The sequence below is a fragment of the Maylandia zebra genome, linkage group LG12 (assembly GCF_041146795.1).
Source record: "Maylandia zebra isolate NMK-2024a linkage group LG12, Mzebra_GT3a, whole genome shotgun sequence".
NCBI lineage: Eukaryota > Metazoa > Chordata > Actinopteri > Cichliformes > Cichlidae > Maylandia > Maylandia zebra.
Window position 1 is genome coordinate 10045425 of NC_135178.1, and position 127442 is coordinate 10172866.

General features: G+C 40.3%; 1 protein-coding gene and 1 long non-coding RNA gene across 4 annotated transcripts in view; both read left to right on the forward strand.

Annotated features, from left to right (window-relative positions):
* The first annotated feature begins 29610 nt into the window (after nt 1–29610).
* On the forward strand, nt 29611–103224 carry nsmfb (NMDA receptor synaptonuclear signaling and neuronal migration factor b). Its single transcript, XM_004565818.3, has 16 exons — nt 29611–30054; nt 48527–48588; nt 54536–55300; nt 55463–55535; nt 56647–56652; nt 60139–60207; nt 64677–64729; nt 65955–66044; nt 66598–66725; nt 66821–66904; nt 72578–72611; nt 72907–72977; nt 73699–73778; nt 75393–75495; nt 92635–92710; nt 96844–103224. Exons 1-16 carry the CDS (start codon nt 29984–29986, stop codon nt 96939–96941), a joined length of 1863 nt encoding a protein of 620 aa, XP_004565875.1. The 5' UTR covers nt 29611–29983; the 3' UTR covers nt 96942–103224.
* A 23790-nt stretch (nt 103225–127014) lies between these two features.
* The window catches only part of LOC143421341 (uncharacterized), a 5418-nt gene continuing 4990 nt past the window's right edge, over nt 127015–127442 (forward strand). For all 3 annotated transcript variants that reach the window (XR_013100974.1, XR_013100976.1, XR_013100977.1), the window contains exon 1: nt 127015–127346. This is a non-coding gene — a long non-coding RNA (uncharacterized LOC143421341). The remainder of the gene's footprint in view (nt 127347–127442) is intronic.

The following is a 127442-nucleotide window of genomic DNA, read 5'->3' on the forward strand; positions in this document are numbered from 1 at the left end:
CACAGGAAGCTGAGATGTATGCAGTAAAGAGGCGTGTTCTCTGCTGCGGTCAACTGGGGAGCAGCCTCGGAGCTGGGGGAGCTGGGGGAAACCAACAGACTGACTACACTGATTAAGAAGGTTGGCTCTGTGACTGGCTGTAGACTCAACACTTTTAAAGCTGTGATGTGGAGGAGGTCACTGAGCAAACTGTTACCCTTCATGGATAATTGTGACTATCCTATGCTTCACTTACTTGATAGGCAGCAGAGCAGTTTATACGGACAGACAAAAAATCCTTTATACCTCTTGCTGTTCCCCTCTGGCATGTTCTCTGTATTTAAAATGTTCATTGCCATTAAAAGATATACCATATTTATCTATCATTCTATGAGACAGTGAGAGAGATGACACAGAGAGCAATGAGATTTAAAAAACAAAAAACTATATATATATATATATATATATATATATATATATATATATTAGGGGTGCAACGATATTCGTATCGATATTGAACCGTTCGATACAGTGCTTTCGGTTCGGTACGCATATGTGTCGAACAATACAACATTTGTAATTTATTTTATCAATTTTCCTTCTGACGATGCTGTCTGTGTTGAGCGCTCAGTGAATCTGTGTTCGACTACTCCGCCTAGGCTGCACTGTCGAGCGCAGATCCACTGAGCGCTCAACACAGACAGCATAGTCAGAGGGAAGAGCGCAGGGCAAGCTAGCGAGACAGAAGTTAAGCTCTCCTTGCAACAGGCAAATTGAACGTCATTCAGATCTGGCGTTTGGAATTATTTTGGTTTTCATGTGACGTATGACCCTGAAGGTAAGCGAGTCATGGACTAAAGTAAAACAGTATGTTGAATGTGCCATGCAATGCTCAATTACATTGGTGTGAACTAGTGTGTTAGCGCAGTTAGCTCGTTAACGTGTTGGCCGTCTAGCCCCATGCACGGAGTGATCGGCGGTAGCTCGTTAACGGAGATTTGCCGTGTTGTGGCGTTAAGGTAATTTCAACGAGATTAACCTGAAAGCACTAGCGGGAACATAACGAATATGACTGCACATTTACGCCGACATCATCGTAGTGCAAAGACAAGTGGAAGCAGACAAAAAAAAGCAAGCATGCTACTAACTTTAGCCGAGTCATTTAGACAGCTGTTAGCACATGATTCTCCTTATGCTGCAGAGAATATAGCCCAGAAGAAGCGGATAGTATAGCTTTTATTTTGGAAAGAGACATTTCTCTGTAATAAACTCTCTTTTCCAAAGATGAGTGATTCCTCAATCAGATACAGGGCTTGCAATATCGCTAGCCCGACGTCCCGGAGCTAGCGATTTTTTCAGTCGGGCTACCAAAATCTATCTCTTCCCTGCCCGTCGGGCTATTGTAGGAAAAATATATGTCAATGCTTTTGCATTCTTTCGGAAATGTAGCTGGGTAATTATGTCATTGGCATCGGTGAGCCACTGTCAATATGTGACATATTGAAGTCGCGTTTGAATTTGCGCTTGTTTTTTTGCTTTCACTTTGCAATCGTGCGAACTGTGTATAGAGAGCGACAGCACTGATCTGTGAGTGATGATAATTTGTGCACCAATTCCTCTGACATCGTCTTATTAATCGTTAGCTTACTATGCAAACATGACAAGTGAAATCTCCCGCAGCAAGCTTAAACATGTGAGAGGTTGATCGCGCAGAGAATCGCTGAGCTTATGTGAGTGCATGTGTAAAAGCATTTCAGTTCTGCTGAGCCAAATAAGACAGGTCAGGGTGAAGAAGTGACAGCCAAAGAAAAGCTTACCACAAAAGGGAGAAGTTATGACAAATCAGACTATGAGGCAAAAAGAAAGTGCAGCTTTATGGTTTCATGGACAAAAGAATTTCTGTGGCTGCAATATGATGAGCTAAATAACCAGGGCTGCACATAAGTGGTCCGCAGGTGCGCATTCGCTGTCAAAATAAAAAACACGCACAAGGGTTAGGGTTAAATTCAAAAACTGTACTTTTGAGTTAAAATATATATTTATAATTTTAATAAATGACAAATTAAAAATGCATGAACATTTTTTTGTATCGAAAAAATATCGAACCGTGACACCAAAGTATCGAACCGAACCGAACCGTGAATTTTGTGTATCGTTGCACCCCTAATATATATATATATATATATATATATATATATATATATATATATATATATATATATATATATATATATATTAAAAAATCCCTGAATATAGAATAATAATTATAGTAAATGAAATGGTGACTTGTTATGTCTACCCTTTAGGTAATTTGAGATAAGGTGTCTAAAATAGTATAGCCAGTAGGCTTAATTAAAGTTACAGTTAGAGCTTTGCATTCAGAAATAAACAGTTTAATCCAAAACCTGATAACATATAAACCCTTGGTCCTGAGATTTTAAAGTTTTGACATTATCTTTTTGTCTCTCAGCTTGTTGGTTGGAGCTAAGCTGCTAGGTTTTCTAAGCTGAATCTATAAACCATAGAGGTGCAGGGTAAAGCCAAAACTGACGCTCTAACTTCTTGAACAGTGTGTGGCCATATTATTTGTCAGATAATACCATAAAAAATGCTCTAACATGCACCAACAGCACAAATCCTGTCAAGCGGTCTAGCTCAGTGACTCTAATTAGTGAAGTAAAGCCAAGGAGACGACTACCAGCTATAGCTTTAATTGACAGGTGTGCTGACAAACCTGTTAATTAAAGCATCCACTACCCAAACTGCAAGGCTTACCACTATCAAAATAGAGGAAAAATATATAAAGAAAATTACCTGCACACAGTTGTTACTCTAGCCTCAGAGAGCAAAACAAGTTTTAGTAAAACAGCAATAAAGAGTGCAGTTTCAGTGCATGCACAGTCACATGCAGTTTCACACATAAACTGCAAGCAGCTATCCAGCACATTCAGTGTTAATAATAATAATAATAATAATAATAATGGATTGCATTTGTATAGCACTTTTCGGGACCCTCAAAGCGCTGTACAATTCCACTATTCATTCACTCTCACATTCACACACTGGTGGAGGCAGCTACAGTTTCAGCCACAGCTGCCCTGGGGCAGACTGACAGAAGCGAGGCTGCCATATCACTCCTTCGGCCCCTCTGGCCAACATCAGTAGGCGGTAGGTGAAGTATCTTGCCCAAGGACACAACAACGGAGACTGTCCGAGCCGGGGCTCGAACTGGCAACCTTCTGGTTACAAGACGAACTGCCAACTCTTTGAGCCTAACACCCTTTTAACTACAGGATGACACAAGAAAGCCAGATATGTAGCACTGCAGCTATCCACCCAACACACGCCACCTCCCCTTGGGAAATGAATGATATTCTATCTGGGCTAGTGGCCTGCATCATTCTGTTGGCAAATGGTGGTTTCACCTCTATCATCACACTCTTCTTCCTCCTCCAGGTTTCTCTGGGCTTCTGTGCCATCATATGTCATCTACAACGTAAAACAAAGCAGGTCACTCAGGTAAGTAGGTCATCGCACAGCTGAAGTTGCGAATCCCTCCGGCTTCAGCACATGGCTATGTACTGCGCATGTTGCTACTCTGCCAACTGCTCCCCAAAGACATCAGACATGTGGAGACAAGGCACGTTTCTCTGCTGGAGACTCAATGTGCCAAGTGACCTGCTCATTTTCCACCCGCGTCAGCTCCTGCCTTAATTGAATAAGAGGAATTCTATTTTTTCCTCTCTGTTTGTCTACTTTCTTTACAGCATAGTTTGTACTTGGTGGCAACAACAAACACATTCATTTTAGCTCTTTAGCTATGAACTGCAACCAGCGACATTAATCTTTCATGTATGGAGGAGTAGCTCTCGAGAAAGCTGCATTCTCCCTGTTCTGAACAGCCTGTTTTTAATGTTCAAAATCTGTTTGCTTGCTTTTTTTTCTGGTCTGGTGCACTGGTAAGGTGCACATTTACCAATTACCTGCATGTCAGTGTATTAGCAAATATCTGTAAACTGTAGTACTTACATAGCAGAGAAATATGGGCACAAGAATAGTTTTCACCACAAACAACTGCATCCCTATGGTTATGCCAGGTTGCCAACTCTTTTAATTATAATGCTTTTGGTGTCTGAAACATTTAGTCTCAGAGCCACAGCATCCATCCATTGAAGTAGAGGGAGCCTCAACCAGGCCTGTGGTTTGATTCCGAGCTCTTTGCACGTCGAAGATACTTGGCAAGATACTGACCCCCTGAGTTACCACAATGTGGACATCACTGTGTGTGTGCATGTGAATGCTTAATAAAAAGTGCTCAAGGTTTTGAATGTGCGTGTGAAAGAGATTTGAGTACTCAGTTACAGTAGAAAAGGACTGTTTAGGTCCTGGTCCATATTCTCACAGTGCTCAAGAAGTTCAAACAACTATTTTCAAAGAGATGAGTTTAGCATCAGCAGTAAGGCCCAGTATAAGGTGAGTAAGGATTATTTTGCACTGCTTTATGCAAAGCTAAGAATAAAGATATGAAGGTATGCAAATGTGCAGAATGGGTTACATTTTAAGAACAAGTCCCCCTTCCCTAAAGAAATATACTCATATGCTTTTGGAACCCGAATTTCCCAGAGGAACCCACCCGAGGGATTAATAAAGTTTTATCTTATCTTATCTTATCTCTTATCTTATCTTATATGGAGAGAGAGAGACAGACAATTTTTCCAACCTTTCCTTTTTGAGATTGCACACTAGTTGAGCCAGAATAATTATACACATGCACCTGCTGCAGGTCTTCTTTTCTCTATGGCCTGCAATTAAATCCTGCTGAACAAGATTAAACACTGTGGTGATGCCTCTATGGACTCACATGGTTCTTTTTCTTTATGGAGGTGTGTAGCCAGTGGTGAGAGTTAATAACATGGTCTTAACCACATGAACTAAATAAGGTTCCTGAGCACACACTTTGTTAACATATACACTGACCAGGACAGAGAAATAAAGTGCAATCCACTCAGTTTGACAGATTAAACTGATTAATAGACTAGTACTGACTTCAATTGACATAACACCTAAATGTTTACCTCTTCTATATCCCCTTTTGTAATAATATTAGCATGTTTGAGCACTAGCTCACAATACGAGTTGTATAGCATGGAATAGGCTAATATTTTTTTCAATATTTAAAACAAGATGTTCATAGAGCATTTTAAAAGCATTGTTTTTTCTAAAGAAATACACCAACTGTGTAGTAAGAGGTTGTTTCTTGTACTGGTTAAGAATGCACTAGCTTATTCTATATTTATCTATTTTAGGATGTTATTAATGCTGAATGATAAATTGAATTTTCATTGATTTTGTTTTTTTATGCTCAATGTAGACACTGCAGATGACTACCTAATGTTACCAGTAAAGAAAGACAGAAAAAAGAAAGAAACATTTACATGTTTTTGCATGACAATGCATTCAATCTCAGCATTTAACCATTTATCAAATTAGCCCTGGATTCATTAAATTAATTCCAATTTCATAACACATAATAACAATTTCTATAATTTTTGATACACCTAAAACTGATTGCTTGATTGAATTTGTTTACTTGATCATATTTTTGGTTTAAAGTTCAGATTTTTGATAGTATCATTAAAAATTTAAAACTTAACTAACAGGTTCAGTACTAACTTGTAATGATGTTGACCTTATTCACACACTAAGCTTTGCATGATATCATTCTAATGTTTACTAATAGTCATTAAACATGAAGTACAGCTAAAGCTGATGGGAATGACAATTTGTTCATTACAATAATGAACTGTGAAGAAACTGTGTGATAGCTTGGAAATTAAGGTATTACTGTCACTTATGAACCTACCATATTCCTCGATGCAAAGGTTATATATTTATGGTTATCTTGATTAATGCTTTGTTTACATGCTAAAGAGCTGCACGCTAATGGCCTAAATCTATTTAGCTGAGGCTATTAAAAATGTAGTTTATAAGGTTGTAACCAATTACTGTAAAGTGGCACTGCAATTAATTTGCAATTAATGATTGCAAAAGATTAGAAGTGAGAAAATGTTTATATGTTGATAATTTACTGCTAGATTTTGTTATGGAAATCCACTTAAAACCAGATCCAGTACTGTCAATTTCATAATTGTGATAGAGAATTGTTACCCTACATGAAGCTAAAACTCTAACAATGACCTAAAAAAAGCAAAGATAATATACTGCGAATCAGCAGTGGAATATTAAGTTCTGTTCTTTGTACAGGTTCCAGCTGGACAGTCCTGTTGGAAATGGATGGTAATTTGGCAGGATTTGCATAGTAATAGGGAACTCAATCTCTAGACCCAGGGACAGTTTAGCCAACTTATCACTTGACTGACAGCTGGAGGGAAAACAAGTAAATAGCACAAACTTTCCTTTGCTCAGTTTTGTGTCCCATGCTCTTGTGTGATGACTTTTGTTGTGTAGCTCAATCAGAGGAAATAATAAGGCTTTTTTAAAATCTGACAATATTTGGAACAGTGCTCATATTTCATATCCAGGGGAAATGATAAGAGAGATAAAGTTGTTTCCACATGAATAAGCCTTCGACTATGTATAATTAATGTGAACAGTAAGTAAGAATGGCTGGAAGATAGGCATTCTGTTTGAAGTTGACCCAAATGTTATCACTTAAACAATTTGGGATTGTATCCTCTGACAGCCAGAACTGAACTGGATTTATTATTTAAAAAACATTTTTTGAGTCAGCGTGTATTTTGGGGTTCACAAGAAACCCAAAACACATGAGTTTCATCAACCTTTGCTGATGAAAATATCATCAGCAAAGGTGAGAGACAGCATAAATTGGTTACTCTAAATTAGACAATAATTGCAGGCCAGGGATGAGCTGAAGTTTGCATGGGTAGGCAGGACTTTAACTAGTGTATGCTACGTACAAACTATTTCAAAAAATGTCTACAAGAAGGATCTTAACACTTTGGAGTCTAAGTCATAACCATGATGAACCTTAACCCTAACTCTACCCCCAGGTAATTGCAATTTGTCCTTTTATTCTAATATGTTTTGCCAATCAAGGAATAAAATAACAATCATTCTAACTGACACATGTTAAAAACAATTTACATTTTTTCCAAAAATCTGTTGAGTACATCACTGCTTTCTGTATGCTGCTGCTAAATGGCCATCCCCAAATATCTGCAGACTTTCCCATTGGTTGGTATTTATCTATAAATCTCTCCTTGGGCTGGTTCCCTCTTATCTGTGTGTTTATATGCATAAAAGCTACCACCAGTATAGCCTTCACTCTCATAATGTTGAATGATTTGTCCTGAAAACAGAATTGTCAAAAAATAAAATTATTTAATACTCTGCACCTGTTTCCTGGAATGGTCTACAGAAGGAAATGAAATTGTCTTCTTATAGTTCAATGGGATTTAGGTGTCGAGCCTCACAAGATGTCCCTATTGCCAATCTTGGCAGCCGGGGGTCAGTCCGCCAGGGCCTCCGCTCCTGGCCGCCACCCGGCACACAGGAGAAGGGAGCCAGAGATCGACAGACGGATTAGGGCTGCAGCTGCAGTAATGCAGATGCTGCACCGGTCCATCGTGGTGAAGAGGGAGCTGAGTGTAAAAGCGAAGCTCTCAATTTACCGGTCGATCTATGTCCCTACCCTCACCTATGGCCACGAGCTGTGGGTAGTGACCGAAAGAACGAGATCGCGGATACAAGCGGCAGAAATGAGCTTCCTCCGAAGGGTGGCTGGCCTCTCCCTTAGAGATAGGGTGAGAAGTTCGGCCATCCGGGAGGGGCTCAGAGTAGAGCCGCTGCTGCTCCACATCGAAAGGAGCCAGCTGAGGTGGTTCGGGCATCTGACAAGGATGCCCCCTGGGCGCCTCCTGGGTGAGGTGTTCCAGGCATGTCCCACCGGGAGGAGGCCCCGGGGCAGACCCAGGACACGCTGGAGAGATTATATCTCTCGGCTGGCCTGGGAACGTCTTGGTGTTCCCCCGGATAAGCTGGAGGAGGTGGCTGGGGAGAGAGAGGTCTGGGCCTCTTTGCTTAGGCTGCTGCCCCCGCGACCCGGCCTCGGATAAAGCGGATGAGGATAGACTGTTCATAGACTGTTCTTGAGCCAATCTGAAGGCAACATGATGTTTGCAGGTCTGTAGCGACTGACTGCAGACACTTGGCGACCACTGCACACATAGCCCCTCAGCACCTACTGACCCCTCTGTGTTATTTTACATCCCCTACCACTTCACGGCTGACTTGCCATCATCCCCAATCCCTTCCACTTTATTATTATACCACTAACAGATGCCCGTGGAACGCAATATACAAACAGAATAAACAAAAGACTTGGCTATATCTGCATTGTATTCATAACTAGCCTAGTGTACTCTACTGGACTCAAGTAAACAGATAAGGTGCTAAACACTTGCAGGTAAAACAATGAAGAAAGAAATACAGGCTCCACTGTCTTCTAAATCTCTATCCTAAGCCACAGATGACATCCTGTGTTTCAATGCCCAGCCTCACCTATTCCTGTGTCAGAGCTGACCTCCCCTGTTCTGGTGTCTAAGGTGGCTTCACCTGTGCCTGTCACTGTGTTGTTCTCCCCTTTTCCTGTTCCATTCACCTGCCTCCCTGTCACATTGCCAGCCTCACAGTTTCTGTCACAATGCTGGTCCTCTCGGCTCCTGTCAATCTGCCACTCCAAACAGTTGAAAATGTAGGCCAGTATACCAGTAACACCTGGGTTAACCAAAGAAATGTTTCTAGGACCAGAGGTTTTCTTTTGGAAATATGCCATCAATATGTTCGGCCTCTTTGGGTTCTCACAGACTAGTTCCAGTATGTTGTGTGACCCAAAAAACAAGTTAGTTTAAATTTTGTTTCCATGTACAAGTATACATCTGTATATGGTGCTTTTGTAAAATATAAAAAAAAAAACAATATGAAGATATGAGGCAGGCATAGTCTCCATTTGTATATGCTTGATCTGTCTTTTTTTTTTTATTTCATTCTGCAGTGTAGCTTGTTTCCTTTGATAGTCTGAATCATATTGCACAAATATTTTCATTGACTAAAAGAAGTGCAATATGGTAAATTACACCCCCACCCCCCCACCCCCATTTGCAAAAAAAAACAAAAAACAGTCTTTACATGCATAGGTAGACCACTTGTTGTTGTTTCTGGGTTTGCTAATGCTAATGCTGTGAAGAAGAAAAGAGTGAGAACATCTTTTTAAAATCACTGCTATAAATAGCAGCTGCAGAGAACTGTGTATGTCTATTTTGGTTCAGTGATGCTTGCATGCTTAGTTGAGACGTTTGGGGATGGGGGTGGTGGGCCCACTTGGTGTGAGTCATCGAGTCGTCAGACATCTAAAAAAAGCACACTGATCATAATCCTCATGACTGGCGTCACCAAAGAGACCCAGTTTTCACATCAGGTGTAGAAAGTTCTGAATTGTTACTGCAGCAACACCTCGACTCACAAGTTCAATACTATTGCTAAATTTTATAGAAAGGCCTCAGCGTGAAAGAGCTCGAGGCTGTGTGATTAATGACTGCAAACAGCTGTTTATTCATGTGTCTGTCATACACATACTCACTAAATCAGAACATAAAGATTTTAATGTATGCTGGTGTGCTCTGTTCTGTCCATCTATTGAACCATCAGTACAACTGTAGGGGTTTTACGCCTTGTGGTGACAGTTGTTGTGATTTGGTTCTATATAAATAAAAACTGAACCGAACTGAATTGAATTGAATTGAATCTCACTCTGGGCTTAATCCTTTGTCTCATTTATGTCACTTAGATTGATACACTAAATTAGCTCAAGAAGTAAAGTCCAAGGGGCAAACTCTGCAGCTGAAAACTTAAGCCAGAATTGCCAAAAACTGCAGTTCCTCAACAGGCTCTAAAACGCCAACTTTAAAACTATATTTACAGCCTGGTTCAACAAACAGGTTTGACTTCTACGGATAGTTTTGACCTTTATGACAATTCTGCATGTTTTCTATCATCCAGCTGAATTAGGGGTGTGTTCATATTGAGTGACAGGTGTCCCAACACAGAAAGCTAGAGCCTACTGGTGCCTGAGAAGCCTCATCCACTAATTTAGTCATTAAACTGGACATCTTCGCTGTGTGTGCTTTTGGTCCCAGGTCTATGCTCCAACTTGTCAGAGTTGTTTTGGTGGAAGAAGGGGGAGCTACACAATCTCAGGGGTGAGTGGTTGTTGCTGACTGTATTATCTGCTTCACCATCTGGTTGCTATAAACCTTCATGGACTTGCAGTCCAGCTGCTTTTAGGCAAAAAGCTTTTTACTTTCTGATCTTCTTGTGTACTTGAAAAGTGGTGGCAATAAATTGATCACAAAACTAGTTAGAAGTATGTGACTCTTCACAAAGACAGAGAGAGTGAGAAACTTTAACTACTGCCAAAAAAGAATATGTTCAATATGCCCAATGATCTTGAAAGAACAAGTTCTAATAATTGATTTAATATTATATAACACATTATCCGCAGGTGGGTGTTAAATATTAATCAGTTTATTAATCAGACTATTTAAATCACAGATAATAGACAGCTAAGGTGAATAACTGTATACAGGCTGGATCTGGAACTGAGAAAGATGGAGAATGTAGGTTCAAGGATATGCCATCCAAAGCATAAATTGCAACTCTTAACCTCTACGCCATTCTTGGCATGCTCTCAGCATCGCTAGACTAGTGATATATAAATGCATTAATACAGAACTTCCAAGGTTAGAATTTCCCTTTTAAATCAATGAAGGGCAAATAGATCTCTTGGCAAATAACATTACCGTAAGACTAAAGGCCGGTAATGATGCACTCCACACTGTATATAAATGCCACTTGTTTTGCACATATTCAACTCTGTATATTTTATATATTTTATTATTATTATTATTATTATTATTTTATTTTATTTTTTTACTATTTAATTTGTAAAAATGTGTATACACACACACACACACACACACACACGTAGGAAAATATTTAGTATACACATCCAGAAATGCATACACTATTATATATTGTACATATATTTATTAGTTTCAGGTTGGCCATTCTTGTATTTTGCTCGTTTGTGTTGTTGTGTTTGCACATCTCTGTTGCTTGTGGGGCTCGCACACAAGAATTTCACTCGCATGTGCTGTGCCAGTGTGCCTGCACATGTGATGTGACAATAAAAAGTGATTTGATTTGATTTGATTTGATTTGATTTGATAAGAAGCTGCTCTGCTAATTCGGTATCCAATATTGTCAGGTGCACTTTTTCAGCTGCATTTTAACACTGGTCAGCAATACCATTTATATTCATAACTCAGGTGTTTGGGAAGACTGTCCTTGAATATTAATTTGTAATTTAGCCACGTGTCACAAGAGTGTGTTCCTATACATATAACGTGGACTAATAACACCAAAAAAAGGTTTTCAGGAAAATTGCACAAATCTTTGAATTATTTTACCACCATACTGCAAAAGCCTGATTTAAAACAGCATTTCTTCCACAATGATATGTTGACCTGCATGTGACCTACTACACAAAACATTTGAAAATATGAAATGAGGTTAGAAAATACGACGTGGACACTGTGAACCTTTGCTGTTTCTTTGTCTGCAACCCTGTAATTTTACAAATCTGCTAAGTGCATTCCCTGCCTCATAAAACATTTATAAAGCAGATTTGTAATGCACTTTAATCTGGCATCAGTGTTTTACACCATGCAGTCTTCTTATTAGCTAACTTTGACATCAAATTTATGAATCTATGTTGGAATGTATTTATATCTTTATACCATGGTCTGTCTGTCTGTCTGTCTATCTATCTCAATTCATTATTGTCCCACAAGGGGAAATTAGTTTAGCAGCAGGATAAAAATAAACAGAACAATTCTATAAAATAATAATGACAATAATAGTGATAGAAAGTCCAAGGACAGTTCTTTGCCATTAAGGAGACAAGATGCAGTAGGGATAAAAGAGACCTGAAGTCTTTTAGTCTTCCTCACAGGTACTCTAAAACGGCGGCCTGAAGGCAACAACTCAAACTCACTGTGAAGTGGATGGTTCAAACAATTAATAATAGAACGAGCCTTTCTAAGCACATTTCTAATGTAGATGGCCAAAAGACCATCTTGCGAGCGCCCTGAAATTTTTTGCTAGCAGTTTTTACCAGAAGTCCCAACCAATTGTTATTCTTCACCGTCAGGTTACCAAACCAGGCAGCTATACAAAAAGACATCACAAATTCGATGAAACTTCTATAAAACAAAGACAACATCTCAGATGAGACATTAAAAGATCTAATTTTCCTTAAAAAGAACAGTCTTTGTTGAACTTTTTTAGTAGTGGCATCAGCATGAGATTCAAAACACAGTTTATGGTCAAGTACCACACCTAGATATGTATAACTCTGAACTATCCCAATATTGGCAGTTCTAATGATAGCAGGTGATGAGCTATAAGAGGACTTCCTAAAATCAATAATCATGTCTTTAGTTTTTGCTGGGGGATTCCCATGATGCATTGAGTATTTCCTTTTCAGTCACCTTTCTCACTCAACATGTGTTACAATAGACCTCTCTTCACTGAATCTTCCTTCTTATTACCTCTGTCACTCTTCCACAGCATGTCTTTATCCTGTCTTCCTTCTCTCACCCCAACTGTTCGCAGCAGATGGCCCCGCCCCTCCCTGAGCCTGGTTCTGCTGGAGGTTTCTTCCTGTTAAAAGCGAATTTTTCTTTCCCACTGTCACCAAAGTGCTTGCACATAGGGGGTCATATGACTGTTGGGTTTTTCTCTGTAAGTGTCATTGTAGGGTCGCCTTTACTATATAAAGTGTCTTAATGCTGTATGAATAAAATTGAACTGAACTGAATATAGACTGAGATGCTCATTACTGAATGGATTACATTTCATTACATTGGTTTAGTTGGACGTGCTTTTAGAATCTTTAGTACCAAAAACATTTTTGTTAAGGTCTAGGCGCAGATCGAGAGAAGTTTTCTTTGGGTGGCATGAGGATGGCATAGAAATTGGATACAGACATTCTGAAGGAATTGAGAAAAGATTATCTCATCCTTATCTCAAAAATTAATAACAATAACATTGATATGAATTTGTATTTTGAGTAACAAACAAACAAATTAACCCAATCACATAAGCTTGATGGTGGTAAAATTTTGGTTAAATCTATCTTTACGCAATCCTGGGTATCTTTTAGTCTGCAAATGTTCATGATTTGTTTGTATTATTATAAGATTAATGATTAAAACTATATGCACCCCATATAGTGTAAAAATATAGGTTTTTACTATAAAATTCTTCACAGTCCTAAATTCTGTGTAAGTACCAGTGACAGTATAAGGTCTTCACTCCCTCTGGTTAACATCCACATAAATGCAGTAATTCTGAGCGCTGAATTTAGATCTAGATTTTGTGCTCTTCACCCATCTTTTTCAATGCCTTGGCAGTTACATTGTAATAATGAGGTCAAAGTGATTGAGCATTGCCTGAGAACAGCAAGAGACTCAAAACTTTATAAAACAACAGTTAAAAGCTGACTGTTGCACAGCAAGAACTGGCTGTTGTATCCTTGCCTATAGGCAAACTACAGGTTCTGTACATACATTATGTGACTGCTGCACTCCTTCTCCAAGGAAGGACCAGTGCTGCTGAGCACTGATGGGACTTTTCCCACGGTCAACATTTTTCTTAAACATGTTGATGGGACTTTTTCTTCCTATCGGGTGTCTTATTCACGTAATCTGTGTCACTGAGTTGGCACTCATCTTATAAGGAACACTGGAGACTGGAAACAAACACAGGTAACAGAACTAGAACACGGTCTACTGGCTGAAAATGGCTACTAGCTCACAAGCAGTGTGCAACTTCTTCCTAAGGGAACTCACATAGCTTGTAATATGCTAAGTGTGGTCTGATCAGCAAGCCACTTCTCCTGCCACAACTACAGTGGTTTACATACAGTCAGCCTGAAAACCAGCTCAGCTGGACTAAAACCAAGTGAGTCCTATGTGGTTTCACGAATGGCAGACTACATCAATGACAGCCCACTCTTTGGATTCTACACAATATTTATGTAGCATGGATTTCGAAGCCTGGTAGAAACCTCCTAGCACCCCCTGACTCTCTCAGTGATCGGCACCATGTGCTTAATAGGAAGCTCTGATATGATGACATACCAGATATGTTCAATAGTGAAGACACAGGATGCATTACATGTTTATGTGCCCATGTGTGTGTATGTGTCTGAAGTAGGCAATGAAAATGTCATCAGAATGCTGAGCTGTTCTCTAGCTATAGCACAAACACAAATTATCACTTGGTATTGAAATAACACAAAATTACTTTTTATTTCTGTAGAACATTAGACCCGTTCAAGAATGTGTCTCGAAATGTCCACCAAATCACCAAGCTTATGAGCCTGGGCACACCTAACGATGCATGCCAGAAAAACTGAAGAAACATCAAGCGCAAGCTCAGCATGAACACTCACATCAGTGCTTCTGGAATGGTAAGAAACACTTTCCCTACAGCCAAATCATTACCAAGAATCAGGTCAACCTAGCAACAGGCAGCTGATCCCGCACTGTGCTAGAAAAAATTATAACTGTGTGAAGTGGCAAATGCAAGACACTCATTTTTATTCCCCACACCATCAAATATGAGCCACAGCATGACTGGCTAGAAAAAAAGCACTACATCATGTAGTTCCACATAATGTTTCACACCAGTATCTCTCAAAATAGTCATCGGAACATGAGTCCACCTCATTGTCAGATTGTGAAAAGAAACCCTGAAACACTTCATCTGTTTCTGCTTTATGTGACAGCAGAGTGACACTGAATTGGCCCTACATCAGGCAGACATGGGACAGAGGAAGACTGGTAAAAAAAAAAAAAGATATATTTCGAGGTTAGGTGATTCTTGATGAGCTTTCAAGTGTAGTAGAGAAATGTGATGCTTTGGGTGTATTGGTGTCTCCGGTTGTCTTTGCAGCTCATTGCAAAGATGAATGCAAATATGTGTTTGAATGAAGAAAATGTGATTACATTACTTATATACTTGTAAGTCTTGCCAGGGCAATGATGTGGACATTGTAAAACCTCTGCAGTTTACTTAAGGCATGAGAGGGGAGGGAGAGAGAAGAGCTGGTTTGGTGGCATGACAGTGGCATTACAGTGCCGGTAACAGACAAGGAATGACAACAGGAAAAAGGGGAAGAGACTTTTGACATTTATACCTCACTGACATTTGGGTCCACTACAGGGATATACAATTATCCAAACTACACTAAATATGATCAGAGCTCACTGGTTGAGTAGCATCATCCATCTCTGTTTCAGTCTGAGCATGTGCTGTGCTTTCACGTTCATGAATGGCTCCCCCACAATTGTTCTCATTCCTCCTGCCTATATTTCATCCTTTCCTCCAGTCCTATAGCTTACAGTGGCTGAGAAATGGCAGCAAACTATTGGAGAAGTGGGAGCATCGGGTAAGTCCACGTCTCCAGTCAATTACAGGATCTTGGTTTAATTGTTTAAAGAGATAGAGAAGTGAGAGGACGGGAAAAGAAGCAGTTGGAATATATTTAAATAGGTGCTCATAATCTTCACCAAGTAGTTGACTCATGGAGATTGAATTGACTGCATATCCTTGAGCATTTGTAAGCAGCTTGAATATAAAAGCATCTTTAATGTGCCCCACATTGCACTGGGAGAGATGCTCACAGATGGCCTCTATAAAGCTTTGGTAACCAAAAATACAGGAATTTAGATTCAAAAAGTAAGCAAGACTAGGAAGTCTATGACCATATTCATTCAAGAATAATTTGGAGTATAAAGTCCAAAATGGTTCCAGTGATAATAGGAGTGCCAACCCCCAGACTTGAAGAGTAGCTTCTAAAACATAATATTAAGGTTAGGGTAAGGTTGAGGTTATCACCGATAATAGCTTAAACTTCACACACACTTAAAAAGCACGCCACATCTGAGGGTTCTTCTGCTGTGTCAGGGCTTGCTGTATGCTCATTTAGTATGAATGACCACAGAGATAATATTACCAGGCCCAGGCTGACAGGGTGGTGACTGCAAAGCAGCAAACAGAGTAACATTGAGACAACAGTTACTCATTCTAACTTATTGTACAGGGTGGGCCATTTATATGGATACACCGTAATAACATGGGAATGGTTGGTGATATTAAAGTCCTGTTTGTGACACAGTAGTATATGTGAGGGGGCAAACTCCTCAAGATGGGTGGTGACCATGGTGGCCATTTAGAAGTCGGCCATCTTGGATACAACTTTTGTTTTTTCAATAGGAAGAGGGTCATGTGACACATCAAACTTATTGGTAATGTCACAAGAAAAACAATGGTGTGCTTGGTTTCAACGTAACTTTATTCTTTCATGAGTTATTTACAAGTTTCAGACCACTTATAAAATGTGCTCAATGTGCTGCCCATTGTGTTGGATTGTCAGTGCAACCCTCTTCTCCCACTCTTCATACACTGACAGCAACACCGCAGCAGAAATGCCAGCACAGGCATCCAGTATCCGTAGTTTCAGGTGCTGCACATCTCGTATCTTCACACCATAGACAATTGCCTTCAGATGACCCCAAAGATAAAAGTCTAATGGGGTCAGATCGGGAGACCTTGGGGGCCATTCAACTGGCCCACAACGATCAATCCACTTTCCAGGAAACTGTTCATCTAGGAATGCTCAGACCTGGCACCCATAATGTGGTGGTGCACCATCTTGCTGGAAAAACTCAGGGAACGTGCCAGCTTCAGTGCATAAAGAGGGAAACACATCATCATGTAGCAATTTCAAATATCCAGTGGCCTTGAGGTTTCCATTGATGAAGAATAGACACACTATCGTTGTACCCCATATACCACACCAAACCATGACTTTTGTTGTTCCAACAGTCTTGAAGGGATCCATCCAATGTGGGTTAGTGTGAGACCAATAGCGGTGGTTTTGTTTGTTAACTTCACCATTCACATAAAAGTTTGCCTCATCACTGAACAAAATCTTCTGCGTGAACTGAGGTTCCTGTTCCAATTTTTGTTTTGCCCATTCTGCAAATTCTGTGCGCCAATCTGCATCATCCTCGCTGAGATGCTGCAGTAGCTGGAGTTTGTAAGGGTGCCATTTGTGAGTAGCTAATATCCGCTGAAGGGATGTTCGACTAATGCCACTCTCCAGTGACATTTTGAGCCTCGTTAACAACCCGGCATTTCATCTCCGACAAAGTTATCCCAGAGAGAAGTAAAGCAAGTGTGTAAGTTCATCTCTGAATGTTTGTAAAGCATTCCAGCGTTAAGCTTAACAACCGATATATGGGGCGACTGCCTCTCTCTCTCTCCCTCTCCTGCTGCTACTTCAACCAGTCTGAGCGACCCAGGATCCCTGAGCAGTTATGGACTTGTTATTGTGATATGTATTTGTAAGTCTATGCTTCTGTTCCGGTTTTCCACTTGTTGTATGTGTAGGCGTGTGTAGGTATATGTGTATATATATGTGTGTGTGGATGCCAAGCACCTGCAGGCCTGATGGGCGTGGTCCTGCTAGAGGATTGGCCATGCCTGAAGCCCCACACAAACCTGCTGCTGATCAGGCTCGTCGGGGGAGCTATTTAGGAGACTGATGGAGCTCCCACCGACGCGGGATCATTGCATGAGACTTCACCTCAGTCTTAGCTCAGTTAAAGTCTGTGAGTGTATGCCTACTGGAATACAGTGGCACTGAGGTCTGAAAAAGAGGTCTGAAAAAGGAAAAAGCAGTCATTTATATTTGGTGGCACAGCTCTATTCTAAGACCTCCCTGATTTTCATATGTGACGCGAAGCACAAAGCAATGACAACAGATATGACACTAATTTAGTGAACGGGCACAACTTGAACTCAAAGTGTTTTAACACCATGTCTCAGTCACCCATTCACACACACACAAATATTGGGTGAATGTATTTCTAATAACTTAGGATTCAGTATGTGGCCCAAGGATACTTTGAAATGCAGACTGGAGCAGCCTTCCAATTAGCAGATTACCTGCTCTACCTCCTGAGCCACATCCACCCATGTGCCCGCTGCAAAGTGTTTGCAGATATGCAGCAAAAGTCGGTGGTTACAGCTGTTTTAATAGCATGCATTGCATGAAATAACCAACTGGATATGCAGAAGGGTCTGCCACTGGCTCATCCAATTTAATTGCTCTACAAGACTGTGCTATCAAATATTAGAATATATCCCCCTTAATCCTGTGAGATTGAAGTGAACACTGCTATGACCTTAACCCCTGTGCCATCACAATAGCCTGGTGATGCTATTGTTTAACATGGGCCTGATCATAAAACCTTACAGCCTAATATTTGCATTTCATCATGTCCCCTACTTTCTATGAATAATGTGCACTTTGTACCTATACTTAATCATTCATTTTTAATTCTTAAATGTTTCCTATACAGCTGTTTGTTGATATGAATTGGAAATCAAAAATAATTGCTTTCTAATTATTTCTAATTAGTAGATTGCCTGGAGTGGATAACTGATGCAGGACAAACAGTCTAATTGCTTTTAAATGAAGCAGCAGATCATAAGTAATTTCCACACAGACAATATTGAGCTAAAAGTATAGATCTATTAAACACGATGATTCATTTCTTATTCACTGCGGCACTGACTCTCTGAATTCTCTCGGTGGACTGAATTTGTTTTAGTGTGAAATTTTATGCAGATTTATCGCCCACATGTGGTACTCAGAGGTCATATGAAGACAGTGATCAAACCTGGCTTCAGGCTGTCGATTTCCCCATCAACTTAGGCTCCCAGGTAAGATTGCAGTGTTTAATGTCCCAAGACCTCCATAAAACTTCTCCCAGTCACTTGTAAAATTTCAGATGAGGATCTGCCAGCTGAAACTGAGCAGACCTTCAGTGAGGTTCACCCTCAGGTAACAGAATGCTTCTGGTTATGTGTTTTTTCCCCTCCCCTGTGCCTGTCAGTCTGCTGCCCTTCCCTTATTACTCGACTTGCACGTCGGTGATACAGAAAACATCAGTGCAGCTGATCAGACATGTCGTGCTGCTTTTCAACCTGGAAAGTGTACTCCACAGTTAATCATAATTGCCTCTCCTTATCATCACACCAGACAAAAAACAGTATCTACTTGTGTTAAAAGGTTTTAAACAACTGCAGGTTTCCTGCTAGCTTTGAGTGCATTGGTGGTTCCTAATGGTCTAAAGGTGTGCTTCATGCAGTGCAGCTTCTGCAAACTCTAGTATTTCAGATTCACAGACAGAAACCTCCAGTAACCTTGTGTGACTGTTGCCTCGGTTTTGTAGATGGGTGTGTGAGGCAAACATCAGCATAAAAATCAGTGGTTGATTAAAAATTCATACAGTCGATTTGTTAAAGCGCTCTGCTCACCACTGCCATATCAGCTTCACGTACTGCAGGAGGACATGAAAGTGAGAAAAGCAAAGAAGAGAGAGGAAGGCGGGATAACGAGGGACGAGAAAAGGGTGCAGTAAAGGATGAGGGGACCGAAGGTTCTGTTCCCTCACACGCACACATCCAAGGTGATATGACAGTGCTTTATGAAATTTGAGCTTGCTATTTCCTCTTTCTGATGCTCTCCATTGAGCTTATTAAGATGACAAAAAGCATGGATAATTCAGTGATGTATTTAGTCTTCAAGCCAAACCAAACAGCACTCCTAACACTGTGCATCCAGGCTACTTGAAGTCTGGTCACACTGCTCGTTTTGGATACTCATCAGTCAGTATTATCTGTCACTACACTTTGTAGGGCTGGGAGTTTGGGTGATCCGTCTGACAGATGACAGCACTTTACTCAAACAAATCATGCCATTTATATTCACAGCTGCTCTCAAGGTAATCCAAACCCTTGACTTGCAAACAAGACGTTTCCAGCACTGGACTACCTAAGTTTCCACTTTAAAACACTTTAAATTTGTAGAAATTTATAGATCGTGACTTTAGGCACCAAAGAAATAAGTGCTTGTTTGTGTGTGTGTGTGTGTGTGTGTGTGTGTGTGTGTGTGTGTGTGTGTGTGTGTGTGTGTGTGTGTGAGTAGAGAAATTTGTAGCAATCACACCAAGATACCACTGGATCTATGCATGTAAGCTTTGCTAACCAGTAAGTGTCAGGTTTTGTTGTGCTATTGTGTTATTTTGTTGTATTAGCGCATTAAGCATTTGTGCATATTTAACCCCTTAATAAAGGCCAAAAATTTGCAAAAGTTACTCATTTTTTAAAAAGATCCAAAAATAAAAGCCTGTGATTTTGGCAAACATTCTAAATAGCTGTTGTAACATTTCAGCTTGAGAAAAAGGTTCATTAAGCAAAAAAGCTGATACTGTTCATGTGGACGTAACGTGTTCAGTGGGAGAAATGTTTTGTCACTCATACAAGTGACTTCTTCAGTCTTAGCTGACTGCTAAGACTGACACAGTACATTTGCATAATAACTGAAACTAGCACCACTGACAATGAACTGATTCAGAGATGGTCTTTCCCTTTTCACATAAATGGCTTTCTTGACTCTCTGCTCAAACCAGCGTTCCACCCTGTCCAGGACGTCTACATCCTCATCATCAACAGAGTGTCCAGTGTAGGTGTAAAAAGACTGCTGGCCTGACAAGTTAGCTCTTCTGTGTTATGCCATCCATTTAACTAGATCAAGAAACTGACCTCACAGCCCATTATCTGTCAGTGCTGCTAGTTTCAGTAATTGTGCAAAGGTGCCATTGGGGAAACCTGCAGTCAGTCTGAAGAAGTCACTCGTATGAGTACTGAAAACGCTACATCCAGATGAACAGAATCAACTTTTTTGGGATTTCCTTACCTGGATGATATAGCATGCATCAAGACCTATTAAGCTACTATTAAGCTTAAATGTGCAAAGAAGATGAGACCACTTTGATGTCTGCAGCTCTCGACACTCAATGCATGCAATAACTCATGGAGCAATAAACACTCCTGTCAAGGCAAAAATATGTTTCACGGTTTGTCAGCAGTATGCACACTTAGCCCTGCAATATTAATTAGCCAACTGTTTTTTGTGTTTTTTACTTTCAGGTATTACATCAATTACATAGCACTATGTTGTCCTACACATCTGTCACATCAGCTTTTACACACAGATTACACTTTAATACAGAGGAATACTTTGTAGCAAAGCAAACTATTCTTTACATGAACCCTGATTCCAGCTGAGCTGTCCAGGTTACTCTCCCAAGACATTACATATGTTGCAGAACATATTGCTGTCCATTGTGTTGTCTCACACAGGTTGTGAGATTGTTGTTTTTGGAGCGAGGTGCATGTGGAATGTTTGCACTTGTCCTGTATTTTCAGATTGCACGTAACAAGCTGTGCCTGTTTTGCTAATAAATGACTTGCACCCTCATCACATCTGCTGTTTGTGACCCACTAATTTGTGCTGCTCCTGACTGAGTGTGTTGGCCATTATTGGTCATTATCTGCGTTCACAAATTAGGTCACTCAAAGCTTTCCCAACCCATCCACAATTGTGGCCTCACATTATTTGACCTGCCACTTAGTTTCAGAATTGTATTTTAATCTGGACAGGAAGAACCTGAGACAGTTGGAAACAACGATGCAGACTCACATTCACTTCCTGATTAAGTAGCAAGCGTATTGATTCTTTATAGCACTTTTCACTGACAGGAGTTAAAAGTGCCCTAAAGGAGGAAAAGAAATGAAGAAGACAGGAGATGCTCGTATACCTTAGATCACTTTATCCTTCTTGTGTGAGTAGGTTGCTTTATTTGCTTTGACCTGACTCACAAGTCTAGTTTTGTACTACTGCCAGAACTGCCTTATGCTCATGTGTAAGGGTCCCATTATAACCACCCTATAGGTGGCTTTGCACTTGACATCATCACACAGCCATATCTATCAATGCTCGCCATTGAGGCACCGGCTCCCACTGCAGTATTCCACTGAACGGTCGTCACACAGACAAAACCTCCACATCAGCGCAGGTATTGGAGGAGAAGAATTAAAACTAAAAGCAAAGAGGTTTTTAATTACACTTTGTTCAAGTCTGATGTATTCAAACTGTTGTAACATCTCCCCCTGTACAATCTTTGAATCTCTGAGCTTCTAGACTGATATATCATTATACTGATACATCATCTGGCTGTGGTGGCAGCAGCACAATGCACCAGGTTACAAAAATCAAAAGGTGCATGACCAGCAGACACAGCAGCTTGCGACAGCATGTATATTGTCAATTTGATGTCCATTTTGTTGTACGATGCAGTGGACACTGTATAACAGGGCCTTCATAGTTCTAGCTCATCATCCCTTCAAGACTTACTTTCTGCCACTCCTTCTGCTGCTGTATCGTCTGGTAACCCACCAAGTCTTTTTACAATTGTCAGTGTTGGCAGTGGCGTGCTATGATTTTAACAAAAAAGGCAAGCAGAGACAATAACAAATAAATGATCAGTCAATAATTTCAGTGGTAGGTTTATTTGAACAGTGAGAGACAGAACATTAACCAAAAAAATTCAGAAAAATGCATTTCAAAAAAGTTAAAATTCATTTCCACTTCATGAATGAAATAAATACTTGATACCTTTGCAAAACCTACTTGGTCTTGCACATGTAGTTGGCCACAAGTTTTGCACATATCTCAGGGGAGATTTTGTTCCATCTGTCTTTGCAGATCCTCTCCAATCCCTAATGTGTCATGGCTGATGTTCGAACCTTCAGCTCCCTCCACAGATTTTCTAAGGTCTGGAGACTGACTAGGCCACTCCAAGACCTTAACATGCTCCTTCTTGAGCCAATCATTTGTTGCCTTGGCCGTGTGTTTTGGATAATTGCTAGAGTGCACTATCTGAGGGAAGGAGGTTCTCACCCAAGATCTGACGGTACATGGCCCCATCCATCCTCTCTTTGATGCAGTGCAGTTGTCCTGTCCCCTTGGCAGAAAAACACCACCAAAGCATAATGTTTCCTTCCCCATGGTTGACGGTGGGAATGGTGTTCTTGGAGTTATAGGCAGCATCATTGAGATGTTCAGTGGCAAACTTCAAACAGGCCTGTGTATGCGCTTTCTTGAGGAGGGGACATCACAGGCAATGAAGGATTTCAGTCCTTCACGCCATAGTGTGTTACCAACTGTTTTCTTGGTAACTATGGTCCCAGCTGGTTTGAGGTCACTGACACGTTCCTCCCAAGTAGTTCTGGGCTGGTTCTACACCATTTTCGTTATGATTGAAACTCCACGAGGTGAGATCTTGGGTGGAGTTTGGCAGTTATTTTATGGTTTTTCCATTTGCGAATAATCGCACCTACTGTTGTCACCTTATCACCCAGCTGCTTGGTAATGGTCTTACAACCCATTCCAGCCTTGCCTAGGTCCACAATCTTGTCCCTGTCATCCTTGGAAAGCTCTTTAGTCATAGCTATAGTGCAGAGTTTGGAATCTGGAATGATGAATGATGGACAGCTTTTATACAGGTAACGAATTGAGAAGGCTCCCAATGTCAGCTTGACACCTGTATAAAATACACCTGGGAGCCAGAAGTCTTGCTGGGGATCAAATACTTATTTCATTCATGAAAATGCGAATTAATTTATAACTTTTTTGAAATGCATTTTTCTGTATTTTTTGGTTGTTGTTCTGTCTCTCACTGTTCGGATAAACCTACCACTAAAATTATAGACTGATCATTTCTTTGTTAGTGGGGGAACTTATAAAGTCAGCTTCAGTTCAAATCATTTTTTTCCCCTGACTGTATGTTTAAGGTTGAGCTCATTTACTTGAATATAAATTTACTTGAATATAAAGTATTTACTAAATTCATTATATGTCCTGTGAGGACAACATATCTATTAAAATTAATTGTGTGCAATCTGATAGTGTTGAGAGCCTGTACCTAGTCAACTTCCCTTTTTTTTAGGCCAGACATGGGTATAGCTGCTTTCCCCTCTCCATTAACATCAACATTTTCCTTGCTTATGTACTAAAGGAGTTTTTAACAACTTTTTCATCCATGTTTTCTGTATCACACATATTGGCCAAGGTGGTTAGCAAGAGGAAACTTATCTGTTACGATGCCTACGATGACTTCATTTAAATCAACTTCATTTAATCATGACTTCATGTTCATGACAGTGACTTTCATGAACATGAAAACATAGATTATTGTTTTCATCACTATTTTACAAACTTCTGCATAACCGAGGTGGTCCAAAAGACATTTTTCCAGAAGTCTTGTGTTGTGTTTAATGCAAGTTGTGCATATGATTAAAAAATTGACAATTTATGTTTGCATTTAATGTATGAAATATGATTCAATAAACATGTCTGTGGTTGTTACAAAAAAATATATAACTTTTTCTACTCTGACTTTATGTGTTTTGTCTGATTTTAGATCAATTGTGTTAATACAGTATGTCAAAATGAAAACATAACTGTAAATTCAGACACGTGAGGTTGTGCTAAAAAGAATGATACCAAACAAGGCACAGTAAATAGTTTTTAAAGGTGAAATGTAGAGGTCAAATCAAAAAGTAGGTAAAAATGGCCAATTATACCCTGGACTCCAGAGGGTTAAAAAATTTTTTAAAGTAACGCAATAGTTACTTTTCAACAACTGAGGGGAACAACTGAGATAATCCATCCACAATACAAGGTTAGTCATTAATATTCTGCTGCATGGGCTGGGCTGTAGTAATAGCATAAGGTTTTAAAAATCGAGCTTTAAAATGAATAGTGATAATAAAAACACAGAGAGGCCGACAGTGATCAGTAACTGTTTTCAGGAGCTTGTTCAGATGAAATAGAACAAGATACAAAACAATAAAACATGTTAAAAACACAACAGCTTTAATAAATAAATAGTAGTTTGGACCCGGAAGCAGGGTTCATACGTCACCGCTTAATGAATGGATTGTTTTATACAATAGTGGTTCCTATTAAACCAGAGGATTTGCCCCCTGTTGGCCATTGGAAAGAATATAGGTTCAACATACCCCAAGTGATGCAAAAGGAAGGGAACGCCCTGGACAAAGCACCACTGGGGAAACAAAGAAAATAATCATTCTAACTAAAACTACTTTTAACTCAAAAAAAAAAGAAGAAGTCATCATTAACAGTGACACAATAATCCTCAGTGAAAACCCATGCAGGTTTCATGCTTTAAGATAACACTCACTACTACCCCTCTAGGCCATTTAGCATAAAGATCATGTTGTGTTAATTTTTTGGATGCATCAAAAAATAATGTTGCCAGTGCTATATTGAAGTTCCAATTACCCAGCTCTGTGTGTTGAATTAAGAAATGTCCATGCAGGGAAAAAATAAAAACAAAACACTAGTCTGTTGTGCCCACACATTTCATTAGCAGTGACATTCTGATTTTTTTTCCTTATATTAGAATCAGGGGCTTACAAATCCCTGCCCAAGCACTCAGGGTGATAATCCCAAGTGTTAGCCTTGAGCCCCAGAGCATCCACACTCCAAGTGGACAGAAATCTGAAAGGTCATGAGCATTATGTTACATATCTTACATGCTTTCATAAACACAATAGGGAGATGAATTGGCTTCTTCCACAATGGTTGAATATTGACATTGTATTGATTTTGTTTTCCCGGTAAGCAAAACATATTCTGCAAGACTCCCAGGTCAATAGATACAATAGTGGTAGTGGAAATTGATTTTCTTCTGTTTTTCTGTTCTGCTGTTGTCTACTGTTAACCTAATCTAATCACCATCAGCAGCTTTTGATTATTTGCTTGGAGGTACCATCCAGTTGGTTAAATCTTCAGCTATTGCAATGTCCCAAAGTAGCTTAGCCATCATGTGAATGACAGGAAAGTAAAATTAGTTGAGTCATTTTATAATACAAAATGCCACAATAAAGCACTGTTGTGGATAGCCCTTATTACAGAGTGCAGATTTAACACAAACCATGTTAATTTAAAACATTCATATTTCTTAATTGCATGTAGACTGGCCTGTTCCTCAAAAGTAGGGCACTCAGTGCTGCCAGCAAAGGCCAGAGGAGATATATTGAGAGAACTTTCTATGTATTTTCGAGTCGCAGAGAAACCTAATTTCATATTGAATTTTATAGCAATGCACATTGCATTTTTGCTTCATGCTTTTGTGTATTTGCATATGTTCATTTACAAGGAACAAGCAAGAAAGCAGATAAAAAGAAAACAAGGGGCAAAAGGCAACTGTTTATCAGATTACAATAAATTCAAATTCAAATTCAAATTTTATTTGTCACGTACACAGTCATACACAGTACGATATGTAGTGAAATGCTTGGACAACTGCTCGTGACCTAAAGAAAACAAAAAAGGAAAAGGCTATGAATAAGATAGGAAATAAATATGAAAAATTAAAAAGGGTAAATTTAACTAAGAAGGAATAAAATATAAATTAAGGTTAAAAATGAAATAACTGTACAACACAAATTAGAATGAAGGGTAAATTTAACTGGGAAGAATAAGATAAAATATATAAATTAAAGTTGAAAATAAAATAACTGTACAACAAAATACACAATACACAATATAGAACTATATAAGAATGTATGAAGAAATCTAAATATAAATAAATATATACACAATAACAGCAGCTGTACAAGTATTAACTGGAAATGAAGAATATAGTGACCAGTGTTGTGCAAAAACAAAGTCCAGAAAGTCCAGTGTGTGTGTGTAAGAACCATATGTGTGGGTCAGTACTGTGTGGTGGTGTGATTGAGAGACCGTATCGCCTGCGGGAAGAAGCTCCTCCTCAGTCTCTCTGTGTTGGTCTTCAGGGAGCGGAATCGCTTTCCTGACCTCAGCAGAGAGAACAGTCTGTTGTTGGGATGGCTGAGGTCCTTCACGATCTTCCTGGCCTTGGTCCAGCACCGCCTGCTGTAGATTGAGTGCAGGTCAGGGAGCTCGGAGCGGATGGTGCGCTCAGCTGACCGCACAACCCTCTGTAGAGCTCGTCTGTCCTGCATGGTGCTGTTCCCGAACCAGGTTAAGATGTTTCCCGCCAGGATGCTCTCTATGGTGCACGAGTAAAAGTTCCTGAGCACCTTGGAGGGCAGTTGGAAGTCTCTCAAGCGTCTGAGGTGGTAGAGACGCTGTCGGGCCTTTTTCACCACGGTGTTGATGTGACAGGACCATGACAGGTCCTGCGTGATGTGAACTCCGAGGTATTTGAAGCTGTCCACTCTCTCCACTGGGCACTCGTTGATGACGGGGGTCTGGTAGTTCCTCTCCTGCTTAGTGCTGAAGTCCACTATCAGCTCCTTTGTCTTACTGACGTTTAGAAGGAGGTTGTTAATTGAACTGATACATTTGTGGCTCTAATGACTAATCACTCTGATCATCTCTATCTCTGATTAATTAGCAGGAAAGTTTCATCAACCATTATAATTTAAATTCCAATGACTTGGTGATCCCATAACCTTTTCTTCATTAGGCCTAAATTTCGGTTACTATGATTCTTTGTACTATTGATTTTTTTTTACACCAAAGATCAATTCAGATCAACAAACAGAAAAACAACAACAAAGAAACAAAAAACAGAATGATGGGAAGAGAAAAACATGCATCTGAAACAAACATGGTGGAGGTAATGTTATTGCATTGGTATGTCGAATGCGGTCACAAGTGTGTGACTGTTAATAGATATGTCAGGGTGAACTGAAGTGCACAGGGCTATACTCTGCTTAGATTCAGCCAAATGCTCCAAAACTATGTGGACAGAAATTCACAGTTAAAGAAATAATGAGCCAAAGTACACTACAAAAGCAACCAATGGGTTTGTGAAGGCAAAGAGATGGGATATCCTTCAATGGCCAATTCAGTCACATTATCTCCACCCAACAGATTGTGCTTTTCAATTTCTGCCTTCAGTTTTTCCTTCAGTAAGCACCACAAACAAGCAGCAAGTAACTGCTGCTGCAATAACGACCTAACAGATAATGCGAAAGTAAGAAATGTAGCACATGCTGATGTTACATGGGTTTGCAGCCACTGCCAGCAAACAATCTTCATCCAAGGATTAAAAACAATGCTTATGTTTTAAATTATGTTACTTTGTCCAATTCTTTTTGTACCTCTGAAATTGCAGGAAAATGGCTGTAAAGCCACTTTAATTAAAATTGAACATCTGCACTTAAATCATGGACTTAAAATAGTGCATGAAAGCTAAATTGCAAAAATTGTGTCATTGTCCAAATACATAAGGACCTAGATAACGGTACTATCCTTTCATCAGCTGGAACATTTTCTCAACTGCTATTCCAATTCAGGGTCACTGAGGAGCTGAAGTCTATCCCACCTGAAATTTGGGGTACATCCTGAACATGTCACAGGACTCAGAGCAAAATTAAACATTATTATTTGTGAGAAGAGTAACAGATTTGTGCCATCTTTATCTGCTGCAAGAGCATTCAAACCTGTGACAACAAGTACATTTTTTTTCCAACTGAACTAGCTGATAATTGAAGTGACTTGACTTAACCTCCTAGGACCTGGCAGCCACATATGTGGACATCACATTTTGGGTTATTTAGACCAAAATACTCAATTGTGCTCAACAGGGGTCTGATATCCACTTACAAGGACATTATACTGCTACTGTTCTATCAAAATTTCAAATGAATATCCTCATATGTGGCCCTCATTTTTCTTAGAAACAGAAATCAGGTAAAAAAAAAATCTGGTTATTCTTTGTTTTTACATTCACTGGGTCCCAATATGCCCAAATATCAAAGATAAATTTAAAATGCATGCCGTGGAAGAGTTCGGGTCTTAGGAGGTTAAAGGCTTTGCTAATGAAAAATAGGACATTACCATCCTTGCATTAGCAAAGTTTCTTGTACATTCTGTATGTTCTAGTTGAGTGACTCACACTCACTTGATGTTTGCAGACCTCTAAACAAACACCAAATAAAAGCAGAGTTTTGGGAGTGACAGATTGCTAACCCTCTTTTGAGGATCAGTACTAACAAGTGACCCACTAAACCACAGACACTTGGAACTGCTAGAGTTCAGACTGGGCCACATCCCACATTATGTACTAATGCAGTCTCCATTCTCAGATGCTTTTGCTTGTTAAGAGAACTATCAGAGTGAACAATAATTCCTAATAGCAGAAACGTGTATGGGAAATGGGATCAAAGTACAGCACACATATAAAACATTATAACTGCGCAGTATGCTGTCACACCAACCCAAATGTTACCAAATTTGAGTCGTTTTATGTAAAAGCTTTGCCACATCTCACTGATATGTCACCTCAGACAGAGAATTTTAAAAAGCCCCACTCACGATGTTGGAAACAAAGTAAAACACAAGAAGTATCTCAGCAGGTTTAAAATGTGATATTACTGTTTGCGCCCGTCTGTCCCCACAGTCTCTGAATGCCACACGCGTCGTTTGCAGATAATAAGCGGCGTGATTACTTGTGGGCTCGAGTGTCCACACCTCTTTTCATCTCACATACACCCGTGTAATGAAGCAGCGTGTTCTCCTCCTCTCGCTGCTGCCCACCCCGCACCTGTCCGCGCTGTGCGGCAGCCACGAGGGCTGCTCTTCCTTTTATGGTCTGGCTTCCTTTGTGGACACGTTAGTTGGATGAGGAGAGCAGAGCATAGCGCGGTGGTCCATATTCCCCGCATCTTCCAGTTGCGCTCCTGCGCTTTACGCAGAGTCCGCGGCTCCTCTGGAACACTCAGCTTTCTCTTTCTAAACACCGAGATGAACATGAGATGATTGAGCTCGTGGGCCGTGCGCACTGATGCTTCTCATTTTGCCGTTTCCTCGCGGTTTTTTCCTCTCCTGTCTGCATCCTTCGCCGACCAATCTGTGGAATGGTCTGCGTTTTCTCCCCTGGGTTGTTTCCACTTCAGCATGGGAACTGCGGTGTCCAAAAGGAAGAATCTGAGGAGTGATGCGATTTCTTCCGTGGCCGCAAAAGTTAGGTGAGTGCGCCCGGGGGAGCAGGGGATGTGAAGCGGAGGTCTGAGCGCTCTGAAGCCGACGGAGCACAGAGGAGAAGACTCTGGCAGCCGTAGAAGTGATAGTTTGCAGATGACTGCACATTTCCCTAAACTAGTTTAAAGGGATAACGTTCACATGAGAATAATTACTGTAATTTTATATATTTATAATATATTAATGGATACACATAAATTAGGATATATTTCATGGTGTAAAAACAGCTCCTCCACTCTCTCAGGGCTGTTTTAGAGCTTTTAATTTAGCTGCTTTAATTTTGCTTTTCTTCTTCTTCTTCTTCTTCTTCTTCTTCTTCTTCTTCTTATTATTATTATTATTATTATTATTATTATTGTTATTAATGATATATATATATATATATATATATATATATATATATATATATATATATATATATATATTTACTTTTTATGTCTCTTTTAAGTAAGTGTGACAGAATGAATCAATCTCTTCTTGTTTGTATTGGTTAGTGTACTTGTATTTCTACTGCCTTGCATAAGGTTCTTTGCTTTTTGATTCATGCGTGCAACCTTATGATTAGCAGAAGTAGTGAATCCAAAGAATCAAATCAGGGTTGTTGTTTTTTTCAGGGTTTTTTTTATCATTATTATTATATATGTTTATTTTTATGCTTTTACGTTTGCTGTCTGATGTAAGCCAAACTTTAATTTAAGGACATTTGTGTTATTTTAATTGTCCTGAAGCCCGTTGACAGATTGATGACCTGTCCAGGGTGTACTCTGATATATCCTCTAATTCTGACTCTAACACAGGTCATTAACACACTGGCATTATACGATACACACACACAGTATAGCTGTGACATGTGAAAAGCTTTATTTATCCCCTTAACATCTACTAGCTTACTGGGGACCTATTAATGGAGGTTTGGAAAGTGGAAATCTCTCTGTGACTCACCACATTTCAGTTCACCAACTTAAAATGGTTTAAGGGTCAACAGTTGCAGCAAGTTACTCAGGGGCCCCTAAACTGTGTGTTGCACACAAGAAAAAGCACAGAAATCAAACCCCAAATGGGTCTATTAAAAAATGCTGACCTCAGATCAAAGGTGGGTAGGCTTAGGTGCATATACCAAGCATTTGGGTTTAGATTGGCCAGGCCCTCTGAGATCTAAGTCATCGTCAGCAAAACTCCCTAACCATAACTGTAACCCTGTGATTGGAATATGTCATTTGTGGTTTTATTATATTATTTCAAAGTCTTGGCAAACAGATAACAAAAAAATAAAAATAAAATAAAATAATTATTATAATCAATACACATCAAAATCTACTCATTATATAGACTGTAGGGTTATTGGGAGGATTAGCACCTGTGACTTAGAGCACCATGTTAGAGTTACAGTTTGACCCTCTTTAGGGTGAAACAAATTCACCTTTTGTCATTTTTTCATGTATAATTTTTGTACAAATGAGAATACTATTGAAATGTACGTGTAAGTATTACTTCAGGATTTTGCTTATGTTGTGGTAGATGGAGTGAGCACTTTTTTTCTTAAGGACCCGCTTGGTTCATTTCACTCAGCTTGTGAGTAATTCTGATGACTTTTAGCTTTGAGTCATAACATTAAGGTCACGTCATGGGTGTCAGATCAGTGCGTTCTCAGTCCGAAGGACACAGGATGACCAGGCCTTATGGTAGGAGATTTTGTTGGTGTCACCCACTGATTAATTTCAGACACCACGGTCGAATCAAGCACTTCGTCTCTCAGTGACCTATGTGTGTATGTGCTTTTCTTCTTTAAGTGATCGCATGGTTGAACTGAAGCAAAGGCAAACTGTTTTCTTTCCATCCACTTCTAAAGTCACCTCCATGCTCACTTTTGCACACATTGTCCAATTCTGTTTGTCCTCGTCTTCCTTTTTTCTATTTGTATGTTTATCTCCTTCCTCCTTCCTTCCTTGCTGCCTCACTCACTTTTTCACACCTCACGCTTTAACTCTTCATAAATCATGCTGATCGCAGCCGGTAGCTCAAGACCGTGTATGCAGACCACAGCCAAGGCTTGAACAGTATACGATATACCTCCTCTCTGTCAGTGGTTGTGAGCAGCACTCCAGTTGATGGGGAGTTTAATGGCACTCTGAGAACAATAGCACTTCCCCCTGAATCCCAACTGAGCCGGATTAGTAATGTCTCCAGTCTGCCAGATGATCTGAGTTTATCTGTTGTGCAGTGAATGAGCAGGGCAAAGCCATTTCACCTTTTCTACTTCCTTATCTTTGTCTTTCTGTGACTGTGAATAGCAAAAGCAAGGGGATTGTTCTAGAAGAATGTCTAATAGGCCCCTCTTCTTCTCTCTGACCTTAAAACATCTGTCTCTGTGTAATGTCACTCTGTCTCCTATTTCACTGTTCTGAGTAATACAGGCAAGGTTGAGTAGGAACGCACTGATCGGACCCGGTAAGAATAAATTAATAGAACAGTTTTTAACTTTGTCATCTGAAACTGACATTCACATCGCCTGTTTTCACAGTGATTCTTATTAATCACCAAATGGAACTAGAATAGAGTGGATGGCTAAAAGCTTGGTGGTTTATGAGCTGCTTTTCATCCAATGAAGAGGGATGAAATCTAATTCTGAAATTAGGTAAACTGTGAACAAAGATCCATGATTCATGTTCAAAGTGTGGGGCCTTAAGGTTAAAAGAAAATCCACATCGACTAAATTAATCTCACTTGTTAATTGTTTTAAAGCATAAATTATACACTAACATTTTCAATCATTTACATTCATATACATTCATTCAGATCAAAGTGTGATGTCATTAACGTTGAATCACTTCAAAGAAGAAGATTCAACAGAAGTCAGCTGATCTGAAGTCAGCAAGCTCCCTGTCCTGAGAAATCTGGGCTTATCATTTTGTTTGTTTTCCTGTCCTGTCGTTTGCTCACTCTTGGTTGGAATGAATCAGAACCGCCAAACAGGTTGACGAGCGCATGTGTGCTGTTTACTGACAACACCTTGCCGGATTTTTGGGGATATTCCTGATGATATTCAGTTTGGAGGATCTCAGCGGGACGTTGTTTTATGGTTTATGAGGATCAGTCCTCCTGTTGTCAGTATTCATGACAGCACTGAATGTTGTCATTAACCAGAAATTAAACCATGGAACTAATTATTTCCAGTACATGCAGCCATGTTCCAGAATGCATCATACTTGTTTTGGCTGCATGTGTGGCCGCTTCCTGGCAGAACTGGGCTCATTAAGAAATAGGGAAGAAGAGTTTCCTTGCATAGAAATGCAGGAAAGAGAAAACAGACATGCATTTGAAAATTGGCTGATTCCGAGTGGACAGCCTCTTATGCATTTTAGTTATCTCTTGCATTGTAATGCTGGTGTCTCTGCACTGGCTCTTTTTTAATATGCTCAACAGATGTGCAGAAAAAGAAAGGTTAAAAAAGTCAATGAAAGTCTTCTAGGCTTTAGGCTTGCTGTCTTTTACTGTGCATTTAATTGTGTGTTTTAATGACCACTTTTTAAGCAAAGTTAGAGGAAAATTAGTTGTCCTTTATGCACCCTATGCCTGAAGCACTTTAGTAATAGGCCAAACTGTCTCCCTGCCCTGTTTATGACAAATCTTTGTGGAGGAGTACGCCAAAACCGACCCGTCTGCTTTGATCAGCCACTTGATAGGAAAGATTACAAGGGCTTTAAAGCTAATGTTGTCTTTAATATTTCAAGAATGTCTGAGTCACTACTGAAAGGAATTGCACAGCACAACACTTTTCAGGCCTTAATAGTTTCCACTTTGGTGAAAATGTGATTTCATGGGCTCTTTCCCACAAGACTCTGTGACCAGCAGCCACCCTGTACTTATTGCTGCACAAATTCGCTCTAGCCACGGTCCAGTGTGGACGTTAGCTATAAAACATCTGGGCACCTCTGTAAAGCATAAACCTGTCACTGGAGGAAAACTATATATGAAACTTCCAAGGTCAAATATAACAGAGTTTTTAAACCAACAGTGTTAATAGAGTCTGTTTAGAATACTTAATATTGGTGTGGTGTGTTTGGGTGTATTACACAGCTCATCTTTAGATTTGAAATCATATGCAGAGAGGTGAGTGTTTCAGGTTATAGTGGATGTGTAAATGTAGCAACACAGACTCACCTTTTCAGGAGAGTCCACATATTTTGAAAGCTGTTCACAGCTTTGGGAAGTCTTGTTTGAAAAGCTTCATTTGAAATTGTTCGTCATCATAACGCACACTAGGTCCCAGGCACCCTGTTTAGGATTAGTGTTACTCGTCTGGCTTGGGTAATGTTTTGTTACCTCCACCAACGAGGTTATTCTTTCTGTCTGTAAATATGATAGGTTTAAAAGCTTTAAATAAATCTTGATAAAATATTGTAGTGTGTGGAGGGGGGTTCATGTTAATAATCCATTCAAATTTGGCTTACACCCACCACAGTCTTAAACTGCAACTCGAAGATTTATTGGTCGAAAATTGACAAAAAGCCTATAACTATTCTTACGACTGTGGCGTGTATTGTCGACATAGGTATAAAGATTTTAAATATCATGTTAGGGCTGCTCTAATCACGATTACGATCTGGGCTTTCAACGATCATTAAAAATGACTGAGCCGATTATTAGCCCCTCCCTCATTTATCCGCGACACCTTAAAGGCCGGTCCGTGAAAATATTGTCGGGCATAAACCGGTCCGTGGCGCAAAAAAGGTTGGAGACCGCTGATTAAGAGGACCCGAGGGAAGCTCGGAAAGCTAAGCAGAAGTTATTTGGAGAGTGACTGCCGTTGGTTGAAAAGAGAGTTAAAAAAAAAAAACTTCAGTGGTGTTGCACACTATTTTATATTATTTTTTAAAAGTCATTGTTAACCCTTTAAAGCCGGTCAGAGCAGCACGCTCCGTTTTGCGTAACTATTGTTAAATCCCTGTAGAACCTGAACCGTGTAAGCTAGCGCAATAATTTGTTTTGCATATGAAACCGGAGGAGTTGTACTTACATCTGATGCCATCAGCTTGTCCTCGGTCACGGTTTCCTTCCACATATAGCTTTGCAAATATTGCATAAAAAGCGCTTGCAGGAACAAAAACATAATATTCCAGAAACACGCTTCGCCGTTCCTATCAGCTGGTCGTAACACTTCCCACAGTGAAATGATGCATATGCTGTTTTCTTTGCAAATTTGCATCATAGGATTGTTTTTTGTTTTTCCTGCAGTATATAAAAATTGCTGTATCTCCAAAATAAAACTATGAAGACACTCAAAATAAATTTCCTGTGGTGGGAAACTATTTTTTGCAACTTTATTGTATTTAAAGTTTTGAGGGATAAACCTCTTAAATTTCTCCAAGTAGAAATATATGTAAACAAAACAAACGCGATTTTCAATTTTTTTTGTAGTTTATTGCACTTTTTTGCAATTTATGTAATTACTATGCACTTAATGCATACATATTATTAAAATATGGGCTATAACAGTTGTATTGATGTATAGCAACTTGAAATGCTCCCACAAATGGCACTACAGCATGTAAAAAAATAATATAAGCTCTGGTGGACTTGGTTCTATAGTAGGTCTTAAAGGGTTAAATAAATATCGTCAAATAATCGTGATCTCAATTTCAGTGAAAATAATCGTGATTATCATTTTTGCCATAATCGAGCAGCCCTATATCATGTTACATTTGACCTCTCCTTCAAGGTCAATAGATTGATCTGAATGTCAAAGTGACAATAACGCTGCATAGAGCTATTTAAAACTCTGTTTCCTACTGCCATTGTTTGTATTGGCAACATATAGACACATAGGGAATCATATCTGGGTATTGTAAATATCACATTAATTTGGACTTCAGACCTCGTCTTCAATGTCAAATAAGGTCCAACTTTCATAAAATGCTAAATTTAAAATACATGGCTGAATATAAAGTTACATACAAAATTTCCAATGTTCACAAGTGCTCAAGGTGTTGCCCTCTGGACACACAGCCTACGTCTATACAGTGGTCAAGCTCATCCCATAATTTTGTGAGCATGCCTGGTGTTACTGCTGTTCTTATGTTACCTACGATCAACCTCGTGAAACTCACAAACCAGGTCGCTGTATCAGTATGTGTTTCATTCAATCCTGGTAAACTAAACACTGCTCAGACACACACAGATTACCTCTTGGTTCGAACATGTTATGATGCTATCGCACTGGGGTTTTTTCCAGTCTTATTTTTTTTAATGAAGAATTACCTGGTAATCTTCCTTTTGTCACCCTCTTTAAGCTTCGGTTTCAGTGGCAGCAAGCCTCAGAGCATGATACTTATTTAATGATTATTACTTTTTGATTTTATTGTGTCTTTCACAAGGAAATGACAGAAAATGTTGGTTGAAGAATGATAAAGAATGATACGCAGTAAAGTTGGATACAAAAAGGTTGAAGATTTAGGCCAACCAGGGACACCTTAACGTTATTGAAGGCCTTGTGGCCATGAATGTTATGCTCACTGAGTAAAGTTATGTGCATATTGAGTCACTTTCCTCTGGTTTAAGTGCAGTGGGCCTTTTTATTTTGAAGATGACAGAGCTGTCCCTGTCAGACAGTCACCTAACTAGGGGCTCATAAAACATAGAAATTAGAGCTCAAGTCTTACGAGACCCCCGGTTGGTCTCATAACAGTAAGCCTTTGCATTAAGGAAAGGCCAAGTTTGACCTAGTTTTCTGCTCTCAGTATAACCCAATTGAGCTTTTGTGGGAGATACATTCACCTTTGTCCTGTTTTTGCTCAGGTGAAGCCTGTCTGTCTTTTTCGGCGAAAGATTAACAAGTTAACATAGCTGGACTAGCCACCGGACATTTGCAGGATGGGCTGATGACTTTTTTTTTTTTTTTTTTTGTAACGGCATGAACAATGAGAGGTGGTGGATTGGCCAGATGCAGGTCGATGTGTAAAAATAACTCAGTTGTTTGGTGGTGGCTATGGCGGAGCTTCCACAGAGGCAACAGGTGGATGAGGGAAGGGGAGGCAGGAGGAGGAGAGACCCGAGGCAGCCGCCGGTCCGAGTATCAGGTGAACTGAACTTCAGGTAAGAAGTTATGACCTGCATTCTATCTGGGTCAGATATAAACCAAGTTTAGGTGGAGTTTATTTTCGTTGTGCTAGCGTGACAGAGTTTCTATACAGCTGTTCGGTTGCTATGATGTTACTGATAGTGAACTTTATATTATTCATAAGGTTAGTTAGTAGAGTTGCCAACGGCTCCTTAAAAAATGGAATGGTCCCTCATTCAGAGAAAATATTATGTGTTTTGTATTGAGCTGAGAAGAGACGCAGTTTGCTTTAGCTAGAATGGAAAAAGACACAAAGCTGGAGTTATTCTGTCTTTACGCTGCACAGCTGCCTCTTCTCTTATCCCCCCCCCCCCCCCCCCTCTCTCTCTCTTCTGTTTCTACTTCAATCATGAAACTGATCAATGATCAGCTGATCGGCTTTTCTCTCTTGTTTATTTATCGCCCACTTTCCGCCAGAAACAGGAAACCAGCGGATGTCGCGCTAAACGACAGTAGCACGTTTAAGCTTGATCAGCTGTTGTTAGAATTTATTTAATATTAATTTCTAGTATCAGCTGATGTTTGCTGGAGCCACAGCTGTAAACCTGCTGGTCATGATATCGGTTTGGATATGTGGTGAGAGGGAAACATGAGGATGAAACCAGGAGATGTCCTTACTGAATCATCAGAGCTGAACAGGTGATGGAGAAACAGGTCTACCTTTTAGGTGACATAAATGAGTTGAAGGGAAGTTATGAACTGTTTCTGAGAGACAAATAACACCAGGATCCTTTTCTAAGCAGCTGACAGCTGATAGCTGTGCAGGGGCGGATCTAGCAAAGTGTTGCCAGGGGGCCAGGTAGGGCATTAACAGGGAGAGGTGGGGCACAAAGAATTACTTTTCTTTCTTATTCTCATTTCAAATATTTAGCTTTTATTAAATAATTATCTGAATCTTGCGAACAAAGTTTTTATCTGACGTAAAATGTATAGAAATCATACATATACCATAAGACAGTGTACATCACTGTCACAACAGCATTTGTTTTCATTCAAAGACTTTATGGCTTTAATACCTGGTGGGCCGGTCTGTAGTGAAAATGCCCGATTTTCTGTCCCAGTCCAGCCCTGCAGGTTAATACTGGCAGTGTCACCATGCCAGCTGACTGTATTTCATCATCAGCCAGTGTTGTTCTTTTTACATCAATATTACCAAAGTTTACCATAAGGCAGCATATAAAGTATTTTCTTGCTTTCAGGTTTTAGTCAAATGTTAGTCTTTTCATTTGTTTCCCCACTTTTTTCCTGTTTCAAAATCAAACACCGGTTTGTGAGAAGATTATCTTCTTTTTTTAATAGGCATTGGTTTTGCATTGGCATTGGCTAATTTGCCAGTTGTATGTTAAAAATGTTCGTATTTTAATATTCAAAAATGTTTTTGCCCAAAACATATGTGCACTGCATGTCAGTAAAAATACTATGCAAATATTGATGTCCTTGACTGCTGAATAAACACTAACTGATTATATCTCTTGTACTTTATCAACGCAGTATCTAAAAACTTTGCACCGTAGTGGTTAAAATCTCATTCTAATAAGAGTTAAAAGCGCATTCAGTTATTAGGTTTATAGGGTTATTGAATTATGGTTAACGGTTGGTAGAATTGTTTTTAACATTATCTGCCAATTACATCTGCCACCCTTCTCCAAATCTGTGCCCCTACCTGGCCCCCCCAACAAAAATTTTCTAGACACGCCACTGGGTTCAGCTGTAACCAAATGTTAAGTGTTTGCGTTCCTTTATCACTCAGCAGTTGCCAAGACTAGATAGTGAATCCAAACTAGGAAATAATTAAAAACAGAGCAGTGAACATTAATAAAAAAAATGTTCTCATATTGAGATTAAATTTAGACAATTATAGCACATTAAAGTCAGGGATATTTAAATACTCTTTGTTTGGGGATGCTTAAGACTTGTATGTTTCATTCAAGTTTTTAAGACTGATAATTACAGTCCTGCCAGACTGTGTCATATATGTGGCAGAAAATAACATGCCTGTTTTCAAGGGGGAAAAAAACTCTGGGATAGGTCATGGATGATTGCTACTCACACTCTGTGTTGTAAATGGTCATTAAGTCTTCAGTAACCTTTGCTGACCTTCATCGGGTAGAAGGAATTGGAATATCAGTGAATCAGGGCCATACTCCACCCCACTCCACACTCTCCTGTTAATGGTTACTGAGCTATAATTGACCTTTAATTAAACAGAGCAGAGGTCAAACAGAAATGGATTATGAGCAGATGATGCAGGGTTCTTCAGTTTACTTCAGCACCAAGAATGTGAAACTATCCATAGTTTGTTTTAGAATGTTTGTGAATTGTGTTTGGGGGTTTTGGGAGCATCTTGAAAATCAAGTTGGTGACGAGGCTGGGGAGAATGGGATGGAAAGTGAGTTTTGAAAGCCACAAAACTCATAACCTGGCCAATCTCCAGAGAAATATATTATGGTCATTTAGTGCTTAAGGGCAATAAACCTCTTACCTGGTGCCCCTTTAATGAAAAACCAATAACTGCCCAGTAAGTCCTTGGAGCAACGGAAAAAAATTTCACCCCGTGTGAACCTGAGACTGCTCTGGTTAACCGTAGCATCCCGTCTTGTGTCTCTTTAGATTTTACACTTTACAATTTTTTTTTTTCATGCCCTATTGTAAATCTCCTGGGAGATAGGGTAATTGCCTGACTCCTGGCCTTTGGAGTGCAGCAGAGCAAATGTCTCCTAATGAAGTCATCTGCCATTACCAGCCAGCCTTCATAGTGTGTGCTTTGCACAGACATGAGGCAAACACGGACACAGAGAAGTAACAGTGAACACAGGTCAAATTGGCATTGTATAAATTTAGAGTAGTGCCCACACTCTGCACCACTACTTTGTTTTGTTCTTTTCTCTGCTATCAATTTGAATAATCATTTAATTCATTTCCGTAATAAATTCATAAATCAATTTTAATTATACAGTACCAAATCACAACAACAGTGCCTCAAGGTGCTTTATATTGTAAGGTAGACCCTACAATACATACAAACAAAAACTCAACAAACATATGACCCCTTATGAGCAAGAACTGCTGTTTAATAGAGGACAATATGGAATAAATAACAATAAAACTTAAAAAGATGAATTTCCTCACAAAAATAAAGTCAGTAAACTAAACTCCCATTCATACATGAAGAAATTCGCTCATTCATATTACTTTGTAGGTGATGTGAGGACATTCTAGGGCCTAGTTTCCTAGGCAACCCTTCAATCTATTTACCACCCTGTCATATGTCAATCAACTGTATCTTTTGTTCTTATTGGTAGGTATTTCAATTGACCACTTTGGGAAAACTACCCATTTCACACTGCAAGTGTTGCATAGTTCCTGAATGTCACTGACATTTTACAATGTTGCTGCTAATTGCTTCCTGTGTCAAAATTCTTACATCAAAACTGAACCAGTCTATTTTTTTTACCTACCCATCTCCAGTTAGAGCTATAGTAGGGTTTGCATGCATGTAAGATTCACTCCCATTTTATAGAGTATGTGCCATATGCCGTATATGTGACATTTTAGTTTACACTGTTATGTATGTATGATTTAATCTTTCCTTGTTTTCGGAGTTACCTCAGTGGCAGCTGTTCCCAGTCCCTTGGTTGATGAGGTAAGATGTAGAAAGGGGCGGAGCAAGCCTATATGGAGACCTGCAAAATGGGTCATACCGCAGGAATTCGTTATGGTAGTTTCAGTTAGGTGTTTGTGTGTTTTACCCCTTTTTGTGCTTTTGTGGGCTGATCAGCCACTATTTAAGTTTCCCGTTTGTCTCATTTAGGTAGTTCAGTTTGTTTGAGTTAGTAGTATTTTTTGTTGTCAGCTTGTGAGTAGAGTTCTGGTACTTCGACCTCTTTTATGGGCCCAAGATTTAGATTTTTCTTTATAATTTAACCAAGTTTTTTGGGGGGGTTAAATAAAAACCTTTTTTTGGACTTTAACTTGTGCCTGACTTTCCTTCACTGCTTGTTCCATCACACCATGGGAGTAGCATCCTTTCTAGAGTACATGCAATCCCTATATATTAGCTGAGAAATTGATATGTAGTAGTTCCAACTTTTCCCAAACAGTTGATTCAGTTCATCTGGATGCAACGTTTCCATTGGGAAAGTTTCTGACCATGATGCTTGAGCATGCATCAAGACATTTGCAACTTTTGTTTTCATCCATTTCAAGTACATCACTAAATGAACTGTAAATTTCCTAAGACATAATTATTTTTCACTTGTATTACAGCAGTGTACTATTGCTGTTCTGTTGTGATGAGATGCACTGAGGTAGAGTAACTGAATTATTACCTTTTCTGAACTAAAACTGTTAAAGAGGCCAAAGAAGAGTTTTGATCAGTGGGGCTGTGATAACCTTCTCATCTGCTGAACATGTTGGAGCACCATCAGGTAACCCAGTGAAGCCTCCTGCTGCCTAAAACAGCATCAGACACTCATTTAATCATTTTTACCTCTGTGAGGATGAAAACTTTGCTGTTGTGGAGTTAAGGCATTCTGCCAGAAATCTAATTCTTTTCCCTGTTACGACTTTTCAACAAGGTCCCAGCAGGACAGCAACGTGAAAACAAAGTGTGCCAACCATCATCATTTTTATTTATTTAATGGACCGCGTAGCTGAAGAATACGAAAGAGAAGAGGAGATGTAGGAAAAGCGATATAAAACTAAAAAAGGGCACAAAGAATAGAGCAGAAAAAAGGACAAGCAATGATAACAGTACTAAGAAGGCTGGGAGATATCTTTGCTTTATTCTATTATCTTGACTATTAATGGTCTTGTTTGTGAATTTCACCATCCTGCTATTTGATGTAAACACTTCCCCAGGCATCTGTAAGCTTTGCTTTTTTTCATATGCATAGTCCTCCAATTCCTTCACAAAGAAGGAGGCCTAGAATATGACCAAATTCTAATATCAACTCCTTTCCAGATCATCTGTCTCCCGGCTGTCCCCTACCCCCACTCCTTTTTTAATAGTCTTTCTTTACATATTATGCCTCTGTTCTTCATTACACTTCCCACCCTCATCCCAACTTTATATTTTGGTTTTATAAACACATTTACAGCTTGTTGGCTCTTTTCAAGCCACAGTGAGAGGATTAATACTATGATGTATAATTCACAAGCTAGAAATCTCTGACACATTATTATAACTGTTGTTTCAGAGACCTCTGGAGTTATAAAAAATATCTATTGCCAAGATAAAGCTTCTCTGGTAATCACTTTGGCCTGAGGGGTGTGTGCTAATGTAATACATTAGTGTGTTTCTTTGTCTGAATCTTCCTTATTAACACCCGACTACAGAAAGACAGATTCTAAAGATATGGCTTAAATTCAGCTAAAAACATTAATTTTGACACCAGTTAAACTCTCCATAAAAATGTTAATTAAAAGATTATTATAGTTTAATAATAAATGTGTAACTGTTAATATGGATATTAGCAGCCATAGTATAAGATATTGTCTGTAAACCACTAGTTTTCATTGTCCAGTGATGTTTCAAAAATCTTTTCATGTGTGTTGTAAGCCTTGAGTTGGTTAAAAAAAAAAAAAAGGAAAATCAAAAACTGGCAAACTTACAAATTTGTGTTCAGACTTCTATTTTTTAATGGTGAAGGAACAACTTATCCCAGAATGCATTGCAAATCCCAGACTTCACCACAAACTTGCATTCCCCAAGTCATCTGATGTTTGCGGGAATGTTTGCGTAAACCTTAACATGGTAGGAGTGACCAATCAAATCCCTCGCTGTTTCATTTGGTGCAGTAGTTCTTTTCAATGAGTAAAACCTTTTTTGTTGTTGTTGATACAGACACCTAAAGACTTGTGGTTTCTGCAAGAGTGCATGCCATTGTTTTTTTCAGTTTGGATAGTTCCAATATTATCGCTCATAGCAAAATCCATATAGCAAATATAAATGGGGTTTTTACTTCTTACTCCTGGAACCTCTATGGAGTCTACTTGCTGGTTTTTAGAGCCCCCGAGAGCAGCCAGTTGGCTTTTCTACCTTTAAAACCCGCCTTCCAGCCAAATGGCTTTTAGCTAGGCTTTAGCTTCAGCCAAGTGGAAGCTAAATTGGCTAGTCATTCATATGTAAATTAGGTTGTTACCTGAGAATTCTGGAGGGGAGTAGGGGTGTGTGAATGATTGCTAATTTCTAACTGCCAACTGCCTCTTTGTTTGTCGGAGGGGGGAGCTGCTAAAAGCTGTGAACTTCCTTTTGTGTTCGTCTTGATGCATTCTCAATCATCCAGGGAAATAAATCTCCAAAAGTCACCAACTTGGAGTGTTTCAGTTTGCCATCTTAGGGAGAAATCAACACACATGGGTGTATGTCCTTTGTTGCTGAGATTTATTGATAAAAACAGTACAAAAAACCAACCATTTGTACACATATTTACAAATAATAATAAAAAGTGAGTGAGTACATTTCAACATTTTCAGCAATCACTCACAATCCTGGCACTGCCATGGTATCTGTAGTCTGCATTTACCACATGTGTATCTGTAGCCAAACGGAAGAAGACCGTCTATATTCTTAGCAGCATGCACAGCGTGGTTCAGACTGATAACACTACCAAAAGGAAGCCAAACACTGTCACCCTTTACAACAAAACAAAGTGTGGCGTGGATGTGATGGACCAGATGGTTCGGGAGTACACTGTCCGCAGAGGAACACGGCGCTGGCCAGTTGCCGTGTTTTATAACATGATTGACATGGCAGCACTGAATGCACATGTGCTGTATCAAGCATGCACCGGGACGAAGGAAAGATGGGTGGACTTCCTGGTGGAGCTTGCAAGAGAGTTGGCTCACTCTCATGTAGCTGGGAAGAAAGCAAGAAAAGAACAGTTGCTTTGGACACAACCCTCCACACCTAGCCCTGGAAAAAAAGCCATGTGTCAGGTCAAACACAAATGCAAGAACAATCATGCCACTGTGTGATGTGTTCACTGCTAAAGATACACATGTGGTAAATGCAGACTACAGATACCATGGCAGTGCCAGGATTGTGAGTGATTGCTGAAAATGTTGAAATGTACTCACTCACTTTTTATTATTATTTGTAAATATGCTTGGTTTTTTGTACTGTTTTCATCAATAAATCTCAGCAACAAAGGAAATACACCCATGTGTGTTGATTTCTCCCTAAGATGGCAAACTGAAACACTCCAAGTTGGTGACTTTTGGAGATTTATTTCCCTGGATGATTGAGAATGCATCAAGACGAACACAAAAGGAAGTTCACAGCTTTTAGCAGCTCCCCCACCCCCTCATTCACACACCCCCACTCCCCTCCAGAATTCCCAGGTAACAACCTAATTTACATATGAATGACTAGCCAATTTAGCTTCCACTTGGCTGAAGCTAAAGCCTAGCTAAAAGCCTACCAGCCATTTGGCTAGAAGGCGGGTTTTTAAAGGTAGAAAGGTAGAAGCCTGGCCGGCGGGTGTTAACTTCTATATTATTCAGTTCAGATGAGTTCAGTTTTATTTATAGAGTGACAGATTTCAACAACAGTTGCCTCTATTTTACGAGAACGTAAAATAATATAGAGAAAACCCCAACAATCATATGACCCCTTATGGCAGTCCATTATTATCATTTTAAATTATATTTAAATTTGCTAAATAGCTAACATAGTTAGCTAACAAAATTTCTCACCTAACTATGTGTCAGTGATTCACAACTTTTTGGTGAAGTGGTTTATATTCCAACATAGGCCATTAAAAGTAAAAGTTATTTATATTCTATGACTGTAAATGATATTTCATGATATTTCCAGACTTCAACAAACTGTTCCTTCTCTCTTTGACCTTTGACCTTGACTTTGTAATACGTGAATGTGCTTGTGATTCCTGTGGGAAACACTGCAGTACAATTTTCATGATCAGTATAATCATGACAGTGAATTCTAATAGTTTATACCAATCTCAGCTTGAATGAACTTCTGTGCACTGCTGACAGAAAGTGCTGCTGTGTTTTCACATCCTCCTTCTCTCAGCACAGCATATGGCATTTTTATTGGGGGGAGTTCACACAGTCAAGCAGATAGATCACAGATGATTGCATTTTCTTCCTCGTGCCGTCCTTTGCCTTCTCCTCCTTCTCTATATCAGCCAGGGTAGGAGGGGGTTTTCACGAGGAGCACTGCACGTGCTGCCTCATATTTAATTACTTAGGCATGTAGGCTAAAGCAACACAACAATTCCATTTCACTGCAGCCCCCTGAGATTTTATCCCTGTGTACAAAGCATGTTGCATGTGTGTGTGTGTTGCGTACCCTATTTATTTCTCTGCCTGCTGTTCCTGTTCCACATGGAGACTCTGAGCATGGGAGACCTGGTGTGTGTATCTGTGTTTGCAGATGGCAGGAATGCCAGGTCGGAGTGAGTGGGAGGAGAGTGATTATAGGCTGTGTTGCTTCTTTATAGGTGTGTTTGAGGGTAGCCTATATCTTTTATAAGATTGTTATCATATTGTATTTGTATGTGGGTGTTTTACATTATAGAACAACTGCTGATCTTACTGTGTATGCACCAACTAAGAGTCTCACTTGCTTGCAGGATATTATGATTGAAACATATAGCTGAAGTGAAGACTTTTTCTTCTTCTTCTTTTTAAATTGACCATAGCAATAGCTCAGGTAGGCCATTAAATCTAGCTCAGTTCCAATACTGGCAGATCAAGCCATCTTCGTTCAAGCATGCATCACCTGATGCCTCAGTTGATTGTCTTCTATCCAGCTGGCAAATCTCTAATGTGTAATCACACATTACAGAGCATCTGCAAACCACTCTGCAACCCACCTCTACCCCAATGCTTCCTCCCTGTATCTGACATAATCAGTGTAGGATTTGTTGTTGTGGATGTTTTATTGTGGAAAGATACAGACCTCTCCCTGACTCTTTCCTTTTTCTTTTTTTTCCCGTCTTCTAAAGATATAAAATGTCAATACAAAAATATAACATTATAATCTGTAATTTCACAGTCCACACAAATTTTTGGTATCATTTAAGTAGTTATATGTCTAAAAAGACAAATGATGTTGCTTTACATTTGTAAAGCACAAATAGTGAAAAAATATGCAAAGCTGAAAATAAAGGTGCTGTATTCTTTTTAAAAAATATATTATATCACATAAAATACTTTGATGAACCCACTCCTTCCTGCTGTGTTAGACTAAATCAGTCCTTTGGGTTGTCTTCGTTGCCTGCTCTGTTCTGTGATGGGTTTTGCTCTTCATGCCTTTTACGTTCCATTATTGCACACTGAAGGGTGGGAAAGTCTCAGTAAAGAGTTATACCACCGTATATAAATTACTGCAGGTGGAACTAGCAATCTTCTCTTGGCAATAGAGTTGTTAACGCTAGTGTATTTTCAGTTTAAACTATGAATAATTGTGTGACTTATCCTCAAACAAAGGAATTTCAAGCCAAACAGGTTAATACATACCATATAGTGAACCATTGTGCTGGTGTACTGTGGAGACGTTTTTTGGCTGTGGGAACTGGAACTGAATGCAAGCAATGTACGGAGACATCCTTGATGATAATCTGCTTCAGAGCACCAAAAGGACGACGACCCTAAACACACAGCCAAGATAACAAAGTAGTGGTTTCGGGAAAACTCTGTCAATGTCCTTGAGTCGCTTCAGCCAGACCCAAAGTGGAAGCCAACTGAACATCTATGGAGAAATCTGAAAATGGCTGTGCACTGACCCTCCCCATCCAAGTTGATGAAGCTTGAGAGGTTCTGCAAAGAAGAATGGGAAAAACTGCCTGAAAATGGATGTGCCTAGTTTGTAGCATACAGAAAGGCTTGAGGCTGTAATTGCTGTCAAAGTACTTCGATAAAGTACTGAGCAACGACTGAATGCTTCTATGCATTAGCATTCATATTACACATTTCAGCCCACTTTTTTATCGTCATTATGGGGTTTTGTGTGTAGATTTTAAAATGAAAAATGAATGTAACTGTTTTTGAATAAGGCTGTAAGCATGGCAAAATGTGTGACATGATGCACTGCATATCCTTGTGTACAATATACCCTACATACAGAAAGTATGCTGACAAGATGGTGGCTCAGTGGTTTGCACAGCAAAAGACACCTGAGGTTAAACACTGGCCAAGACCCTTTCAATGTGAAGTTTACATGTTGTCCCTATGCTTGCACAGATTTCCTTGAGGATTTGTGATCTCTCCCATCATTAAAAAAAACATGCCGTATAAAGGTGTCCTTGACCGTAGAGGTGGCATTGGTCCCTGGGTCCTGCATGTTTCCCACAGCTAATTCTGAGGATGTGTTAAATACAGAGAGTGAATTTCCCTGTGGGGATTAATAAAGGATAAGTTAATTTATACAGTACAAAGGTTGACTGACCCCATTATTTGCTAGAATAAGAGTTTCTTTTCTTTTCTTTTTTAATTAGCAAGGCATGAAGGCCTTTTGAATCATAGATATGGTTAGTGAGCTAATTGCACTCAATCAAGACTGTTCCTCATTTCAGAGGTAGTAGATTGAACTGCTGTGACTTTTTCTCTTCTGCAGACCCACCCACACTCAGCTATATATGTATTGTATACCGTGCCAGTTCCTCAATGTTCCTGCCATATGGATGTTTTATGCCATACACATGATTGAATTTATTTCCTGTTTTTCTGGATGGCAAAAGCAACGACACCGTCCTCTGTGTAGGGCAGGGGAGATGGATAAGCTTTGTCATGAAAGAAAACTAGAGCAAATTTATGAATTTGTTTGTCTTTAAATCTTTATATATTTCACTTATTTTCATGTAACATAATTATAATAAAATAGAAAGTGAACGTAATGTGTGAGAAAAATACTAAAGTAGTTACTTACATGAATCAATCATATTGATATATAAGACATATTGAGCCACTGACCACCGAAAGGATATGAAAGCAATTAAAATGGTTATTAAAATTGGAAAATCTTCATATAAATGTCAGTTCATTTCCATTTCAATATTTTAGTAAGCTATAAAAATATGTAATAGAAAGCTTTCATTCTTTTTCCCTTCCCGACTTTAGCCAAGATCAGCCTGTAACTGTGTTGAGTGATGGCAGATAGCGAGTATGGATTCAGGACATTAACAGCTCCTCTCACAGAGTGCTGTGGTGATGTAACCTACTTGCAGTGAAGAGGGCCTTAGAGAGAAAAAGCTCAGACAGCCTGTTTAGGTGGAGAGAATCCTGTGAAATGTTTGTGAGTCACTTTGCTATGTTTGACAGCAACAGTTGTGCAAAATAGCTCAGAGTGAAGTCTTGCACTTGTGTCTCTACAGAGCAGCCAGAGCATTTGGAGAATACCTGTCCAATACCAATCCAGAGAACCGCAACGGAGCAGGTAGGTGGCACACTTAGTAGTCCTACAACAATACTATATCAGTATTAGAGCAATATAGTATTTAGTCGGAAATATCAGTTTCTCCGGCTTCACACGTATTTCCTACTCCCAAAAATACCTTAAAATATTTCTGTGTGAAATATTGGCCTGTGACATGTCGGATAATCAGTTATTAAAATATTTTAAAAATGCTGATGTTTATGTAATAAACGCTCAGCTTCAGGGTGCAGTCACACCACAACAGCAATGTTTCACAGGTTATCCCCAAAACCATAAGTATTTGATCACCCTAAAATCAGCTGCAGCGAACTATACTGTCACCTGGTAAGTGCTGAAAAATTGGAATTGGAAATTGGGCAAGTGTAAGGCTCTGAACAATTTTGACAGGGGCCAACCTGTGAGAGCAGGGTGACTGGTTCAGAAAATCAGCACGTATTGTGGGTGGTTCCCAGAATGCAGTGGTTAAAGCTTACCAGAAGTGGCTGCAGACCATGTGGACAAGTTCAAGGCATCAGTGTTCCTTGATGGCAGTGGCTTCTTGAAGGACATGTATGGTATGGCATAAGGAACTTGACAGAGAACTGACTCCAGATTGCTCTATCCTGCTGCTCGATTCCGTTGTGAATCCTGATACTACAGGACACCATCCAAGGTCTTCTAAAGTCCATACCTCAACAATTCTAAGCAGGATATCTTAATGTTGCAGATTACTGATATATCTGCAAGTTCTTCCCCCCTGCTGTTGGCAAGTGCTGTTCATAGAGGATTATCATATTGTAGGGTTTTTACTTTAACATGTAAAGCACTGTAAGATGACTATTTTTGTAAACTGATTATGAAAAAACAAAACTGAATTGGTAATGTAATTGAGGATTTATATTTTCAGTAGTAATTTATATTTGTTAGCATGCTCTTTTTAGTGCAAATATGTGGAATACATAAAGTAGCAGAAAACATGACAATTGAGATGGGGCTGAAGTTAGGTGCAAAGTGGCCTGCAGATACGCAGCATCTGTGGGCAGGCTAAAACAGGATTGTGTGCTTGCCAATTGGGAAGGGTCTGGAAGGGTATCAAGCGAGCTATCAGATGCACTGAGACCAGCTTACCTACTGGGATTGTGGTTGAGCCTAACTTAGTAACCTACTCAGTCTAATACTATGCTCAGTTTAATTATATCCTGGAAAAGCTGTTGTGACTAACTAGCACTTCCCTTTCCCCTACCTTTGCAATATCGCTTTTCTGTGTATGATTTCAACTTTATAAAAGGGAATCTTACAAATCTGTTTGCTTTCCACTCAGTTTTTCTTCAGTATAACTTAGTAAGTAAAGTACAGTAAAATTTTATTTATAAAGCACCTTTCAAGATAAAAATCAAAAAGTGCTTCACAGAAGCTAAAACCTAAAAATAAAAATCAACCAAAAGCAAGTTTAAAAAGATGAGTCTTTAGCTGTTTTTTAAAAGCGACCACGGAGTCCACAGATCTCAGGCTCAAAGGGAGAGAGTTCCACAATCTGGGGGCCACAGTTACAAAAGCTTTGTTGCCTTTTGTTTTCAGCCTCATGTGTAGGATAACCAGCAAGCCCTAGTCACATTACCTCAGGGACCTGCTGGTAATGTATGGATGTAAAAGTTCACTTATACAGGGAGTGCAGAATTATTAGGCAAGTTGTATTTTTGAGGAATAATTTTATTATTGAACAACAACCATGTTCTCAATGAACCCAAAAAACACATTAATATCAAAGCTGAATGTTTTTGGAAGTAGTTTTTAGTTTGTTTTTAGTTTTAGCTATTTTAGGGGGATATCTGTGTGTGCAGGTGACTATTACTGTGCATAATTATTAGGCAACTTAACAAAAAACAAATATATACCCATTTCAATTATTTATTTTTACCAGTGAAACCAATATAACATCTCCACATTCACAAATATACATTTCTGACATTCAAAAACAAAACAAAAACAAATCAGCGACCAATATAGCCACCTTTCTTTGCAAGGACACTCAAAAGCCTGCCATCCATGGATTCTGTCAGTGTTTTGATCTGTTCACCATCAACATTGCGTGCAGCAGCAACCACAGCCTCCCAGACACTGTTCAGAGAGGTGTACTGTTTTCCCTCCTTGTAAATCTCACATTTGATGATGGACCACAGGTTCTCAATGGGGTTCCGATCAGGTGAACAAGGTGGCCATGTCATTAGTTTTTCTTCTTTTATACCCTTTCTTGCCAGCCATGCTGTGGAGTACTTGGACGCGTGTGATGGAGCATTGTCCTGCATGAAAATCATGTTTTTCTTGAAGGATGCAGACTTCTTCCTGTACCAGTGCTTGAAGAAGGTGTCTTCCAGAAACTGGCAGTAGGACTGGGAGTTGAGCTTGACTTCATCCTCAACCCGAAAAGGCCCCACAAGCTCATCTTTGATGATACCAGCCCAAACCAGTACTCCACCTCCACCTTGCTGGCGTCTGAGTCAGACTGGAGCTCTCTGCCCTTTACCAATCCAGCCACGGGCCCATCCATCTGGCCCATGAAGACTCACTCTCATTTCATCAGTCCATAAAACCTTAGAAAAATCAGTCTTGAGATATTTCTTGGCCCAGTCTTGACGTTTCAGCTTGTGTGTCTTGTTCAGTGGTGGTCGTCTTTCAGCCTTTCTTACCTTGGCCATGTCTCTGAGTATTGCACACCTTGTGCTTTTGGGCACTCCAGTGATGTTGCAGCTCTGAAATATGGCCAAACTGGTGGCAAGTGGCATCTTGGCAGCTGCACGCTTGACTTTTCTCAGTTCATGGGCAGTTATTTTGCGCCTTGGTTTTTCCACACGCTTCTTGCGACCCTGTTGACTATTTTGAATGAAACGCTTGATTGTTCGATGATCACGCTTCAGAAGCTTTGCAATTTTGAGACTGCTGCATCCCTCTGCAAGATATCTCACTATTTTTGACTTTTCTGAGCCTGTCAAGTCCTTCTTTTGACCCATTTTGCCAAAGGGAAGGACGTTGCCTAATAATTATGCACACCTGATATAGGGTGTTGATGTCATTAGACCACACCCCTTCTCATTACAGCGATGCACATCACCTAATATGCTTAATTGGTAGTAGGCTTTCGAGCCTATACAGCTTGGAGTAAGACAACATGCATGGAGAGGATGATGTGGACAAAATACTCATTTGCCTAATAATTCTGCACTATATATGTTGGCGTTTGTCTATGCAGAGCCCTGAAAGTCAAGGTCAAAACCTTAAAGTGGATTCTGAATTTATCGGGGAGCCAGTGCAGCTGAATCAGCAGGGGTGTGACATGGGAGTACTTGGAGGACTTGGTCAGAAGCTTTGCAGCAGCGTTCTGAACAACTTGCAGATGCTCCAAAGAGGCTTTACATAAACAACTAAGCAAAAAATTACAATAATCCAGACGAGATGAAACAAATGCATGAATGACAATTTCTAATTTGGAGCGCGATACAATGGGACTCAGCTTAGCAGTGTTTCTCAAGTGATAAAAACAGGAGCGAACCAGAGATTTTACATGGGCATCCAAAGTCAGACCTGAGTCAATAGTAACACCAAGGTTCCTGATAGACGGTTTGGCAAATGTAGCAAGTGGACCCAAGTTTTCCATAACACTAGGTACAAAATGTTTAGGAGCACAAACAAGGACTTCAGTCTTCTCCTCATTTAGTTGAAGAAAGTTTACAGCCATCCAACCTCTAATGTAGTCTATGCACTTATGCAAAATCTGTAGCTTGGAAACATCATGGGGCTTAAAGGAGATATATAACTGAATATCATCTGCATAGCAGTGATACGAAATGTCCTTAAAAGTGCTCAATAAGTGTTGAAGAGGAAGTAAATACAGCAAGAACAATAAAGGCCCCAAAACTGAACCTTGTGGCACACCATAGGCAAGAAAAGTAGAAGAGGAACTGTACTTAAAGGTAGCCGCAGAAAAGGATCGTTCATGCAAATAGGATTCAAACCAGGCCAAAGCAGCCCCTGATATACCCGCCCAGTGTCTCAGCCTATCTAGCAGAATATGATGGTCCACAGTATCAAAGGTGGAGGTCAGGTCCAACATCAACAGAACGGAGCATTCTCCTGCATCACATCTCATCAAAATGTCGTTGGAGACTCTAAGAAGTGTAGTTTCAGTAGAGTGAGCTCTACGAAAGCCAGATTGGAATTTATCCAGAATGCTGTATTCTAGAACAGCTATAAGCTTTTCTAAAATCTTAGCAATGAACGGTAATTTTGAAATCGGTCTGTAGCTACTAAGAAGAGAAGCATCAAGCTTAGGTTTTTTTAACAGTGGGTGAATGACAGCATCCATCCATCCATCCATCTTCATCCGCTTATCCGAGGTCGGGTCGCGGGGGTAGCAGCCTAAGCAAAGAGGTCCAGACCTCCCTCTCCCCAGCCACCTCCTCCAGCTTGTCCGGGGGAATACCAAGGCGTTCCCAGGCCAGCCGAGAGATATAATCTCTCCAGCGTGTCCTGGGTCTGCCCCGGGGCCTCCTCCCGGTGGGACATGCCTGGAACACCTCGCCCAGGAGGCGCCCAGGGGGCATCCTTGCCAGATGCCCGAACCACCTCAGCTGGCTCCTTTCGATGTGGAGCAGCAGCTGCTCTACTCTAAGCCCCTCCCGGATGGCCGAACTTCTCACCCTATCTCTAAGGGAGAGGCCAACCACCCTTCGGAGGAAGCTCATTTCCGCCGCTTGTATCCGCGATCTCGTTCTTTCAATACCAATGACAGCATTCTTACAATAAACAGGGACCTGACCAGAAACCAGTGAGGTATTGATAATTGTGAGCACACAGGGACCAATAGACCAAAAAGACATTTTTAAATAAAAATCCAGGTAAAATATCCAGAGAGCAGGAGGACGCTTTCATCGAATTAACTAACTTGAACAGCTCTGGTAAGGACACAGGTAAAAATCTTCCTAAAATTACAGGCCTAGCTTGAGTTGGAGCAGATAAGAGAGACACAGAAGGAGAGATATTGTTCCTCACGTTACTGACATTTTCAACGAAGAAAGAAAGAAATTTTTCACAATCTTCATTTGATGAATTTGGGACAGCAGGTGGAGCAGGAGTAACAATATCACTAATGGTGTTGAATAGTACCATAGATAGAAGGTTACCTCTGCTCTTAGACACTAAGTCTGAGAAATACGCAGCCCTCGCATCTCGAAGTGAAGTGTTAAAAGGGACTAAAAGGTCCTTTAAATGAAGGAGATGGACATGTTTTCCTCCATAAACGCTCAACCTTACAGCGGCAACGCTTTGAGAGGCGAATGGTGTCATTTATCCAGGGAGACGACTTTGAAACCGGAGCTAGTCTTGTTTAGACAGGACAAACATTGTCTAAAATAGAAAGACAATGATTATTAAAAATATTTGTTAAAAAAATGAACATCGTTATAAGGAGATAAAACTAAATTAAAGGCATCGGAAAATTATCACTATACCCATACTTATTTATCCACAGGACACACAAAATGAAAAACTAGCAAGTCCCATCAGATTACACTTGCTTTCAAGCCTGCAGCATTGCAACCATTTATACAGTGAGAAGAACTATTCATCCTTCATGATCCTACAGGACAACTGGGCTTCTTGGACTGTACCGGCTCATCCATTTCTGAATCTTTCATCTTTCCGCTATTTGTTTTTTTTCCATCACTATGCCACCTCTCTATTTTCCTCATGTGCTCACAAAAGCTTTGCAGCTAGTAAATGTTTACCACTCTGCTGCCAGAGCTACAAATCCCAAAGAGACACAAGCAAGCTCCCTGTTAACTCTATTTACATAGAAAGCATTTATCTGATGTCCGTTTATGAAAGCTATATAGAAAACAGACAGCATGATTTATCTCTCACTTGCTATGTTTTCTTGTTAATTTTGCTTCATCCCCTTTCTCTTTATCCCCAGATCATCTACTGTCTGAAACTTTCTCTGGCCAGGACTCTCCAGACGTCAGTCACTTGCATAACAACAATCTGCCACCACAGAGCCGTTGTTTATCCATAGCTAAACCCGCCCAGTCCAGCCAGTCTAATCCCAGCACTAACCCACAGTCTCAATCTCAAGTCAACACTCTCCAGGCTCAAGCATCACTTGGCCCCTCCAAACGGCGACTCTCTGCCGAACGCAGTCTTTCCATAGAGGACCCACCTGCTGCCAGGGGTTCACAGGGGCCTGTTGCTGTGAAGCCAGCCAGGGTGTACACAATCACCAGGGAAGGCGGGATGACCCTCGGGGGCCGTGGCAGTGAGGAGAGCCTGGAGTTGGAGGTGCTGAAGGGCTCCCGGGAGCAGCCTCTCTCACAGAGCACTTCTGCTGCCAGTCATGGCCTATCCTGCACCAGCCAACCAACCGCCTCAGCTGCCCGTGGCAGCCATCACCGTAGCAGCCATCACCGCAGTAACCAACATCATGCCCAGCAGCATCACGGAGGCCCAACGTCATCATCGCAGCCGCTGCAGAGCTCAGGTAGCGCTGGCAACATTCGTGATTGGGGAATGAGGAGAGGTGGGTCGCGGGATGACTACACCCCAGACTGCGTTGCCTGCATTCGGGCTCCATGCCAAAGTCAGCGCTCCCTGGACCTAGATACCTCACCCCGAGATGGAGGGAAGCAACGCAAAAAACTGGAGAGAATGTACAGCGAGGACAGAGCATCTACAGATGACAGGGGTATAAAACTAAATGTGAAGGTTTAAACGAATAAACAAACTGAGCCTAAATTTAAACACGTTCTCACCATGTTTTTATTCACCTCCACTGCTATTTGTAAGGCCTGTGTTTGAATGTAATGCTCACTGACACACACCTTCCTTTTCTTATTTGTGTTTGCAGAGGACAATCCTAACAGCTGGTTCCCCAAAGAGAATATGTTCAGCTTTCAGACAGCCACCACCACCATGCAGGCGTGAGTATGGCATGGAAATCCACCTTCACTCCCACTCTGTGCATCACAGCATCTCGCTGCCATGTTGGCAGGATACGGCCCCAGTCTTTTCCTTCCAAGAGACAAATGTAACATTCTAATACAAAGTCTTAATGAGCTTTCACACCTTTATGCTCGTTGGTTTTATTAATATAGGAAGCCACTTTGACATTTTTTTTAGAAATAAGCAGTTGCCCATAGAAAAACTGGATGTTTTAGATCTGTACTGGTAGAAGCACAGTTTAGTAATTTTAACAACATGGTCCAACAAGTGTCCCAGTAAACAATGATACCAGCTGAATGGAACGCACCTGTTTCCAGTGTTGTGCATAGTACTTGTTCCTCTAAATTGAGCAGCCAAGAGTCTTTGAAATCAACACATTTAGAAAGCTGGAAATGTGTTGGTCTAGATCGTGTACGTGCCTTAACCAAGACACACATACACGCAGACACACAACTCCGTTCCAGTCTTGCTGACAGGTTAATTATCACCTATCACCCTGACCTTATAATTATGACTCTCAAACAGACAAAGCGCACCCACCATGATCTTTTTTTCCCTTCTTCTCTCCCACACTCCCTCTTTACTATCCATATGTCTCACCTTCCTTTCCCCATCTGTTTCCGACTGCCTGTGTCCGTATTAGAGTCAAACTGATATATGGGTCTGACTCTCGCTTTTGATTTAAATGGCAGGCTGAATGATGGATATATCACAGTTTAACTGACTACACATTATTGACTACACATTAAACTAAGTGTTTGGTTATAGCCAGTCCTTGAGAACCAACTGGTGAGATATTTTGGTACACTTTAGATGTACATACATGTACATATTTCATCAGTCATCATCTCCTCTTCCTCACTTCTTTCAATGTGCATGTCATATTTGAATCCCAGTCCCTGCTCACTTATTTATAGGTAGGATTCTTCCATTTTGTCTCTCCTGAAAATGAGAACTGGAACATAAATCTCACTCCAAAATTTGGGTATGTGGAGTATTTGGCTGGCCCTATTGCTAACTTCTCTTTCATTTTTGTCTCCTCTTCTTCCTCTCCACACTGTGTGGCGGCCTTCCAAACCACGACTGTAGAATATCGTGAGTAAATCTTTCAAACGCCCCCACTGTTCTTCCTTGTTGCTTTTTCTTTTTTTCTTGCTATGCCAGTTAGGTAACTCGCATTGAACTCTGTTCCTCATGTGGCTTTGTGCTAGTCAGTCTACTGTGTCCTTATTCCCCCAACCTCGATGTCTGCTGGATGGGATGTCAATATGTGGATGTAAGATTAAAGGCAAGGAAGGTTTGGTAGGAATGAAAAGTAGGTCATGCCAAGCATTATTTAAATAGCAACAATTCTTTGTTGAAATGAACTCCTTTGATATATTTCTGATAAAGACAGTGTAGCAGTGGTGACTTGACTACCAAAGTTACGTCTGAAAACTAAAACCATGAACTCAAAGCTGTTTTCTTGTGCATAAGTCTATAGATAAATCTTAGTAATGCTGTTTAACCCTCTGAGGTCTGAGTCGTACAGCAACCCTAAAAGGTCAAATGCATAGCAACTTAAGAAAACAATGGCAAATAGAAAAAAGCTGAATAAAACACATAAGAAAAAGGAAAAACACAACATAAGCTCACAAAAAAATAGCTCACAAAACACAGCGGAGGCTTTTTTGGGGAGACAATACTATAGAAAACTTGCAGAGATAAGTTAGCTATAGCTAACTAGCTATAAGCAGTGAACAGCTAATAGCAGACGTGTTTTTACAGTGTTTTATAAATCATGTGATTAAATCACACGTCACCTGCCTCTTTTGTCCCTCACAACACCAATGAAACCTTTGTTTCATTCTTGTAATGTCTCAGTGCAGTCCTTTGCACATTTTGCTTCCTGTCCCTTCCATAGCTATACTGTCACATTCATATCTCCACGAAAACACTTTGGTTGTTTTATAAGATTTTATTTTTTTTTACTCTATGAAACTACACCTGCCTCCTGCTAAAAGATAGTGTAAACTGTATTTTAGCAGGCTGTCAGCTTTTAAATATTGTGATGATGGTTTCAGAGTAAGAACCAGATTATAATGTGTGGTTTCAAAGAGGTTAAGGTGAGAACAGTTCGGTGACCCAGCTTGAGGCTTCAAAAATGGGAATTCAAAAACAAGAAGGGTTGGTGGCAACATCCAGCTAGTCTAAGAGTGGGCATTTGATTTTCCCAAGGGGTCACAATTAGGATCTACTTGTAACATCTACTATTACCATTAGTGGTTTATAAAGGGATAACATTTCCAATAAAATTACTATTGAGCATAATTGGACTGAATATATCCGTAGCAGTCCCAGTTTCTCATTTCTCTTTGGGAAAATTATTTTCCTGGCCCCGGCAATCTATGGTCACATCACTATGTTCTGCAAAAACAGTTGTCTAGTCAGTATCTAACACCATTACTTACATACAGGGGATGTGACTGTGAATCACTTATCTTTAAAGGAATTTAAAGGAATTTAATAAAGGGACATGAGCGTTTTCATACATTATGTGTTTGAACAAGCAGTAATCTAAACTGCAATGTGACCAATCAACGACCAGGTGATAATTTTAGTCTTTTTTTTTAATAAGGTTGATCACACATGTGATATCCGTTCTTGCTGGTGTCAAAAGTAGACTGTATGGCTTTACTGTAAAGAAAGATAAACAAGAGTCTCTAAGGCTTTTTGGTTGCTAATGATTCCATCTATTAAGGTAAACTGGGAACTCCTATTAAACTTAGATTACTGGACTTGGTTGATCAAATTCTGGAAACAACATTTTTCCCAAGTTTCTTGGTAAACTTTTAAGGTGACCATGCATCATGTGAGACATGATGAAATTCTAGATCATACACTTTTTCAAATGTTTGCTAACTCTCATTTGCAACTACCAATCTAGCTGTCAGCAGACATAAAGCCGCCCCCAGTACTGCTTAAGTTTCAATACTTTAATATCTTCAGATCTTTAGTATTATAACTTATCTTCTCATATTTAACTCTCTAAGGTCTAAGTCACCATCATCAGCAAATAACCCAAACCTTAACTCAGAATATGTAGGTCACTTTTGCTTTTAGTGTTTTCACCTTTGATGGCTTAGACTTCACAGGCTTAAGCTTATGTAAACCACTGTTTGAAACTATAAAACCGCATGTGCCTACTGCCAAAGACAGTGAAAAATCTGTTTTTCTTCTTCTCTCTCTGCTGGCTGCTTGATAAATTTGGCAGAAAATTTAAAGGATTGCTTTATCGCACAATAGAGGAAGTAGGCTGTCAGCTTTTAAATATACTTGTGATAGCAGATGGTGGAAGGAGGGACAGGCTGAAGGAAACATCTCTTCCAACCTGTTTGTTTTTGCAGTGAGAAGGAACAAAACGTGAGTGAATTCACGAGGGGAAAAAATTCTGCAATAGCAATGCAGAGAGCTTTTGGATAATAATCAGACTCCAGTGAATTCAGCCTCATGTTTTGTCATCCCAGGGCTCATCAGCTGCCTGCCTGTCTGTCTGTCCGTTGGTGAAAACCAGACCGTAGGACCGGACTTTGTTTTTGACATACGCTGTCACAGATGATTCTCATTATGTCTGACGCCCTGTCAGAACCATTACTGTCCCTACTGGGAAAGGCACCTCGGTGTAGGCATACTGTTACACACTTGGCAGAATGGTTAATAATGTGTTGCAAAAATTGTGGTGCAGAAATATTTCTCAGTACATCAAAATGTGAAACAGAGGATGTCACATCTCAGCACTGGTCTGATAATCCATTTCTGAAGTTTAACTGGGTTCTCTTTCAACCTCCTACAAGTAAGGGAACACAATGAGTTTCTGTGCTATCAGGAAATAGCTAGTCTTTCCTAGAGGCTTTTCATAAAGATGAGATAAATTGGTCAGAAGACAGCCAGGGCAACAAGTTCTAAAAGTCTTGACCTTTTGAGACCTACACAAAATAATACGACCCCACCAACCAAGAAAAAAACCAATACATCCCATAATGGCTGTTGAAGCTGCACAAAAAAGAATTTAACATTCATATTTAAATGAATATAAAGTCGTCTTTTGTTCCCTCAGTGTCTTTTCCTACATTGTGGTTGTAGTTTGTGAGTGTGTGTGCGTGAGTGTACATGCAATTATCCTCAATGTCCTCTGCCTTTGGTGGATTAGATGTCCCTGTGCTGCTAACTTTAACTACTCACCAAAGCTAACTAAACTCTCACTAACCCTACTGGACTTCAAACCTCTCACCTTTGACACCTTTAGTGTCTTCCCATACCACCCTAACTAAACTTTATGCCCGAACCCAACTAGACCCTATGGGCTTTTTAGTTTCCTTTTGTTACTGTGTGGCATTTTAGTTAGTTTTGTTTATAACAAACATCAACTTAAAAGCTGCATTAATTTCTAAGCTCACCAGATATAGCAAGTAATAGTAGAGCTTTTTAGCCCTTGGGTCAGATTGGGTTCAGACAAAAAAATCCTTGGTTGCTGTCAGGCGAAGCTAAAACGAAAACCTATATTTCCAAACAAAACAACTTAATGCTTTGACGTCCCGGCAGGGCTTTCCGAGGCATTGCTGAGAGAAAGAGACGGAAAAGAGAGCAGGAGGCAGCCACCATGATGGAGAGGTACCGTGCCCTGTCCTGTCCTGTGTGGTGCTGTTATAGTTACCCTATTACCCAACAAAGAAAACAACTTCTTGAACAGAAATGCCTTTTATCCGATTTTAAAATAATTTTTTTCGTAGTCTTTTCAACCTCGTTTCTATTTATATTTCAAGTGTTGTAGACCAGGGGCCGGCAACCCTGGGCACTCATGCTGGCACGCGAAGGGTTAACTGATGGCACATCTTAGCTAACAACCCCACCCACCGAGTTCAACTTGTAATTGGCTAAAAATCACTTAGCCTACCGGCGAGAGGGATGTTGCTAACTAATCAGTCCTGTGAAATATGGCCTTGAAGCAAGCGAAAAAAAGATAATTTTATGATCTTGTATTCGCCAAATCGTCTTTTAAGACGGGGGTTTTGTTCAACAGAAAGATAGTGCTGTATGTGCTCTTTTCCTTGAGAGTGTTATTTGCCAAGTATGATCTCCAGATAAGAGAACTGGTAAAATACAAAGCAGGGGGGGATCACATTAACATGTATATCCCTGTAATAACAAGCATGTCTTATTGGCCCAGTTTATTTTTTCTTATCATTGTTATGAGGAGAGCATAAATAGCATTTGCATTTTCTGTTGTATAGTTTCTTTGCTGTTCTTGTTATGGATAAAAAGTGTTTTTTGAGTAACTGTTGCTATGCAGAGTTATTAAATTTATCGTTAATACAATGGTTATTATGGCACATTGACTTCACTGGACATGACCTGAACTATGGTGCATGCATTCTGTGATAGCAGAACTTCATTGAGAAGTTTTTGGTATGACCACACAATTTTCATTTACCAGCTGTCCTAATTGCACAACTTGTAAGTCCATTCACTTCCTCACGATGAAATGAACATTTTTCTTTTGTTTTTCAACAAACTGGAGGACAACTACTCTCTATTGCACAGTCACATTTACCAAGGAACATGATCAGACTTCTATGGCGTGACCTAAAAAAACTCTGAAAAAAGTTCAGAGTTGCAAGAGAAGATGACCTTGATGTGAGGTCAGCCACGTAAAAAGAAAATTAAAATATCTCCTAGTAATGATGAACATCTAATCATGCTTTCTGTATTAATGTTCCTGTTACTCTAATCTAGACCATCTGAATCTTGATAGGGTGATGTTTCACCATAGACTATGTCTAACCAGCGCACAGTAAACCCAGCACTCAAGTGTTTTTCCTGTTACCATATTCTGCTCTGACTGTTTGCTGGTGAACATTCACTTTGTGTATTTTGACTCTCTGCATGAGGAACTCACCGTGCCTTCCAATCCCTACCTACGGGGCAATCACATGGCTCGTAAAAGCATTCTCCGGCGCACATGTTTCTGTGTGTGTGTGTGTGTGTGTGTGTGTGTGTGTGTGTGTGTGTGTGTGTGTGTGTGTGTGTGTGTGTGTGTGTGTGTGTGTGTCGTGAATCGTGGAGGCTGTGGGTGGCAGGTTTAATAAATGTTCCTCACTGAACACTGAAGTGTAAAAACGGGTCTGTCAATATACTGCTGCAGCTCTGCACTCTGTGGCTGGCAGTCAAAGCCAATGAATTGATCAATATTTGGCAACGGGCCTCACATCCACCAAGGCTGAGACATTCCATATGCTGTATGAGCTTGTGTGTGTGTGTGTGTGTGTGTGTGTGTGTGCGCGTGCGTGCGTGCGTGTGTGCGTGCGTGCATACCGAGCTGTGTCACATAGAGTGCAATGCTTTTAATAGAAAGGTACATCTCAGTTAGTTTCAAAAATTAAATTATTCATGGTTTAATGAGGATAATTTTGCAAAGTGTTTTGTAAGGTCACAGAAGGAAAGCGAAGGTTAGGGGCGATTTATTTGCAGAAATATGAATTCACACATACATATACTGGCAGGAATTTGACTTTATTATCTTGGTGTGAAGGTGGTAGATTTAAAAAGCTAGTTGTCACACAGTATGAAAATACAACTCTGACTGACGGATGGGTCCCCCTCTCCTCTGAGTCATCTCTCTATTTTAGGCGCTGCCTTCACCATTCCTGCAATCAACACTGACATGTCAGGGGTGTTTTTGGATTGCCTCCAACTGTGCTCTGGATTCAAATATCTTTAAATGGTGCATGTAGGGATGTGAGCTTTGCATTTTGCTTTTGCACGTTTCTTTTTGCTATTTAGCCATGATGAAACTAGAAAATTGTGTTGGTAGTTTTTTGCTATGTTACCCCTGCATCAGATTGATGACCTGTCCGGGGTGCACCCAGTGTTGTGCAGTGCCACCAAAAACAGATACTATATGGGGCAGACAACCTTTAATAGAGGTGGGGCTTATTATAAATAATTAGCTATAGGGTTGCGACCCATTCTCATCAGTTTCCGTGAACCTTATCACAGTACCATGTGCCTCAACTACATAGAGCAGAAGAGTCCACACACTGATTTACCCGTTCATCCTATTTTTGATGTGATTTTTTCAGAAAGCTAGATAGGCAACCTTAGCTACCCAACAGCGAGGAAGACAAAATAGACACACAAAACAAAATATAATCTATGGCTTAACCTCTAGGAAGTAGAAGCAAACCAATGCCACAAACAAAACCACAAAGTTATCCTTTGAGAATATGGTTAAGTTTAGGCTGTTGCCTAAACTTAACCATATTCTCAAAAGATAACTTTGTGGTTTTGTAAGCATAAAGGCCTTTAAACACTGAGCACATTGCAGAAAATTAAAAAGATTCACAATAATTAAGACATGATTGAAAAATTTATTCTCACAAAATGCACTACAAAAAATAAAATAAAATAAATAAATAAATAAATAAATAAATATATATATATATATATATATATATATATATATATATATATATATATATATATATATATATATATATATATATATATACACACACACACAAATACTGGTGGCCACCAATGCTCACCCTCAACCTGGTATAAATATGAAAATCCTAAGTGACTTCCTTCTTGAGTTATGCCATTCATAAGATTTTCACAAAACTTGACCTCTAAGCTTGATCTTGAGGTGGAGGTGACTGTGATTTGAACTCCTCCAAGATTTTTAGTAGATGCACTTATGGTGTCAGTTTGAACCCTTTATGTCACATTGTTGGAGTCAAAAATGGAGTCAACATCAAGTGATTATGAGAATGTTGTAATGTTTCTAAACAAGTGAAGGAAGAAACAGAGATTCTGGGTTCATTCAGTTCTCACGAGAACAAAGCAGCAGGGAGAATTTCATGGAATCTGGAAAACTTTTGTACATATTTCAGGATGTCAGTGGGACAGTTTGATCCCATCTGATTTTCATTGAATTTATCTCAATTTTTTATTTATTTTCATAAAAAAGACTTTTATATACCTTTATACTATACTTAGCATGCATGTGTTAGGACTATAGGAGGAAGTCAGAGTAACCAGAGGGAATCCACATAAGCACGAAGAAGAATAGACATGAGTCTAAGCCCCAAGAAGCTCAGCTGCATATCTGCAGTGGATAAGACGTGCAAAAACAATACAATCTATATTGTACTAAAATGAAGCAGACTTGCAAAAGTCTGCTTCATTTTAATAAAATAACTTTTCTTTACCATTTTATCATGTATCCAAAGAAAACTGTGATGATTTTTCTAAACTGTGAAAAATAAACAACAAACTGCAGACTTTGTTTACTGTTTTGAGCTTTTGAGTTCGGACATCTGCCATGAACTGGAATGGTTCACCTCAAACACCAGCTCACTGTCAGTGAAGTATGTAGTACACAAAGGTAATTGTGATTATTAACCATGGTGAACTGATGAAGCTTTTGGACATTTGTAATTTTCAATGGTAGCTTGAAAGTTGGGGAGTGGCTGTAGCTCAGAGGGTAGAGCAGGTCTCTACTAATTGGAAGGTTGGTGGTTTGATCCCTGGATGCAAGATACTGAACCCCAAGTAGATCTCTGATGCATCCATTGGAGTGTGAATGTTGGATAGAAAACACTGAAATAAGGGGAAAAGTGCTTGTGTGAACGAGACATGTTGTATAAAGCACTTTGGCTGCTCGGGTAGAGTAGAAAGGCCCTATATAAAGAGCCAATCCTTTTACGTTATAAAATATACTGTTAAAACCCTGGTCCTCTATTCCCGATTAACATCCACTTTTTTGTTGTTGGGGATTTTTTTAAAATGATTTTCTATTTGAGTGGCTAAAACAGGTGACAATTCTATGAAATGTTTTGATGTTAAGCACCCCACTTCCTAACCCTAGATGAATTTCAGTCCATATGCACAAAACACCCACTGGATATTTAGATGTGATCACTGGTAATTTATCAGTAGCCTGACCCTAATCAAGATGCCCCATCATCTTCTGCTCTGCTCTTCTCTATGTATGTTTTTAAGTTTGAAGCATTTTCTCTCTTATTTTTTTTATATTCTTAATATGCTTCGTCTTCTTCTTTTTTTCTCTAAATTGATAGAAATTTTCGCAAGCACCTTCGGATGGTGGGCAGTCGCAGGATGAAGGCCCAGAGTGAGTCTTTGCATTTGTTTCTGTTGGCATGTGTGTGCATTGTCAAAACACTACCATGCATTCATGCTCTCGAGTGTGTACCATGACATCACAGTGGATGTTCATTTGATGTTTTTCATGCTTTATGCACGTAGCATCAGTAGTGTGGACGTGTGTATATATTTTGTTAGAGTATACTAAACATTATTCCTTAAACTGCTAGTTGATGGTAATTTTATCGCTATGCGGTGTTTAGACGGTCTTTGTATTTGTTCATTGTTGTGAGACTTGTACCATTTGTATGATATTGATTGTGCACTATATTGAACTGAAAGGCAATTTCTGTTTAACAAGACAGAATCCCAGCTAGTTTACGTGTGGTGTTTGTTTAGCTGTGCAGTTCTGAGTATGTGCTATTTTTGAAATATCTGATATGTTTTTTTTTCTTTTTTAATGTGTAAAGTATTTCCTCTGAATATATTCACATTGTTATTTGACATTAAGGGAAAAAAGCGTCCTTGGTTTGAACTCCCACCAGGCTAATCTCAAGACTCTGATGATGAGATTTTATACATTTTTATTACAAATGGTTTAAATATTTACAAAATACAAACATAAAGCAAAACAAAACAAAATACAGCTGTAATGCTTTAATAATTTAAAGATACTTGTGTTTTGGGTATGTTCATAGAAAATCTGTGAAATAAATGCTAAAAAACAGTTAATAATCATTTTGTATCTGATGAAGGTCAGTTGCACTGAAACAGCACGATTCAGTGAAATGGTGTTAAGTAAGAAAGTGTGTGGTGGAGGTTATATTTCTTTTTAACCCTTTTCTACCTTCTACACACCTATCAGGTGTGCAGAGAGTCTGAACTACTTAAAAATACTGATAAAAGAAATCAATATGTATTAAATTGTATATAATGATATCTATAAATTAAAAGTGCATTACTGCAATTTCGTTTAAACAACTTTTTTAATTTTAATGACTTTTTTATCTTGGAATCATTAAGACAACAGAAAAACTGAAAAATGATCAACCATTTGCTAATACAATGTAAACTCTTACTGTTCTGTTAATATGAAGCAACATGACCTGATATCCAACCGGGACAATGGAATTGACTGATTCACAAGCTAGGTCAATAAGACAGAGCTCTTGATTACTGGGTTTGATTATCCTTTGGAGACTGTATATATGTGTGCGTGTGAGTCATTCTCTGCCTCCCCCCAACTTCATCAGCCTTCGTCGATCGTCGAGCCAAGAGCTTCAGCCGCTCGTGGAGTGACCCCACCCCCGTCAAGCCTGAGTCACTGCATGAATCCAGAGACAGTGAGTCCATGCTCTCTTAGTTATTCACAAGCAAACACACGGTATACAATATATACCTTAGGCCTTTCTTAAACTTGGCTTCTTACACATGTATGTATAAACACCTACAGGTAAGCACACAGACAACTGCACTCAAGCATAATAAGGCTGCACACACATTAAAACAAGAACAAACACTGATTGACAGGTGCCCTGTCACGCAAACATGCTGTCTCTTTTTATTTTATATTGCCATTTTTAAAGTATGCTTTATTCTGCGTACCACTACTCAACTGTTACCATCCATCCGCACAGCTCTACTCATCCTGCGGCCTGTCGTCCATCTGCCTGTTGTTTTGTGTTGTATCTGTCTGTATCTGGCTGGGCAGATAAGGAGCCTGTTATTGTGTCCTTTTGTGTCGTGTGCCGTTTGTTTTTAACTCCTCCATTTCTCCCCTCTGTGCTGGGAAAAGAAAATAACAGGTGCAGCGTTTTCAAATGGAGCACCCCGCTCTACTAATCTTGTTTGTGTATTATCCTTTCATCTCGCCCTTTGTTCCCATGTGTGAACCAGGTGGCGAGCTTCAGACCTCCTCAGGGACGCTGGATGAAGGGCTGGACGAGGATGCCGACTGGGAGGAGGAGAGGGAAATGGAAAGAGTGGCCTGCGACGGAGAAGACTTTATCCCTCCCAAAATCATGGTGAAGTTCCTGGCAATTAAATTAACATATAGATTAATGAAGTTTGAATATATGTGCAATCAAAGTCTATCTGCATGCTTTTCTTCTCTCCATAGCTGATATCTTCCAAGGTCCCAAAGGCTGAATATGTTCCCAACATAATTCGTAGGGACGACCCCTCCATCATCCCCATCCTTTATGTGAGTATCTGCTAGTGAGTTTCCACTACATATAGATTTTGATTGACTGGTAGATTTTTTATTTGGTGTTGTTTCTTGATGAGATGCCACAGGAGCTGATGGATAAGTGTTAAGATTGACTTTTTTTTAATCTTGTCCCTGGCAGGTTGTTGGGTTTTTAAAGCAAGCCAGCCAACATAAATTTGGCTGAAATACAAATGGTTGGAGCCTTTAAATAAGTGTTTTAACTTCTCTGTGCAATCTGTGCTGAGAGTGGTCTGTTTAGTAAAACCATCTCATCTTTTTCGAATACGCTGCATGCAACAGTGACATCTGTTAGTACCATTAGATGAAGTCAGGTGACAACATTACTAGAATTCTGTGGGTACCTTGAAAATCTGTATTAAATTTCATACAAATCCATTTGTGGATAAAACTGACATTTTAGTCAATTTAGAAACTTTAATGACTTTTTTAAAACTTCCAGTAGCTTCTAGTTTGAAAGTTAAAAGCAAAGATCAAATGGAAGCTCAGTAAATGATTCGTTCAGTCAAGTGCTCAGAGTTCATTTTTGTTCGAGTGTAGAAAAGCACCGTCAATCATCCACTTGAAGTGACATGTCTCCTCAGCAAAATACAGACTCATCACAGCCTGGCTTTGAGGTTCTGCTAAGTGGCACCATGTTGTTTGTCTGCTCAGATGAAAATATAAAGGCACTCCTTTGCTGTGTACCAGCTGGCATTTTCCAGTAAAGAGAATTATACGACGGAAAGTGCAGCGTTCTTTCAAGTACTGCCAAAATACAAATGTCTTCTTTTTTTTGGTTCTAAATGACAGTTCATTATAGAACCATGGTTTCCCGACCTTTCTAGCAACACTAAAGAGTCCATTTGGTTTTCTGTTTTCTGCTGAAACATCTCGGTGACTGCTGGTCAGGTTGCTGTGGAATTTTCCATGAAAATTTATGTTCCTATCTCGGTAAATTTCAATATGTTGGCTTTTCCTTTTTTAGCAGTATCAAGTCATTTTATTTTGTCCACTGTTCTGGTTTATTAACTTATTTATTACGTTATCCATATGCCCCAAACAACTAGAGCTAATTAGCAAATATTCATATGCTACCACACTAAAATAAGACCATGAATTCTCCTGACTAAACCATTAGATTTATTTCATTTGTTTGTTTGTTAAATTCTATTAGAGAGAGATTAGTTGAGTTTTAATTTTAAGATAGGTACTGTGTTAAATATTGATATGAGTTAGCATTTAGCCTATCCTCAAACTACATGACAGTTAACTAAAAGAAATCAAGTAAGACAGTGAGACATGCATTGCTCTTGTAGTGCAGTGTCAACCTTACAAAAATATTTCCAGTTGTATCAAAATCTTTAGGAAATTGGCTCCTCAGCTGCCTTACTCTTTGACTTCAGGAAACCCTTTTCTGATGAGTTCATGGCAGAGGTGTGGACTCGAGTCACATGACTTGGACTCGAGTCAGACTCGAGTCATTAATTTTATGACTTTAGACTTGACTTGAAAAAATGTTCTAAGACTTGTGACTTGACTTGGACTTTTACACCAATGACCTGGGACTTGAATTGGACTTGAACCGGTTTACTTGAAAAGACTTGATATTTTACCCCAAATATAAAATTTAACATGCATATTATATAGAGATTGAAAATGTGACGTCATTCACGGGTAGAACCGCAAAGGATTCTGGGAACTCGTGGCAAGAGGTACTAGCACACGCAGGCTTTCAATTGAAATCAGTTATACAGCGATAAAAAGAAACACAAAAATGGCAAGAAGCTGTTGTATTATTAACTGCAATAGCCGGTCGCATGACAGCCACGGGAAGCCGACGGGTAAAGAGATCGGTTGTTATCGGATTACGTCGTTGAAGAGAAATTGTTCGAGCCATGTTTCCGAAGTAACAAAGATGCGACTGGATTGCAGCCATTCAAAGATCAAAAATAACGTCCCAGAACCCTCCAGCTCACAGGTTAGTCTGCTCCAAGCATTTACACGAAGGTCAGTCTGCTGTTGTAGTTAATACGTCATTTTCATAACATAATTGGTGATATAGGTTACAAGCAAGTCTGGCGCTGAACAGAAATTGTCACGCTATGCTCCTTTGTTTATTGTGCATAAATAGTGAATTGTCCTGACATAATATTGCGTTTCGCTTCTGTTATTACCATGGTACATTGACAAAAACATACTTTTATTCACAGGGTAAAACAGTTGTTTTGTATCACTAATTGCCCAGTACGATTACAGCATACAATATTATTGTCACTGCTACATTTCTGTGATGCTACCAGAAATTATTTCCACTGCTAATTAATTACCATTGAGCTCAAAGGTCCTATTAATAAACGGTTAACGAATGTGTATTTATGAAGACGATTTGTGAGACTGGTAAACTTATGATATGTACGATGGTCTTTCGTTCTACACGGTGCATTTCAAGGTCCTGTACCCATCCGTCGGTAAACTGTACCTGGGCTTGTTGCAGTGACCGGAAGTTACTAAACTTCATGAGTGTATGCACTCACTCCAAGAACCGTATAATTATAAATATGCATATAAATATGCTAGGATGAGATAGCTGACTTCATCTAACTAGCAAATGTTTTCCAGGCTACGTTGGTGATGCAGTTTTTTTTTAATGTGTATGATATTTTTGTCATGCGATTTTAAAGCCGGTCCTACAAGCGCATCCAAGAATAACATGCAGCTTATCTCAGAACTGTCGGTGAAAATTATTCTTGGAGCTAGGTTTAATTGAGCTGCATTTTAAAGAGGTGCAATTTCACAATTTGTGTATATTTTCTACGTTCACTATTATGTCATGTGTTGAGAAAAACACAGATTTAAAAATTACATGGTCTAATATTTACATTTAGCATATAACTGCAACCAGGCCCGGCCCTAACCAATCTGGCGCCCTAGGCAAGATTTTAGGTGGTGCCCCCCTACATCGGCAGTGTAGTGTATGTACTCACAAGAAACCGAATAGCTTTGTCTTTGACCTTTTTTTTTTTACTTAAAGAAAGCAAATTCACAATCAGAATAATTAACAAGATAAAAAAATATATATGAATAAATAAATGAATACAAAAAATAAAAAATGAATATATGAAATACAATAAATTTCATTTCATTTATTTATTTTTTTCACACTTGGTACAACAGATCAAACAAACCAACCACACTTTCTATCAATAAAGCACTACAACCATGTGTGAAAAGGAGCAGGAAGAAGAAAATATTCTTATTAAACCCCGCCCCCTTATCTACATTCCAACTTATATTACAAGTGGGCACCAAAAATCAGGGAACAAACTAATATTAACATTTCTCTCCGGTCCTAACCCAAACCAAACAACAAATATACCACTCCACATAGTAACAAGGAGAAAAATAAAATTAAATAAATAAAACAAAAAATTATAATGGATCCATTTTCAATGAACTCCAATTTCATTCGCATTCTTCATATTGAGTTATCGTTTTAAGCATGTAACACTTTTTAAAACAATGTAAACTTATACAATTCTTTAAATTATAATGAAGAGAGTTCCACAGTCGTATACCCCTAACCGTTGTACTCATTAATCTTTGTGTAGTCCTAGCTAACTGATGCTTAAAATAAAATTTCCTTCTGCTATCTTCTCCCCCTGAACACATTAAAAATACTCTTTGTAACTTAAAGGGCAAAATATTATTTTTAGCCTTAAACATAATTAATAGTGTCCGTAATTTCACTAAATCTCCTAATTTTAATCATTTTGATTTTATAAATAATTTATTTGTATGTTCTCTATATTTAATGTTATGAATCATTCGTATCACTTTCTTCTGTAATAAGTTTAGAGGTTTTATAGTATTCTCATATGTATTCCCCCAAACTTCAACACAGTAACTAAAATATGAGAAAAACAATGAAAAATATAAAATGCGCATTGTTTTATGATCTAATAAATCTCTTAAATTTCCCAAAATATAAATGCTTTTGACCATCTTCTTTCTAATATACTCAATATGAGATTTCCATGTCAAATTTTCATCTACTATTACACCCAAAAAACGAAATTTCTCCTCCTCTTCTTTTCTCTTTTTTCTTCCCTGGGCACCTGACAGTTTTGGCCGTTTTGACACCTTGTGTTGATTTTTTGACGTGGTGACGTCCAAAAGGAACCATGATACGGGAAGGGAGGGGGCGCACCGTGCGGGGAGGGGGGGGCGTAATGTTGTAACAAATAATATTTCTATTAAATAAGCTTTACTTTGCATTTTAATTAACGTGGGATTATTTTTTGTATTTAGAAATAATAGTACCAGCTTTTTTTTTTTTTTTCAATGATGGACGGCGCCCTTAGCATTTGCCTATACGGCCTATGCCACGGGCCGGCCCTGACTGCAACATTCTTTTTTTTCGTTTTTTTTTTTTTAAAGACTCGAAAGGACTTGAAATTCAAAATTTCAGACTTGTGACTTTACTCGGACTTTTACACCAGTGACTTGAGACTCGACTCTGACTTGCCTGACATTGCAGGTGAAGGGAGCATGCATGTGCATGTGACAAATAAAGAACCTTGAACCTTGAAGCCTTCATTCTGAAGAAGGAGTCCCTTGGAAGGTGGTCTCAAAATGTCAACGCTGCTCTTTAAAGATGATGAGGTTTGGTTGGCTTCATCAGGTGGTGGCCTCCAGCTCAGACTGGAGAATCTTGAATGTAAAGCGACAAGAATGAGAATTCTGAGGCCATGGCCATTAGCCGGAAAAGGGTGAGAGTCCACTCTGGGTCAGGTACGAGTTACTGTCCCAAGTGGATGAGTTTAAGTATCTTGTGCCGGTCCATTGTAATGAAGAGAGAGCAAGGATAAAAGTGAAGCTCTTGGTTTACTAGTCGATCTACGTCCTTACCCTCATCTATGGTCACAACATTTGGGTGGTGACCGAAAGAATGAGATCACGGATACAAGTGATGGAAATGCGCTTTCTCCGAAGGGTGGCTAGCCTCTCCCTTAGATATAGGGTGAGGGGTTTGGCCAACCAGTAGGGGCTCAGAGTAGAGCCGTTACTCCTCCTCATCAAAAGGAGCCAGTTGAGATGGTTCGGGGATCTTGGGTGGGTGCCTCTTGGGTGAGGTGTTCTGGGCATGTCCCACCAGGAGGAGGCCCCGGGGCAGACCCAGGACACACTGGAGAGATTATATCTCTCAGCTGGCCTGGGAACGCCTTGGTGTTCCCTCGGACAAGCTGAAGGAAGTGGCCAGGGAGAGGAAGGCCTGGTCTTCTCATCTTGGGCTCTTGCCCCTGTGACCCGGGTGGATAGATATTAGCAAAGATACAGCAACAGCTAACTAATCAGAAACAAATCTCACTCAGTGGTTTGAAAAGATAGAAGAAGTTAGCCTAAAATATCATCATTAACTTATATTATTGTGTACTGTAAATTTGATTGGTATTTTTATCATTAACAACTTATTATTCTCCAGGTTTACTGTTTGGTGGGGTCCTTACCTGAGGAACTTTTGCGCTGCTGTACAGAATAGAGACTCTATTAGGTGTTAAAGTGTATCATGTTGTAATCTGTTAGAGTCAGCACTCAGAAAAAAGCTTGTTGTCCTTTTAGATTCAGTTTTTGAATGAATAATTTTGTTTTTCTCCATTTTATTTAAAGGACCATGAACATGCCACATTTGATGACATTCTGGGTGAGTGCAATACTTGTTTTCTTTTTTAATTTTAGACCTCAAGTGAAAATTACTCTGCGTAAATGTGGACAGGATGAGGGTGGAATAAGTTTCATCTTGCTGGAGTGCACAGATGACTCATTGTTTTTCTACTCCCCTGTGTGTGTGTGTGTGTGTGTGTGTGTGTGTGTGTGTGTGTGTGTGTGTGTGTGTGTGTGTGTGTGTGTGTGTGTGTGTCTCAAGGGACAGCCAATTTGTGTGTGTCACCATTATGGCTGAGTGGGAAAAGTGACACCTCTCTTTCTCTCTCACCCAGAGGAGATCGAGAAGAAGCTGACTGCCTACAGGAAAGGCTGTAAAATCTGGAACATGCTCATTTTCTGCCAGGTGAGTGAAAACGAAGACAGAGTATGAAAATATTTTGACATCATTGTGTCACATGTCCCTTTAAAATAGCATTCTATTAAGTCACAATAGTCCTCTAACCACTAATTACAAACTGACTGATAAGTGATATCCCTGAATGAAATTATTAGTGTGTGTATTCTCTTCATCACATCAATTAATAGTGGTTATATAGTACTGTCCAGACAGGATTTTAATGCACATAATTTAGCCTTTTCAGATTTTTTTTTGGGATCAGAATTCCAACAAAATTTTCAAATACAGGTAATACTCGGAAGCTGAGGGATAGCACCACAGTCTGCCACTTGTCAATTTTTTTCTTTGTTTTTTTTAAGGACATTGAACACTATGGTGAGATATTCAATGTTTTTATGTCTTTGTATTGTTGTTGCAACAGTACTATTTTATGTCAGTTGACCTGTGGTATCTTTGACATTTTTCAAAGATTTATCTAAAAAAAAAAAAAAAAGATTTGTTTTTGCAAAAAGGCTGCTAACTTTGAATAATCTTCAGAAAACCTGGAGAGCCTGTCTTCTAGAACAATTTAAAAAGCCTGTTTGCTTTGAAGATAAGTATGAAGAAATGAGGAGCTGCTCAAGACATTTTCACAGTTTTGTGTATGCGATGGAATAACCCCATCAGTTTTCAAGTCTACAGCGTACGGTACAACGTTGTCTATCATAACACAGACACCTTTCTGCAGGGAGGTCCGGGACATTTATACCTGCTGAAGAATAAAGTGGCAACCTTTGCCAAGGTGGAGAAAGAAGAAGATATGATCCAGTAAGTCTCGCCTGAGGGAAGGATATATGTTTTTTTGTAAAGTATGGGTGAAGAAACAAACAGTGAGTTTATGAAAAGAAATGGAAAAAAGAGACAGAATTCACTCCAGTGCATTAATATTAATTTTACATTCGTAGCAAAAGAGTAAAGTTATAGGTTATAACTTATAGGTCATAAGTCAAGCGTTTATTGTTCATCATAACATAACATAAAGAATTTTTTTTACATTTTGTACATGGTTTAATTTAAATGGGTTCTGCTCCTCTCATTGTGAATATAATTAATACAGCTGTGGAAATGTCCACAGCAAAACCAAGAGGAAAATTCTTCAAAGGATAATGTGGTTAAATTCGCAACTGCCAAATTCAAATGAACACAAAACAACAGAAGATCTGTGTCAGCTCAGATGAGTACAGTCTGATTCGCAAAGAGGGATGCTCATAGTCAAGACTGCGGTCCTTGCTGTGGTCTGAAAATATTCATTTCAAATGGCATTTGAAATTTGAACTTGAAAGAAAATACTCTGATTTGCATCTGCTGTTACAAACTTAATCATTACTTGGAGTATTGAACCATCAAGAGGCCTGGGACCAGAAAATATTGGAACAGACATCAATAAAAATAAAATATATAAAGTGCATTAGAGTTATTCCAGGCCACATGCAGTTTGCATTAATAGTGGTTTAATGAAACAAATTAACTTTTCATTCCCACTTTTCTTTTTAATTTGCTCACACACACACCAGTATATTTTCATGTGTGAGCTGAGATTCTGCTCCTGATCTCTATTGGACTTTGAAGGGTTTTTTTGTTTTGTTTTGTTTTTTTTGCAGTTACAAGATAACACGGCAGGCAAATACGACTGAAACAGGAACAAACGTTTTGTCCTTAGATTGAGTATTTTAGCTATCTGTTATCTAACTTTTAAATATTTAAGACTGTTATTTAAATATATGATGACTGTTTTTCATGTAAACCCACTTTGAAAACCTTAACCATAGGCAGACACCTCAACTTCTTGCTTCTTCGTTTTAGCAGGGTCCTTCAGCTTTGCAGTAATCTGTTTTAGATAGTATTATGCAAAAGAAAGTTTAAGTAGTCTTAATGTGCACCACGGTTGACTACTGTGGAGGTGACTGTCTTTAAAGGTATGGGGTCTGATAGGGTGTAATACATGCATTCTTGAGTGCACTTGTAGTTTTAAGCTTTTAGCTTAACCTTAAAACCACCCAAGTGGGTGGAATCCCAATTTGGTGACATTGTCATTAACATTGTACTACCAAAATACGGTACCTAAAGCACCATAATATTTGGTCTTTATAAGGGAAGTCTAGTTTGAGTCTGTGTTATGCTGAGAGCTGGTCAGCTTACTGATTACAGGTTTTTATTTGTAACACAGGTCTAGTCAGTGTTGCTCACTATTGACAGACCATAAGCATCAAATCTGCATTATAATAGAAAAAAATCACACAGGCTATTGAAAGCAAAAAAAAGAGTTACTTCTTAGTCTGCAAGCTAATCTGTTTAAACACTGGCAATAAATAGTATTTTATCGTAACCTTAGCCCTTACTTATGCTGATTGTCGTCACCTCTCACCTCTCCTGTGTGACCAGGTTCTGGCGGCGACTCAGCAGGCTGATGAGCAAGCTGAACCCAGAGCCCAACCTCATCCACATTATGGGCTGCTATGTGCTGGGAAGTGCTAATGGAGAAAAGGTAGCTGTCTTTGCTTGTATCCTCGAGAACAAGTAAGAGCCCCATAGTCCGCTACTCAGTGCAAAAGTGGACCAAAACTGTCTGCATGCATATGCAGCATGCTTAGTTGATACCACAGATATGCACGCACACGCACTCCCAGCCAGATACTGTCTATAGGCACATGCAGAGAAATTATTTTTTTTGTTTTCTTACTTCTTGATTTCACAGCTTCTCACAATGTCTAATGAGGTCACTGCAGGAAAGTTTTTGCACATGAACAGCAAATAGGAATTTTAGATGCAAAGGAATAAATTCCAACTTTACCATCACCCCCCAGCTTGCTCATCCAGATCTCATTCTACAACACAGCCTAAATGTGTGTGTGTGTGTGTGTGTGTGTGTGTGTGTGTGTGTGTGTGTGTGTGTGTGTGTGTGTGTGTGTGTGAGAGAGAGAGAGAGAGTGCGTGCTTGGTGGGGTAAAGAAAGCATACACAGCACTTTGGAATGACAGGAAAATAAAATCTTTTGACACTTACTTAATTACACTGCACGCACTACACTGATACACTTTTTTACATCAGTACCTAAACATTGACCTGCCCCAACCCTCCTATCCCCCACAGAGACAGGCATACACTTACCATATGCAGATACAATCGCATGGAGCATATGCACATGAAACGTGCTCACACACTAAAATATTCAGCAAACCCATCTCCACATGCCGATTACTGTGGCATTTGCTTACTGCAGTATTCTTTTGCCCCATGGTAGTAAAAACTCTTAAAGGCAATTGTTTCCTCACTGCACAAATATGAGCTGAAATGAGCACTTACCTTAAATGATCTTAAATCTAGTGTTCAAAAACTGTGTGAAACTGTGAAGGGAGTGGAACCAAGTAACTGCAGAAATTATAAAACTTATTATGGTGGCATATTATGGTGAAATTTATAAATAATTTCAAGTGCATTAAGACAATACACATATTGATGAATGATGATATTTTGTACATATTGCAAAAACAAAATGGACTTTTTACTTTTTACTTAAGCTTAATCATAACTTAATTAAAAACTAAATGGCAGCTTTATAGCAGTGACTCTGTGACACTGATGTTATTGCATATGACATTTGAAGGAGGTTACAGCTTCTCTATCTCTCCCCTGAGATATTTTGTATAGCATGCAGCTATTTTTCAACTCTTCAGTAAAATCATGAGTGACAAATGAGCCACTTGATTATGGTACTTCAACATTTCTTTTGTAAATCTGTTTCCATTTAACTGTGTCACACAGCCAAGAAGTTGAAAACCATACAGCTTTTTAAAATTTAAATTCCTACTTGTATTATTCTTGTATTATTCTCTAACAATGAGAAACAACACCGAGAAGTATCTTTGTGCAAGGTGGATAATGTTGAGCACTGCAAGAGCTACAAAGTGACCTCCAGCATGCCACTGGTGTGAATGCCTCTGACACTTCATGAGGGTGGTCTAAGGATCCAACATCCTTTAGTGAGTCCTGTGCTCACTGCCTGGCACCTTGGAGCCCGTGTGAAAGTGAGGAGGAGCCGGGAAAACGTTATGCCAGTAATGACATCATTCAGCATGACCAATATGGTAGTGGGTCAGTGACGGCCTGTAGAGGCATATCCACAGAGGGATGCACAGATCTCTGCAGGCAACAGCACCAACTGCTATTAGGTATCGGATCATACCTAATGGCAGGTAGGACCCATTGTCAGACCCTGCTGTAGTACAGTGGGTCCTGGGTTCCTCCTGGTACGTGACTGCCCAGCCTCATGTGGCAATAGTATGCAAGCAATTTCTGGAGGATTTTTGGGGCGTCTTTGAGTTCAGCTCTCTGTAGGTTGACCATTTTATTTTCTATCGAGCGATGTGGCATCCTTTCAACCCATTTAACACATTTCCCAGTCCATATCGGTGTTTCTATCCAGCATGATGTTTTCCCCTTTGAGATCTGATGTGTTTTCTAAGTTTCAACAGTGTCGACATTTTGAGCCTCAGAGTCTTGAAGCATAAAGTGAAACCATCCTGAGTGGAGTTCTGTGAGCCTGCGAGCCATTAATCTCCATCCACTCTTGATTTATTTTATGGAAATCACAACAACATGTTAGCGCTAATTGGAAAGTAATGCATAATGCTTCAAAATGCAGCTTCTGACATATTTATTGGAATCATTGTTTAATTGTGTGTTGGATGTGTACCTTCTAGAACATCCAGCAGCGTACTATAACACTCCCTCTGACATTTGGCTTCTCATTCACGGTGATTCAGTTCAAAGACAAAGAGGGTGGGCTTGGCGTGCGGTGGCAAGGAAGGGCTTATTCGCTGCATTTAACAATTTTCCCCCTGCTGCTGCCTGTGTGTGCTCCTACAGGCTCAGCTGGAGAGCCACTATTAATAGACTGACTGACGGAGCTGAGCTGAGAAGATGCTCCACCCCACTCATCAGTCCTTATAGCTCTACTATTCTGTTATCAGCCATCTTATTTAAGGGTTTCCAAAGCCAATCCGTAGAGATCGTATTAATTCTCCTCCTTTAGGAAGATTTTAAAGAGTTAGATTTTACCTGAAATTCTGTTTTCATGTTACTTAACAGCTTACAAACCATACACAATGTCAGACAAATTATGTCATCACTTTACAACACCATACTTTAACTTAGAATTATAGAAAGAAAGCCAATCAGCTATGGCGAGTACATACATTGCAAGTGATAGGACAGCAAACAATAGTGTGCTAAAGAAGACATTATTTTTACTAATGGGCGATCACAGTATGGATCGATCTGCATGTTTGACAGAGTTTGGCCTCCATGACACAATTATCCCATTAATCCAGGCCTGGGAGTAGTACTAAGTATATAGGATAGGTTTGTGTCTCCTCCCAGTCTCACATTGGGGATTTGAGACTGGGAAATGAGTTAACCACTAAACCAGGGTGCCACTACATAAGCAATAGTACATGAAATTGCTTTTTTTTCACAACATAAGCCTGACCCACATAGTATTAAAGGGATTTTTTTTTTCAGTTCAAACTGACCTTACCAAGCATCAATATGAAATGGGTTTATGGTGATGACTGGTTGCCAAAACAAGCCTGACCCAGTGAGGTATAGACTCAACTGAAACACAACAAACATTAGCTACATTTAAAAAAAAATAAAAAAAGAAGTCTGTTTTATATGTTTTCCAAAATAGGGTTAGAGTTAGGATTAATCCAAATTTTTATCGAACCTCTAGCAGCAGCATTTAGACAGGCTACAACAATTAAGGGCATAAAATGTAAGAACATAGAACATAAAATCAGTCTCTATGCGGATGATGTGTTGCTTTTTCTGCAAAACACACAAAACAACCTCTCTGAGGTAATTACTCTAATAAACTGGTTTTCAAGAGTTTCAGATTATTCAATTAACTGGCCAAAATCTACAGTTCTCCCCATTAACTGCTCCTTCCATAATTCTTCCTCTGCCCCACTGCAATCCGGAAATATTAAATATTTAGGTATTAATGTTTCTCCTAAGCTTTCAGACTTAACTAAATTAAATCACATCCCACTTCTAAAGAAAGTAGAAGGCGATCTGACTAGATGGAAATCTTTACCCATATCACTCATGGGAAGGGTCGCCACTATAAAAATGATGATCTTGCCAAAAATAAATTACTTATTTTTGATGATCCCTAACAAACCATCACAAGATTGGTTCAGATCTCTGGATTCATATATTTCCAAATTCCTTTGGAAAGATAAACCCCCGCGCATCAGCTTAAAAACGCTACAAAGAACCAAGGATAGAGGAGGATTAGATCTGCCTAATTTTCACCAATACTTCTTAGCCAACAGGCTTCAGTTCATCTCAGAATGGTCAAAACATACCTTCCTAGATGAACCTTGGCTAGATGTTGAACAGGCACTATGCAAGGATCTAGAGATTTCAGACCTACCATTTATTAGCTCAAACATCAAAAAACATGAATGCTTTAAAAGTATCAACATCAGCTTCTCTCTGACAGCATGGTGGGAGTATCTAAAAATAACGGCGTCTTCACTAATCCCATGCAAACGTACTCCTATCTGGAATAACCCTGACATATTACAAAACAATAATATGATTAACTTCCCAGAATGGAGTTGTAAAGGAATTAAATACTTAGAACATATATTGGAGGGAACAGAATTGATCCCATTCGACAGACTAGTTGCACAATATGGGATCAACAAGAAAAATTTTTTAGAATATCAACAAATTAAATCCATAATAAAAAAGAAATTTAACCTCAGTCAAGTTGAATTACAAATACCACCAAGTGCGGCACATTTCCTTACTCTTAAATCCCCCAAATTATTATCTAAAATATATAGAACATTCTCTAAATTAGATGAATCAATATCCCTTCCTATTGCAAAGTGGGAAGCAGATTTATCAGTCAGTTTAGACCAAAACTTCTGGTCTCAGGTATGCTTAAAAACTTTTAAATTGATTAAAAATCCCAGTCTGCAATTAATACAATACAAAATACTACATAGAGTGCACTATACAGGTCATCGGATGTTCAAGATGGGCTTTACATCTTCCAACAACTGCTCACACTGTCAAAATAATACACCAGACAATTACATCCACGCTCTTTGGTTCTGTCCACCAGTGCAGAAGTTTTGGCACGAGATATGTGAAGACTTATCAAAGTGTCTGAAATGTAACATTATAGTTTGGTCCCGCCTTCAATGTTGTGATTGGTGTGGGGGCAGGGACAGGCTTAGGGCGTCGGGGGGTTCCCCGGAGGCATCTTCCTTGGGGGGCTCAACCCGGGGTAGCGGTCATGTCCGGTTGGGGGCCTTTTTCTGACCATTTCCTCGTGGCTGCGTGCAGCGGGGCTAGGGGAGGGTCTGTGGTGATGGACGTGGGTTACTGACCTGGTAGCCTGTCTGCCCCTGGGTGGGTCCGGGATGGGCGTGAGGGTCTGGGGGCGCTCCATCTCTGGGCCGGGGCCCTGGCTGGGCCTCGGGGCCTTGGGTCCTGGTTTGTGTGTTGCCGGGGTTGTGGGCGGGTGGGTGCATGGGAGCCCATCCCTGGCGCAGGGTGCCGCCGGCGTGTCGAGTCGCCTGTGGGGCTCTTCAACCGGTGGGGGAGATTGTTACACCTTGCAGGAGCTTTCTTCCCCTCAGGAACTCTCTGCAGGAGGGGGAGATACAGGAGAGGTGGAGGAAGATCTCAGCCTGGGCGTCTATTGTCTCATGTAGTCTGGAAGACGAGTGGATGGTGGGGTGGGTGCAGTTTTCTCTGTGGTGGGGTTGGGTGGACTGTCCCGGGCTCTGTGGGGCCGGGGGGCGCTGCTGCGCTGGGCCCCGGTCTGGATGGGCCTGGGCCCCCCTTTCCCTGGCGGGTCACGGAGTGTGGGAGTGCCTACTGGGGTCAGCGGGGGAGCTGGCCCCAGGGAGGGGTCACCTGCCCCTCCCTTCCTTCCCTCCCCATCTCCAGCTGCCTCCCTCCTCCTGCTCCACCACAACCACCCACACATGCAGGGCCTTGGAGTAGGGGTATGTCACCAGGATGCAGAGGAGGCTACCCCCCCCCCCCCCCCCCCCCCCCCCTCTGTCCCCTTCTGGCTGCCTCTGCCTCAATTTTATCCCACAACTTAGACATTCACATTACTCACACCCTCATTACACATACATATAGGATCTTGGGGGTGGGCACGATACACGGAGTCCAAGTTACCATCAGGGTGTACGCCTCACCCCTGGCGTCGTTGCCCACCTCTCAATTTTAAATACATGTAGACATTGAGGGCTAGCAGGAGGGACTATGCGCTTACCTGCTGCTCTCTGGCAGGTAGCTCTATGCCCTCCTGGGTTTTAATTGCACCTTAGAACACACATGCATCAACACTACAATGAGCGGGTGGAGGGAGGTTTGGAGTCTTCTCTCACCCCCATTCTCTGCGGCCTACTGGAGCGGGGGGGCTAGGAGGAGTGGGCCGTCCGACTGCGGTCTGGGGCCTCCCTGCTGCTGCGGAGTCGGGGCGGTCTGCCTCTCCCCACTGCAGGGAAAAGGGTAACACCACCTGGGTCTGGGTGCAGTTCCCCCCTCCAGGGGCAAGGGTACCTAGACCCGGTTAGTAGAGTACGCTTGGGGAGTGTGATTGTGTGTACAGCGTCTCTTTATGTCTGTCTCCACGTCGGTTGAGTGTGAAGTACATATGAGAGCATGAGGGTGGGAATGGATGTTTGTGTCTGTGTGTGCCTGTATGTCTGTGTCTATATGTCAGGTTGGGTATCAGACGCCACCTCTCTGGGGACATCTCGGGCCCTCCAAGGTTTGGAGGCCTATCTCCACCCACCACCACTTCCCCTGCCGGTGGCGGACTCCCTCAGGTATCGGTGCGTTGGTGGTTCTTTGTATCTGGGGGTGGGCGTCCGGGTACACACCGGCTCACTCCTTGGCGGCCGCTTATTGGGGCTCGCTCGGGCCACTTTGGAGGTGGGGTGCCCCCGGCCTCTCGGCCTGGGCCTCGGTCACTCAGGCACAGCTGGCTGCCGGCGGAGCTCACGGGCGCGTCACTGCAACTCCCCCTGGCTTCTGCTCCGCGGCTGCTGAATGAGCTCTCATCTGGGACTCTCCTTAGCTCTTACTGGGACAGTGGCGCGGCTGCCCCTCTGTGGGTCTTCCTTGGTCTCTTGTGTTCTGGGGGCCTCTGGATGTCTGGAGTTTTGATCTCCTCCATACCTGCTTGATACCATAGAGGACAGGGCTGTGGCTCCCCACACTCTCTAGCAGATCATTACATGGAGAAACCTTTGGAATGCAAGCATGCTGATCCACACAGGTATGCACACAGGTGTACACATGGGTATTCACAGATGCGGACTACAGCTTTCTTGGTTGCTGCCTCAAAGCACACTGTGCGCTGTCTATCTTGCGTGCTGCACAATATCGTTTATTATTTAGTAACTATTGATATCTATGACTAGCTAGTTTATTGTGATGGTGCTTTTTTTTTTTTTATTATTATGTTGCTCTTTGTTGTTTGCTGTCTCCCCTGTTTTTTTTGTTTTTCTTTCTCTCCATACAGGTGACCCAGGAGTTTTTTTTGTTTTGTTTTTTTTCTCTCTTCCCCCCCTTCTCACCGTCTCTTCTCCCCTTTGGTTTTCTTTCTTCCTCTCCCCCTCTTTCTTTCATTCTTTCCCCCTGTCCTATTAAAAAAAAAAAAAAAAAAAGGATGACAAAGGATGAACTGAAGCTCCGCCATCACGTGATGTCACATGCTGCTGTTTCTGATGTCACTTCCTAAAAAAAAAAAAAAAAAAAAAGGATTAATCCAACTCAATAAAAACAGGAGTTTTAGAACCATGAAATACTACGTAACTGCTGTTTTGTCACAAACCGTATGTTTTTAAAATTTTTAATTTGTTCAACTATGTTGGTCCGTGAGTCCTTTGGTACCGGACCGCGAAAGTTGAGGCTCAGGTGTGAAATGTATGGTTTTCAGGGTTTTTATCGGTTTTCAGCGTTATTTTGTCATCGTTTTTATCGTTAACTCAGTTTTCCTGGGTCTTTTCATGTGTGTTATGAATAAATCTTCTTTTTTCCGGTACCGGTACTAGTTTTATTTTGTTGTATTTATCCGCGACACCTTAAAGGCCGGTCCGTGAAAATATTGTCGGGCATAAACCGGTCTGTGGCGCAAAAAAGGTTGGAGTAAGGTATGGAAGAGAAGAGGGGGTCTGGCTGTGTTTTAATTGATCGATGGTGTAATTCTGGGTGCTTAACTGTAAAAGGGAAGCAGGTAGGAAGTAAGTCCTCTGAAGTAAGGACAATGAGCTTCTAGCTGTTAGCATGAGGGCATATTATCTACCGTGGGAGTTTACACATGTTACCGTTATAACGGTGTGTGTCCTCTCCTGTTATCCAAACTGTTACCAGCGGATTTCAAACACAGTATCTTCAGGCCCTTTTTCTGATCTCTGGGGATTTTAATCATCTCTCCCTGTCCTCCACTCTGCCCACCTTCACCCAATATGTAACCTGCCAAACCAGAGACAATAAAACACTAGACTTATTGTATGCCAACATCAGCTCATCACCTCTCCCTCCTCTGGGGCAATCACAACCTGATTCATCTCCAGCCTGTGTATAAACGCCTTGTACACAGAGAATCAGCTGTGTTGCGCACAGTGAAGAGTCTGAGGAGACTGAAGCTCTGAGGTACTGCTTCAGTTCTACTGTGTGGGAAGAGCTCTGTGCTCATCACAGAGAGGATATTGACAGCATAACAGACTAAATCACACAGGGGCATAACACTGTGCCCCTCTTGAAGTTACAGTGTTTTTCCGATAACAAGCCCTGAATTAACCCTGAAATCAACGCTTTCCTTAAGCAGAAGAAGAGAGACTTTAGGTCAGGAAATAAGGAGGAGCTGGGACTTGTGCTGAAGGAGCTGAGAAGGTGGACAACCAACTGCAGTAGAGCAACATCAGTGTAGTTTGGAAGAGGCTGAAAACAATTTCAAATCACAAACCAAACTCCCAGGCTCTAGGAGATTTAGGGTGGGTGAATGATCTGAAGAACTGGTTCAGCTCATTCACCCACCCACAGACACTTACCCCTCAGACCCAATCATCTCTGCTGCAAACCTCCCATCTTCAACGAGTGCCTGCTTTTCTTCCCATGACTATACACCTCTTAGCCATCACCCAGCCCCTCTGCTTCAGAATACTCCATCCCATAGCCCACCTCCCCCACCACCATCCTATCCCTTTCAACACAGGTGGGGAACGAGCAGCAAAATATCAGGGTGCTGTGCAGACCAACTGTATGGTACATGTTCAACATGAGCCTGAATCTGGGTAAAGTACCACAGCTGTGGACAACCTTCTGTGTGGTACCAGTGATGAGGACCACACAGCCAAAGGACCTCAGCAGCTATAGGCCGGTAGCACTCAGCTCGCATCTGATGAAGACCCTCGAGAGGCTGGTCCTCAAACATCTTAGTCCCCTGGTGAGGTCCATTGTAGTTCGCCTACCAGCCTACCATTGGAGTGGATGATGCCATATCATCTACCTCCTGCACCAAGGTCTGACCCACCTGGAGACGCGTGGAAGCACTGTGAAGATAATGTTCTTTAATTTCTCCAGTGCTTTTAACATCATTCAGCCTGGACATCTGAGGGACAAGCTAGAGCTGTCAGGAGTGGACCTCCATCTGTCACAGTGGATGCTGGACTACCTCACTGGCTGACCACAGTATATGAGGTCAAAGGGCTGGCCCTGCAGGGAACTGTGCTGGCATTGTTACTGTTCACCCTCTGCACTGCAGACTTCTCCATCAACTATCCAGGCTGCCATCTACACTACAAAAGTCCTCTGATAGTTCTGCCATAGTTGGCCTCATTACAGGTGAGGATGACTCAGAGTGCAGACAGTGGATTCAGGACTTTGTGGACTGGTGCCAGCGGAACCATTTCCTAATCAATGCCGGGAAAACCAAGGAGCTGGCAATGGATTTACGCAGGTGCAGAGCCACCACACCAACACCAGTGAACAGTGCCGTTTCGTACTGTACAGCCTCTTATTTCTTTTGTATGAATCTGTCACTTCGCTGCTGCAACATTTGAATTTACCAAAATGAGGGATGATAAAGGATATTTCTATTAAATTTTTTATTCTATTCTTTCTACTTGCACAAAGTATGTGATTCAACCAGTATGTGGGCTACTTGTGCTTGTGCTTGTGCTGTTGTTGGTTCTTCAGCCTTGCTGGGGAAAAGAGCAAAGGTTTTTGCTCCTGCTGGCTGATGGCTCCACCATCAGCCAGCAGGCCACAGCCAGGCTCCTCCATCAGCCAGCAGGCCACAGCCAGGCTCCACCATCAGCCAGCAGGCCACAGCCAGGATCCACCATCAGCCAGCAGGCCACAGCCAGGATCCACCATCAGCCAGCAGGCCCAGCCAGGCTCCACTATCAGCCAGCAGGCCACAGCCAGGATCCACCATCAGCCAGCAGGCCACAGCCAGGCTCCACCATCAGCCAGCAGGCCACAGCCAGGCTCCACCATCAGCCAGCAGGCCACAGCCAGGATCCACCATCAGCCAGCAGGCCACAGCCAGGCTCCACCATCAGCCAGCAGGCCTAGCCAGGCGCCATCATCAGAAATTCCGCTTCCGGGTCCCTCGTGGTGGCCGCCTCGTGCTCTCGCTTCAGTATGCCACCCAAGAAAGGCCCAACACCAGAGGAGGTTGAGGACATTAAAACCTCCCTCGGAGCGCTGTGCGGAGACGTGGCCGCAGTCAGGGCGCAGCAGGAGCTGCTTCTGGGGCTTCTGGAGGAGGTAAAACAGCTACGCCTCCAAAATGCCGAGAAGGACAGACGGATCATGGATCTCGAGCGGCGGGTGGATGAGCTGGAGCAGTACACCCGTACGAACGACGTGGTCATCAGCGGTATTAAAATCAAGCCGCGCTCATACGCGCGCGCGGTGGCCGGGAACGTCGGGGAGCCCAGCGACGAGGAGACCCGCTCAGTGGAGCAACAGGTGGCGTCCTTCCTCCAAAGCAAGGGGATAGAGATGGACCTGGAGCACATAGAAGCATGTCACTCACTGCCCAGGAGGAGTGACAGACCGCCGGCCGTCATTATGAGATTTGTCAATCGGAAGAACAAGGTCGCACTGCTGAAACAAGGACGCAAACTGAAAGGCACGGACGTTTTCATTAATGAGCATCTGACACGAAAAAACGCAGATATCGCGAGGAAGGCAAGGCAACTGAAGAAGAACGGTAAAATACAACATACATGGGTAACAAACTGTAAGATTTTCATTAAGCTAAACGGGACACCAGAAGAGGCAAAAGTACTGATAGTGAGGAACATGGAGGATCTGGACAAGTATAACTGACACCAATGTATCAATTACACCAGGAAATGACATGGACACGTTGAAATCAATTCTTCAACAGAAAGTAATTGATCTAGATTGTGAATATAAGGAGCATAATATAATAGATCCAGAAATAGATTCTGAAAGTAACTTTCTCTCTACTTTTGTTAAAAATTGTAATTATTTCACTCAGGAACAATATGAAAAAGAAATTAACCTAGACGGGAAGCTCTCATTAATTCACTTTAACAGCAGAAGTATGTACTCTAATTTTGATTTCATTAAGGACTATTTACAACAATTTTCTCGCCCCTTTAGTGTTATAGCCATCACTGAAACTTGGTTCAATGTCGATAAAGGAATAGATTTTTGTTTGAATGGATATGATTTAAAATACATGAATAGATTAAATAAGGCGGGCGGCGGGGTTGCTATATATGTTCATAACTCTATAAACTATAATGTTGTAACAACTATGTCTATGGCTATTGATGGAATTTTGGAATGTTTGACTATTGAGATTATGAATGACAAAAAGAGAAATGTTATAATAAGTTGCATATATCGGACACCCAGTTCAAGTATTGACACTTTTAATGAATGGATAGAAAAAACGTTTGCTTCGGTGAACCAAAAATTACTATTTATCTGTGGTGATTTTAATATTGATTTGCTAAATCCAACAAGGTTAAAAGCCATTGATGACTTTACTGACACGATGTACAGCTTATCACTATATCCAACAATAACAAAGCCAAGCAGAATAACTTCACATAGCGCCACTATTATTGACAACATTTTTACTAATGTCATGGATTTCCAAATTAATAGTGGCCTGCTTGTCTGTGATATAACTGACCACTTACCAGTTTTTACTTTGTGTGACTGTGATTTAAAAAAAGTAGATACCAAGATCATGATAGCAAAGCGAACAATAAATGAAGAAGCAATTCATGCCTTCAATTTCGATTTAGCACAACAAGATTGGAATTCGGTGTATGAAGAGTCAGATGTGGACAAGGCTTATGATAATTTCCTAGATATTTTTACTATGTGGTACAATAAACATTGTCCTGTAAACGAACACATGACAAAGAAAAAAAAGATAAAAAGTCCTTGGCTCACAAAAGGAATTATTAATGCTTGCAAAAAGAAAAACAATCTGTATAAACAGTTCATCAAAGTAAAAACAAAAGAAGTGGAACAAAGATATAAAGCATATAGAAATAAATTGACTGATATTATAAGAACGAGCAAACAACTTTATTATAGAAGAAGATTATATGAAAATAAAAACAATCTAAAAGGAACTTGGGATGTGTTAAACAACTTAATTAAACAAGGATCTTCTGGAACATCATATCCTGAATATTTTACTGATGCAAATGGTGAAAATCACAACATGAGTAATATTGTCGATGGGTTCAATAAATTCTTCATAAATGTTGGCCCTGAACTAGCAGCAGACATCCCGTGTCATAAAAATGAAAATATCAGTGATATAAAATCAAATCCCTTTTCACTGTTCCTCTCAGCTACAAATGAGCAAGAAGTAATAAATATCACATTAAAATGTAAAAGTAAGTCTTCAATGGATTATCATGACATAAATATGTCTGTAGTTAAACAGGTTATTCTGAATATTGCTAGTCCCTTAACATATATCTGTAATTTATCATTTCAGTCTGGTTGTTTTCCAAAAAAAATGAAAATTGCGAAAGTAATACCACTATATAAAAGTAATGACAAACACAGTTTTACCAATTATAGGCCTATTTCTCTACTGCCTCAATTCTCAAAAATTCTAGAAAAACTTTTTAATTCAAGATTAGAAAAATTCCCTGAAAAACATCAAATAATAAATGTTGGTCAGTATGGTTTCAGAACGCAAAGAACCACTTCAATGGCGATAATTGAGGCAGTAGAAGAAATTACTGATACACTGGATAAAAATAAATATGCAGTTGGTATTTTTGTTGATCTCAAAAAGGCCTTCGACACAATCAATCACTCAATATTATTGGATAAATTGGAAAGATATGGTATTCGAGGGAAAGCTGGTAACTGGTTAAAAAGTTACCTAACGGGTCGGGAACAATATGTTAGCATAGGGCATTACCATTCAGAGAAACTTGGTATTACATGTGGTGTTCCCCAAGGGTCAGTGTTGGGACCAAAACTTTTCAATGTATACATAAATGATATTTTTGATGTTTCTCAAGTACTTAAACTCATACTGTTCGCAGATGACACCAACATATTTTTCAGTAGCGATGATTATACTGATCTTGTAATGACCGTAAACAGGGAGCTAAAATTAATAAAAAAATGGATGGACATAAATAAATTATCATTAAATATAAATAAAACTAAAGCAAAGTTTTTTGGTAATTTAAAATATAATGTAGAATTACCAATTATCATTGAAGGTGTACCAATTGATAATGTGAGTGAAAACAAATTTTTGGGAGTCGTAATTGATAATAAAATTTCATGGAAACCCCACGTCAGACACATAAAAACCAAAATTTCCAGAAGCCTCGCAGTTTTGAACAAAGTGAAACAATTCCTTGATAAAGATGCACTTTGTACTCTGTACTGTACCCTGGTTCTTCCATAGCTTACATATTGTGTGGAAGTGTGGGGAAACACATATAAAAATACAACTAATCCATTAGTCACAGTACAGAAACGAGCACTGCGTATTATTCACAAGGCTGGTTATCTAGATCATACTCACAAATTCTTTCTTCAGGCAAAGTTACTTAAATTCCAGGATCTGGTTAATTACAATACATCCATAATTTTGTATAAAGCTTTTACTAAACTTTTACCGGCAAATTTACAAACTAGATTTGAAATTCGAGAAAAGGTTTATAATGTGAGAGGCTTTGGAGAATTCAAATTACCCAGAACTCGAACAACCCGTAAAGGTTTTTGTGTGTCTGTATGTGGTGTGAAAATCTGGAACAGTCTGAGTTTACAATTGAAACAATGCAAAAATATTCATAGATTTAAATTTCTCTACAAACAGTTGGTCTGGTCACAGTATACTCAATGATGCTTTTAGTGTGCTCTGTAATGTCTGTTCTCTTACCATTGCTGGTATGGATTCCAAAAAAAAAAAAAAAAAAAAAAGTGTGCGTATGTATGTACATATATGTACATGTGTGTGTAGATATATATGTATGTATATGTATGTGTGTTTGTTACTTGTAGTTATTACTGCCTGTTACCTGTGGTAATGCAATTTATAATTTATATATTCTGTATTCAGTTATGAAGGCTCTAATTGTTGTTTGCGAGCTGCCGTTTAGATGCTTGTATGTGCCCGGGGCTGTTGATGGGTCTGTATGCAATGATGGGCGTAGCTGCGGGAAGTTTGTTTTTTTTGTTGATGAGTGAGTATAGGGGTGGGATTTAATAAGTTTTCTTCGTCCCACTCCTTTTTCAGGCAATTTTTGTTTTTTGTTTTGTGCATTTTATGTTCAATATAGGTATTTGTTGTGCCTGAAAATGAACAAATAAATGAAATGAAATGAAATGAATGAAAAAAATAACAAAGAGCTGAAGTGAAACAAAGTGGTAAAAAACAATGAAAAGTGTTCACTGCAACTTCTGGCTGTATGTTTCATGCTTTGTTTTTGAAGGTTTTCTCACGTTCTCTGTGAACTCTGCTGTTCACCAGGAGCGGGATACCTTCCTTCCCAATTTGACAGACACATAGGTCCTCTACTGCTAATGTGTATGCAGACAGACACATTTGCTGAACCATAAATTACGATTCAGTCTGCACCATTTCTCAGATCTGCTCCTTTGGCCTGAAGCCCACCTAATTTGGCTGCTCTGCTCTGGGTTTCACTCCTTTATTTGTTTGCATTAGTACTCCACACTCTTGGCTCTCAGACTTTCAGAATTTCTGTACATCTACAACATCATCATTGGTCTCTAATCAGTATACTGTGTTGCATTATTACCAGACAGACCTATCACTGTTCTTGAGTTTTTCATCACAAACGTTTAACACAACTTCATCTCAGCTTGGATAGTAGTTTGTAACTGGTCTGTCAAATAGAGTCGTATTTTGATAACAGTTTTATAGACTTATTGATCTTATAGCAATTGAGACTATAAGCAAGATTTAACAGCGTCGTACAAGCAAATTATTTAGTCATGGACTGTTTAGCATTTCCTGTTTACCAAACATGCATGTCTCTGGACTGTGGAAAGAAGCAACAATACTTGGATTAAAACCAAAGAGACTTTGGTCTTTAGATTCCTTGTCTTTTTTATAGTACTTAGAATAGAATAGAATAGAATAGAATAGAATAGAATAGAATAGAATAATCCTTTAATTGTCCCACAAGGGGAAATTTGGTTGTAACAGCAGCCAAAAAGACACATATACAAACAAACAGTACACAGGACACGGAACAATTTCTCTTACATATTTACATTAAGGACAGTGGTTACTATATACAGAGAGTACTGTACAGTTATTAAATTAAATAAAAATAACTACAGATAAGAGGCAAAGCAGGTTGTAGTGCGAATCGGTTAATTAACTTATTGCAGTTACAGCGCAGATGTAAACATCTATGTTTGTTGGGAGCAGTTCTGATTGTACAGTCTGACAGCTGCAGGGAGGAAGGACCTGCGGAAACACTCCTTCATGCATCTAGGATGCAGCAGTCTGTCACTGAAGGAGCTCTGCAGTTCAGCAACATTTACATGCATGGTTAGTATCTTTGATTGTATTCATAGTAGGCACAGGTTATTCCCACTCCAGTAAGGAGAGATCATTTATAATCTAGCGCATAGGTGACAAACTCTGGCCCGCGGGCCAAATTTGGCCCGCAGCCTACTTACATTTGGCCCGCGAAGCCATACCAAATTACTATCAGAGCTGGCCTACTGGTATTATACAGCTAATATATATATTGTTTAGTATTAAGCTTTGCTTGTTCCATATTCAGTTTTTCAGCAAAACGTGTTTGAGTCCATAAGAAAAGATTCATTCTTATATCTGGAGAAATAAAAATATTTAAATAAATAGTAACGTTAGCCCGTGGCTTTGTTCCAGTTTTGAATTTTGGCCCACTGTGTATTTGAGTTTGACACCCCTGATCTAGCTGCTCATCAGACTACAATGAAACTACACAGAAGAGCTGAGTCCAATAATAGTAAGAAGTAGGGCATGACCCACTGATGTTGACTTGGATAAGAATCTCTGTCTGGTTAGAATGATGTTGAGATTGACACGAGGTGGGTCACATAAATGAGAGTCTGGAAGGTAGGATGACACAAGTACTGAGATGTAAAGCAAGTGGAATAGAGACTAACTCGAGAAAATGACTGGGCCTAAGTAATGACGACTGTATTGAGTTTGACATTGTGGGAAAGCAGGAGTGTTGTGAAGAACAGAATGGAAGAATTAGTGATTACAGATCTTTCCTATTAACCTTACACATGAGCTTTTTTCTATCACACACATCATGGTGATGCATTAAAAACTGAAAACAAGCACATTATACTTGAGTAGTGCTTATTTAAGCTGCACAGTACTTCAGTTAATTGACTCAAAAGGAAGAAAATGGCAACTAATAAAAAAAATTCAAAATACATAATTTCATTAAAAAATATATAAACAAATTAATTTGATAACTGTCTGTGTAGGTTCTCAGTCATTCAGGTCACGGTGATCTTAGGAGCTTGGAAAGAAAAATCATCTGGACGTTTCACCTCTCATCCAAGAAGCTTCTATAGTTTTAAAACCAATTGATGGCGAGTCCCAGGTATTTAAGTCCTACTGGGAGTTTTCCCTTATCAGGCTTGTTGACCCACTATTGATCATGTACCACATCACATGAGCCAAGGTATATGAAAAAGTGTGTGGGTCACTATCAGCAGAGGTTTGGGGTGAAACCATTGTGAGACCTTGCCCCACCCTATCATGTGACTTAGTTAAGTCACATGATAGGCTTGTACCAAAAGGTCTGGCTCAGCATTCAAAAGCAGCTACAGTGAGTTTAAGTGGGTTTGTCTTCACTACAGCTACTGTGCTGCAAGTGGCACATTGACCTTTTTTGCATACACCCGGCTGAACAGAAGTGCTGCAGGGTCTGCTCCAGCTCTCTGCACACAGTGCTATCTACCGCATTACCACTGCTTTGTTTGTTTTCATCTCACAATGCTGGTGGCATTTGGAACAGAGCGTTCTCTCTGTCTCTAACTCTTTCTCCTTTCTTCCCTGCAGCTTATTCAGACTCTGAAGAGGTTGATGAGACCCACCTCCGTTGAATTTAAGTCTCCACTAGAGCTGTCAGCACAGGGTGAGAGTAAAACATGCTCATCTGTAAACGGTTTCATTTAAGCTCTGGTAATAACTTTTTGCTGCAGATAACCCACTGATTCGACCTGTGATGCAGAACCACAACGTGCACACACACTAAAAAAACACATGTACAGTGTTTGTATTGATTTAATGCTACCATCCTCAGTGGTACTCTTTCTGAATGTTAATAGTGGGTATTAGTCAATGCCAGGAAGCTGCTTAGCTATAAAGAAAGCTTGTTAGGGAATATGAGCAAACACAGACTTGCAAACTCTTCTGAGCTTTTAACAGATACCTCATCAATCATTTCCCTGACATCTATGGATGCCACGCTAATTATTTTCCTATTAAAACATAATTATCCCAGCTGTGCTTTTTCCCATCCTCCGCTGACCCACCACACTCTGCTCCATCACCACTTTTGTCTCTTTTTCTCCACATACATAGAAAATGCAGCAGTGTGATAAAGCATGAAGCACTTGCTGTCGAAAGAAAAAAATTGACAAGATAATCCAGCAAGCCAAAGATCATCTCTGGAACCTGATGACAGCCAGAAGATGAAACTTGGCATCCACGTTGGAGTTTATTATACACATTTTAAGGTCAACGTATGCAGTGTAGATTGCATTCTGCATATTGAATAGTTGGCTAAGTGCACATATATTGCCTTGAGCACAGTGAAGCACTCATGCTTTCTAGGTCATTGATGAAAAAATATGAATTCCATAAATGGTAAATGGCCTGTATTTGCATAGCACTTTACTTAGTCCCTATGGACCCCAAAGCACTTTACACTACATTCAGTCATCCAACCATTCACACACTGGTGATGGCAAGCTACTTTGTAGCCACAGCTGCCCTGGGGCACACTGACAGAGGCGAGGCTGCCGGACACTGGCGCCACCGGGCCCTCTAACCACCACCAGTAGGCAACAGGTGAAGTGTCTTGCCCAGGACACAACAACCGAGACTGTGAGAGCCAGGGCGCAAACCGGCAACCTTCCGATTTCAAGACGAACTGCCATGTCTTGAACCACGATCGCCCCGTAAAATAAAAACATGAATATAAAATCCCTGTATATGAGGGGAGCGATTTTATCCTCTGAGAAAAGAACGTCTTATCCATTTTACTTTCAAGAGGTCAACAGCAACTAGAGGCAACTGGTGACTCAAAAAATGGAAGAGAGGAAGAAAACCAACCTGCGGCACCATGTTCCTTACAATAGCTGCTTAAGCTTTACTTTTTGTGACTAGTAGACAGTATATAGTCAGCTTTGGTCCTTGTTATGCCGTTTATTTGTTTATTCCAACCAGTCATTTTATGTAATATATTGATCTCCCACTGTTTCTCATAAAAAACCTCATTGCACTCAGCTTTCACTTTCTATGAGCCATCAAATGTTGGGGGTAGAGTTTGGGTTAAGTTCGTGTCCAACCCTTTTATATAATTTTCACCTATTTGGATTACCCATATAATAAGGTTTATGACAAATAGACTGTAATGTAAAAGCAATGTATCGATCTTTCACTGAAAGGTAACGTCTAGTTTCTGAAAAACTGCCTTTTAGCATGTGATTAAATAAAAACCCAACCCTAAAGCTACTCCTAACCTTAGACTGTTTGCTAGTGACCTGGTGGATGTTAAAAGGCTGAAATATGAATGCATTCCCTTTAACTTCAAAGCACTGTTCAACTGAAAGAAAAATCAAAGTATTTAACCACATAGTCAGACCTGCAAGCAGCCAATCCAGTTCTGTGACTTATCTCCAAGTGCAGATAAGAGAATTCAACATGCTGAGTGCACTATCGACATATCAAAGGCTCATTAAAATTTTTGATTTTGCACCATGTAAAAAATGCCTCCTCCTCATCAATGCTTCATCTTTCTAACAATAACAGCAGCAACAGCAGTGAGAGTCACGACATCAGCCTGAGCTGCTGTTGTTAGCTTTGCCAGTCAAACACACATACACACTCCCAACAGCTGCTGAGAACCACGAAGCAGGACCAAAAAAGCATGTTTCTTCAGTGATGTGGAAACTCTTCAGTTTTACAAAGTCTGACATCAAACACCAACTTATCCTGTGTAAAGTTGTTAAACCTCAGTTTGAACTAACAGTAGCAGCACAACACATCTGTTCCAACATCTAAGACTACAGTACCAGTGAAATGACAGTAACGTGTTTCGTACCTTTTCATTTCCCCTCTGGTCTGATTTTTTTTTTTTTTTTTTTTTACATTTTCTAAATAATAATTAATATTTTTTCTAGTTGGACTTGAAACTGATATTTCCGTAAGCGTTAAAATAGTCCTTCAACTCCATTTGGTTGTAATATTACTGGAACAGTGACAGATTATACCACCACACACAGCCAATGGCCCCAACTCTGACCCATATTTTGCTTCTTCCATAATCACAGTGATTTCAGCTAATTACATGGCGTGTCCGTTGTTCATACTTTCACATTCATTAGGCATGTTTTCATCTACCTTTATGTGCACAACACTGTGTGGATAATCTGAGCGTAAGATAAATCACCTTTTTGAACAAATTTTGGGAAAAAACATTCATCCTATTATGAAAGTTTACCTCAGATTCCATATATGTTAAACTGGCGGTGGCACTCCGTTGCAAAGTGAGTTGAAGATCCAATGCAGCCATGTGCAGGTTAATCTCAACAAGAAATTTAGACTGGGATTGGATTCTGACTGGATGAGCCATCAGCTGATGTGTGCTTATGTTGAGAGTTGCCTGAATTGCTACTAAATATCTAGACCTACAAAAACTAACATCCAAATTCAGTCATCATAAATTTCACTAATTTCATGTAGGTCTTTCTCTGACCTGTCAAAGCATGGATACAGGACTTCTGTAGGGGTTCTGTGGTATCTGGCACTGGGACTTTGGTAGCAGATGCTCTGCATCCTGGGGGTTGCATGTTGACGCTTGTTGTGGCACATTCTATAGATGCCTGATTGGTTTGGGATGTGGGGAGTTTGCCATGCTCCCTGAACCTTTGAAAAAAGTTCTAAATAGTTTTTCATCAACTCTCTGGGTGAAGAGGGGAAGTTAGCTACTGCTAGGGTGTGTCTGATATGCCCGTTGGTGGTGTTTCTGCATCATCATAATAATGTTGGTCCAGGATCAACATTGCAATTGATCAGTCATTTGTTTGCAATATGGGGAAAAAAAACCCACATGCCCTGTTTATATAAAACTTTCTTCTGGAACACATTTCAGGTGTTTTCTTCATTCATTTATACAGTATAGTAAATATTTAGATTTAGATTGCTCATGATGTTTGCTAGTGACAGTTTTTAATAGGATTAGCTAATTTCATTCCTAATGCTTCCTAATTGCTCAGGCCACGTGAGTGGTCAGTTGCATTGTTGATCCTGGACCAAAGATATTATGATGACGGGGACATTAGATTGTGCGCTGCCCCTCAAGCCTTTGTTGGCATTCAAAAGGTGGAGGGTGGGGGTGGTGACTCAGTCTGCAGTAGTGTTTAGGTGGGTGGTATGCTTCAAAGAAACATGGTTTCAGTCACACCAATAAAGATGAGACTGAGCCAAATATTGAAAGCTGAAAGCACGCAACCCATATATTTTCTACATATACAAACACAATGTAACTCATCTTCAGTTATATGGTATGGAATTACTGTCACACAAGCCTAAAGATTGCCTTATATTCAGGCCAGTATGGCCAAGATAAATGTGAGTCAGGTAAAACCACCCAGCAAATGATGCCTCCAAAACATTTTTAAGAGTTAAGAGTAATTTGCTATTTACACACTCTGCATTTTCTAAGCATGCTTAATCTCTCTTTGGATGGATGCCAACAGCTGCACAGGTCAGGCCAGATAAACTGAAACACCTGAACACAAATGCACTCTTCGTGATGTACTCATTATTTGAGGTGAATGACCTGCAGTGTGCACAAAAACACTTATGTGGTCCCCAGAGTAACAAATAATGTAGCAGGCAAAGGATGATGTAACATACCTGAATTGTAGGGGTGATGCTGGATGAGTTCGGGTGATTTTGCCAGTATAGTGTGTGTGTGTGTGTGTGTGTGTGTGTGTGTGTTTCTAACCAAGGCTTCTTTTTGTTTTCCTCTGGCTGCAGGCAAAGAGATGATCGAAATGTATTTTGACTTCCGCTTGTTTCGCCTGTGGAAAAGCCGCCAGCACTCCAAGCTACTGGACTACGACGACCTCTTGTGACACCACCCAATGTTCTGTTGGCTTGTCGGCCAGTTATTGCGAATCTGAGCCTACCTTTGTATGGCGTCAAGGCATTTGGTTGAAGTGGGGGGGCTCCTCTCCTCTCCAGAGAGGTTCCTAGACCGGCTCTGTGTGCTCAGCTAGAAGCTGGAGCAGCAGTGGAGGCAGCAGCAGTTGGGTCTGTTTTTGTAAGCCCTTCTGAAGCGACGGGGTGTGGCCCTGTAGATTCAGCCGGCGGTGTGCTTTCTCACCTGCACCTATTTTCACTTTCTGCCTCTGCCTAACCCTAGAAAAGAGAAAGAAGGGGGACAAGAGTGAGTTGGAGAAGCAAGTGACTCATCATCCTAGCCTAAATGTGTCAGAAACGCCAACTACACTTAGATTTCTGAGTTCAGAGAGACTATTAGATACAAGAGTGACAGTGGAGAATCTCTGTCTGAGATTTGAGGATGTTTTTTTCTTGTCCCACCTTTAGCCAACCTATCTACTCTTGTTAGGAGGCTTATAAGTATGGATTTATAAGTTATTTACAAAGGAATTAGAGCTTATATGTAAATAAACAAGTGCTTGCTAGAGCATTAGAGAATACATTTTCAGCATCTCTCGCCATGCTGTCATGTGATAATCTGGACATGTGATTAGTCTTATTAAGAATTAGAGTTGTCTATTTACTGCAGTCTTTTTTTAAACCTTCATATAAATGTAATAGTGTTTCTTACAGACTGTTGTAATAACTCAGGTCAAATTCTTTTGTTTTCTACTAAGAATTGTACTCACCTGTACAACATACTGTAGATCAGAATCAAAGGCCTTCATACTCCACACAGAGTCATCTTCAGTGGAACATCAGGGATGAGCGGAGCTTTTCTCCATTTTCATCTCGCCTTTTGAGTCAGCTGTAGCCAAACAGACAGATGCATCCATGCATATTTTTCATAACATTACAGCATTGTGTTTTAGCCCACTGAGCCACTGCTAGCTGATTTTTCTTGAGCTATTGGTTCGTGGGCTCAAAGCCTTTTGCAGTGTTTGTATTGCACATGTGCATTCAAACCCTTCTTGCATAGCTAGCCTCTAAAGAGGTTTCAGTTGGAGGCTGACATCAGACTCTTTACAGTGAGTGTAATATAGTGCATATTTAGTTCATTCCAACGGTTTTTCACATTTTTGGAGAACTTTCATTCTTTATTTAGCTTGGACATCCAGTGGAGTGGTAGGGGCGATGCGATCCTTTGACTTATTTTTGTTTCCCCTCACCACCAGCTTGTTGTTTCCATCTCAACATACTCTTAATCTTAATCATATAACAGCAACAATGTGTCCCAAACGCTGTCTTTGCCATGCTTATTTCCAGCATTACAGTCCACTGTAAAATGTTTTGCTGTAGCAAGATTTTAAAGATGCACAGGTGTGATTTTGTGTTTTGCAGTTGGGGCGTTTCAGTCAGACTGACAAATGGTTCAAGCTGAGGCAGCAGAGGCTGAGATAGCTTCATCTTCATTCTTCTTGTTCCATTCGCAAGATCCTACATTTCCCACAATGCAACATGGCTGCTTTTTTTCTTGAGCTCCTCTTGGAATGACAAATGTCTGAATTCTAAATTTTAACTTTGTGTGACACAAAGTTTTGCGGTACTGTTTTTCCTTTTCTTTCTTTCAAAAAAATGTGTCATCCAAGCTAAATGACATCATCTGTAGGAATATTAAGCTCCACTCAGGGGCTTAGTGTTGTGTAGATCAACAAATACAATAATGCCATATAGCTGATCATTGCACACTTAGTTTACAATAATAATAAAAGTTTTGGGGGACTGTGCTGTTTAGAAATACATGTACTGGTATTGAATATGAGTATTGAATATGAGTAAAAATGGACAGGATGAGTGATATTTACATTGTCTCATCTCAAACTTGTGCTGATGTGGTCGTGTCCTCTGTTATATAATAACTTTTTCCTCCCTTCTGCACCCTCAGACCAAAGCACTCTTTCTTATCTGCAGCGCAAGCTGAGAAAAAGCGCTTTGTTTCTTGTTTCTTCTGTGCAGTTTGCTCGCAGAATGAAAATTAGTGTTTGGATTTGGGATGAGTTGTGATATTTTTAAAGTAACACAAGGTGTGTTGTTCATGATATGTTTACTAGTCTCTTATACTGTGTCCTGTCTGCATTGTAAACATAGTTCACTGCTTATTTTTCCACAAATTCCAAGCTTTGTTGCAGCTTCTTGGGCCATCCACGTCAGCTGACCTGGAATTAGTTTTCATGAAGCAGTCTTGATAGGTAGAAATTACAAAAGACCTCTGAAATCTATTTTATGTACTACATTTAACTACCAAACAGCTTAAAATATGTCCCTCTTGTTTAACTGTTATTGCGAGAGTTTTTGTGTTCATGGGACCGAAATCTCAAATTTAGAATAGTGGGTCATAATTATGAGTGGTATTGTATAAGCTGCAGAGATAAGGTCTCTTACATGTTTGATTGAATGCAATCTTCTTCCACATATACCTGTTACCATGACATTTGCTATGTTTGCTGTGTCTTAAATCACATACTTCTATATTTAAACTCATTAATTTGAGTTCGACATTGTGTTCAATATCAAGTACTGCTCCACAAAGTGCTGCTTGAGTACCTAGAAATGTGGAACATTTCTCAAGCTCAAGGGTCACTGTTAGCTAGCAGATAGACTGCTAGCTAACTGGTAGTCCTTCCATAAGAGATTTTTATTTATTTATTTTTTGTTAAGGGTAGATTTTTTTTTTCTTCAGGCACTGAAACTAGCTTTGTTAAATTGTTTTGCATATTGCAAATGCCATTAATGGTGAGTGCATGACTGGTCAGCTCTGATTTGAAACAAGCCTATCTGGTAAATCCATTTACTAAACAAGTAGCTATATAGTGTACATAAAGCACTAAATGAAAAAGTATTTGAATTGAGACACACTGTACTTAAACAGGCAGGGATACAATGCTGCTACATACTATTTTATTCCACGAAGCATGTATCACCCAATCTCTGTCACAAGCATTGTGATAATTTGGTGTAATCAAAGGAAAAACGAAGACCTTTCTAGTTCCATGGCTGCTCCTGGTTTGCACCATTAAGTCACGCAGCATACTGTCTCACATGGCATCTGGGTCTTCGAATTACCTCAAATGCAGAGAGAACCAGGGATTTATTTGTTAGGGAATATTTAATGGTATTTTCTCTACTGCTACCTTTTTAATTTTCATAAATGTTATGCTCAGTAGAAAATATTGTACATTTTCATTGTACAGTTTGTGTTTTCTTTTTTTGTTTGGTGTTGGTGGATTACGTGTAAGGACTTCATTATACTTTCCATGTGAGTGAGTCTATTAGGCTCAGGTTGGGTCTAAATGATTTTGGTCATGAGACAGTGAGCCAGTCTATGCAGATGTCTGCATGGCATCCCTCTCCTCCTTTGTTATTCAATCAGCCTTTGATTGTGTTTGCTGATCAAACCGCCAACTGTTACTTCAAACAGGGAGCCGCTGTTCAGTATTTAAATTGTAGTAGTATTTTACAGCCGTTGTGTACAGTCTGGCTAGTTTTGCCTGTTCACCTTGTTTACATTAACGTCAAAGTTAGTTGAGGTTGGTGTAAGTTAGTGTAACTCTCAGGCAATTATACAACTTTCAATGTTTCTTTTCCCTTTGTTCAGGCTTTATGAGCGTTTTGGACTAATCATGTGAGGTCGTGCCTGTCCTTTGTGCCCAGTGATCTCTTTGCTTAAAGGTGGTTCTGATCTTAAAAATCATTGTACATTCATGACTTTCCTTCATGAAGATATGTATTTGTTTAAAGATCAAATACTTTCCCAGTTTGTATTCTGTAGCAGTAATCAGTGTAAGAATATTTCTGTATTGGTATTTCAATTTGTATATTTGTATGTACAAGAGCATTGTTGGAGGTACTGTACAAGATACCTTTGGATTTTAATGACTGTCTTACAATTCTGTGGACAGAAACAGACACTGCAGTGCGTGCAGTGTGCTCGCTGCTCGGCTTCTTTATATTCTGCAGCGGTTATCGCAGCCCCAGTTCTGCTCATATGACCCTCTTCTTTCTCCTCTGCTGCGAGTTTAAATAAAGGCCAAAGCCCAGAGCGTAATTACACACCTCTGTTCGACACTTGTAACCACATCTTAAGTCGAGGTGTTTAATCGTGCTCTTATACTAAAAACTGGCACAAGTTTGATGGATTTCTAATGAGTTTTCTGATAACAAAGACAACAGAGACTTTACTGGAGATTCATTATCTGCTGTCAAGCCCACAACATTTTCCCCATGGCTCTGATCAGATAAAACACTTAGCTCTCCTGCTGGAACATAACGCATCAGTGCTAACATTGAGGAAGAGCCCGAGCAGTGTAAAACAACTCGCAGACTTTGTAGACTAGAGCGGTTTTGAGTCACATTCCCATGGCAAAGTCAGTTATGTGGGACATCAGAGATAATAGATCAGATCTTTGAATATTACCAGTGAAACACCAAACAGAATTTTACAATGCTGCTACAAAAATCTTTTACATGAAACAATTAGGCTGATTGGTTTGAACTTACTAAGACGAGTTGAGCAAAGATTTTTTTTTTTTTTAAAGATCTTTGTTCCAAAAACTTGCACTGTACTGAAAAATGATAGTTAAAGTATATTATGTCATTTTGAGAAATATTCAAATAATAACCTTTGCTTTGAGGATAATTGCTTTAAGAAGCAGAGTGACTCTTCCATTAAGTAAATTGGGTCAAAAAGGTTAGACTACATGAGTTATTCTGCTGCTTGCCAGAATCGCAGGTTAGACATTTCTGGCATTTTTAGTGCTTAAAAATATGAAAGTTTACGCAGTGACTACATATCAACCACAGTTATCTTGAACTGGCCATTGTTACATACACAGACTACGAAAACTCCAGTATCACAGAATCACACAATGAAAGTCAATAATTATGCTTTGTGATTGGAGTAGTAATTGCCTTTAATTTTTTATGAAATGAAGGCGTAATCAATTTTCTTTCTCAGTTGTCCCCTTTCACTTTTGTTTGTCCCTTTCATTTAAATATGATCAGCAAGTGGAGAAACCCCTAACCAAGGTCACATGAAATACTTCTGAAGATAATACTTTATCTAATGGGAGAAATTTTGTTTCCAAATATCTAAAATCACCGGGAGAAGCTTCAGTGTCAGGTATCTATAGGCTACTGGGTTTGTTACTACAGTATCCTCCCAATTCAGAAACAAAGCATACATTATTTCATTAACAATGTTATTGATCAGCAATATTGACCAGTGTCGCTTTAAGATAAAAAGTAAACACCTGTACATATTGGCAGTGGAGAAAGCAGGAAACATCATATTTTTTAAAGGAGTTGAGCAGCGACTGCCTTGGCAAACTTCGGTTTGGGAAGCTTTGACAAAACTCTGGCATTAAAACATGACTCATGTCTGGGACGTTAAGCCTCTTCTAATAAGGTCAGGTATTCATATACGTGCAGATGTATTTCAGGGGGAAATGACCACACGCAGTTTGACTTCTCGTGATGGTTCACCGAAGCAGCCATTTCCATTTCTTGAGAGGATAATTACATAAATCAAGAGTTTGAGCTTTGCCTCCTCTCTTGTTATTTTCCACGTGAAACTGTGTGTCATATTGACAATTGCAAAGATCGCTCAAATTATTATTAAGCATTGTTGTGCCCTCCCTCCTGCTTTGTTCCAGTTTCAGTGAAGATTTCCAAGGCTCAGTTGGGAATGAGTGTGATGAGGATGATGAATTGACACTGCTTTGATTGCCCTGACATCTCCAGTTGGGCTGTGATTGTATTTCTGGAAGTTTTGAAAATAATATGTCTATGTAATGTCTGTGTCATTTTGGATCAACTTCTAAATAATTTAACTGAGCATTACATTTTGGAATAGATTTTTTAGTCCAACACAGTAGAGTGTGAGATTTATAAATGTTACAGTGAGCTTCATCCATGTATATGGATAGAGAAAATCTTAAAGGTATGATAGCAATTAACATTACTGCATATAGTGATTTTGATACTAGCATAAGTTAAAACTATTATCTGGGTAGCTTTCCTGAGCTTTGGGGTTTCTTCCTTAGAATAGACATTAGAGAATGCTTCTTATTTCAAGGGCAATGTGTTGTATCTGAACTAATAGCAAGGAAATGTTTTTGCATTGCACAATGTTGGTAATAACCTGTGAGAAAAAGTATTGTTTCTACAGCATTTCCTCCCCCAAGTAAACTATAGTTAAACACAGCTTGTGTCTTTGTCTTATCATTGATTCAGTGGTGTCATTTTGGCCCCCAGGAAGTTTTACCTGGTTTACATTTCGTGTCGCTTCATAAGTAAAAAGATGCTGCCACAGTGCACTTTGGGATAAAAGTCCCCATCTTATTAAACTTTCTCTTTGTGTGCAGAATGCATGAAATTTTCTTCTGAGCACTCATGCAGTGAAATAGCCACATTAACATATTTAGCATAAAATTGTGCAAACATGTATCAGTTACAGAGTGTTGCTAAGGCTCTGTAATGCAGAAGTAAATGCTAAATCTAATATAGCAGCACAGTCACAATGATGCACTAACAAGGAACTTCTAACTACTCAAGAACATGCACTTTCTGGACCTCCAGTTTCACTGGGGGTACTCACAAGATCGTTCCAAATGAATGGGGACCTATGGAGTTGAAGCATAAAAATGTTCATTTTGTGGGGTAAATGTTCTTTTTTTCACATAAATGGAAGCATTACAAGTACCTAGAGGATGGATGGCCATCAAATTCTGGTTCTCAGAGGATAAACTCGAAATACTTCAATAACACTTTAACATTTATCACACTTTGTCTTGTCATTTTCCATTTATGGTATGGAAAATGTCTGGATTACTATGGGCTGTGTTCCCATGGTGATTTTCAAAGCAGATTCACCATATTCAAATTGGTTGTTTTAAGATGTTAAAAAGCCAGAAGCGGAGTTTAGCAATGATAAATATTAGTGTGCATACAAAAAGACTTGGAATAATGATGCATATGATAATGTTTTCTTTTAAAGGCAAAAATACCCAATCACATTTGTCAAGACTGATATTGATGTAAAATTAAATATTACATAAATCAAAAATAAAATCTGTACAGTTATCCTAGTTCTCCAGAATCAGACAGAAATTATATACACCAGAGATTTTTGAAGTTCATAATATAGAAGCATCCTAGAGTACAAATATGCATATGCTGCTCTGCTGTGAGTATCAAATATAGTTATTGTGTTAACAGATGGAAGTAGCATATGTTCAGAGGCTGCAGTGATGCATTGTAAGCTGCAGCTACAAATTTTCCAGATGGAACAGCCATTGATAGCACGCAAGAACTCATAACTAGCTGTGTTGCAGACTAAGGTAACATGTTAAATGTGCAGGGCAATCAAAAACACTTCATTCTACTTTATTATGAACACACATCATGAATTCAGTACTACCCTACTCAGTTACACAGGGACACTGCAGCCAGCACATGTTGGCAGCCTTACAGCAACCACCATGTATGAATAATAGAAGAAAGGGTGGAGAGGACCAGACTACAGAAGCACAAGACCAGAGTTAGTGCTCAACACTCAGGGGGGTCAAATTGCAGAAGTGTATGTGTGTACCATACCATACTCTACTCACAAGCAATTTATTATAGACCTGTTAAACTGCTCGTTAATACAAACGTCTAATCAGTCAGTCTATGGCACCACCTGCTTATCTTAGGCATGTAAACATGGTTGAGATGTTCTGCTGAATTTCCGCTGCAGTATTTTTTTGAAGAATAGGTGTTGCCACTCAGACACTACCTCCATATCAGTGCTGTGTTGTGTTTTTTCCAGGATATCTCTTCTTTTCAAACTGTTGCAACATCTCCCTTTGTATAATCTGTGAGTCTGTGAGCATCTGTACTGACATATCTTTATAAAAGCATTACAGCTGTATACAATTGTGTCTTCATCCCACAATGTGCAAGGTTATAAAAATCAAGAGAGAGAAACTAGTGACAGTGCACATGACATCAATTAGACATCAACTCTATCATACAGTGCTGTTCACGAGCCACTGGTGGTGGGTATACTGGGGCCCTTCAGTTCTGCTTTGAAATTCAGATAGCAGGATCAGAATTTTGCATGAACAACACGAAAGCATGGATCCATCCCGTCTTTAGACTGGTGGATTAATGGTATGGGAAATGTTTTCTTCCCACACTTTGAGCCTCGTACTACGAATTACTTGCTAAAACACCAAGGCCTACATGAGTATTATTGCTGAACATGCCCTTCTCTTTATGACCGCAGAGTATCCGATTTCTGATGGCTGCCTGTCACTAAGCTCAAATCCTCTCAAACTAGTTTCTTGAACATGACAATAAGTCCACTGTACTCAAATGGCCAAAGAGCATCTCTGGGATTTAGTGGAACAGGACAGTTGTATCATGGATGTGCAGTTGGCAAATATGCAGAAATTGTGACGCTATCATGTCAGCTTTTGGCTGTTCCCTTGTTACAAGGGGTCACCACAGCACATAGCTCTGCATTTTTGATTTGGCCAGATGGAGGCAAAAAAGTTACTATTCAGTACAAGATAATGCTTTAATTTAATACAATCCAGTACTGTCTACTGCTACTTCGGTTTTCATGTGTATGAAACATTCAGAAAATAACTGATCTCATAGCAGTGAAAGCTGAGCCAGTGACATGCTTCATTTAGATTAGCAGAGTTGATGTCTTGATGTATTGTATTTTATTGCCTTGCCAGTCCCCTCCCTTTCACTCCTCTTCAAGGTGGTCACAGAGCAGATTTTATTGATTATAAAAAGGGTGATGTTGTTTCTCAAGGAGATCCTTTACGGTCTGGATGATGTAGTCATGCATTACGAGATCTTATTAAGTGGTGAAAAGTTTCACAAGCGTGTTTTACTTTTCCTCGAAGAATAGGGAAGGTTTAGACTTTGGGTTTCAGGTTGACACCAAATCTTGGCAAATCAATAATAATACATATTCAGTTTCTAGTCATGTAGAAGAGATTTGTGAACACCTGGGAAGTAACACAGAGGATGACAAGCAGACGGTCTGACAAGGAACAGAGGGAAACACACTATTATATAAACACACAAAGGTAATGAGGACAATAGGAAACAGGAAGGGAACACAGATGAGACCAATAAGACAAGACTAGACAAGGAGGAGAGCAAAACTAAAAACATTAACAGTGGGAAATACAGGAAAACAGGAAATACGCAAACTTAGAGACAAGGATGACTAGAGGTAACACAAGGGAGGCACAGTAACAAAACCTAAAGACTAGAAAACCAAAACACTAAAGAATGACTAAAGGAGCTAGAAATACAAAACTAAAATATGAAAACTAAATCACAGAATTCAACAAAAAACTGGTTCTCAAGGCCCAGGACCATGACAGATTTCTTACTGAGTCTCCTATTGATTGGGTTCTCGTTGGCTCTGGGTTGAGAGTCACCACTACTGCTAAGCAGCATATCAAAGACATTGCATTTGTGGAAATTAATTGCACAGAGTGTGGTCAAATGTTTGTAGATGCTGGAGGTATTTCCCCCATTTGCAATGATCAGTGTGGTGTCATTACTGAAATGTATTATGTAATGTATTGTTTGCATGTGCGTCATCTTTCTGTCTATAAACACGATAGTCTGTTTGGATCGAAATCAGATAAAACTGTGCAGGGTGTAGAGTGGGGTCATGCTAACAATCCATTACAATCTGGCTAACATCCACCAAGGTCTTTAGGGTCAACTTAATGATTAATTGGACTAAAATTGACAAGAAGCCTTATAACATGATACTCAGTGTGGTGTGTGCATCTATAGAACATTAAGGAGCTACCATATAAAGATTATATTTTTCATCATATCACATTTGACCTCTGACCTCTCCTATGATGTCAATTGATGTAAAAAAGGATCTCAAGTTCATATGTTATGTAAAACTATTTGAAACTATGTCTTACAGCCACTGTTTGCACTGACTGCATATAGACATACAGGGAATAATATATGAGGATTCTAAACATGTTACTTAAATGTCAATCTTTCATCAAATGTCTTAAAACTATGCTTAAAATGGTACAGCCTTTGTTTATGTTGGCAACATTTAGGAAATGATACTGGTAAAAGTAATTAGTGTTCAGAGATTGAGCTGCCTTGGCAGAGGTATTGGAGGGGCCAATGCAGTGCTTAACCTCCTTAGTTTTTCCAGTGAGGTCAGTTTTGGCAGAACCCAGTCTGAGACAAGCAGAGGAGCTCTGGAGAAGGCTAGAAAGAAACACATAATCAAAACTGATAGAGTACAAGGACTGACTTTTGAGCAATCCCAGATGAGAAAGAAGACACACACTGTCAGGGCAAGTTTTTAAAAAGACCAACATCTTTGTTAAAGACACTGCTTCACACTACCAGTTAAACTGGCTGAGGAGGGAGAACGTGTTCACGAATTCTGAAACTGAAAAGAAGTTTAAAAATGTCCCTACAATTACAGGGAGTGCAGAATTATTAGGCAAGTTGTATTTTTGAGGAATAATTTTATTATTGAACAGCAACCATGTTCTCAATGAACCCAAAAAACTCATTAATATCAAAGCTGAATGTTTTTGGAAGTAGTTTTTAGTTTGTTTTTAGTTTTAGCTATTTTAGGGGGATATCTGTGTGTGCAGGTGACTATTACTGTGCATAATTATTAGGCAACTTAACAAAAAACAAATATATACCCATTTCAATTATTTATTTTTACTAGTGAAACCAATATAACATCTCCACATTCACAAATATACATTTCTGACATTCAAAAACAAAACAAAAACAAATCAGCGACCAATATAGCCACCTTTCTTTGCAAGGACACTCAAAAGCCTGCCATCCATGGATTCTGTCAGTGTTTTGATCTGTTCACCATCAACATTGCGTGCAGCAGCAACCACAGCCTCCCAGACACTGTTCAGAGAGGTGTACTGTTTTCCCTCCTTGTAAATCTCACATTTGATGATGGACCACAGGTTCTCAACGGGGTTCAGATCAGGTGAACAAGGAGGCCATGTCATTAGTTTTTCTTCTTTTATACCCTTTCTTGCCAGCCACGCTGTGGAGTACTTGGACGCGTGTGATGGAGCATTGTCCTGCATGAAAATCATGTTTTTCTTGAAGGATGCAGACTTCTTCCTGTACCACTGCTTGAAGAAGGTGTCTTCCAGAAACTGGCAGTAGGACTGGGAGTTGAGCTTGACTCCATCCTCAACCCAAAAAGGCCCCAAAAGCTCATCTTTGATGATACCAGCCCAAACCAGTACTCCACCTCCACCTTGCTGGCGTCTGAGTCGGACTGGAGCTCTCTGCCCTTTACCAATCCAGCCACGGGCCCATCCATCTGGCCCATCAAGACTCACTCTCATTTCATCAGTCCATAAAACCTTAGAAAAACCAGTCTTGAGATATTTCTTGGCCCAGTCTTGACGTTTCAGCTTGTGTGCCTTGTTCAGTGGTGGTCGTCTTTCAGCCTTTCTTACCTTGGCCATGTCTCTGAGTATTGCACACCTTGTGCTTTTGGGCACTCCAGTGATGTTGCAGCTCTGAAATATGGCCAAACTGGTGGCAAGTGGCATCTTGGCAGCTGCACGCTTGACTTTTCTCAGTTCATGGGCAGTTATTTTGCGCCTTGGTTTTTCCACACGCTTCTTGCGACCCTGTTGACTATTTTGAATGAAACGCTTGATTGTTCGATGATCACGCTTCAGAAGTTTTGCAATTTTGAGACTGCTGCATCCCTCTGCAAGACATCTCACTATTTTTGACTTTTCTGAGCCCGTCAAGTCCTTCTTTTGACCCATTTTGCCAAAGGGAAGGACGTTGCCTAATAATTATGCACACCTGATATAGGGTGTTGATGTCATTAGACCACACCCCTTCTCATTACAGAGATGCACATCACCTAATATGCTTAATTGGTAGTAGGCTTTTGAGCCTAACAAGCTTGGAGTAAGACAACATGCATGAAGAGGATAATGTGGACAAAATACTCATTTGCCTAATAATTCTGCACTCCCTGTACTTTTAAATACTCTAGGAACAACAAGTAGGCCTGCAGAGCGAGAGCGAAGTGCTCTAATAGGGTGATATGGTACTACAAGGTCATTAAGATAAGATGGGGCCTGATTATTTAAGACCTTGTATGTGAGGAGCAAGATTTTGAATTCAATTCTGGATTTAACAGGAAGCCAATGACGGGAAGCCAAAACAGGAGAAATATGCTCTCTCTTTCTAGTCCCTGTCAGGACTCTTGCTGCAGCATTTTGGATTAGCTGAAGGCTTTTCAGTGAGTTTTTTGGACATCCTGATAATAATGAATTACAGTAGTCCAGCCTGGAAGTAATAAATGCATGAACTAGTTTTTCAGCGTCACTCTGAGACAGAATATTTCTAACTTTAGAGACGTTGCGCAAATGGAAGAACGCAGTCTTACATATTTGTTTAATATGTGCATTGAAGGACATATCCTGGTCAAAAATGACTCCAAGGTTCCTCACAGCGTTACTGGAGGCCAAGGTAATGCCATCCAGAGTAAGAATCTGGTTAGATACCATATTTCTAAGCTTTTCAGGGCCGAGTACAATAACCTCAGTTTTATCTGAATTAAGAAGCAGAAAGTTAGCGGCCATCCAGATCTTTATGTCTTTAAGACATTCCTGCAGTTTAACTAATTGGTGTGTGTTATCTGGCTTCATGGACAGATAGAACTGGGTGTCATCTGCATAGCAGTGAAAATGTATGCTATGTCTGTCATGGTCCTGGGCCATGTTGGCCCAGTGTTCTTAGTTTTCTTGTATGTTTGTATTTTGTTCCTTGCTTAGGCCATGTTTTCTGAGTTGCCCTGTTGTGTTGTTCCCTAAGTGTTTTCCCTTCATGGCTTTTACCCCCTGTGTGCCCCTCTGTGTATCTGTGAGCCCTCGTCTCTCCTTATGTTTTATTTCATGTTTCCCCAGCCCGTTATGTCTGTGTTTTCCCCGTGCTCTCTCTCCTCCTGTCTGAACCTCTGTGCACTTCCTGTTTACTTTGTGACTCTCACGCCCGTACATGTCATGTTCAGTTCACCCCGCCCTGTCTCGTTATGATTATCAGTGTCACCTGTGTTCCCCGTGTGTTCCCACTTTCCTCGTTAACCCTCTGTGTATTTCTGTCTGCGTCTCCCTCTGTTCGGTGTGACGTCGTCCCTCATGTTGTGTGGATCTTCCTGTGCCTTCCTGCGAATGTTAGTTTACTTTTTCCCAGTTAGTTCTGTATTTCCTGTATTCTGCCGTGCCAGCATTAAAGCTGTGTTCTTTAAGTTTATCCCCGTGTCTGTGAGTCTGCATCCTGGGTCCTTCTCCTGCCTGCCGCACAGCGATTCATGACAGTACGACGTCACCAGATATGGACCCAGCAGCACTCAACCCACCAGAAGAACTGCGTCTGGACATTATCTACTCCGTGGAAAGACTCCTGCATCTGTGGCTCGAACATGAGGGGAAGGAATTTCGCCGTGCTGTGGAAACCAAACTACAGCGTTTAATCTCTGGTCTTCCCTGGCTACTCAGTGCGCTCCACCCACTCGAACAGGATTTAATCCACAACGAACTCCACCTTCATCCCCCAGCTGCTACTACCCACCTGCCTGAAGGGCCGGATGTGGAGCCTCTCGGCCCGTCAGAACCATCATCAAAAAAGAAACGACGATCACGCCGCCAGCGCGCCACCCCACAGCCGGACATTCAGACTTGTACATCGCCGGCTATGGTGAATAAGGACTCTTTTTCTGTGTCGAACCGTGGGACTATTCGTTCAGGGGTTGTGTTTTGTGCTACGGATGGAAATGTGAACAGTTTATTAGCTACCCAGCCTCCTGAAGCTTTCTTAGCTGCCCAGCCTCCTGAAGCTCTCTTAGCTGCCCAGCTACAAGCTGCGTCTCCTGTGTCCCCGCTAGCACAGCCATTAACTCCACCACACGCTCCATTTTCACCTCTACCATCGCTTCAGTCATCAGTTCGGTCTGCCACTCAGTCGCCCTTAGTTCCGTCATCCACACTACCACCTGTTTCCCTTCCACCACCACCATCACTACACCCAGCCATTCAGGCTGCTACTCAGTCAGACATTCAACCCATAGCCCTGCCGTTAATATGCTCTGTAGCTGAGCCACTAGCCGCCCGACCCGCAGCCACTTCAGCCACTCCTCCACCCGTCACACCTCCACTACAACCATCACTGCAGTCTCTAGCGCAGTCTCCTGCAGCCCTGCTTTCCCCAGTGCAGTCTCCAGTGTCCCCAGTGCAGCCTCCTTTAGCACAGTCACCCACTCGACCACCAGCACCACAACTGTCACTACCTCTAGTTCATTCCCCTGTGAAGTCATTAACTCCACCACCTACTCCACTCTCACCACCACCGTTACTACAGACATCAGTTCAGTCCCCTGTGCAGTCATTTACTTCTCCACCGTTAGCAGCTCAGGTCCCCGTGTGTCCAGCAGCTCAGGTCCCCGTGTGTCCAGCAGCTCAGGTCCCCGTGTGTCCAGCAGCTCAGCTCGCACCTGAACCTTTGGCCCAGTTCCCCGTAGCAGTGCAGTTTTCTAGCCAGCTTAACGTTGAGCCCGGGGTCCCAATTCTCTCTGGCTCTACATCGGCTCCTGCTGGAAGCTCGGATGAGCTCATCCAGCACTCCGCGGCTCCCGTGCCGCCATCTACCTCGTCCGCTGGGGGTTCCAGTGAGCCCAGCCAGCACCTCCCTGTCTCCGCTGGAGGGTCCGAGGGGCCCGTTCAGCCTCCTGTCTCTGCTGGAGGGTCCGAGGGGCCTGTCCAGCCTCCTGTCTCTGCTGGAGGGTCCGAGGGGCCCGTTCAGCCTCCTGTCTCTGCTGGAGGGTCCGAGGGGCCCGTCCAGCCTCCTGTCTCCGCTGGAGGGTCCGAGGGGCCTGTCCAGCCTCACGCCTCGTCAGCTGGAGGGCCCGAGGAGCCTGTCCAGCCGCCACCTGCGACCGCCTCGTCGTCGCCTGGTCCAGCTGCATCCGAGTCTTCGTCATCGCCTGGTCCGGCTGCATCTGCCTGTGCTTCTGCTACGCCTGGGCCAGCCTCTGCCTCTGCTTCTGCTACGCCTGGTCCAGTCTTAGCCTCTGCTTCTGGTCCAGCTTTGGCTTCTGCTTCTGCTCCGCCTGGCCCAGCCTCAGCCTCTGCAGCTCCGCCTGGTCCAGCCTCCGAGTCTTCGTCCTCGTCTGGTCCAGCCTCCGAGTCTTCGTCCTCGTCTGGTCCGGCCTCCGAGTCTTCGTCCTCGTCTGGTCCTGCCTCGTCTGGTCCTGCCTCGACTGGTCCTGTGCCCACCAGGCCATGGCCAGCACGCCTGGGACTGGAGGGCCGCCGCTGCCTTCCGCGCGGTCGGCCCCCTGAACTGCTCCGTCGTCTCCTTCGGCGCCGCCGCCGCCTTCCGCGCGGTCGGCCCCCTGAACTGCTCCGTTGTCTCCTTCGCCGCCGCCGTTGCCTTGCGCACGGCCGGCCTCCTGAACTGTTTCCACGTCGCCGCCGTTGCCTTGCGCACGGCCGGCCTCCTGAACTGTTTCCACATCTCCGCCGTTGCCTTCCGCATGGTCGGCCCCCTGAACTGCTCTGTGTTTGGGTTGTTTTCTTGGGCTCCGGTGTTTGCTGTGCTCTTCTTTTGTTTTCTGTTCCGAGCCCTCCGTCCTGGGCCCCCGCCGCCCGCCCTGGGTTGTTTTCTGTTTGGTTTTGTTTTTCTGTGTTTGGGCTGTCTGGAGCCAGCCCTTGAGGGGGGGGTACTGTCATGGTCCTGGGCCATGTTGGCCCAGTGTTCTTAGTTTTCTTGTATGTTTGTATTTTGTTCCTTGCTTAGGCCATGTTTTCTGAGTTGCCCTGTTGTGTTGTTCCCTAAGTGTTTTCCCTTCATGGCTTTTACCCCCTGTGTGCCCCTCTGTGTATCTGTGAGCCCTCGTCTCTCCTTATGTTTTATTTCATGTTTCCCCAGCCCGTTATGTCTGTGTTTTCCCCGTGCTCTCTCTCCTCCTGTCTGAACCTCTGTGCACTTCCTGTTTACTTTGTGACTCTCACGCCCGTACATGTCATGTTCAGTTCACCCCGCCCTGTCTCGTTATGATTATCAGTGTCACCTGTGTTCCCACTTTCCTCGTTAACCCTCTGTGTATTTCTGTCTGCGTCTCCCTCTGTTCGGTGTGACGTCGTCCCTCATGTTGTGTGGATCTTCCTGTGCCTTCCTGCGAATGTTAGTTTACTTTTTCCCAATTAGTTCTGTATTTCCTGTATTCTGCCGTGCCAGCATTAAAGCTGTGTTCTTTAAGTTTATCCCCGTGTCTGTGAGTCTGCATCCTGGGTCCTTCTCCTGCCTGCCGCACAGCGATTCATGATAATGTCTTCTAATGATGCTGCCTAAGGGAAGCATGTATAAGGTAAACAGAATTGGTCCTAGCACTGAACCCTGTGGAACTCCATAATTAACCTCAGTGTGTGAAGAGGACTCTCCATTTAAATGCACAAATTGGAGTCTATTAGATAGATATGATACAAACCACTGCAGTGCAGTACCTGTAATACCTACAGCATGTTCTAATCGCTCTAATAGGATATTATGGTCAACAGTATCGAATGCTGCACTAAGGTCTAGCAGGACAAGCATAGAGATGAGTCCACTGTCAGAGGCCATAAGAAGATCATTTGTAATCTTAACTAAAGCTGTTTCTGTGCTGTGATGAGCTCTGAAACCGGACTGAAACTCTTCAAATAAACCATTCCTCTGCAGATGATCTGTTAGCTGTTTGACAACTACTCTTTCAAGGATTTTTGATATGAAAGGAAGGTTGGAGATTGGCCTATAATTAGTAGAGATGGACCGATCCGATATTACGTATCGGTATCGGTCTGATACTGACCTACTACTCCTTGAAAGAGTAGACCTAAATTACTGGATCGGATATCGGAGAAAAATAAAAAATGTAATCCGATCCATTAAATATCACGAAAGCGGCTCACAAAACTTGCGACATGCCGTAACTCACCTCAGAACGTTAGCACGTCGGAGCAGTATGCATCACGTGATAGAGCGGCTGTGGCATACGGGACCTGTCAGTGGTCTGGATAGCATTTGGAGCTTCGCTACCAACCCGGCATTTCATCTCCGACAAAGTTATCCCCGAGAGAAGTAAAGCAAGTGTGTAAGTCCATCTCTGAATGTTTGTAAAGCATTCCTGCGTTAAGCTTAACCAGCGATATATGGAGCGACTGCCTCTTCTTGCTGCTACTTCAATCATGAAACGATTGATCAGTATTGCTGAAATATGAAATATTTTTTTTACATACAGGTATAACAGAATAGCTTTAGTGTAGTTGTTGTTTTAAACTTGAGTATGAACTTATACAAAATGCAGCAAGATATTTAAAAAAACAGTTTTGTTGATTAAAAAACACTATATCGGATTCATATCGGTATCGGCAGATATCCAAATTTATGATATCGGTATCAGACATAAAAAAGTAGTATCGTGCCATCTCTAATAATTAGCTAAGACTGCTGGGTCTATATATAAACATATATAAATAAAACCACTTTTTTTTTACGTTAGTAATTCCTTTTGTGCATAATTTTATATTGTTGTTAATAATAAATTTATTAAAGCAACAAAACAACCCGAAGAGCCGTTTCGGAGCCGAAAGAGCCGGCTCTTTTTAGTGAGCCGAACCGAAAAAGCCGGATCTCTAAAAAGAGCCGGAAATCCCATCACTACAAAGTACTGATAGTGCTGGTAGAGAAGAACGAAAGATTTCCATGCCCCTGGAGTCAAATAAACTAGATCTGAGATACAACATCACACTAATAAGGACAGAACGCACCTTTTTTTTTTTTTAACTCCAGCACAGCAATGCTTCCTGTTAACAATATGTGCAAATGGGTAAAATAATAAAGGTTTAATGCCTCTGTACTTTGATTGATAAATACAGAATACCTATTTTAATGAGGGCAAATGTATGCTCCACTGACTTCCTTTCACCATGGTAACAGCTCGTCAACAACACTTTAAAGCATCCTGCTTTATCCGTCCTGTTGCCTGCAGAGAGGACCATCATTTTCTTCTATAAAGACAGACTTGGAACCAGATCAGTTGACTGCTCCTGACCTTTAAAGTCTTTTTAAGGTACCCCAACATTTGCTTCACTTATCAGAACCGGAGTTTTTAAAGTTGGTTTTTGAAGAGACAAACAGGCACTCACAGGTGCCTCATTAGAAGAACCTGTGAGCATGGACCCTGCTACAGCAGTCAGTTGTTGTTTTCTCCAAGTGTTCCACATTTGACTGATCTAGATAGGATCCATGCCACAGGCCATCTTCAAACTAGTGTTGTGCAAAACCAGGCTGCAGCATTTTTGAGAGTGAGGCTTAGAACCATCTCCAAATTGAAGGCCAAGTTCCAAATAGGAGATGTACTAGATGCACTTAGGAACTGTAGTCTTTTACACATGTGCAGTCAATTTTTGCAGGACGATATTGATGATGGCTCGCTACCCTTTCTAGTGGTTTTCTCCAACTGAAAACGTTACGTCTAGATAAACAGAATCAGCTTTTTGGGATTTCCTTATCTAGATGATTAAGCATGCCTCAAGACTCTCTACCTAGACAATCCGGACCAGACTGCATACTGGTGTAATGGATCCTGAACATGTGGAGGAATGTTATGTTTAACAATGAGCCAGATTCTGTTTATCAAAGACTACCTCCAAATTGGAGATGATGGATTGGCCTGCTTGCAGTCCTGACCGCAACCCCATTGAAAACTTGTGCGATCAGTTTGGTGACCGACACAACCCTACTGGCTGACTTGTGACAAATGCTGATTGCAGAATTGGTGCCAACTGTCAGCAGTGTGTGACTAAGCTGGAAGCCGTTAAAGTTGCTGACCGCATCAGTGACATTAGACAACGTTTGTTTTGTATTGGACAGATTAGAGGAGGCAGCTAACACCCTAATACTTTGTCTGAGGGTAGTCAACAACTTTTAACTGGCATTGATTATTAGATATTTGCAATTACAAGCTTAATCAAACAAATGGAAAAAAGCAAAGGTTGCATACTTTGTGTGTCCAGCACTTTGACTGGTACAATAATCTGCATAGAATTTTGAAATGGATTAAATTGTGACAGCAGTGGATCATTTTAATAGATGATTTCAAGATCTTATTTTCTGAAATTTAAATTTAAGATCTTCATATTGATTAAAAAAAATGATAATCTGTAAAATGTTATAAACCTGATACACTATGTTGTGCTCAGTGGAGTAATTTTAATGATGTTATTTATAGTAAAATACTGATTGCATCTGATTTTGGGGGGGGGGGGGGGGGAGAAAACTGGCTGCAAGAGTAGTTTTTGACAGGATGAAGGGTTTCCTTGCTGTGAACTGGAAGACCTCAGCTGCTGCTACAGGTGGTTGGTGAAGCTACAGAGCCTTTTATTTTATTTTATAGCTTTAAACTTGCGGCACTTCAGTTCATAGCTAGGCATTGATAAATGAGGACATTTAGAAATCGTGCATTTAAGGTGTACTTTATGCCAATAACTTACTCTAGGTCGTAAAGTCATTGTAGACTTTTACTGTGCTCCTGTTTTTAGGAGAGTGCCTCACCATGAATGCTCAATGAATAGGCAGGTTCATGTCACGGCGAGTGAGATGAGCCGTGTGGAGAAATAAAGGAGGATCCCAACCCAGGCACTTGTAAAGGTGTGAGGGTGGTTTATTAAACACAAAATAAAAATCGACAAATGGCGAACGGAGCAAAGACTAAACTATACTGGGAACAAACTGACTACAGAACACGAACCTGAACATGAATGAGAGCGAGTGGTTGGTGGTTGGTGGTTGGTGGTTAGTGGTTAGTGGTTGACGGTTAGCGGTTAGCGGTTAACGGCAGGGAAACACACAGATGAAGCAGAGTAAATACACAGACGGACCAGCAACTACAAAGACAGAGGACGCGACTTAAATACACAGAGAAACACAGGGAGATTACACACACACACACACACACACACAGGTGGGGGACACAGCTGGGAGTAATCAACAAGAAAAGACAGAGGTGAAACTGAACACATTCACTTTAGACGCAGACCTTCACAATAAAACGGGAAACAAGAACACTACACAAGGACGCAGACCAGACACAGAACTAAACCCACACAAAACATGAGAACACAAACCCTGTGAACAAAACCCTGAAACCAGAACCACAGTAATAAAATCTATCATAAATAATCAAAACACCAGAGAACCCCAAAATACTCCATAATGCAAAAATAAACCCAAAACATAATAAACTCAAAAATGCTGGGTCGAACCTGTCACGGTCCTGGGTCAGTGACCCAGTGTTTTGAGTTTCTTGTGCCTCTGAGTTTTCTGTATTATGTTCTTAGTTCTCTTTGTTGTCCCAGCTTGTTCTTTAGTGTAGTGTCTTAGTTTGGTGTTCTTGTATTCTGTTTAGTTCTCTGAGTATTTAGTAGCTCTCTGTATTTCTTATTTGCTCTGTCTCCCCTAGTCTAGTTTGCATCTGTGCTAATTCCTGTTTTACTTTGATGGTCCGTGTCTTATGTGAATGCGTCCTGCTTTGCTTGTCTCGTCAGTTCTGATTTCTCCCAGCTGTGCTCTCCTTCTGTGTCTCATTCCCCTCATTACTTCCCATTGTATTTAAACCCTGTGTTTCGCTGAGTCAGTGTTGCGTCGTCTCTCATGCTGTGTGGATTGCCCTGTGTCTTGCTGTGAGTTTTAGGTTGTTGTTTCCCAGTTTAGTTTAGATGGTTTTTTCCTGCCAGCCAATAAAGCTGTGACTTTGAGTTAACACCTTGAGTCTGAGCGCTTGCATTTTGGGTCCACATCTCCTGCCTGCCACACAGCGATTCATGACAGAACCGACCCAGAACCGTGACATTTCAGCAACATTTGGGTTGAGGACCAAAAACTGGCATTATTTTCAGTAGTTATTGTATAAGATAATGAAGCACACTGGCTTTGATGAAGTGTAGCACCTCAACAAATTGTGGCAGAAAGACGGGCATGGGGGGATTTAATTTTTTTTAGTTCTTTCACTGCTGTTATGTCACTTCTGTAAGGTTGATCAACAGGAACACCAGGAAAATGGCAATAATGGTGCCAGTGTAACAGTAAACCTGTGAAAAGAAGTAAGACAAGACAGCCAGTATCATATAAACCACTTCAATTGCCATCAATGTTTTACTTTTCCCAGAAATTGTGGGCCATCACCTCCTTTCTTCATTGTTGAAAGAAGGCGAGTGCAATTGATCGGTGTATGACATGTAGTCCATCATATCTCTCAGTCATGAAAAGGCACGATCGACAATCTGACACAGTGACTGTTGTAACAGACTAAAATATTGTGTTGTCTGACCCGGCATGGGAGTGAATTTTACTGCCTAAACCAGCTCCACTTTTTGCAGCAAATTACATCAATCAGTTGGCACTAAAGGTTCGTTTGTCTTTGCAATTTGGGCTTTTTTTTGTACTCCACACATATGTCCTGCTGTTTCCCTGCTTCCCATCTCTTTTTCCCTTCTTTCTCCCACTCAGGCTGACAAACAGAATGACCTTTAACTAAGGTGGCTTGGACTATGAGATAGTCGTGACTGTTGAGAAAGAAGCAGTGGGAGGTGCAGACTTTTCACAGCACACGGTGCTCAACTGCCTTTCTGGGATTCTTCTTCTTCTTCTTCTTCTTCTTCTTCTTCTTCTTCCTTTTTTTTTTTTTTTTTTAACTATTATCGCTGTCTGAATTCACTGTTTGCTTTGGAGTTTCTAAACAGAAATGCTGTTCTTGTAAACTCAGCTGAGTAATGTATCAGTGAAATGGCTCCTTTCTGATAGCAGTTGAAGTCAGAAAATGACTTTGCAACAGCTTCTCATTTCTAACGGTGAACCATTAGGGATCTGTGGTATGTAAATAAAAAGCAGGGCAAGTAATCCAGTTTATTTGCATACATTTATCCATATAAATCAATGTTATGGGTTCATCTGTTGTGTCTGGAAATTACAGTGAAACCGAGGGATAGAATGAAAAGTCAGACCTCGTTCTTTGTTGTTGGGGTGTTGCAGCTGATGTGGTGTTTGTCAGTGTGACAAAAAATTGAGCACCATCTTCAGGACAATTAAAGCTCGCCCAAAAATTAGTGAACACCTTTGTGTTGTCACAGTTGAATTTGCAGGTTTATATATAAAGCACATTTTGTAGAGCATCAATATCAATATTTGCAACATAATGTATTGCAGGACTTTTATTTTTTGCTTCTGTGGTATCTGCTTTGGACCTGAAAGACAAAACTTTTATATAAATGATGGAAATTTGTATGTGAAAGGAGCTGTTTGATAGAGAAGCATGGCTGACTCTGAAGTTCTTTTCTGTTTCATGAAACACCTTTGCATTTTTCATGTTATTATTACACTGATCTAATTAACCATCTGACCCCAGAAGGTCATTTAACTAAACAAAAATCTGTGTAGTTCAGGAGATGGTGTGGGTCATCCAATAACAACAAGGTCAGTGGTTCAGTCCCCCCAGAAAACGTCCTTGAGCATGACTCTGAAACCCAGATTGTCCCTGAGTCAATCATGTGTGTGTGTGTGCATGATAGAAAGCGCATACAGGAAGATAATAAAGAGCTATGTGAATGCGTCTTATAGACTTTGTGGGGCTAGAGATGAAGTAATGACAACAATGTAAGGCAATCTATCAAGGTCATATTGTTTAGTTAGAAGTGTTCTAAAACTCATGTAATCAGTTTGTATTTGATTCATGAATGCTATGAAAGTACAATGAGTGTTTAAGGTCGAGGACAGTGTTAAGCTACCTTATCTAATTTAGCTAACTTATCGTTGGTAGCTTAACTTAACACTGTCTAGATACAAAAAACTTAATTTAGCTATGAAGTCATCCATTATTTTTAAAGCCTCAAAGTTAGCAATTAAATAGCTGGGCCCACGTCGTCATTTCAGGTTTGACATGGCTTACGTGAATTGAGCTGTGGTTTGGGGAAGGCCTCGGAGGGGACTGGCAGCAGCTTCTGGGCCTGGCAGATCCCCATGTACTAATGAGAAGTAAAGAAGTGAAAAAAATTGAAAAAGACAAGCGTGGGTGGGGCACGAGCGAACAGCTTGTAAAACTGGGGAATCATATACAGATAAGAACCGGAAGGGGCGTGTTTGGAGGTGTGGACGGCCTCCTGAAATTCAGATACTTTATCTCCAATTGGCCACCAACATGTTGGTTAGAAATTAGCATATTTAGAACAGAAGGTAGGTCATACTACCTGAGAGAACATGTTACCAGGCGGCACTAGCTAGATTGATTGGCAAGCTGGATCTATAAACTGTATAGACTTTTAATTACTGCTAAGTAAGAGTAATAGGAAACTTCAGATACTTCCATTCAAAAATATTCCATAAGACATCCACTTCGGTGATTTCAATTACAAGAGAGAGCGAAAAATAATTGGCTAAACCTGTCTGTGTCAGTAAACCTGCAAATCAGAGCCGCTTCACCCCTAACTTCATTGTTATAAAAGGCTAAAATAGTATTTCTATCGATTCTGTTAACGAGGCAGTTAACTGTGTCTGGAGTGATTCTCTCCAGGAGCCGGCAGAGGATCTGCAACAACTTTGAGTTGAAGTGAATGAGTAACACAGGGATATCATGAAAGTGGGACAGGGTTAAGTTTGCCATTCACACTTTAATAAATTGGTGAGTTATACATTTTATTAGCTTTCATCATCATCATGGTAACTCCACAGAGTTGATACCTGTTGATACGTACCTAAAACATATATGCTTCCCTTTATTTCTCTGATAAGTTTCTGTTTCTTCATTTCATGTTATGTTACTGCTTAGTTGCCCTGTGGCCCCTTTAAGTCGATATTTTGTGACAGTAGAAGACGAGTTAGACAGGAAGTTCATGTTTTCTTGCTATGCTGTTTCAAGATGGCCGCTCCACATTCATGTCTTTCTTTGGGTGTTTGTTAAAGCATTGTCAGTAAGTATTTAATGGTAAAAAGCAATGAGACATTCCAAGTGTTGTCTTTATGTATGATGGATCACAGTTAACAAGCTTTCAATGTGCTATTCATATGCTAATTAGCGGTGCTAATTGTCATGCTAGCTTCTCAAATGCATTGTTAGGTCATTGGTTTAAGGCACACGTTGTTGTTAACAGTACAGATGAGTAATGTACATTTCCACATATGCTTTATTGTTACAGTTTCACAAAATGAAAGAACCAGTAAACTTCATAAGATCTCATCTATTGTCTGGAGTTCCTGGGTTCATGTTTAGCTGTTTGGATAGCTAGTCAGACTTCTAGCGAGGCCAATTACATTTCACAATAGGTAACATTGCACCTGACTTCTATGTGGAATAACTTGCAAATAGTGCAAATAATAAAGATGTGAAACCCAGTCTTGTGTATGCGTATACACATTGACATATATCAGCGAGGACCACAACTGCTTACTGAACTGAATACCTCTCTTGAGCTCGACTCACATTCTTCTGCATCCTTCTGACTCTCCTTGAACAAAGTTTTTAATTTTCAAACATTTAATTTTTGAATGCTTCCTAATGGTGTAGTTCAGGAAAGGATGTAAAACACATAAAATACTTGCCCAAATAAATTCAAATCCACTTAGAAGAGAGAACACTTTAAAGGACACTTGCTTATTTATCTTCTTGTTGGCGTTCTTGTAGCATCATATTCATCAGCAACAGAAGAGGTGGCCTTTTGCTTGGTCAGGGACCTAATTAATATTTCAGATACACATTTTATAATTTTACATTAAGAGCATTTGACCTTTCAGCCACACAACTATAAATCTACTGCACAGTGTGAAGTGCAGGGTAATTCCAGAGACTGAACTAAAGGACTGACCTGCTATAAGTTATGCTGCATACTGGATTTCACTCATTTACTCTTCAAGGATCACCTGTCTACTCTGTCGTAGTTACATTTTACCAGTCAGTTTTCCAGGGCAGATGTATATGTGATACTCTGGTTTCCCATGTTGAAGTTACCCAGAAAAAAACAATGTATTTATTTTTATCTTTTTTCTTCACCACACTCAAAGTAAAGTATAAAAAGAGAACATTTAATGCAAAGTAACAATACACCTACCACATGAGAATCAAATGGCACTTAACTTTCATATACCTGGCATATCTTGATTCTCTTTTTGATGACATGTAGCAGCAGAAAAAAAAATGTCTGTTTATAATACAGTGAATGCATTTTCTGTTTGATCATTGATCTTGCTTTGATCCTGCCTCAAAGGGTATTCTGATTCAATGTCAGCCTGTTGCACTTGGTTAATGTGATATCCACCTCATTTTATATTAGTCTCTGGTCTGTTTGAAATATCTTAATGGAAAAGCTTTTAATAGAAAACCTCAAATGCCAGAATGAATGTATTAGATTTCATTTAAAAGATATCAATTTAATTCATTTTCATCTATTTTAATTTTAATGTTATTATATATATATAGTGCCAAATCACAACAACAGTTGTCTTAAGGCACTTTGCATTGCAATTTAAAGACCCTGTGATAATACAAAGAAAACAGACAACCCCAACAGTTCCTCCCCACTGTTGCCAAGATCTTTGGCGACAGTGGGAAGTAGGGCTGCTCGATTATGGCAAAAATGATAATCACGATTACTTTCACTGAAATTGAGATCACGATTATTTGACGATATTTATTTAACCCTTTAAGACCTACTATAGAACCAAGTCCACCAGAGCTTATATTATTTTTTTACATGCTGTAGTGCCATTTGTGGGAGCATTTCAAGTTGCTATACATCAATACAACTGTTATAGCCCATATTTTAATAATAATAATAATAATAATAATAATAATGCATTAAGTGCATAGTAATTACATAAATTGCAAAAAAGTGCAATAAACTACAAAAAAAATTGAAAATCGCGTTTGTTTTGTTTACATATATTTCTACTTGGAGAAATTTAAGAGGTTTATCCCTCAAAACTTTAAATACAATAAAGTTGCAAAAAATAGTTTCCCACCACAGGAAATTTATTTTGAGTGTCTTCATAGTTTTATTTTGGAGATACAGCAATTTTTATATACTGCAGGAAAAACAAAAAACAATCCTATGATGCAAATTTGCAAAGAAAACAGCATATGCATCATTTCACTGTGGGAAGTGTTACGACCAGCTGATAGGAACGGCGAAGCGTGTTTCTGGAATATTATGTTTTTGTTCCTGCAAGCGCTTTTTATGCAATATTTGCAAAGCTATATGTGGAAGGAAACCGTGACCGAGGACAAGCTGATGGCATCAGATGTAAGTACAACTCCTCCGGTTTCATATGCAAAACAAATTATTGTGCTAGCTTACACGGTTCAGGTTCTACAGGGATTTAACAATAGTTACGCAAAACGGAGCGTGCTGCTCTGACCGGCTTTAAAGGGTTAACAATGACTTTTAAAAAATAATATAAAATAGTGTGCAACACCACTGAAGTTTTTTTTTTTTAACTCTCTTTTCAACCAACGGCAGTCACTCTCCAAATAACTTCTGCTTAGCTTTCCGAGCTTCCCTCGGGTCCTCTTAATCAGCGGTCTCCAACCTTTTTTGCGCCACGGACCGGTTTATGCCCGACAATATTTTCACGGACCGGCCTTTAAGGTGTCGCGGATAAATGAGGGAGGGGCTAATAATCGGCTCAGTCATTTTTAATGATCGTTGAAAGCCCAGATCGTAATCGTGATTAAAATTCGATTAATTGAGCAGCCCTAGTGGGAAGAAAAAAAAATCTTTAACAGGAAGAAACCTCCAGTAGACATAGGCTCAGGGTGGGTGGTGTCATCTGCCATCTGGCCAGTTGGGATGAGATATCATGTTCTATTTTCTGAATATTTGCCTATTGTAGCTAGTGTAGCTGAAAGAAAACTTTATCAAACTCTGGTGTGTTTTATTTCCCCCGTGTCATTCTGTCTATTAGTCCCAGCTGTGTTTCCTGCCTGTGTGTACTTCCTTTGTTATGTCTCATGTATTTAAGCCCTGTGTTTTCCTCTTCCTTTTGTTGCGTCGTCCCATGCATGTGTGTGTTCTCTGTGTTGTGGGTTTTCCTTGCTCCTGGTTTCCCAGTTTTCTAGTTAAGGTTTGTTTTTTGTGAGTTTATTTTTTGAGTGTTTTTTTGCCCAGTACCTCTTTAAGTTCAACCATCTGTGTCTGTGAGTCCTGCATTTTGCGTCCAATCCACAGCATCTTACATGACACTTGCGATCGATTGGAGAATATGCATTTTTCCTTAGCAACTCTAGACCTGTGACTGAGGTATAACAGCTACCAGAACAGGTTGCATTTTCTCCACATACTACAGTAGCATAGTCTAAGAGTCTAGAAAATCTTTCAGATCAAGTCTCATACGTGTGTTTCAGAGTCACAGTTCTTCATTTTTAGACACCACATTCCCATGTAGAGCCGGATTTGAACCTAACCCTCACACTCAGAAGTCACTAATGACCTTATGTCTTGAAGTTAAGACATTAATGTGCAGCTGAGTTTATTATTTAAGGGAAAAGTTAATTCCTTAACTAAGGTGGATGCTTTGCTAAGGCTTTTTTACAGTACTATTTAGTCAGTTTTTTGTCAGTTTGTAAAGATTACACAAAAACTACCAGGATGAATTTCATGAAATGTAGAGATTAAGCATAAGCAAAGAAATTTTTGTGTAGATGGGGTTGTGTTTCTGTGAAACCGTAAGCCACAGCTTGGCCTTAAGGGTGGGCTGTAAATAAATAATAAAAGCTAGGCATGTTGACTATTCTCACTGATGCGTGTTATTTCCTCTACATGACTAATGGATCAAATAACTTTCCCTGGTATTCAGCTGAAGCATGTCCTTATATTTATTCATGCGAATGAGCAGCATTTAAAAATAGCTTTTAGGAAACAGAGTTAACCTTTTCAGCCTTTTCAGCCTTCTGCCTTTGCATTGTAAATGCACATAGACGTGCTGCCAAGAGACTGAACTTCTTCTGCATCCTCTTCCTGACATTCCTTTGGGCTGACCTGACACATTTTCTCACAGCTGTAGCAGTAATTAATCCAGTTTTCTTTTGTCCACATATTTTCTGTTAATTACAGTTAGACTGTATACATTTATTAAACAGTTATTTAAAGCTTATATTTAACGTTTCAGGAAAGATTTTCAATTTAAAGTTAAAGTGAGATGTATAACCTCATCTCTGTTGTCCTTGTTTCCACATTAGAGCATTAAACGTGTTGTCACATGCCAGCATCTCAACAACATAACACAGAAGTGCCCTCTAAACTGAATATGTGTAGGGAGCATTACACCGATCATCATTATCTCACAACAACTAAAAACGGGAGGGTTGTTTTGCCTATTGGTTTGGTTTTAAATTAAAAAGACACTAGTTTATCCCCTCTTCCCCTACTTAGCTGTTCAGCTGACATATGCTGATGTCTGAGATCTGTTACACTAGGTTAAATTGTTCATTCTTGAATTTGAACGAAGTTCTCCAGAAGGTCTAGCATACAGCCTTTCTCTTTGTGCTGAAAGTGAGAAATGAACTCGAGTGTCTTGGTACCTCTCACCACCGGTGTGAAGCACTGTTGCATGCTTTTGTCATTGGGTCTCACATCATTATGAAGGATGGATACTACTACCTTAATGAATGCATATTTAACACCACCTAACACCCCACATGTGTGGTGATCTGTCAGTCAAAATGGACATGTTGAGTTTACTCTCCTTTACTAGGATAAACACAGTGTTCACATTTAAGAAACTCATAACAGCTGGTTTCTTTTCCTACTTTGCATGCCACATTACCTTTCCCTAATGCAAAACACTCTATCTGGGAATGGTTCTGTACCTCGTGTACCTGTGTAATACATTACTTTTCCTAAGTAGCAACCCCAACACTGACCACAACTCATCCTCTTATTCACTGGACCAGATACAGAGTTGCGTTTGGCTGAGATATGACATATGAAAGCATTGGGTTAGGTTCAGCCAGTGATGGGGTAGACCTCACACCAAGGGTTACAGTTACTTGTTGACATCATGTGATTTTTGCAGTTTGTCACTGCCAAATATATATAAAGTATTATGGCTCTAAATGCCCTACATTTAGATGAAATGTAACATCCTCTAGTTTCTGAAACTTTGTATATTTGGAATTAGCCAAAGCTTTGATTTGACACTGTTGCTGACACAAATACAGGCAGCTGGAGACACCATAGCTGATAGCAAAAGACTCACGGGCACAGTAAGCATAATCAAGGCTTCAAACAAAACCCAGTATTAACCCAAGACATGTTGCTCTGGGCAGATGTAAAGAGGTTAGGCCTCAGTCTTCTTTTTATTAACACCTTGGGAAATTCAACCCTATTGTGTCTCAGAACTCCCTCCCCCTTCTCCTACTGCAGTCACTTTAAATCTCTTCTTGCTTGCACTTCATCACCGTTTGCAGAGCTCGGAGTGGCTTTCAGCAAATAACAAACTGCTCTGCTGCAGTTCCGCCAACCCTGATCTACCTTCCATCCTCTGCTGTGGCATACCACTAAATCCTCTGAGAGCAGCTGCACCCCACTCACAGAAAACACTAGTAATGTACAGTTTCTTTTGTATGCACTGGATGCTGATGGAAAGCTTTACAAGAATACTAATGATGTTTCTTTGGTGGGGGGAAGTGTTGGAAGTGGGGACTAGGGGGGTGTCATCTGTACTGTACAACCTCTGGGATTGGCCATATTTCCTCTGTCCCCTCCTTCGTAATACCATGCCCTTTATAGATCTCTCCTTCCAGCTATTCATCAACGGCACGTATTTGCGGCCAGGCACGTTTGCTCTTCCTTCCAGCTCTGTCAGCACTTTAAGGGTCAGTGAACTGCAGGAAGTCAAATGAATAACACAGCCCCAAACTGAGGCCCCTGAGCCATTCATTGAATGGGTGATGTGCGAAGGAGCTCCACATCAATGACTCTGCCTGTGTATGCTGGTCAGATCATTGAAAAATCTTACTTTTTGGACACCACAGATGAGAAATGCTGAAGCCATTTTTTTTCCCCAAAATGGAAAGTGCAAGCTATTTGGAGGTGTGAGAGGAGGCACAGTGGTGCAGCGGTTGGTAGTGATACCCTGCAAAAAGGTTTAGACCGTGGCTGGAGTGGAGTTTGCATGTTCTCTCTGTACCTGCCTGGGATTACACCAGCTTCCTCCAGCAGTCCAGACAATAGGTACATTTGGCTAATTGATGAATAAATTGACAGCGGGTGTGAAGTCTATAACTTTTTCTCTGATTTTTTCTGACGCAGCATTACAGTTCATTCTTA

Coding starts and splice junctions, on each gene's coding strand:
- nsmfb (XM_004565818.3), top strand. CDS start 29,984: ATGGGAACTGCGGTGTCCAAAAGGAAGAATCTGAGGAGTGATGCGATT. Junction 64,730..65,954: donor TCGCAGGATGAAGGCCCAGA/GTGAGTCTTTGC, acceptor CAACTTCATCAG/CCTTCGTCGATCGTCGAGCC. Junction 66,045..66,597: donor ACTGCATGAATCCAGAGACA/GTGAGTCCATGC, acceptor TGTGTGAACCAG/GTGGCGAGCTTCAGACCTCC.